Below are 142,900 nucleotides of genomic sequence, written 5' to 3'. Positions count from 1 at the left end.
ACAAACAAACAAACAAAAAAAAAGCAAAAGGGGCCGGGCGGTGGCGCTAAAGGTAAGGTGCCTGCCTTGCCTGCGCTAGCCTTGGACGGACCGAGGTTCGATCCCCTGGTGTCCCATATGGTCCCCCAAGCCAGGAGCAACTTCTGAGCGCATAGCCAGGAGTAACCCCTGAGCGTGACCCAAAAACCAAAACAAAAAACAAACAAAAAAAAAAAAAGCAAAAAATGGGGCCGGTGCGGTGGCGCTAGAAGTGTCTGCTTTGCAAGTGCTAGCCTAGGATGGACCGTGGTTCGATCCCCCGGCGTCCCATATGGTCCTCCAAGCCAGGAGCAATTTCTGAGCGCCACCGGGTGTGGCCCGAAAAATCAAAAAAAAAAAAAAAAAAAAAAAAGCTAAAATGTCTAGAGAGATATTACAAGCAGCTAAAGCATTAGCCTTGCGTGTTGCTGATCATACACGATCCCTGGCACCATATATGATTCCTTGAATTCCTGCTAGGCGTGATCACTGAGCACAGAACCAGGAAGGAGTAAGCCCGAGCACTACAGGGTATGGCTCAAACCCCTCCCCAAAATTAAAATAAATCATGATGGGGCTGAAGAGACAGTATAGGAGGTAGTGCAGCTAGTATGAGTTCAATCCTCGACGACCCATATGGTCCCCCGTGCATAAAGCCAAGAGATGGTCCAGAGAACTTCTGAATGTGCCTCAAACCCAGCCAGAAAACAAAAAAAGAATATCTAACAATGATAAAGTGATAAATATACCCAATATAATAACTATATAAAGGAATAATAATACATTTTAATATATTTTTTTCTTTTTTTGGGCCACAGATCTTCCTGCTGTGCTCAGGACTTACTCCTGGTTCTGCATTCAGGGATCACTCCTGATGGTGCTTAGGGACCTTATGGAGTGCCAGGGATCAAACCTGGGTTGGTTGATGTAAACAGTTACACTATGGCTCCGGTCGTCTTAGTATAATGAAGATTATTTTATTTCTTTTTGGTGGTGCAGGGATGACCCTAAGCAGTGCTCAGGGTTCGGGTGACTTCCAACAGATTTGGGCCAGCAGTGTAGGATTAGCAGGTTAGAGCCAGGGCCTGGATGTGATGCTGGCAATGCCAGGCACCAGGACTATACTGGATGATGGTGGGGAGGAGTTTCTGCAGTGTATCAAGGGTTATAATGGGCAGCGCTGGGAGTTAGGTTTCAAATTTGGGGCCACATGCATGTCAAAAAAGTGCCCTTGGACCGATCTAACGAGTGACCTGAATATAATTTTAGAGATGATAAAAGTATAAACTGGGGCTGGAGCCATAGTACAGCATGTAAGGCACTTGCTTCACACCAACTGACTCAGGTTCCATTGTAAGGACCCCTAAGTCCATGATCAACTATAGACTAAGACAAGCCCAAACCCTAGTAAAGTGTACTTTTCTACTCCTACTTGAAGGCAGAGAAAGAGTTAACTCAGAAATAAAACCAAAGTTGGTGGCCTCCAGGAAAAAGGAAGTAGGGGTTGAGTGAGGTTGGAAAAAGGCTCTCTGAACAACCAAAAGTTTGAACCAGAGTAACCCTTGACAGCCAGAATCTGAATCAAATCAGGTTCTGTATTAGGATATCCCTTGACAACTAAGGTTTGAATCAAAGTATCCCCAGACAACCAAGGTTGAGCCAGGAAAATCAGTGATTAATTAAGACATCTATACAATGAAATGATTATACCATTAATGATCTGTTAATGCTTGTTTTTTGTTTGTTTGTTTGTTTTGGGGGTCACACCCAGTGGTGCTCAGGAATTACTCCTGGCTCTACGGTCAGAAATTGCTCCTGGCAAGCTCGGGGGACCATATGGGATTCCAGGATTCCAACCACCGTCCTTCTGTAGGCAAGGCAAACGCCTTACCTCTATACTATCTCTCCGGCCCCGATCTGTTAATGCTTGTAATTTCTTTTCTTTTCTTTTCTTTTTTTTTTTTTTTTTTTTATGGTTTTTGAGTCACACCCGGCAATGCTCAGGGGTTACTCCTGGCTCCATGCTCAGAAATCGCTCCTGGCAGGCTCAGGGGACCATATGGGATGCCGGGATTTGAACCACTGACCTTCTGCATGGAAGGCAAACGCCTTACCTTCATGCTATCTCTCTGGCCTCAATGCTTGTAATTTCTACATAAACTGCTTGAAGATTTGATTCGAGGTCCTAGCCAAGATTCCCCTAGTGAGATGAGGCTCATATTTTGGTTAACCAAATAAACTCCCTTTTGCACCTTGCATTATCGGAGTTGGTCTTTGACTCTCAGAGTTGGGTGTCAACTGGAACCCTAATACCATCCCTGGTACCCCATATGGTCCCCCAAACAGTCAGAAGTAAATCCTGAGCACAGAGCAGGAGTCAGCCCTGAGCACTGCTGGGTGTGGCAAAAAAAAAAAAATCAGAAAGTATGTTTTTTTATTTTTTTTTATTTTTTGGCTTTTGGGTCACACCAGCAGTGGTCAGGGGTTACTACTGACTCTATGCTCAGAAATCGCTCCTAGCAGGCTCAGGGGACCATATGGGTTGGGACACCAGGATGTGAACTACCGTCCTTCTGCATGCAACGCATTGCCTCCATGCTATCTCTCCGGTCCCAGAAAGTATGTTTTTAAATCAACCAAAATGGTATTAATACTTATGTTGATGGATCAGACATAAGTTTCCTTAAAATAATTTCCAGGGGCCGGAGAGGTGGTGCTAGAGGTAAGGTGTCTGCCTTGCAAGCGCTAGCCAAGGAAGGACCGCGGTTCCCGCGGTTCGATCCCCCGGCATCCCATATGGTCCCCCCGAGCCAGGGGCAATTTTTGAGCGCTTAGCCAGAAGTAACCCCTGAGCATCAACGGGTGTGGCCTCAAAAAAAAATAATTTCCAAAATTAAATTTTATTTTTCCTTTTTGAGTCACACCAGTGGCACTCAGGGGTTAATCCTGGCTCTCTGTTCAAAAGTCGCCCTAGCAGGCTCAGGGAACCATATGGGATGCCAGGAATCAAACCCAGGTCTGTCCCGGGTTGTGTGTGTGCAAGGCAAAAGTCCTACTGCTGTGCTATCACTCTAGCCCAATCATTTCAGTTTCTAAATGTGTCTTTTGTCACTATTATTGTGGACAGGTCACCCCCAGCAGTGCTCAGGTGTTCAAGACCACTATGGCTCACTAGCGCCACAACGTGGCAGTTCCAGGAACTGAATCCAGAACCTCATGTGTGCTGTATCAACTACATCGGCCACATCAAGAGACCTCAAATTTGTTTCACTAAAACGAAAAGACAGCTTTACATTTTAAGATAAATCTAAATTAGTGCCAGAAACGAATAAACTCAAACCAGTAAAGGGCTTGTTACCTGAGTGGGTGCCACTGAGCACGCTGACCAGGGCAGGCATGAGCTGAAACTCAAATATCCTTTGGGCTCCACAGCTGCAGGCGGGAAGATTGGAGACCCCTGAGGGAGGACACGTCAGAAACAGAGGTTCTCCGCTCCAGGAATACCTGGGGTCCAGAAACAAAACATCCTCAATCAGAAACTTACAAGTCACGCTCCATCACCAAAGGTCACTTTGAAAACTTTCTTTCCTACAAACTGTACAGAGCTGAAACAGATAACCAGAAATCAGAGCGGTAATACAGGAGGTAGGGGTTTTGCCTTGCACTTGGATAACCTGGGTTTCGATCCCAGCATCCCACATGATACACCAACCACTGTCAAGAGTAATTCCTGGGGGCCGGGCGGTGGCGCTAAAGGTAAGGTGCCTGCCTTGCCTGCGCTAGCCTCGGACGGACCGCGGTTCGATCCCCCGGCGTCCCATATGGTCCCCCAAGCCAGGAGCGACTTCTGAGCGCATAGCCAGGAGTAACCCCTGAGCGTCACAGGGTGTGGCCCAAAAACCAAAAAAAAAAAAAAAAAAAAAAAAAAAAAAAAAAAAAAAAAAAAAAAAAAAAAAGAGTAATTCCTGGGGGCCGGAGAGATAGCATGGAGGTAAGGCGTTTGCCTCTCATGCAGGAGGTCATCGGTTCGAATCCCGGCGTCCCATATATGGTCCTCCCGTGCCTGCCAGGAGCAATTTCTGAGCCTGGAGCCAGGAATAACCCCTGAGCACTGCCGGGTGTGACCCAAAAACCACAAAAAAAAAAAAAAAAAAGAGTAATTCCTGAGCACAGAGCTAGGAGTAACGCCTGGACATGGCTGGAGGTAGCCCCCAAAACTAAAACAAACAACCAAGAAATCCAAAGGCCAAAGTAAACTAGCAATAAGGTTGTTGACTCAAAACAACTTGAAGTTTTTTTGTTTTTTTGGTCTTTGGGTTCACACCTGGCAGTGCTCAAGGATTACTCCTGGCTCTATGCTCAGAAATCGCTCCTGGCAGGCTCGGGGGACCATATGGGATTTTGGGATTCAAATCACCATCCTTCTGCATGCAAGGCAAACGTTCTATCTCCATGCTATCTCTCCGGCCCCTAAAACAACTTAAAGCAGGGGTCTCAAACTCAATTTACCTGGGGGCCGCCGGAGGCAAAGTCGGGGTGAGGCAGGGCCGCAAAAGGGATTTCAGAAAAAAAAGTCCTCAAACGTCATTATTAACAGTTTTTTTTATTAACAGTTTTAATTATTTTTTCTGAACATGAATAGAACATTGAGTGAAGATCATGAACAGTTCTTCTGAACATGGCATCTTTTGTCTATTCCTTGCTGCCAGAGACTTGACAGCGCTTCTTCTCACAAATCTGAACCACATTTGGCTTTAGACAGGAAGCAGTTGAGACCCTCAGTATGGCTTGAAGATGATCATCATTAAGTCTAGACCTGTACTTGGACTTATTGAAGTTCAATGTGAGAATAACTTTTCACACAAATATATGCTCCCAAAAAGGCACATGGTGCGCTTGAACATTCGGGAAAGCTCAGGGAAGCTGGGGGGCAATTCTCTCAAAAATTGCCATGCATGTCTGCTTTTCCACTAATCTCCCTGAACTTGGCTTTGAGATCAGAGTTGCATTGCAGGTCAATGAGGTCCATTTGAAGCACAGGAGGGGCATCTTGCACATCAAAGGAAAAGGGGTCCACAAAAATTTGGAAAGTGGCTCTGTGCTTTTTGAAGTCTAAAATCTTTGATCAAATTCCTTCTCTAGCTTAAAAATAGCATCAACATATTTTTCACCACTGAATGGTATGCCTGCATCCACAAGTTCCTTGCATGCTGGGAAATGGCAAAGATTTGTCTGAGAGAGCTGGGGTTTCCATAACACAAATTTTGTTTTGTCACAGGCAGCACTGATAAGCTGCCCTGGGCCTTGTAACATCTTGTTTAGTACATTCAGCTTATGTGTGATGTCAACAAGAAAAGCTAAGTCCATGAGCCATTTGTGATCACTCAACTCAGAAACAGCATTCCCATCCTTCTCCATGAAGGCTTTCACTTCTCTCAACTCAAAAAATCTTTTCAGGACATTTCCCCTGCTGAGCCAACGGACCTCGGTGAAATAGAGCACATCTCCATATTCTGACTCCATTTCCTCTAAAAAGCACGGAACCTCCTGTGCTTTAAGCCCCTGGATCTGATTTGGTTGATGCATTTCACAACAACAGACATCACATTGTCACACGGAAGGCATTTACTGCAAAGGGCCTGCTGATGGATAATGCAGTGAAGAGCAATGGCCTTCTCTATACCCTCCTCTTCAAGTCTTTTTTGGAATATATGCCACCAGTCCATTTTTCCTCCCTGTCATCGATGGCGCTCCATCGGTTATTATTCCAACAAACCTCTTCCATGGCAAACTTACAGCCTGTAACATGCATTTTTTTTTTTTTTTTTGGTTTTTGGGCCACACCCGTTTGACGCTCAGGGATTACTCCTGGCTATGCGCTCAGAAATCGCCCCTGGCTTGGGGGGACCATATGGGACACCGAGGGATCGAACCTCGGTCCGTCCTACGCTAGAGCTTGCAAGGCAGACACCTTACCTTTAGCGCCACCTTCCCGGGCCCAACATGCATTTTTTTAAAACAAACTCTCTTTCTGTGAATGGTTTCCCTGCCTTAGCAATCATCTCACTAACCATGTAACTAGCTTCGACTGATGCAACATTCTCTTTGGTTGCTTTCTTGAAGAAATCTTGTTGCCTCATTAGACATGCTTTAAGACTGGCAACCCGCTTGGCTCTCTCATTTCCTTGATATTTTGCACATTCCTCAGCATGTTTAGTTGAATAATGGCGTTTCAAGTTGTATTCCTTGTGCACTGCAACTTTCTCTGAGCAAATAAGACATGTGGGGATGCCCCTGTGCTCAACAAAGAAATACTGTGTCTCCCACTTTTCCTGAAATTGTCTGTGCTCGTCATCAATCTTTCTCTTCACTGCAGGCTTTGATGAAGTCATGATGAAGGTATAACAAAATCTAATTCTGTAATAAACTTCTCTCCCTTAAGTCTTCGATAATGCAAGGGACAGCGGGCAGGAGCAGCGGAAATGACGTCTGCGCTAGGCGCAAAGTATTCGTGATTATTCGATTACCGAATATTCGCAAAAAAAATAGCATTAGTAAGAAAAAAATCGCATTAAACATTTGCATACCCCGAACGAAACTGCTTGGGGTATGCGAATGTTTAATGCGATTTTTTTCTTACTAATGTGATTTTTATTGCGAATAATCACGAATACTGCGATATTTGAAGGCTGGCCGAGGGCCACAAAATGTTGTACGGAGGGCCGCAAACAGCCTGCGGGCCACAAATTTGAGACCCCTGACTTAAACTTTAGATGAAGTTTAGATGAGGGCAGGAAAGACAGTGTTCAAACACACCTGCCGAACCCAGACTCGGCTGGATGGTAGTACAGTTGGCAAAGTGCCTGTTTGTCTTGCTCAAGGTTGAGCAGTTGGATATGACCCCAAGCGCCTCTTCCCCACCTCCATAACATAAATAACATAAAATAAATGCTAAAGAATCAAAAAGGAAAGAAACTTTAGAGATCCAGATATAGCCCAGTGGAAGAGAACTTGCTTCCCGTGTGAGGTTTTAGACTCAGTACCACAAAGAAAAACAAAACAATAAACAACACAAAAACAAGGGGCCAGAGAGATAGCACAGTGGTTGGGCGTTTGCACTGTACACAGCTGATTCAGGATGAACAGTGGTTCAAATCCTTGCATCCCATATGGTGCTCCGAGCCCACAGAGTGATTTCTGAGGGCCAAGAGCCTGAGAGCCAGGAGTAACCCCTGAGGGCCACCAGATCTGACCCAAAAACACAAAACAACCAAGAAAAAAAAAACTCACCCTTTTTTAGGGTTTGTTTTTGGGCCACACCCAGTGATGCCCTATTATTTTAATATAAAGACAGTCCACGTGTGTTGGTAGGGGGATGTGAGGCCTTTCTCAGCTTGGCCAGATCTGGCTCCTGCAGCCCCTAAGGCCTGCTGGGTCTGAAGGTTGCAAACAGCGGAGAAATTCATAAAACAATCAGATGAAGTTCCAGGAGTCGGGCCGGAGAGATAGCATGGAGGTAAGGCATTTGCCTTGCATACAGGACAGTGGTTCGAATCCCGGCATCCCACATGATCCCCTGCATCTGCCAGGAACGATTTCTGAGTGCAGAGCCAGGAGTAACCCGAGTGCTGCGGGGTGTGACCCAAAAAACAAAAACAAAAACAAAAACAAAAAAAAGAAGTTCCAGCTTTGAGGGCTGGAGAGATAGCACAGCAGTAAGCTGTTTGCCTTGCATGTAGAAGGATGGTGGTTCAAATTCCGGCATCCTACATGGTCCCCCGAGCCTATCAGGGGCATAGCTCCTGAGTGCTGCCGGGTGTGACCCAAAAAACAAAAAAAAAGAGAGAGAGCGAGAAAGGAAAAAAAAAAAAAGAAGTTCCAGCTTTATTTCATGGTCCTAACCGCCATGTACATTTCTTCATATGGCTTCTATGCTAAGCCTTTTCCAAGCAGCCATTTCTCTGTCCCTTTTCTGGCTCTCTCTGCCTCTTTCTCTCAGGGGCTCTCTGTCTTCCTTTCGGCTGCTCTCCAGGCTTCCTTGCTGCCTCACACTCTTTGCTGACTCTTACTCTCCTTTTTTCTTTTTTCTTTTTTCTTTTTGGTTTTTGGGCCACACCCAGCGGAGCTCAGGGGTTACTCCTGGCTGTCTGCTCAGAAATAGCTCCTGGCAGGCACGGAGGACCATATGGGACACCGGGATTCGAACCAATCACCTTTGGTCCTGGATCGGCAGCTTGCCAGGCAAACACCGCTGTGCTATCTCTCCGGGCCCAAATTTTTTTTTTTTTTTTTTTTTTTTTGGTTTTTGGGTCACAACCGGCAGTGCTCAGGGGTTATTCCTGACACCATGCTCAGAAATTGCTCCTGGCAAGTAATATGGGACCATATGGGACACCGGAATTCGAACCAATGACCTTCTGCATGAAAGGCAAACGCCTAACCTCCATGCTATCTCTTTTCTGGCCATACCCATTGATGCTCAGGGGTTACTCCTGGCTATGCGCTCAGAAATCGCTCCTGGGTTGGGGGACTATCGGGGACGCCAGGGGATCAAACCGTGGTCCATCCTAGGCTAGTGCTTGCAAAGCAGACATCTTACCTCTAACGCCATTGCTCCAGCCCCTTTAACTCTCCTTATCCCCTCTTTCCCCACAGGCAGACTCCTCTACTAGCCCATTCCAGGTGTGGATGGTTCTGATCATTCAGGTGGGATAAACTAGAAGTTGGAGGAGGAGATACCTACAATGCTCAGGGGTTACTCCTGGCTTTGCACTCAGAAGTTAGTCCTGGCACGCTTTGGGGGACTATATGGGATGCTGGGGATCAAAGCCAGGTCGGCAGTGTGCAGTCCCTACCTGCTGCTCTATCGCTCTGGCACCAACAAAATGTCTTTTAAAGAATTTAATATATACAGAAGATTTCAAGTACCAGCAAGTCCTTATTGGAAAAAAAAACGCTGAGTCCTCTTGGATTCTCAGTTATGCTGTTGACATATTACAGGGGCTTCTCAGGGGCTACTCTCATCAATGAGGACCAGCAACAGGGTTGAAGGGAAAAGATCATGCAGAGATCAATCTACAAAGCTCACAGGGCGGGGCCGGAGAGATAGCATGAAGGTAAGGCATTTGCCTTGCATGCTGAAGGTCGGCGGTTCGAATCCCGGCTTCCCATGTGGTCCCCCGAGCCTGCCAGGAGTGATTTCTGAGCGTAGAGCCGGGAGTAACCCCAGAGCACTGTCGGGTGTGACTCAAAAAATAAAAGAGAAAGTGTATGTTGGAGCCAGAGCAATAGCACAGTAATAGCCACACAATAGCCACACAATAGCCAGCATGTGGCTGGCCCAGATTTGATCGCTGGCATCCCATATGATCCCCTAAGCACTGCCAGGAATAACCCATGCGCAGACCCAGGAGTTGACCGCTGAACACCACTAGGTGTGGCCCCGAAAAACAAACAAACAAAAGTGAATATAAGAAACTAAATTCTGGGGCCGGGAAGGTGGCACTAGAGGTAAGGTGTCTGCCTTGCAAGCGCTAGCATAGGACGGACAGCAGTTCGATCCCCTGGTGTCCCATATGGTCCCCCCAAGCCAGGGGCGATTTCTGAGCACATAGCCATGAGTAACCCCTGAGCGTCAAACGGGTGTGGCCCAAAAAACAAAAAAAAAAAGAAACTACATTCTGGGGCCGGCATGGTGGCGCTAGAGGTAAGGTGTCTGCCTTGCCAGCGCTAGCCTAGGAGGGACCACGGTTCGATTCCTTGGAGTCCCATATAGTCCCCAAGCCAGGAGCGACTTCTGAGCGCATAGCCAGGAGTAACCCCTGAGCGTCACCGGGTGTGGCCCCCCCCCCAAAAAAAAAACCCAAAAAAAATAAATAAATAAAATAAAGAGGGCATAGAAAGATAGCACAGCAGCGTTTGCCTTGCAAGCAGCCGATCCATGGACCAAAGGTGGTTGGTTCGAATCCCGGTGTCCCCCGTGCCTGCCAGGAGCTATTTCTGAGCAGACAGCCAGGAGTAACCCCTGAGCACCACCGGGTGTGGTCCAAAAAAAAAAAAAAAAAAAAAAAAAAAAAAAAAAGAAACTAAATTCTTAGCAATGGTTTTCTCATTTGGAGAATACTGTAGATTTTGTGGCCTTGCTATCCTTTCATATGTTCCAAATGAACATGTATTAATTTTATAATCAAGTAAAACAATAAAGGCCAGATGTGACTCGGTAGTGGAGGACATGTCTTGTATATGTGAAGTACTGGGTTCAATTCTCAGCACTGTCCAAAATAAACAAATGCAAAAACCAATAAAAGTGACCCTTTTACCTTAAAATCTGCTCCGGACAGGCAGAAATTCTCTTCATAAATTTGTAAAATATTTTATCTCCATTTTTAACTGTGGTCTTCTCATATTTTTCATTATCTTTACTAGAAAAACTAAGAGAAACAGAAAACACTTTCACTGTCTCTAACCAGAAAATTACATATCTACAAGAGCAAACATTTCAACATCTTAAAATGCACATCACCAATTCCCTGCCCCGCCCTTCTCCCAAGACCTGCTCCATAGCCATTTGCTCGCTCCTTCCTGGGATCAGACTCCCCAACCCCCTGTGTGAACAGACAATAGAGAGACATGTGTCAAGTCCACTTTACATGTGATATCTGAGGCTCACAGAGGGACTCGAGCTGCTAGGTCGGTTATTAGTTGTTTGGTTTTAGTTTTGGTGGTGCCAAGAATTGAGCCCAGGGCCTCACACAGGCAAGGCTCCATCCACTACACCCCTGCTAGCTACATCTCAGGCCCTCTTTGTTTTTTGGTAAATAGAGATCAAACATGGTGGTACTGAAAAGCCATGTGATGCTAGGGATTAAGTCTTTTTTTTTTTCCTCTTTCAGTTTTTGGGCCACACCTGGTAATTTTCAGGGGTTTTCTCCTGGCTTCAAGCACCTGGTGGTGCTTGAAGGACCATAGGGGATGCTGGGAATCGAACCCAGGTCAGCTGTATGCAAGGCAATGCACTACCCACTCTACTATCTTTGTGGCCTGGTGTTTAGGCTTTACTCCTAGTTCTAACACAGGAATCACTCCTGGTGGGGACTATATATGGCAGCAGGGATCAAACACTGCAAGTGAAGTGACCCAATGTACATCTCTCTGGTCCCTGCTCTCTCACATCCCTAAAAAAAGAAGCAGGAAGTCCTCCTACCCCACAAGTTCTTACCTACCCTAAGTATAAGAGCAAACTGAAGTACTGATGGGCAAAGGGATTCCTGATTCTTCATCTTTTTTTTTTGGGGGGGGGGCCCACACCCAGCAATGCTCAGGAGTTACTCCTGACTCTACACTAAGGAACCACGCTTAGTGGTGTATGGGGGATGCTATAGGATACAGGGGATTGAACTCGGATCAGCTGCTTACAAGACAAATACTCTACTCACAGTAATATTGCTCCAGACCAAGGTAAAGGGAGCTTTTGATCAAATCGACACCCATTCTCACCTCTGGGAAAGCAACTCTTCCATGTCAACACCTTCTCTCCGCTGGTATTCCTGCAGAAGACTCTGAGCATGATCTAGACTGACCGAGTCTCTGTAATCACCCTCATCTACGACACAGATGTAATAAGGCAGGAATTGTGTCCTCACTAAGGACGAGGAGACCTGTTCCCCACAAGATGCAGCAGGAGGAACAGCTTCGGGGACAGGATCATGTAGGCAAAGGTGCTGGAGCTGACCAGTCCAGTCTACATCTCTGGCACTACTGGAAGGACTTGTAAAGCCCTCTTTAAGGTGTGGAGACATCTGCTCACTGTCACTTCCCCAGTCATCTGCATCATCACACCAGTCCACAGCTGCGAGGCCCTTTTCCTGGTTAGGGAACAACATCCAGTGGTTGAATTGCAAACACACCAACAGGTTTCCTCTGTCCCCTGGCTCCAGCCACCCATCCCTCCATCTTCCCAATTGAGCCTTCAAACCAGTCCTTCTCCTCTCGGCACATTTGGACTCAACTTCCTGCTCCCAATTTTCTCAAAATTTGCTGGAGGTGACAAGTACTCTCTTTGGAGACAATTGAGCAAATAAATTATAGCTGTTTCTTCAACCATCCATTTCAAACTATTTTAATTGTGTTGCATGTATTGCAGAAACGGGCAGGAAAGGGGTATTTTTCCCCAGACTATTTTGTAGTGAGGGTTCGAGATAGGAGCAAGAATTTGCTATCAGGTCAACTAAGAGGCACAAACATGACACAGAAAAGTAAGAAGAGGACATGGAATAATATTTTACATATGGAGAAAAAGCAAGCTTTTTCATGAGAGTGTGGCACACCCATGGTGCTCAAGGGTTACTCCTGGCTCTAAACTCAATAATCACTTCTGGTAGTACTTGGTGAACTGTATGGGATGCCAGAAATCAAGGGATCAAGCTCTGGTCAATGGCTGTGCTCTCTCTCAGGCCTCTAGAGTGACAGTTTTGATAACTTCCCCACTTCTGCAGGGAAGTGGCAAAACAGATCAGAGCCCTGGCAGTTCTCAAATGTTTTTCTGGTTTGCTGTTGGGAAGGGGCCATACTCAGCTATGCGAAGAGGCTATTCCTGTATCTGTACACAGGGATAATTCCTGAAGTAACTCAGTGGTTCATATGTGGAAAAGGGAATCAAACCAAGGTTGACTGCAGGCAAACTAAGTGCCTTAACCCCTGAATTATCTTTCCAGTCCTCAAGTGTGCTCAAGTGTATCTTTACTACTGAATGCTGATAAATCTAGGCAAACACCAGTATCCATCATTCCTGATATCAAGAACAGGTTTAAGAAGTCAGTGTGGGGGCCGGAGAGATAGCACAGAGGTGTTAACCTTGCAAGCAGCTGATCCAGGACCTAAGGTGGTTGGTTCTAATCCCGGTGTCCCATATGGTCCCCCATGCCTGCCAGGAGCTATTTCTATTTCTGAGCAGATAGCCAAGAGTAACCCCTGAGCGATGCTGGGTGTGGCCCAAAAATAAACAAACAAACAAAGTCAGTGTGGGGGGAAAAAAAGGATTAAGTGTGAAGGATGGGTGATAACACATTTCCCTTGCACCTGGCCAACCTGGGTTCAAACCCTAGCATCCTATATGGTCCCTGAGTCTGCCAGGAGTGATTCCTGAATGCAGAGCCAGGAGTAACCCCTGAGCACCACCAGGCCAGGTATGGCCCCAAAACAAAAAAAGAATTCAGTGAGGGGGGGCTGAAAAGAGAGAAAAGGAGGTAAAGTCCTTGCCTTGCACTCAACTGACCTGGGTTCAATCCCCAATAGCACATATGATCCCATGAGTTCTGCCGGGAGTGATCTCTAAGCACAGAGCCAGAAGTTCTGACCAAGACAGAATTGTATTCTGTTGCTACCAATCTGTTTGAATTTGTAACTCAATAAATTAAAAAAATAAGTGAAATGTGGGGCCAGAGAGATAGCACATTGGTAGGGCATTTGCCTTGCATGCAGTCTACTCTAGACAGATGGTGATTAGAATCCCGGCAACCCATATGGTCCCTCTGAGCCTGCCAGGAGCAATTTCTGAACGCAGAGCCAGGAGTAACCCCTGAGTGCTGCTGGATGTGGCCCAAAAACCAAAAACAGGGCCCAGAGAGATAGCACAGCAGCGTTTGCCTTGCAAGCAGCCGATCCAGAATCAAAGGTGGTTGGTTTGAATCCCGGTGTCCCATATGGTCCCCCGTGCCTGCCAGGAGCTATTTCTGAGCAGACAGCCAGGAGTAACCCTTGAACACTGCCGGGTGTGGCCCAAAAACCAAAAAAAAAAAAAAAAAAAAAAAAACCAAAAAAAAAAAACCCCAAAAAAACAACAACAACGAAAAAAGTGAAATGTGTTACACCCACATATCACAGTATAGAGGTATACTTATTTATACTTATAGTATATATACTTACAGTATACTTACTATAAATTCAAGTACAAGTATATACATATTCATAAAGGTAAGAAGTCTGAGTATATTTCAGTGAGTAGGGAACTTTCCTAGCACTGGTCAGGCTCTGGTTCCATCCTGGCACAACATCTATTTACTAAATTCCATCAGGAACGATCTCCTGAGAGCAGAACTAGGAATACGCCCTGAGCACAGTAAAGTGTGGCCTCAAAACAAAACAATAACAAAAAAATATATAAATCAGTAAGATGTGTTTCTCAAGATGTGTTAGCCTTGCACGCACTAACATAGAACAGACTCATATGGTTCCCCAAACCAGAAGCAATCACTGAACACATAGCCAGAAGTAACCGGAGTAACCCCTGAGTGTCACTGGGTGTGGCCCAAAAACCAAAAACAAGGAAACTTAAGGCATAATAAATCAGGTATAATAAATAGGGCCCGGAAAGATAGCACAGCGGTGTTTGCCTTGCAAGCAGCCGATCCAGGACCAAAGGTGGTTGGTTTGAATGCCGGTGTCCCATATGGTCCCCCGTGCCTGCCAGGAGCTATTTCTGAGCAGACAGCCAGGAGTAACCCCTGAGCAACGCCGGGTGTGGCCCCCGCAAAACAAACAAACAAACAAATAAATCAGGTATAATAAATCAAACTCTGGAGGAAACCACATTTTGTGGTTTGGAGAAGGGCAAAAAAATAAAACCACTCAAAGAACAAGGTGGCTTAACGGGCTATAGACAAGAGTCCCAATTTGCTCAGGGGTTACTCCTGGCTGTCTGCTCAGAAATAGCTGCTGGCAGGCACGGGGGACCATATGGGACACCAGGATTCGAACCAACCACCTTTGGTCCTGGATCGGCTGCTTGCAAGGCAAACGCCGCTGTGCTATCTCTCCGGGCCCCCAATTTGAATTTTCAACGCCACGTAGAACTCTCACACATCTCTGAGTGTGTCCCGCTCTCCCCCAAAATTCTAAAACAAGAACCTGAAAAATGGGGCCGGCGATGTGGCGCTAGAGGTAAGGTGTCTGCCTTGCAAGCTCTAGCCAAGGAAGGACCATGGTTCTATCCCCCCGCATCCCATATGGTCCCCCCAAGCGAGGGGCAATTTCTGAGCACTTGGCCAGGAGTAACCCCTGAGCATCAAACGGGTGTGGCCGGAAAGAAAAAACCTGAAAAAAATAACTGCCAGGGCCGGAGAGATAACATGGAGGTAGTGCGTTTGCCTTGCATGCAGAAGGACGATGGTTCGAATCCCGGCATCCCATATGGTTCCCTGAACTTGTCAGGGGCGATATCTGAGCGCAGAGCCTCAAGTAACCCCTAAGCGCTGCCGGGTGTGACCCCAAAACAAACAAACAAAATAACTTCCAGTTACAGTCACTGTACCTGAGGGACTGGAGGATCCCGCACTTCCTTTTCTCGCAGCTGCAGGCTCTGGGAGCGGAACACCTTCCAGCTTTGAGGGTAAAGAAAAAGGCTATGAGAGTTCTGGAGCCGAACCGCGGTTCCTTTTTTTTTTTTTTTTTTTTGGTTTTTGGTTTTTGGGTCACACCTGACTGTGCTCAGGGGTTCCTCCTGGTTCCACGCTCAAAAATCTCTCCTGGCAGGCACAGGGGACCATATGGGATGCCGGGATTCGAACCACTGTCTTTCTGCAGGCAAGTCAAACGCCCTACTTCCATGCTATCTCTCTGGCCCCTGGGGTTCCCTTTTCTTTCTTTTATTTTGCTTTTTGGATCCACAAAGCGGGCGCTCAGGAGTTACTCTTGGCAGGCTCGGGGGATCATATGGGATGCCGGGATTCGAACTACCGTCCTTCTGCATGCAACACAGACGCCTTACCTCTATGCTATCTCTCCGGCCACTGGGGTTCCCTTTCTTTTTCTTTTTTTTTTTTTTTTTTTTGGTTTTTGGGCCACACCCGTTTGACGCTCAGGGGTTACTCCTGGCAATGTGCTCAGAAATCACCCCTGGCTTGGGGGGACCATATGGGACGCCGGGGGATCGAACCACGGTCCGTTCCTTGGCTAGCACTTGTAAGGCAGACACCTTACCTCTAGCGCCACCTTCCCGGCCCCTGGGGTTCCCTTTCCACCCTTCTCCCCGGCCCAGTCGGGGGGATCGCTCCCAGCCTACCTGCCACAGCCGGGGCGGGCACACGCGAAGACGTGCAGCAGCCGGTGAAACGGGGAGCCTTCGAGCGGGCAGTACACCTGCACCAGCAGGGCGAGCGGCTCCCCGCAGGCGGCACACTCCGGCCTCGGCGCAGCCACGGCGGGCAGGGCGTCCTGCAGGGAGGAGAGGGCAGTCTTCACACCCCGCTGGGCCTCTACCTCGTCCCGCTTCCCCACCACCATCACCGGCTCCACGCCCCACCTCACCGGAACGCCGCCCAGCTTGCTAGCCGTCCAAGCGCTCGGCCCCGTCGGGCAGCCGGACACGGCGGAATCGCGAAGCCCGAGCAGCACAGGTTTCCTGGGGGCCGCCATGATGACGCTCGATCACGTGACCAGCCCGACTACGGTGGCCAGGGAGGCGCGGCTCGGCGCATGCGCACTGCTTTTCCAGCGCGACTTTCTAGGACCGAGCGGTGGCGCAAGAGTTAAGCCGTCTGCCTTGCAGGCGCTAGCCTAGGACGGATCGTGGTTCGATTCCCGGCGTCCCATAGTGTCCCCCAAGCCAGGAGTGATTTTTGAGCGTAAAGCCAGGACTAACTCCTGAGCGTCACCGGGTGTGACCCCCAAATCCAGCTAGATTCACGCGTCCTAGTGGCTCTTGCAGGGGCCTCGCTCTCTGGGAACCCGCAGGCCTTTCAATGCACTGATACCTGGAGCATGTCAAATGTGCATCATGTGTCATGTTAGACATTTATTTGCCAGGGGCTGAAGCAAAGGTTTTGTTTTGCATTGGCGGTTCCCTCCATTTTCAATCACTCCCATTCTATCCCTTTGCAGACTCCCAGGAGTAGCGTGGAGTGTGGCTGATGAAAGGAAAAAACTAACCAGAGGGGCAGGAGTGGTAGCACGATTGTCTTGCATGCGGCTGACTTGAATTCGATGCCCCAGCAGCACCAGGAATGACCCCCTGAGAGTAAAGTCAGGAGTAACCCCTGACCTTCACTGAGTGTGAGCCCCCCAAATCTAACCAGAAATAAATGAGATACTATTCTTGTAAAGAAAAAGAAAATCAGGGGCCGGAAAGATTATATACACACACACACACACACACACACACACACACACACACACACACACACACACACACACATATACACATATATCAAGAAGGGCACTTGCCTTGCACATGACTGACTCAGATTCAATCCCGGGCACTGCAGATAGACCAAGCGCCGCCAGGAGATCCCTGAGGGAAGAGTCAGGAGTAACTCCTGAGCATTGCTGAATGGCACCCCCCCAATAAAATAAAAATTAATAAGAATCAACTGACTCGGGGCCGGGCGGTGGCGCTGGAGGTAAGGTGCCTGCCTTACCTGCGCTAGCCTTGGATGGACCACGGTTCGATCCCCCCGCGCCCCATATGGTCCCCCAAGCCAGGAGCGACTTCTGAGCGCATAGCCAGGAGTAACCTCTGAGCGTCACCGGGTGTGGCCCAAAAACCAAAAAAAAAAAAAAAAAAAAAAGAATCAACTGACTCTTACTTTGGGAGTCTTTTTTGGGGGGCCACACCCGTTGACGCTCGCTCAGGGATTACTCCTGGCTATGCGCTCAGAAATCGCTCCTGGCTTGGGGAACCATATATGGGACACCAGGATATCGAACCGAAGTCCGTTCTAGGCTAGCGCAGGCAAGGCAGACGCCTTATCCCTTGCGCCACCGCTCCAGCCCTTACTTTGAGAGTCTTAATTCCTTTTCTCATTTTTGTGATGGGTGTAGGAGAGAATTTTGTATGACACTAGGCGGTATTCAGGGCTTACTTCTGGCTCTGTGATCAGGATCACTACTGGAAGTGCTTTAGGGACTGTTTATGGAGCTGGGGATCATATTTGGGTCGACTGTGTGCAAAGCAAGCTTCCTATCTATGGTACTATCAATCTGGCCTTATATTTTTATTTTATTCTTTTATTTTAGTTTTTGGTCCACACCGGTGACACTCAGGGGTTACTCCTGACTCTGTGCTCAGAAATCACTCCTGGCTCAGGGGACCATATGGAACTCCGGGAATCAAACCCACGTCAATCCTGGGTCAGCCGCGTGTAAGGCAAACACCCTACTGCTGTGCCATTGCTCTGGCCCCTCACTCTTTTACATAGGGACTGGGACCCTGGGTTTAACTCCTAATAGTACTAGACTCCAGATGTTCTCTAGGCCCTGTGGGGCAGGTTTAGTGCTGGGCATTGTGGGCCATTAGAGGCATTAAGGACTGAATTCAGGGTCTCAAACCTGCCAAACATGTGCCCTACTAACTGGAGTTAGATCCCTAGGCCGTGCAGTCTCATTATTTTAAATTTCTGGGCCACAACTGACAGTTTTCCGGGCTTACACCTGGCTCTCTGCCCAGGAATAACTCTTGGCAGTGCTCCTTGGTACATTTGGGATGCCAGGGCTTGAATCCAGGTTAGATGCATACAAGTAAGGCAAGCACCCTGCCCACTGTACTATCACTCCAGTTCAAGACATGCATTTAAAAATCACTGTACTGGCACAGGAGTGATTGATTATACAGCGATAGGATGTTCGCCTTCCATGCTTCCAAGCTGAGATGAACCCGGTTTGATTCCCGGCATCCCATATGGACCCCTGAGCCTGCCAGGAGCGATTTCTGAACGCAGATCCAGGAGTAACCAAGAACACCACCAGCTTTGGTCAAAAAAATAAAATAAAATAAATAAAAACCACTGTACTATTTCTCTAGCCCTGTGCAACCTCACTTTTAAGCAGGTCAAGCAGGAAGGTACCTGCTCCCATTCCAAGCCCATAACACCATGCAGAATCGGTGTCTGCTTTGGCATCTGCCCAGTGTGCCATCAAGTCCTCATATGGGTTCCATGTTTCTTGGAATTTCCACTTCTAAGTATTAAATCGAGGAGGGAAAAAAAAAATGGGCGGGAGCAATAGCTCAACGGAAGTGTATTTGCCTTGCACTCAGCCAACCCAGGACAGACCCCATATGGTTCCTGAGCCTGCCAGGAGCAATTTCTGAGCGCAGAGCCATAAGTAATGCCCAAACATCATGAGGCATGCTCACTCCAAATAGTAAGTAAATAAAATAAAAAAATAAATAAAAGAAAGTTTAAGATGTTAGGCCAGGAAGATAAGATAGATAGTCCAAAGGACTGGAGCACAGGCTTTCCATGCTAGAGGCTTGGATGCTATTGAGCATGGTACCCTAAGCACCACTGAAAGCGACCTTCCAAACCCAAGTTAAGAGCATTTTCTAGCATTGCTAGGAGTGTGCTGCCTTTCCCAAGAGTTTCAGGGCCAAAAAGATGACAAGTGGGCTTAAGTGCATGTTTTGCAAGTATGGGATCCAAGTTCAATCTCTGGCACTGCATGGTTCCTAGAGCAGTCTTTGAACATCAAGCCATAAGCAGTCCCTGAATGCTAATCAGGTGTGTTCCCCAAATCCCACTAGAATAGAAAATAAAAGGCAGGGGGGATGGCTTAGAGGCAAGTAGGAGACTCAAGTTGAACATTGGTGCTATCTGTGTGTGGCAGCCACAGACAGCAGGGCCATAGGAATCCTTGCTGGCATCATGACAAAGTGTGACAGCAACTGTCCTCCGCAACTGATGTGAGAGCACAGAGTGCAGAGTGTGGCTTTTGGTGAGCACCACAGCACCCTCTAGTGATCCTAACCAAAATGTGCAGGAACACAGGCCAAAAGATGTAAACCTCTGAGTTTTATCTCACCTTTATTTTTATTTTGGTGTTCGGGGCCACAACCAACAGCTCTCAGGGGCTACTCCTGGCTCTTTCCTTAGAAATAGCTCTTGGTAGGCTCAGGCGTCCATATGGGATGCCGGGGATTGAACCCGGGACTGTCCCAGGTTGGCCACATTCATGATAAACGCCCTACCATTGTGCTATCACTATGGCTCCTTGTCTTACCTTTAGAGGAAGGGAAGACCTCTGGACAGGGTCCCACTCTAGTTTTCCTAAACTCAATGAGAACAACCAAAGCCAATAGGAGAGAAGCTTTATTCACCCTCCTTGCACTGCACAGCATGTCGGGGCATCAAATTCAAGACTCCAATCATATTTATCTTTCTTTTTTGGGGGGGTCACACCCGGCAGCTCTCAGGGGCCACTTCTGGCCCTATGCTCAGAAATTACTCTTGGCAGGCTCGGAGGACCATATGGGATGCCGGGATTTGAACCGTCCTTCTGCATGCAAGGCAAACACCCTACTTCCATGCTATAATAATTATATCTTAAAACTACATTCCAGGGGCCGGCAAGGTGGTGCTAGAGGTAAAGTCTGCCTTGCAAGCGCTAACCAAGGACCGCGATTTGATCCCCCGGCGTCCCATATGGTCCCACCAAGCCAGGGGCGATTTCTGAGCCCTTAGCCAGGAGTAACCCCTGAGCATCAAACGGGTATGACTCAAAAACAAAAACAAAAACCGCCGGATAGATAGCATGGAGGTGGGGCGTTTGCTTTTCATGCAGAAAGTCGTTAGTTCGAATCCCAGCATCCCATATGGTCTCCCGAGCCTGCCCCCGAGCGATTTCTGAGCATGGAGCCAGGAGTAACCCCTGAGCACTGCCGAGTGTGATCCAAAAACAAAACAAAACAAAACCCCAAAACTACATTCCAGTGTGTCAATTAAGGACACACAAGATTAATTGCAAGCTGTAGCAAAACAAGGCATGACCCCATTCTGTCCAGATGTGACGGGAACCAGATTTGGAGACACTGTCCAGGGTCTGTCTGAGTGCACTTTTCCACAACTTATCAGGGATCCAGTCCATGTGTGCTGGTGAAGTCCAGGGGCTAACAGGGATTCAATAAACATAACTGGGTGCCCAGAAATCTCAGGGGCAAGCTGGTAGCCCTCACTTGACTCAGCAGTATGTGGCTGCATTTTACCAATTCCCTATTTTGGGGGGAGGGATTACACCCAGAGGCGCTCAGGGGTTACTCTTGGCACTGCACTCAGAAGTCACTCCTGGAAGGCTTGGGAGACCATAAGGGATGCCGGGAATCAAACTAGAGTCTGTCCAGGGTTGGCTCTGTGCAAAATAAATGCCCTACCGCTGTGCTATTGCTCCAGCCCACCAATTCCTTAGGGTATCTAACAAGTGGAACTAACTCAACTAGCTCACAAGGAGAGGATCAGAAAGTCACAATTTTCTTCCATCTGTACCAGGAACTAGAGTGGAGCCCTGAAGCTCTCCATCAGCTGGCAAATGGGATGCTAGGGATCAAGCCCAAGTCAGCTGCACGCAAGGCAAATAAATGTCCTGCCTGCTGTGCTATATTGCTCCAGCCCCCTAGCCATCAGCTGTACTGATTTTTGGGCCCCTTAAACTCTTCTATGCCTCATATGAGAGGAGACTCTGATTATCTGGCCAGGAGATGGTAAAAAAAAACATCCTTTTGTTTTGTTTTTGTTCACACCCGGTGGCACACAGGGGTTACTTCTGGCTCTGTGTTCAGAAGTCGCTCCTAGCTGGCTCAGGGGACCATATGGGATGCCGGGATTCGAACCACCATCTGTCCTGGGTTGGCCACGTATAAGTCAAACACCCTACGCTGTACTATCTCTGGCCCCAGAAGCCATCCTTGATGTTGGTTAGGAATTCTCTGGAAACATTTGTTTTGTTTTGGGGCCACCCTCTGCCATGCTCAGTAATCCCTCCTTGCAGTCTTGGCAGGGGATCAAACCATGGTTGGCTATGCACAGGCAAATATCTGAACCCTTATACTTTCTCTCCACCCCAGATACATTTTATTGGCATTATAATGAATATATTATCGTTGGGATTTGGGCCATGATGCTTTGATGCTCAGTGCTTACTATGGAGAAACCGTATGTGGGGCAGTGCTGCAGATCAAACCACTGCTGGCCACATGCATTTCTCCCCCATGCATTTTAGTTTTTTGGATCACACCCAGCAGCACTCAGGGGTTATTCCTGGCTCTATGCTCAGAAATTGCTCCTGGCAGGCTCGAGGGATCATATGGGATGCTGGGATTTGAACCACCGTCCTTCTGCATGCAAGGCCCCACCCCCATGTATTTTATTAGATATTTTTTGATCCCCGACCTCCCTGGTTAGCCATGTGCAAGGCCACAAGCACTCTCCCAGCTATATATAACCTAGTGTCATGATGGCTTCCTGGTACTGCACTGTAGATTGAACTGTCACGCATGAGGAACCCCAAAGCAGCTCTCAAGAACAGAGGGTTCTTGGTGCTTGTGGAATAGGGGTGTGAACTCAAGCCACAGACTTGGAAGGCAGGTATCTGGCTGGGACTCAAGAGACGTAGCTTTCTTTTTAATTTTTGGCTTTTGGGCCACACCTGGCAATGTTCAGGGCTTACTCCTAGCTGTGTGCTTAAGACTCCCTCTTGGCAGGGCTTGTGGGACCCATATAAGGTGCTAGGGATCAAACTAGTAATGGTCACATACTATGCAAGCACTTTAACCCCTATCAGGCCTGATACAGTTTTTATAGCTATCTAGTACATGAGAATATATAATTTCGGGGCCGGGAAGGTGGCGCTAGAGGTAAGGTGTCTGCCTTACAAGCGCTAGCCAAGGAACGGACCGCGGTTCGATCCCCCGGCGTCCCATATGGTCCCCCCAAACCAGGGGCGATTTCTGAGCACATAGCCAGGAGTAACCCCTGAGCATCAAACGGGTGTGGCCCAAAAACAAAAAAATAAAATAAAAAAAAAAAAAGAGAATATATAATTTCTTCAAAGTCATGAAGGTGAAGAAAAGATAAGGGGAATTTTAATTAAAATTTACTTTGAAAAAAAGAAGAAAAAAAAAGGGGCCGGAGAGATAGCATGGAGGTAAGGCATTTGCCTTTCTTTTTGTTTTTGGGCCACACCCGGCATTGCTCAGGGGTTACTCCTGGCTGTCTGCTCAGAAATAGCTCCTGGCAGGCACGGGGGACCATATGGGACACTGGGATTTGAACCAACCACCTTTGGTCCTGGATTGGCTGCTTGCAAGGCAAACGCCGCTGTCCCGGTGTCCCATATGGTCCCCCGTGCTTGCCAGGAACAATTTCTGAGCATGGAGCCAGAAATAACCCCTGAACACTGCCGGTTGTGACCCAAACAAAAAAAAAATTTTTTTTTGAGGGGCTGGAGCAGTGGCGCTAAAGGTAAGGTGTCTGCTTTGCAAATGCTAGCCTAAGCCAAAGAGCGGTTTGATCCCCGGTGTCCGATATGGTCCCCCAAGCCAGGAGCAATTTCTGAGTGCATAGCCAGGAGTAACCCCTCAGCGTCAACGGGTGTGGCTCAAAAAATTTGGGGAGGGGAGTGGAGAGACAGCATAGCAGTAGGGCATTTGCCTTGCATGCAGCAGCCCAGGACGAACCTGGTTTCGAATCCTGGCATCCCATATGGTCCCCTGAGCCTGCCAGGATCGATTTCTGAACTTAGAGCCAAGAGTAACCACTGAGTGCTGCTGGGTGTGGCCCAAACCCCCCCACCCCAAAAATTTTTTTTGGGGGGGTTCAGGGTTTATTCCTGGCTCTGCACTCAGGAATCACTCCTCGTGGTCTCCAGGAGACTATATAGAGTGCTGGGTATCAAACCCAGGTCAGCTGCATATAAGGCAAGCACTCTACCAGATGAACGGTCTATCTCTCCAGACCCCCAATTTTTTGAGGGAGCCACTCTGGCAGTACTCAGAGTTTACTCCTAGCTCTGTTCTCTGGCATCACTCCTGGCAGGCTCAAGGGAATCACATGGAGTGCCAGTAAATCAAACCCAGGTGAATCATATGCAAGACAAACATCTTTTCCACTGTCCTATCTTATCTGGCTCCAGCCTCTTTTTATGTTGTTGGTTTTTGTATTTTGGGTCACATTCCAGTAGTGCTCAGGGGTTACTCCTGGCTCTGCAATCAGGAATCACTCCTGGTGGGCTCAGGGAACCATATGGGATGTCAGAAATTAAACCCAGATCAGCCACATGAAAGATACTGTATCATCGCTCAAGCTTCCAGCCTCTTTTTTTTTTTTTTTTTTTTTTTTTTTGGTATTTTTGGGCACATCTGGCAGTGCTTAGGGTTTACTCCTGGCTCTGTACTCAAGGATCACACCTAGTAGACTTGGTAGACTAGTAGACTTGGGGGACAATCTGTGATGCTGTGATGCACATGTGTAAGGATAAAGGAATTTGATTAGATTCCAAGCCGTCTTATGACTTCATGACTGTCCCCTTCCCTGATGCACAGACACCCTCTCTCCCTGCTTCCTCTCAGGGGACCACCCAACACTGCACACCTGCTCACCATTTATGGTACCCCCCTACCCACCAGTGAAGGTGGCTGCCTCCCTTGGCCCTCCCATACCTGCCTAGAGCCCCATCTCAGCGAACACCAGGTAGCGCCTCTAGATGGCCTCCGAGGTATCTTTATTTTTCTAGCTGGTCTGAGAACAGTACGAACACAAGGTCAGAAAGATCAGTTGTACTAAAAACCTCCGGTCGATTGTAGAACAGCAGGAGTACAGGCACAGAGCAAAAAGGGGGGTTGCCATTCCAGACCAGCCTCCCCCTCAAAAGGACTCTGTGGTCCGAGCTGACCACTAGGTGGTGCTCTGGGCTGGACCATGCAGTGTAGACTGGGTATGGTGAGGAGGGACAAGGACCAGTGACAATCAGGGCTTCGGCTGAGCATGGCTTTATTAGCTTCGAGCCTCCCGATGCTGCTTGATGAAATTGATCAGCCCGTTGGTGGAGGAATCATGCGTGGTCACTGGGTTGCTGCCTTCCAGTTCAGGCTCGATGTTCTTAGCTAGCTGCTTTCCCAGCTCCACTCTGCCAGCAAGGGAAAGATTCAGATGAGGAAGGTGCCAGGTTTGGGGCAGGAACCCACAAGCCAGGCTGCCAAAACTGCTTGCCCTTCCCTAAGGGCAGCTACTCACCCCCACTGGTCGTAGCTGTTGATGTCCCAGATGACGCCCTGCACGAAGATCTTGTGCTCATACATGGCTGTGGGGGCGGCAAAGGGTGTGTGCATTAGGGCTCCGATGCCCAAACAACTGACCCCCACAGTGAGGTGACTGGCCCTCACTCACCAATCAAGGCTCCGAGCATGAACGGGGTGAGCTTGGTGAACACAATGGAGTTGGATGGGCGATTTCCTTCAAAGACCTGTAGAAAACAGGCCGAGGTTACCCCAAGAGTTCTTCTCCCCATGACCTCAAAGGGCAGGTCACAGAGCCCTGTAGCTGCCATGTGCAGCCCCAGCCAGGCTCCTCCCAACACCTTTAACCTCTGAAGTCTCGAGGGGGCAGCACTGACCTTGTGTGGCAGGATCTTCTCCAGCTCCTTGCTGTTCTTCCCTGCAGCCTGCAGCTCCTTCCGGGCCTCTTCTGTGGACTTCCCCTTCATCAGGGCCTCAGTCTGGGCCAGGAAGTTGGCCAGGAGGATCTGGCAGGAGAGACAGACAGTTCCCAGTTCTGCTTGGAAGTACAGAGCTGTGGGCAGTAGTCCCGGGCTGCCTGCTGCTGCCCCGCGCCTTTGTCCCAGCTCCAGTCTGGCTGCTCACCCAATCCCAGAGCTCAGAAGCAGCAAGGGGGAGGCACAGAGCGTGTCTGGTGATACCGAAAGTAGGTCACGACAGCAACTACTGCGCGCCCACACACACACACACACACACGCACACGCACACACACACACAGGCAATATACACCATGCCACTCGTCAAAGATCCTGGAAAGAACTTTATACCAATATTTATTTCTGGGGCCGGAGAGATAGCATGGAGGTAGGGTATTTGCCTTGCATGCAGAAGGAAGGTAGTTTGAATCCCGGCATCCCATATGGTCCCCTGAGCCTGCCAGGAGCAATTTCTGAACATAGAGCCAGGAGTAACCCCTGAGCGCTGCTAGGTGTGACCCAAAAACAAAAACAAAAAAAATTTTTTTTTTACTTTCTGTCTTGGGCCACATTCGACAGTACTCAGGGGTTACTCCTGGTTCTGCACTCAGGAAAATCACTCCTGGCGGGCTTGGGGGACCATAAGGGGTGTTGTGGATTGAATCTGTATTGGATGTGTGCGAGACAAGCACCTATCTGCTGTATTATGGCCCTGGCTCTTCTCAACATCTTTTTGGGGATTTAGGGGTTTTGCATTTTGGGACCATATCTGATTGGGTGGATTTGGGGGGGTGGGTTACTCAGAGAACCAGGTGGTGCCAAAGATAGAATCTGGGCCTCCTACATGTGAAGTAGATGCTCAGCCTCTTACTCTGTCTCTCAGGCCCCTTTATCTGTCTTTTTGTATTTGTTTTTGGGCCACAATCGGCGGCGCTCAGAGGTTACTTCTGGCTCTGTGCTCAGAAATTGCTCCTGGCAGGCTCAGGAGATCATATGGGATGCCAGAAATGGAACTTGGGTCTGTCCAGGGTTGGCTGCGTGCAAGGCTAACGCCCTACTGCTGTGCTATCTCTCTGGCCCCGTCTATATCAGTCTTTGATGATTCCGAAGAAGGTAGGTGTCACCTCTACTTTCTATGAGTCTCAGTTTCCTTTACTCAAATCTGACCCTCAGAGGTTCAGATAATTCGGACCCAGGCCTCTGGTTGCACGGCTTGTGCCCTGTGCCACTCCACATCACCTGGCAGGGCACCCCCATCAAGGCCTCTGTCAGTTTCACAACTGCACAACTTGCCCACACGCCACTGTGTGGGATAGTGGAGGGTATTCCTGTGTTTGCCCATGGTGAAGCCTTGGATGCTACCATCTAGCTAAAGGAGACAGTGTAGGTAGAATCAATGTCACAGACCTCAAGAGAGATTAGCAAGACAGGCGCAATGTGACCTCAGAAGAAGTATAGCAAATCCTCACTTAACCTTGTTGCTAGGTTACTGGAAATTGTGGAAACGAAGCAAAACAAAAAAAGCAGGCCCTTGAATAATGGGGGTTCACTCGGTGGAAGTGAGAGCCCTGATTCTTCCAGAGATCTGACAAATGGGGCCAGAGGGATAGCATGGAGATAAGGCATTTGCCTTGCATTCAGAAGGTCAGTGGTTCGAATCCTGCCACCCCATATGGTCCCCCGAGCCTGCCAGGAGCAATTTCTGAGCACAGAGCCAGGAGTAACCCGAGCACTGCCGGGTGTGACCCCCCCAAAAAAAAACAAAAACAAAAACAAAAAAACAAAAGAGATCTAACAGAAAAGAAAAAAAATGTTTTTTGGTTTTTGGGTTATACCCAGTGTGCTCAGGGGTTACTCCTGGCAGGCACAAGGGATCATATGGGATGTCGGGATTTGAACCGTGATTTGAATCATGTGTTGGTCGAGTGCAAGGCAAACACCCTATCACTGTGCTATTGCTCCGGCCCCTCAAAAAACATTTCTGCAAGCAAGGCAGAGAGATGTGACCAAAGACAAGGCTGGAGAAAGCAGAAGCTAGCTAGGGCCTTAGCCAACTGCCAATGGTTTGGAGGCAGGTGGGAACTGAATTGTGGCCCCGCAATCAGAGGGAGATAAATGCTACTGACAGCTGAATGAGCAAAAGCAAGGGTGTTAGCCTCAAGTCCCTGGAATGGACACCAGCAATGATCAGCCACCCTTGGGAGGCGAGATGGGACATCTGGGGGGTTTCTCACCTTGTGATGCAGGCCCTTCCGGATGGGGTGCTGGGGCTGCACAGGGATGAGGAAATCACACGGGATCATCTTGGTGCCTGTGGAGGGCGCCGAGTCAGCCTCCCCCTGATGCTGGCAATGGCCTATGTACCCTGGGAGTGGGCGTGGGTGGGGCCTACCTTGGTGGATGAGCTGGTAGAAGGCATGCTGGCCGTTGGTCCCTGGCTCACCCCACACAATGGGGCCTGTCTGGTAGCTCACGCGGGCTCCCGTCTTGGTGATGTACTTCCCGTTGGACTCCATGTCGCCCTAAATGGGGACAGAAATCCAGCCCTATAGCTGCCTGGAGTGTTGATTTCCTGTCTGGGATGTACCAGACATGCCGTCCTGTCCTGGCCCTATGGGGTGTCCACAGGCTCCTTCTTCTTCCCCTGGTCTGTGGGCACAGAGAATCTCAGCTTTCTTGGCATGTGTGAAGGGGTAGAAAGGAAAAGAGGCTCTTTAAGGGTAGACAGGGTCTGCCAAGGTCAATCCTTCTGTTTTCTTCTACTTGGTTTTGGTTTTAGGGACACACCTGAGAGCACTCAAGGTTACTCCTGGCTCTGTGCTCAGAGATCAGTCCTGGCAGGTCTTGGAGGATTGTATGGGTGCTGGGGATCAAACCCAGCTGGGCTGTGTGCACGGCCAGCATCCTACCTGCTGTACTAGCCCTGCAGTCCAAACAGGCTATGGCCTCTTCTAGCAGGTAGGTTTCCCATCCCCATAATCATAGGGTCCCTTCCAGGGGAGGTAAAGCCTGCTGTGTCATCCAGGGTCAGCAGGACAGGGACTGTGTCAGTGTTAATCAAGAGGAGAGGGGTGTGAGAGCTGCCCAGAGCCTGTTTGGACCTGCTCAGGGGTGCTTGTATCCAGGGCATTCCGGGGGGGCTCTCAGATGCAGAGAGCTGTGAGAAGCCCTTTTAGCACCAGACAACAGATGTTGCCAACTTGGTTTTCTGGAGGGATGAAAGTGTTGCAAAAAACCAGAGGGATCCTGACCATCCAGATATAGTTTATCTGGCCTGGAGTCAGACCAGTCCCTCCTGTTGCAGTAAAGCCTAATGATGCTCTGCCCCAACAGACTTTGGTGGGGAACATCTGCCTTAAGATAGCGGAGCAGGGGCTGGGCGGTGGCGCTGGAGGTAAGGTGCCTGCCTTGCCTGTGCTAGCCTAGGACGGACCTCGGTTCGATCCCCCGGCGTCCCATATGGTCCCCCAAGAAGCCAGGAGCAACTTCTGAGCGCATAGCCAGGAGTAACCCCTGAGCGTCACAGGGTGTGGCCCAAAAACCAAAAAAAAAAAAAAAAAAAAAAGATAGCAGAGCAAAGGTGACAAGAACCAAGACTCAGGGACCTCCCAAAGTCAAGGGAGATAATCAGTACCTGCTGGAAGTAGGCAGCAAAGCGATGCATATATTGGTCATAGGGCAGCAAAGCCTGTGTCTCACATCCGAAGCAGTTGATGTACCAGATGCCCAGTAGAGCCAGCAGGACAGGGGCATTCTTCTCTAGGGGTGCTGTGCAGAAGTGATTGTCCTGGAACCAGAGCAGGGGGTGGAAGGTAGGAGTAAGCGGTCTGGAATTGGTGGAAAGAGGGAGAGAGCAAGAGAGGGAGGCCTCACCCTACATTACACACAGGTAGAAAACACACGCCTCAAAACTCACCATCCAATGAGCTCCTGATAGCAGCTGCTCAAAGTTGTCAAATCCTGCAACACAAACACAGAGTCAGGTTGGAGCAATAGCACAGTGGGTAGGGCACTTGCCTTGTGAATGGTCAACCCCCAGAACCTCATATGGCCCCCCAAGTCATGCTAGGATTGAACCCTAAATGCAGGGCCAGTAGTAAGCCCTGAACATCAAGAGATATGTACTATATCCCAATGGAAAAAAAAAGGCAGTGTCAGAGGCGACAGTCAAGTCCTCTCACAGGACACACAACTTTCCTGGAAACAGAAAAGGTGAAGCAGTCAGAATGTCAGGGGTGCAGGAGCTTTTTTTTTGGTTTTTGGGCCACACCCGGCGGTGCTCAGGGGTTACTCCTGGCTGTCTGCTCAGAAATAGCTCCTGGCAGGCACAGGGGACCATATGGGACACCGGGATTCGAACCAACCACCTTTGGTCCTGGATCAGCTGCTTGCAAGGCAAACGCCGATGTGCCATCTCTCCGAGGAGCTTTATTTAACAATAGGAGGATCTATAGTATATGACTAAGGCACTTGTCTTGCATGTGGCCGACTCAGGTTCGATCCCTGACATTCCAGACAGTCCCTTGAGCACCATCAAGAGTGGTTCCAGAATGCTGAGCCAGGAGTAATCCCTGAGCACCCCACAACAAAAAAAGAGGTGAAAGTCTGGAGGATGGGCAGCAGCGGCTTCTTGGTGAGTGGCCTGGATCCCAAGGGCAATTGACTGCATCCAGCAGTGGGGAGACTGGGCTCTAGGGAAACAGACAAGCCAACCCACAAACACCAAGAAAAACACAATATCCCCTTGGGACAGCAAAGCAATGCTCCAGGGCCTGTGGGCTGAGGGCATGCCTGGCTTGCAGGAGGCCTGGGTTCCACCCCCAGGATTGCGAGGTTCCTTGAGCAGAGCCCAGATCAGCCAAGCACCATGGGTATGGTGAGGGAGAGTACAGTGGGTAAATCTATGGAACCAAACGGGCTGGATCCCTGGTACCCCCATCAGGTCCCCCAGAGCCGGCCAGGAATGAACTCTTGAGTACAGAGGTTGGTTGGAGAAAGCCCTGTCACAGCTAGAGTTGGCCTCCAAAGCAAAGCAAAGGAAAAAACAAAAGCAGAGAAACTAGAAGCCCATGGGACAAGTGGGGGTAAGTATGGCACAGGTGCACTGTGTCACCTCTAATCTCAGACTGGGCAGAAACACTCACCGACATGCAAGGCAATGGAGAGTCCGATGGCGGACCACAGCGAGTAGCGACCTCCTACCCACTAGGAGAGACCAGAGAGGGGATTGGAGAAGGGTTGGTGCCCCCACCCCCCACCCTCCCCACCACCAACATCTCCCCCCCCCAAGTAAAGCACTGCCTCGGCTGCAGCTGGGAGGGCCTATCCCAGCCACCTCTCTGGGCCGCCCAACAAGGTGGCCGCCTGCCTCAGGCCTGTGCCTAACCTCTTCAAGTTGCCACCTCCTCACACACGCCAGCACCGCGAGCTCATACCTGTGACCAAACTCTCCAAGCATTGACGGACGCAGCCCCCCAACCTGAGCTAACCCACTTCCCTGGCACTGACCGAGCAGAACCGTGCTTGCCTGCATTGGGGACGGATCCTGGGAGCCTGCCAGGACTGGCACTGTGCCAGGTCTGCCTTCTCAGACTCAGATCCAGCCCCTGCACTACCTTGATCAAGACAGATCACACTTCCTGGAGATGCAGCACCCTACAAGTCTATCCCAGCAACTATCCATTTACGGCACCACAGAAACAAAGAAACCCTTCCTACCTGGGCTACCAGTTCAAAAGAATAAGATTTGCTCTCTCCAGACATACTGACAGACCCTGTGCCATTCAAGAAAACTGTCTGACAGACCCAGCCTCAAATCTGTCATTCCTGATTCTACATAATGCATGACAGAACCAGCCTCCTACCTGTTCTGTTACGAGATTCCTCACAAACGACAGACCAGCCTCTTACCTGTGCCATTCCCTACTCATGTATGAGAGGCCCAGTCTCCTACCTGTGCCATTCCTGACTCATGAGACACAGCCTCCTACCTGTAACATTCCTGGCTCATGTATGACAGACCCAGCCTCCTACCTGTAACATTCCTGGCTCATGTATGACAGACCCAGCCTCCTACCTGTAACATTCCTGACTCATGTATGACAGACCCAGCCTCCTACCTGTTCTGTTACCAGATTCCTCACAAGCAAGAGACCCAGCCTCATACCTGTACAATTCCCGGCTCATGGATGAGACCGAACTTCCTACCTGTGTAGTTACCAGACTCTTCATGTATAACAGACCCAGGCTCCTACCTGTGCCATTCCTTGCTCATGCTGTATGGACAGACCCACGCTCCTACCTGTGCCATTCCTCGACTCATGTATGAGACCCAGCCTCCTACTTACGCCATTCCTGACTCATGTTGAATGACAGATCCAGCCTCCTACCTGTGCCATTCCTCGGATCATGTATGAGACCCAGATTCCTACCTGTGTAGTTACCAGACACCTCATGAATAACAGACCCAGTAGCCTACCTGTGCCATTCCCGACTTATGTTGGATAACAGATTCAAACTCCTACCTGTGCCAATCCCAAACAATGTTGTATGACAGACCCAGCCTCCAAGCTGTGCCATTCCTCAACTCATATATGAGACGCAGTCTCCTACCTGTGCTATTCCTCGACTCATGTATGACAGACCCAAACTCTTACCTGTGACACTGCTACTCATGTATGAGACCCAGCTTCTTACCTGTACCATTTCCGACTCATGTATGAGACACAGCCTCCTACCTGTAACATTCCTGAATCATGTATGACACACCCAGGCTCCTACCTGTGCCATTCCTGGCTCATGTTGTATGGCAGACTCGGGCTCCTACCTGTGCCATTCCTGACTCATGAATGAGACCCAGCCTCCTACCTGTACCATTCCCTACTCATGAGAGAGACACAGCCTCCTACCTGTATCATTCCTGACTCATGTATAAAAGACCCAGCTTCCTACCTGTGCCATTTCTTGACTCATGTATGACAGACCCAAGCTCCTACCTGTGACATTGCAACTCATGAGACCCAGCCTCCTACCTGTACCATTCCCAACTCAAGAGACACAGTCTCCTACCTGTACTATTCCTTGACTCACGTATAAGAAACCCAGCCTCCTACCTATGCCATTCCTCGACTCATGTATGACAGACCCAGTCTCCTTACCCATGCTATTCCCGACTCATGTATGAGAGACCCAGACTCCTACCTGTGCCATTCCCAACTCCTCAGGTTGTATGAAAGACCCAGCTCACACCTGTGCCATTCCTGACTCTTCATGTACATGAGACCCAGGCTCCTACCATTCTGACTCGTGTGTGACATACTCAGCCTCCTACCTGTGCCATTCCTGACTCCTCACGCTCTATGAGACCCAGCCTCATACCTGATTCCTGAGGATATACGACAGAACCAGCACCTCCAATCTAAGACATAACCTGATCCCCAAGCTGCATAATAGATCAAGGTTTCTCACCTGTGCCATTCTTCATGTCTCAGGCCATATGATAGACTGAGCTGTATAAATGAGTCATTACTTATCTACTTAAGCTGTATGACAGACCCTGCACCTCTTACCTGTGCCATTCTCGGCCTTGAGACTACGTAAGAGACCCAGCCTTTTGCCGGTGTTATTTCTGACTCTTCAGGCCATACAAGAGACCTAGCCTTAGATTGTATGACAGACCAAGCCTTCTCCTACCTGTGCCATTCCTGACTCCTCATGCTGTATGACAGACCCAGGCCTACCTGTGCCATTATTGACTCTTCATGTTGTATTGCAGACTTCACTATCCTACCTGTGCTGTTACCTAACTCCTGAGGCTGTGTCGCAGATCCAGCCTCTTACCTGTGCCATTCCCGATTCCTCCTCAGACTATACGACAGACCCAGTCTCATACCTGTGCCATTCCCGAGTCCTCAAACTACATGACAGACAGCCTCATACCTGGGCCATTCCTGACTCCTCGACTATGACATTCCCAGCCTGATACCTGTGCCATTCCCGACTCCTCAGGTCAGATGACAGACCCAGCATTCACCAACAAGCCATTACTTGACACTTCAGGCTGAATAGAAGACCCAGACTCATACCATTTCTGGCCTTCTGGCTGTCCACCAGACTCAGCTTTCATACCTGTGCCATCTTGACTCCTCAGGATATATAGCAGACCATTCTCATACCTGCAGCATTCCTGACCCTCTGGAAGCATGGCAGACCCAGCTCTCATACCTGTGCCATTACCTGACCTTTCAGGATATATGGCAGACTCAATTCTCATACCTGTGCCGCTACCTGATTCCTCAGGCCATACAGCAGACCCAGACTCATACCTGTGTCATTCTCAACTCTTGATGATGTGTGACGAACCCAGGCCTCCACCTGTGCCATTCTTACCCCATTCAGGCTATACAACAGACCTTGCTTTTTATCAGTGCTATCCCTGACTCCTGAGGCTTTATGAAAGACCCTCCTCACCAAGGCCATGACCGGTCTCTCAGGTTGTCTGAGAGGCCCAGCCTCCTACCTGTGCCATTCTCAGCTCCTCACGAGGTATGATGACAGACCTGGGCCTTCTACTGTGCCATTTCAAACCATCTCAGAGCCATATGACTGACCCAGTTCATTATACTTGTGCCATTCCTGACTCCTCAGGATGTACAATAGACCTGACCTTCACACCTAGGTCATTACCTAAATCTCAGGCCGTATGATGATTCATTCTCATACCTGTGCCATTTCAGATTCCTTGGGTCGCTATGACAGAGCCAGCAACTCTCACTTTTGCCATTACCTGTTTCCTCGGGCTGTGTGACAGACTCAGTCCCACCCCTGTGCACTTTCTGGCTCTTGGGATTCCATGATAACCCAGACCTCACACCAAGTCTTAGCCCTGCTGCCTGCCTCCTGGACACTGACAGACCCAGAAGCTCCTGCCTTCTGGTCCAATTTTCCTATATCAGTTTCAATACATTTCTAGGGACTCAGTCCTTCACTTGCCAAATTGACCATTTCTACTCTGTATCAGTAAAATACCAGAACTCCATTCTCAGTTTCCCAGTGACAAGTTATTATGGAGCAACTGCCTCATTCTTAGACAGTTTGTGGGGAAAAAAATTCATGGAATGGTCCCTGGACACCATTGGCTATGGCCTCCCATAGCCAAAGTCCTCATACTTGGAAGACAGAAAATTCAGTGCAATATAAGGACTATGAGAGTCTTTGGGTTTGGAATAATGGGTGAAGGCCCAGTGGTAGAGCAACCTTCTCACAGAGAAAGAGGATCCACTGAAAATGCTTTGAGTGACTGAACTTCTCACATCTCCTAAGAACGGTCCAAGGCTAGTACCCTTCTAGAGCCAGGGTGAGATGGAAATTCCTATTATCACTGGGGCTGAGTTCTCCCAAGATAAAAGGTGTAGGAAGGAGTGTAGGAAGGTAGAAGCTGGGAGGTAAATCTGTAGGTGAAGAGAGAACAGAAGCAGGAACCTCTCAGAAGCAGCTGGGTTCTGAGAGGAATGAGAGGGTAGCAGGGTGTGTGCGTCAGGACCTCAAGGTGAATTAAAAACTCATCAACAAGGTGAATTTAAAAACTTGAATGAGTGAGTGAATAAATGAGTCAATGAATGAATGAATTGCAATAAATGATCAGTGAATGGCAGGGCCCTGCATCCAAAAAGGGTTTGTTTTAGTAGAATCTGACAGACCACTCGGCTGGACATAAGCTGTCAGTCCTAAGGGGACAGATTCCAGGCTGCAACCTTAACATAGCTAGGTCCTAAGGCCTACTCGGGTCCTACCTCAGTCTCACACCATTGGGAAACACACTTCTCAGAGAAGGTCCCAGAGAGTCTGACTAAGAGAGGGAAGGCTTCACTTCAGGTCTGAGCCTGGCCCATCAACATCACAACCAACAGCTCAGTTCACCCTATCTGGGTTCTCAGACACCTTGAGAGAGATTCAATTCTATTTACATAGGTGACTTCGGCTCCCAGGTCTAATGGGAAAGACCCAGACCTACATCTTGTTTCTTTTTTTTTTTTTTTTTTTTTTGAGGGGGGGCACACCATTTTGATGCTCAGGGGTTACTCCTGGCTATGCACTCAGAATCGCTCCTGGCTTGGGGGGACCATATGGGATGCCGGGGGATCGAACCACGGTCCGTCCTACGATTGTGCTTGCAAGGCAGACACCTTACCTCTAGTGCCACCTCGCCAGCCCCTACATCCTGTTTCTAACTCAGCTCTTCCTCAGATTCCACCCTGCTTGCCCTGGGTACCAACACTCCATGGAGGAGCCACCAATCTCATGGCTAACCAACTTTTCTGCTCCAGACCCCAAATGAGAGAGGCGAGTCCACTACCCAGGACCAGCCCTTGTGCTCCTAAACCCAGGCCTAATTTCTAAGAACTCAGTGGATCTCTAAGAACCTGTGAGGTTTGCAGGCTTCTGGCCCCAATGTCCTTGCTTAAGAGAGCCCTACTGACCCACTCAAGCCTAACTTCCAGCCTGTAGAACTAAGCATCCCCCTGGATGGAAGAGTCTGCCTATCTATGAAGACCGGAGGACATTCTCCAGACCACTTCAGCCCACCTGTGACACTTAGCCTGTGTGGTGACCAAGGCGCTGCCCTCGTGTTCATGCTCAGTTGCTGGTGTTCAGCCCTAACCCCTAGTCTCCCTCAGGACTCCTGAGGTCAGGGACAGAGCACAGGGACTGACATACTAGCCTTGTATGCACTTCAGTTTGATCCCTGGCACCTCCAAGAGCATAGTCAGGAGTGAGTCCTGAACACTGCCAGGTGTGGCCTGAAAACCTGAAAACGACTGTCCCCCTCACAACAAGGAGAACCCAGAGCGATAGGTTTTGGCTACCTGCCTGACACTGGTTCCTCAGCCTGCACCTACCTGTAGATTGACCCCTGCTATCACATGGTACCAGGCAAGTACTTCTTCCTACTTACCATGCCCCATTCCCCATAGTGCATGCAGCAGTGCCTGCTATACCTCTCTGTGCCAAACACCAGCCGTCAGAGCACACCTGTGAGACAAGTGTACCTACCTGCCTTCGTCCTGACTGGATCTTAGACCAGAACTGAAAGTTCATTGGTCCTACCATGGCTCCTCAGATTTTACCTAGTAGATCCACTGTGCTTACCTGAGGTTGAATCCTGGATCCTCACACCACTCCTGGCACCTCAGCTCTGCCTACCTGTGCCTGATCCTGGGTTCAGGGCCCCTTTGTACACATACATATCCTGGTCCTGCCTACCTGTGTTTAACTTCGACTTCTCAGGCCTCCTTCAGAATTGAAGGTCCAGGTCCACCTACCTGTCACTGACCCTGGCTCCCAGGACATACCTGGAGGGCTAGTTCTACTATCCTCTGCTGGATTTGGTCCTCAGATCTCTCTGGCCAGTTTTACCTGTCTGTTCTTGATGCCAGCTCTTCAAGACCACACCTGGCAGGAAATTTTGCCTACCTTTACTGATCCTGGCTTCTCAGATCCTACCTAGCAGGCCAGAGAACCAGAAAGTTGGGCCAGGAAGTAAGGCACTTACATGCATTCTGGGGATCCACCAGGAATAACTCACAGGAGCACTGCTGGGTGTGGCCTCCAAACCAACAAGCAAATAAACCACAGGCCAGTGTTTCCTACCTGTGCTTGATCACTGCTACTTGGGTGACACCTGCTGAGCCAGTAGTTCCTACCTGTGTTGTGCCTTAGCCACTGAGACAATGACTAGCATCCAGTCCTGGGACCTTGAGCCCTTAGAACTCACTGAGATGGTCCACTGCATTCTCTGTGTCGGATCCAGATCTACCTACCAGGAGTGGACTCTAGGCCATCTGCCCTCACCTGGCAGGCCAACTCTGCCTACCTGTGCTTGCTCCTGAGAGGCTTGCATCTCGTCTGTCTGATGCTCACCTGGGTCTGAAGAAGCCCTGCTGTCTCGCCAGACTGGCTTCATTGGGTGAAACTATTCTGATCCTTGTTCCAGCATCTTCCCTGACAAACCCTGCTCTGCACCAGCAGAGAGACTGGGCAATACACACCTGTCAGCCACCAGCTCTCCAGAAGCTGGCCAAAAGCTAGGCTTCAACCCTGGCTCCCTAAGCTCTCATAAGCTATGCAGAGATGCAGTTGCACACTCCTGTCCTGGCCCAGAGATACTCACAACACCCACCAGCTCCCCAGAGCTCCAACACAACCAGTTTGCCCCATACCTGGCTTCACTTCATTTCTTTAGGCCACCTAAGACAAAATCTAGACAAGTCCAAGTCTCTAAACCATAGCTTGGGCCAGGGAATGGCTTAAAGAGATGCTGGGCATGTGGGAGTCCCGGTTTTGATCATGATGTGGTTCCTCCAAACATCAACAGGAGTATCCCTCAAAGAACCTCAGCACAGCTTATCTGGACGATCACCTCTCTGTGTCTTTCATTCCAAAGACACAAGCAGAAAAATTCTACCCACCTGCTGGTCCCAGCTCCTCAGATTCGCACAAGCAATCTCACTCATCAGACTCCCAAATACTGACGTGTAAGTTTATTTCAACCTTCTCAGGCCTCCACAGCTGGGCAGGCTGGAACCATGTCAAGTATGAGGGTTCAGGGTATCTCCCTCACTGTGCTGTGGCTTCCTGCGGCCCTTAGACGCACTCCAGGGTCCTGGCACCCCTCACTATCCACAGCTGCTGAGATGCTAAGTCACTAAAAATGACATATCCTTGTCCCTGTTTGTCACATCTACCTCTTTTGGTCCAACTCTGACACTAGCACACTTACCTGCCACTACCTGACTCATCTTGGCTTAGTCTCCTGGGTGCCCTAAGAAGGTCAGTCAACTCCCCAACCTTGACCAAACTGAGATACCACTACACAGGCCAGAAGTGATGTCCCTCCATCAACTGACTCATGGCTGCTCCTTTCACCTTTCATGGTAAGGGAGGACTTCACTCTGGGAGGACTTGGAATGCCAGTGCCTCAGTGACCTGGTCCAGGGCAGGTTCCTCATCACTCTCTGCTCTGGGTTATCAAGACCTCACCTTCCCAGTAAAGTGCCTCCATCAGTCCACCAACCTATTCCGGAGTCCTCAAAAGGAACCCACCGAGTGTGAGAGAGCCCAGCTCTGTTCCTACCAGGAACTCTGGGCCTTCCTCAGCGTCTGCCTGTTCCTGAGCCAAGTCACCTCTCTGGAGTGATGAGACTCCATGATCCACGCACGACTGCTCCATCATCGCGTTCCAAACCCATCAGAGGCCTGAGGGCTAGACTTCATCTCAGACTAGACTTCACCTCACAGAGCTGGTGCCAGCACTGGTCCCCACGTTCACAGGATTCTGGGGCTCTGCCTCTGCACCTTTACCTGTCCTGGCTGGGCTCCTGGTGCAAACTCACCTGACCCGTCCTGTTTCTCCACACCTTACTTGTCACAACTGCTCCAGAGAGTGCTGACAGCCGAACCCTGCGCGCCCCCAGTCTGGTGGCAGCACACACAGCTGTGCCATGACTGGCGCCAACAGCCCACGCTGCACGCACCTACCTGCACCTGTCTCTCAGAGCCAGAGCTATCTCTCTCAGTCTGCCTGTCTCCTCTCTCTCACCTGTGGGCCCTGGCACTAGGCTCTCTATCTGTTCCTGCCCCTGGCTCCAGAGACGCCTCCTTCACCTTTCTGTACCCATCACACACCCTCAGTGCTTGGCAGGACCCGTCATAGTCTCCATTAGCACAGACCCCCACCGAGCCAGCCTGGCACCTGGGCATCTCGCCTGTCACAGCCCATGTCTGCACCCACCCTCTGCCAGGCCTAGGGCCCACCACTGCATGCTGAGTAGTCAGGACCAGGAGAAGCCACAGCTCGGCTGCCTCAGGCCAACACCTGCTAGGGCACCAGAGTGTGGCAGTAGGGAGGCAGGTGCCCCCTCCTTTATGAGGAGGCCACACTTGTTAGAAGCTGCATCGTCTGGGGAGACAGCGATGCCTAACAGATCTGAGTGACTGTCAGTTCTTCCAAGGGTACAGAGCTAGTGCCTTCCTAGAACAAAGTTCACTCAGCACAGGGCAGAGGCATGGGGCCTGCAACTCTAAAGGTCTGGATGTCCTATGACTCCCCCATCCCAAATGGTTTCTAGTTTGAGTGCCTGCAAAAAGCCCAGCTAGAGGACCAAAATGGGACCAAGACCTCTTTGGCACTTAGAGCATCTGAGCAACCCAGCCACACCACTGCTATGCTCAGGATTGTGAAGAAAACTGCTCCCTGCTCCAGGTCCACCACCAGGAGTCTATGTGGTGCCAGTGGCTGGCTCTGGGCAAGGCCCCAGCAGGGCTGGCCTGGCCCCTCCCTCTGCTTCATCCTGCCCCTTGGCCTTTACAGATTGTGGCTACAGTCTGGAGAAAGGTCACCACGGAAATAGCTCAGCCTGGCACCAAGTGAGGGGGGTGGGGCGACCTGGTGACTCCAGGGGTGCTGTCAGTGGGGCCTCAAAATTCTAGACTGTCCCTGGGGAAGTAAGTGGAGCTCTCATCCTAATGCTACAGCACCTCCCCACCCTAAGGCCTCAGGGCCTGAGCTACCTACTTTTTCCAAAGCCAGGCATGATTCTGACCTCACGCCCCTTGCCCTGGGGTCAGTGATCACAGGCTCGGCCAAAGGCACCAGAGCCACCGGCACCAATAGGTGCCTTTACTTACATCCCAGAACTCGAACATGTTTTGGGGGTCAATTCCGAACTCCTTCACTTTGGTCTAAAAAGGGAGAAGGAAGTGATGTTAGCTGGGTGGGGAGAGGAGAGCCCAGGAGGCAAGGCTGAGATAGTCAGGGTGAGGGCAGGGATTTAAAGCTGCCCCCCTCAGTGGCCTGGTGCATGCCAAGCCCACCTCAGCGCCAGGACTTGGCCATCACACTCTACTAGAGTGACCCACACAGTCCCTCAGGTCCCGGGAACTGGCACCGACAGGAAGTGGGAACTGGGAGCTGAGGGCTGGCAGCAGGCAAGTGACATATGGCCAGGTACTAGGTCCAGCTTCAGTTACCAGGGACAGTGATTGTACTCCAGAAAGCCTTTAGGGGTGACACAGCCCAGTCCTAGGGTGATCTGGTTTCTGGGGCACATGGGTCAGTAATACCTTTCCCAGACCCTACAGGAGGAGATGCTCAAATGCCCAGATGCCAGTTTAGGCTGCGAGGAGGCAGAGAAAGAAGGAAAGAGGGGCCGGGCGGTGGCGCTGGAGGTAAGGTGCCTGCCTTGCCTGCGCTAGCCTAGGACGGACCTCGGTTCGATCCCCCGGCGTCCCATATGGTCCCCCAAGAAGCCAGGAGCAACTTCTGAGCACATAGCCAGGAGTAACCCCTGAGCGTCACAGGGTGTGGCCCAAAAACCAAAAAAAAAAAAAAAAAAGAAAGAAAGAAGGAAAGAGGGGGTGGAAGAGCTGGACCCACTCCCAGCTCTGGGTCAGCCTGGTGGGTGTGCATAGGCCAGAGGGGACTGCTAAGAAGCCTGTGGCTGGGTTCTGGCCTGAGTTAACCCCCAGTCTCAGTCCTCACTGGTTTCTCATCCCCAAAGCAATGATACCTTGAGCAAAATGTCACCCCATCCCTTGCTTATTTGAGGAGACAGGATATGCTCCCCTTCTATCTAGAAGGCCCTGTTTGGGAGGTGGCTGAGGATGTCAGAAGTGTTGCAGGTTATGGATCTCAGGCACCCCCAGAAAAAGATGGGTTAACATGAACCTGCTGACAGCAGAGATGTGGGGGACAAGGGAGATATATGGGGGAGGTGGGAGAGATGTGTGGGAGGCCAGAGAAATGGGACATCACAGATAAGACCAGTGCTGAACTGACCCTCACAGGCAAGAGGTACCTCTACCTCATGGACAGAGCCCAGAGCCTCTGGCCCTAGAACCAAAGGCCAGGTCATGCATGGTGAAAGGTCATGACCTTGGTGTAGCCCAGTCCTGCTAGAAACAGACAGGGAACCCACAGGGACACTCACCGTGTTGGTAGACAGAGCAACAAAGTGCTTCGCAACAGCAGCAGGCTACAAGGGGAAAGCGGGAGAAAGGGGAAGGAGAAAGGGGAAAGGGAGAGAGAGGGAGAAGGGGAGAGGACAAAGAGAGAGAGAGAGAGAGAAAGAGAGTCACATCACAATAAACCATCCTGGGAGTCATCCACGGAAAATAAATGAACCCCTCCCCACCTTTCCAGTGCCCACTGTTTCTGGTTTCGAGGTTCTGGGGAATCTGATAACAAGAAGAAAAGGGCTGAGGACTGGTTCAGAGGATTGGAGCCCTGGGTTCAGTCTTTAACTCCTCAAAACACATGAGGCCCTGGGCTGACCTTCTTCTGTAAAGTGGATGCAACCGGGCATAGAGGGACCTCAGAGAGGTAAGGGGCCTTTAGAAGAGAAAACATGAGTGAAAGGCACCTGCCTGGCATGTAGCCCACCCTGTTCAATACTGTAAGAAGTCCCCTAAACATCATTAGGAGTGGCCCCTTAGCACAGAGCCAGGAGGAAACTCTGAGTACTGCTGAGTACTGCTGGGTTAGGACCAAATCCACCACCATTAAAAACAAAGATAGAGGAGGGGTCAGATGGTTAGAGCAGATTCTGCCATGCTTGGCATGTCTAGGGTTCAAAAAGTCAAATGTTTAATGCAGGAAAAGCTGTCACCCAGATGCCAACATCAGGAGAAATCAGGCTTTGGGGCACCACTTGATCCCTAGGACTCACATTCTTTTGTTTTGTTTTGTTTTGGGGCCACATCCAGGAGCGCTCAGGGGTTACTCCTGGCAGGCTCGGGGAACCATATGGGATGTCGGGAATCGAACCCAAATCAGCCATGTGCAAGGCAAATACCCTACTAGCTGTGCTGTCGCTCTGGCCCCAAGGACTCACATTCTTGGCTGACAGGAGGAACCACTCCTTGGCCGTCTCTGCATTGGTGATGGTCTCCTGGGTGGTGAAAGTCTGCAGGCAGAGGGCAGGGCAGCTGGTCAGGCATGGCACCCCCAGCCAGGCCCCTCTGCCCCTAAGGAGTCCCAGGGACAGTGACAGTCCACTTCCACTGCCACAAGGCCACCATAGGGGCTAGTCAGTACATGGAAGCTACACTCTTGGGAGACTGTATAGTCATGGAAGGAAAAGTCCAGACCAGCTGCAGTGCCTCCTGTTACCACCCCATGCCTACAGCTCCTCAGGGCCCACTGTGGCCTTCTCCTTTGGCTCACAACTCAAGATGCAACTTTTCCTGGTGCCTTGATGTGAGCAAATAAGGCATCAGGACAATGACCAGAATCCTACTTTATAGGAACACAGGTCTGGATGGAAGAGGCAAACAGGGGCAGGTTTCTGAGAAGATGGGAGTGGATAGGAGGGCCAAAGGTAGGTGGCGGGCTGAAGATCCAGATTCTTGGATCCATGTGGCCAGACCGGGGGCACATTGCTGGGCTGATACAAACAGGATCCTGGTCAACATTTGGGGTGGTGTCCAGTGGCCAAACTTAGGAGCGCCCCGACACCCATTGTGTCTCCCACACCAGACACACAAGGCTGGGTCCCTGGCCTGTACCTTGGATGCAATGATGAACAGGGAGGTATCTGGGTTCAGGCCACTCAGAGTTTTGGAAATGTGGGATCCATCAATGTTGGAGACGAACCAAACTCGGGGGCCCCCAGAAGAGTAGGGCTTCAGTGCTTCAGTCACCATGAGAGGTCCCTGTTGGGGGGACAGTAAACACCATGAGAAGTGAAGTCTGCAAGGTGGTATCCCTGGAGGACCACAGGCTGTGGGGGATCCCACCCCAACCTCTGGTAGCCCTGCCTCACCAGGTCGGAGCCACCAATGCCGATGTTGATGACATCTGTGATGGCCTTGCCCGAATAGCCTTTCCAATCTCCGCTCCGGACACGCTGGCATGAGAGGGGACATGGCATGAGTTAGCAACAGCTGCTTCTGCACCCTTCTGCCTTCTCCCAGCTCTAGTGGGAGCTTCCTGAACCTTCAAGTGCAGCTCCTCGCCAAGTTCACGCCCAGACTCAACTTTGTCCTTTGCAAAGCGAGATACCCCACCTCACTGTAACATTAGCAGAATTGATTGGTCCAACAGGCGTGACCTCCCAGCAGAACACCCTGCATCTGGGGGCTGGGAGATATGAGCTACCAATTCCCAGAGACCCATCTGTGAGCAGACAATAATATGAGACAAACCTCTACTAGCCCCTAGGGTGACAACTTTCTCCCTACCTCCATGCACAACCAAGCAGGGTGCTGCAGAGATGATGGAGTGAGGGTGGGATGGGACAGAGGGTAAGGTGCTTGCCGTGCATTCTACAGTGTCCTGAGCACTGAGTCAGGAATTGTCCCTGAGTACCGCTGGGTATGGCTCCCAACTCGCCAAAAATATATATAGAATTTTATATAAATATAAGAGGCTAGAAAGACAGTGTAGGGGGTAAAGAACTTGCCTTGCATATGGTGAACACCAGTTCAATCCCTGGTACCACATGATCCTTCTGAACATTGCTGAGTTTGGCTTAATCCCTGGCCATCAAGTAAATAAAGGAAACTGAAAGTCTAAAAATTACTGCAAGTTCCCCATAAGCCTAATTAAAGACCTTACAGTTTGGAAGGGACAAAGAAAATACTCTGGAAGAGGAGGTCTTGGACACCAACATTTCAGAGCTGTGTGGTCACAGAGACAGGCTGTGTGTCACATAGAGAGGCTGAAAGGATAGATCCGAGACTGAACCCTAGCAAAGCAACTACCACCATGAGCTACTGGGCTGATACTTACTTTGGACCAAGCACTTGGGAAAATTTCCCATAATCTTTAAAAAAATTTTTTTTTCTGGGACCGGAGAGATAGCACAACGGCATTTGCCCTGCAAGCAGCCGATCTAGGACCAAAGGTGGTTGGTTCGAATCCCGGTGTCCCATATGGTCCCCCGTGCCTGCCAGGAACTATTTCTGAGCAGACAGCCAGGAGTAACCTCTGAGCACCGCCGGGTGTGGCCCAAAAAAACAAAAACAAAAACAAAAAAAATTTTTTTTCTGAAGTGCCGGGTACTAAATCCTGCGATGGAGCTCTATCACTGAACTAGCACCCCCCCCCACTGTCAGAAAGGGGTACCCTTATCCTAGCCCAATTCACTGCTGTATGTTGGATAAGTGAGGGTAGATACTTTGTGCCTCCAGGGCCTGAGACATGGCTTCCTGCACTACCTGACATGTCCAATGCAATCCCAGTGGCATTGCTATTTGGTGCTCAAGAATTACTTTTAGCACTATCCTTCATCCCTGCTAGAGCTTCTCCCAGAGTGGGTGTCCCAGTCTTCTCTGGATCTGCTCAGGTAAAGCTATTACCAGACCGTAGTTTCCCCCACCCCATACCTGATGGCACTCAGGTGTTACTCCCAATTTTGCACTCAGAAATTACTTCTGAGGGGGCTGACCTGATGGCATGCAGTAAGGCATTTGCCTTGAAACAGCTGACCCACGGAAAACCCAGATTCGATCCCTGGCATCCCATACGGTCTCCTGAGCCTGCCAGGAGTGATTTCTGAGTGCAGAGACAGGAGTAACCCCTGAGTACTGCTGGGTGTGGCCCCAAAACTAAAACAAACAAAAAAAAGAAATTACTTGGGCCGGGCGGTGGCGCTAAAGGTAAGGTGCCTGCCTTGCCTGCGCTAGCTTGGACGGACCGCGGTTCGATCCCCCGGTGTCCCATATGGTCCCCCAAGCCAGGAGCAACTTCTGAGCGCATAGCCAGGAGTAACCCCTGAGCGTCAATGGGTGTGGCCCAAAAACCAAAAAAAAAAAAAAAAAAAAAAGAAATTACTTCTAGCAAGCTAGGGGGACAACATGGGATGCTGATGATTGAACCCACGTTGGCAGAGTGCAAGGCAAGTTCACTGTGCTATTGCTAAGCCCATGTTGTTAGACTAGGTGCTTTTAGTATTGCTATGGGGGCCCTTCCCTATCTACCTGGTGGGGAGGGTGGGAGAAGGAGAACTAGAACTAGGCCCTGCTGCTCTATGGATTGAGAAGTAAAGTTGATTTGATAATTTTAATTATTGCCTTAAATTTTACAATATATATATGTTACCTGCATCATTCCATTGTATATATATATATATATATACATATTTTTTTTTTGGTTTTTGGGTCACACCCAGCAGCACTCAGGGGTTACTTCTGGCTCTACACTCAGAAATCGCTCCTGGTAGGCTTGGGGGACCTTATGGGAGACCAGGATTCAAACCACTGTCCTGAATGCAAGGCAAACATCCTATCTCCATGCTATCTCTCCAGCCCCTGTATAATTATTTTTTATTTGTTCCCCTTGCCTTCTATATCTTTGATTTAATCTCATGCTTCATTGAAGTGGCTATTTGGACGATCAACTTCAGTCTTTGAACTCAACTTATTTATTAAAATATGCAACATGTTTTTCTAAAAAAAAGAGAGAGAAGTAAAGCCAGGGGAGGGGGAGAAAGGAGGGAGAGGAAGAGGAGGGGCAGGGAGAGAGAGAGGGAGAGGAAGAGAAAGAGACTATGTCTCAACTACCAATGCAACTATTGCTTGTTGCAAGGTCATGTCTTTAGACCATAAGGAACTGGTGCAGCAGCAGGAGGAAGTGCAGGTACCTAACCTGGAGGGTGCAGGTCAGATTCCAGCTAATGGTGAGTCACCGGTTCTAGCTCAGAGACAGGCTAACTGCAATAGCCAGTACACACGCTGGTTCCCAGCCATCCAGGTCCAGTGGAGCCCCCACCTTGACTAGAGCTGACCTGACCAATAAAAGGGCAAGCTGGGAACAAAGGGTTAAATCAGATAAGCTGAGGCGAAGGTTTATGGAACCTTTAAATCCGGAAAGCCAGCCAGCTGCCTCAGCAGGGGTCCTGCAACAGCTTTATTTCCATTTCTTCTCCCAGAGGACAGATCCCCGGAGACCAACTGATTAGTCTTTTGTCCCAGCAATCAGGTCCCTAAATTCAGAGACCCTTTGATATGCAAGAGCTTAGCCTAGTTAGATTAGCATAGAGGTCTGTGGTCCTTGTTCTTCTAGTGACTGCTGCTCTGAGACCATAAATGTGCAATGTTGGCTGTGATCTCCTGGCCCCCTGCTTTTCTCTCCATCTGTCTAGTTTTATTTATTTTTTGGGGGGGGGTTTGGGTCACACTTGGCAGCCCTCAGGGGTTATTCCTGGCTCTACGATCATAAATCGCTCCTGGCAATTTGGACCATATGGGATGCCGGGATTCGAACCATCGTCCTTCTGCGTGCAAGGCAAAGGCCCTACCTCCATGCTATCTCTCTGGCCCCCTGTCTAGTTTTGTGAGTCCTGTGGGCAACCCTGCTTCAGCTCTGCCCACTGGGGTCCTCAGAGCATTTCAGAGAAATCAGAGGCTTTGTCAGAAAAGACCTGGAGGGGCTGAAGGGGCACCACAGTGGGTCAGAGCTTGCCTTGTTCCCCCAGGCAGATCAGGTTCCACTTTTACCTCCCACCCCCTGCGCCACATACCACACATGGAGTCTGCAGAGCCAGGAGTAAACCCCCACCCTGCACCACTCCCCCATAAAAGACCTGGAGGCCTCTGCCCCCACTCTAGTATTGCTGTCTCCAGGAAGCCAGCTGTCATGTAAATACACCAGCAGGAGAGCAGGTCCCCACAGCCAAAAGGTTTGTGTCCTCAGGAGCAGATTCCCAGCCCCCATAGCCAACCGTGAGATGAACCTTGGGCCACATTGTGTGGACATCACCATCTCATGGCTTAGGGGACCATATAGGGTGCGGGGAATTGGCCATATGCAAGACAAGCGCCTTGCCCATTGCACTACCATTCTGGCTCCATAGGTTCTAAATTTTTGTTGTTTTGTTTTATGGGCCACACCCAGCAGCGCTCAGAAGTTACAGCTCTGTGCTCAGAAATCGCTCCTAGCAGGCTCTGGGGACCATAAGGGATGCCGGAGATCAAACCCAGTTCTGTCCTGAGTCAGCCAAATACACTGTGCTATATCACTCTGGCCCAGGTGCTAAATTTTGAACTGAGTTGCTACAAGATTGAACATGTCCTTTTCTCAAACCAGTAAGGCCCAGAATATTTCTTTATATAATAGGAAAAAAATCAACTGCAACAGGGAACATACAGAAAAAAACAGGTCTGGTGTTCAAGCCTGGATTTCATCACTGAAGTCCAGAGAGGAAACTGTACTAAACTACATCCTCCATATTTGAACAGATGGGTGGGAGGGTTACAGCACACCTCAATTTGTTAACTTCCCTTTTCAGTATCAGTATACCTTAATTCTCCTGGCAGGTTGGTGCGCTCTTAGCTCTCTAATTCTTTTCTTCTTCTTCTTCTTCTTCTTCTTCTTTTTTTTTTTTTGGTTTTGGGTCACACCCAGGGGTGCTCAGGGGTTACTTTTGGCTCTGCACCAAGAAATTCCTTCTAATAGGCTCAGGAGATTATATGGCCTGATGGCCACATGCAAGGCAAATGCCCTACCTGTTGTGCTATCTTCCAGCCCCATTAGCTCTTTCATTCTTTTTTTTTGGGGGGGGGCGGAGCCACACCCAGTGGTGCTCAGGGGTTACTCCTGGCTATGCACTCTGAAATCGCTCCTGGCTTGGGTCACCATATGGGGTGCCGTCCTAAGCTAGCCTAGCATAAGCAAGGCAGATGCCTTACTGCTTGCGCCACTGCTCTGGCCCCAGCTCTTTCATTTTTTTTTTTTTTGTGGGTTTTTTTTTTTTTTTTGGGTCATACCCGGCTGTGCTCAGGGGTTATTCCTGGTTCCAGGCTCAGAAATTGCTCCTGGCAGGCACGGGGGACCATATGGGACACCGGGATTTGAACCGATGACCTCCTGCATGAAAGGCAAATGCCTTACCTCCATGCTATCTCTCCAGCCCCAAAATGTTTATCATCACTTTTTTTTTTGGTTTTGGGGTCACACCCGGCAGTGCTCAAGCTCCTGGCTCCATGCTCAGAAATTGCTCCTGGCAGGCTTGGGGGACCATATGGGACACCGGGATTCGAACCGACGACCTTCTGCATGAAAGGCAAACGCCTTACCTCCATGCTATCTTTCTGGCCCCAGCTCTTTCATTCTTAATGGGATCCCGGATCCCACTATAATACTGATTAGACTTCTGATAAAGGAGGCCTGGGTTGTTTGTGTTTTTGGTCCTCACCCAATCTTGGTTGAACTCTTTTCTTGTGCACCACAGTTGATGGTGCTCCAGGTATACTCCGGGCTGCTGTGCTCAGAGATCATTCCTGGCAGTGCTTGGAATGAAACTGGGGTGAACAGTGTACAAAGCCTTCATCTTCCCTGCTGTACTGTCTCTTTAGCCTGTTGGTGAACACTTGGGAAGTTTTCCTAATGACCCCCAAGTCATTAATTTTGGTTTAAGGGTCCCACCTGACAGTGCTCAGGGCTTACTCCTTGCTCTGTGTAATCACCCAGGATCCAGGCTGGGCTTGAGGGACCAAATGCAATGGCAGGAATGGAACCCGGGTGAGCTGTGTGCAAGGCAAAAGCCCTATCTGTTGTACTATCTCTCCGGCCTGTCAGCCCTAAATTACTGCAAATCAGCAGCTTCTGTGAGCTATAAAAAGCCCATCAGCCTGAGTCAGGTACTCCCAGCAGCTGTGAGGGAGTCTTTGCGGCCAGCAGCTCCTGGTGGCTGGTGCCATGCTCCCTACACAGCCAGTCTGGCATACAAGGATCCATCTGAGTGGAACACCACAGCACAGTCTAGAAATGTCAGCTCTGACATTTGGTTGCCACTTTACACTGTGGAATCTAGAGTCCCACCAGCATCCAAGCCTTCATCAGCCACACATGGCTACCAGGATCACTTCCTATGGTCTCAGGTCTGAAAATGGCGTTGACCAAAGCAGCCAGACTTTGCCCAGCAGCTACACGTGGGAGCCTATCGTTCACAGGAACAAGGTGACCAGAGCCCAGATGATGACGCACACGTAGGCGGGCTGGTAACTGTTCCCACAGACATTATTACCCTTGGACTCCAGGCCTGACAAGTTGCTATGGAAACACCGTTGGCTGGCCTCAAGAGCATTTCTGCAGCCAGACTCGGGGAAAGGAGGCAGAGCTCACCCACCAATGCTGACCATGAGGAGCCTTCTATATCGCCAGGTACAGACCAGCTACAGGAGCTGAGTGGAAAACTCATGCAGGCTTCCATAGGTGAGACCCAACATACTGAGAAGGAGGTGAGGAAATGACTCGAGGAACTTTAGAAGGTTCAGTGGGAGTTGCTGAGTACAGCCACATGTATTTCAGCCCATTTCTACTTTACCTGCTTCTAGATTCAGCACAGGACTAAGGGCAAGTCAGAAACAAAGCTCAGGCTGTCAGGCCTCATTTCTCTTTTCAGGCCTATGTCACTGGCCAGATTGTCACTCTGAACCTGCCAAAGTCTAAGCTCAGAAAGGGGCTGCTCCATGGTCAGTGGGGTTCCCTGAGTACAGGGCAGGAGCCCCGAGGTCAGCAGAACCTCTAAGGTTGGAGCGCCTGAGTCCCACCTCTGAGCAGAGTTCCCGAACTCAGTTTCCTGATTCCCTCACACATACCAGCCTTCCAGAGGTGCCCGCTTACCTGACAGAAGGATTTCATCTTCTCTAGGACCCTGTTCACTTCCGGCATCACATCCTTGCCGTCCACCAAGATGGTGCGATTGGAGCGGTTCCGCAGGGCCACATGAAGCACCGCACGATCCTGGGGGTGAGGTAGGGTTGAGGATCCCGTTCTGGGCAGCCAGGGGAAAATCACCCATTTTGGAGGGTCTCTGAGACCCCATCTGTGCTCAAGGAGTGAAAAGCCCAGTAAGGAGATGAGTGAGCAGAGGTAGAGTAACAAAATAGGCCAGAGATAAGCACTAAGTGGTTTTAAGCCTAAAGCAGCTCCCCTCTGCCCAGGGAGAGCACAGGGAATTGCTGGAACCTTTTGCATTTAGTGCCCTGGATGTGGAGCAAGACATGCGATTACAGCATCTCTGTACCATGAGGCTGCCGGAAAGCAACTGGGCCCGCTTACCCATGATAAGTGCCAGGCAGTTGGCCTTGTGCTGTGAGAATAGCCCATCAAGCTGAAGTCAGCAAAAGAACCCTTGAGAGCAACAGGTCCAGGGAAAAAAAATGGGTCACACAAAGTGGCATACATCAATGCCGGGACAGTGCCCAACTTCCACCATGCCACATTCCATGGTCTAATGCACTTTCCAGGAAGCCCTCCCTGAATGCAACTTCTGACTTGTTCAGCAGTGCAATACAGATCTGAGTTGTTTGGGTTTTTTTTGTTTTGTTGTTTTGGGGTCACACCCCAAAACACACCCAGTGATGCTCAGGGGTTACTCCTGTCTCTGTGTTCAGGAATCGCTCCTGGCAGGCTCAGGGAACCATATGGGATGCCAGGGATGGAACCCAGGTCTGTCCCTACCACTTATGCTACACTCTGGCCCCAACAGGTCTGAGTTTTAAATCCTGGCTCTGTCTCTTACAGATTGAGGTTCTGAAAATGTAACTTGAACCTCAGAGCCTCAGGCTCCTTAGGTATAAAAGGAGGATAAGACTTTATTTTTTTATTTTGGGCAATCCACCAGAGGTGCTTTAAAGATAGTCTAGGTTCCATGCTTGGAGTGTCTCCTGACAGTGCTTGGGACCTTCTCTTGCATGCAAAGCTTAGAGGTCTGTTGACCAATGTCCCTGACCCAGAAAACAGTATTTATGATGCCTCCAGCTCCAAAAGCAGTCCAGGAACAGATCCATCTGGACTGGCTTTGCCGCTGCTTCTTGCTGTCACCGAGAAAGCAGATTTTAGAAGGAAAACATTTTTTTCACGAAAGCGAGGTTTTGCTTTGCACTAAGACGACTTTCAATAAGGGAACTGGAGAGATAGTAAGGCACTTGGAGCAGGCTGGATACCCTCTCCCTGTGCAGTCAACACTACACTGAGACTGCCAGTCTGGGGAAAGACACACCCTATTAAGCAAGTGTTGCCTAAGAGGAGGAAGACACAGCTAATGAGAGGAACAGGTAGGCAGACAGGAAGAGGCCCGGAAGGCATGTGGAGTCAGTCAGGAGTCCATTAGGCCGCTCACCTCAGTGAAGTTGATCTTCTCGCCATTGAACATATGGTCCCGAGCGGCCTCCACACCCCTGGACTTGGCCTGGGAAGAGAAGACAGAGGCGTGGCCTTACCCACAGGAGCCACCCAGAGTTCCAGCCCTCATCAGAGGGTTGGTATAGCTTCTGTGGGGTGATCGGAACAGGCAGTGCCCCCCTCCCTGCTCAGACATCCAGCACTGAAGGATTCTGGGAGGTGCAGCTGAGGGGTGGGGGTGATGGCAGGCTTGAACCAAGCACTGCAAAGGGCCAGTTCCTGAGATTCACAGCCTGGAACAAAAACCGTTCCAGGCTTGGTGGGGGGGGGGGGGTGTATAGGCTGGGGTTGGGGGGGATTGAAGCGTTACCAGGTTCACCAGCATCTGCATCTCTTTCTGCGTCACCAGGTTCTTGGAGTAATCCACCAGGATATGCCCATTGTTGGTGTTGAGGTCCAAGCTGTGAGAAATAGCAGAAGCCACTGACCACCCACCCCTGGCTCTGCAGGCGCTTCCAAAGAGCCCAGCAGGAGGAGCTGCTTCCAGAAAGAAAAAAAAAACATCCTCTGGGTGCCACACCCCTGGTGGGCACAGAGGTGGCACGTCTGTCACGTTGGCCTGCTAAGGTGCCATCCTCCCAGAGGGGCTGAGCCTCTGCTAAGACTGATCTGAGGGGATGGGAAGCCTGAGATGGGGAGGGGACACTGCCCCCCTGTTACCCCAGAAACATCTATACTCGGGGATGGGCCCGGATGACAGACAGGGCGGGTGATGGCACCAGCGGAGACCTGTAGCTGCGCCACAGACCTGCCTCCCCACACACACCAGCCAGCCAGTGTATGTGACCTGGGCAGGAGGAGGCCCAGCCCATAACCGCCCCCCTAAAATCTTCTCCAAGTCCTCTATTTCCTGGGCGTTCCAAGGTCTCCAGATCGAGCCTCCCCAGCAGAAATTGGGGGTGGGAGCCTGCATCGCCTCCTCTTACCCCATCAGTCAATCCTCGGGGGCCACCCACTATTGCATGCCGGGGAGCCCCCCTCTCTGCAGCAGCGTCTTCAAGGGGGACAGCGCCCCTGCCTGCACTGCGGAAGGGCCCCCTCAAGCCCTGGAAAAGTGGGGGCGGGAGCGTGTCCCCGCGTGACTAAGCACCCCCGGCCCTCCCGCGAGCACCTTCAAGGAGGCGTCAAGGACGAAGCGCGGCCTGGCCCCCCCGGGATTGCCCTGGGCCCCTGGCACCCCAACCTCCGGGCCCTCCTCGCCCCGCACGCCCCGACACCCCGAGCGCGCACCTGAAGCGGCTGAAGCGCTCGGGGTCCTGCTCGAAGAGGGAGCGCAGGTTGAGCTCCGAGGCGTGCTCGCGGTGCCATTGCAGCAGCTGCTGGAATTGCGGGTCCTGGGCGAGCGCGGCCATGGCGGGAGCGGCAGCGAGCACGGACACGGAGGCGCGAGCCCGGCCGGGAGGAAAAGGGGGCGGGCGGCGCCCCGGCTTTTATGGCGCAGGCGCAGGCGGTGGTCACGCCCATGCGCGTAAGCCACGCCCTCCTCCGCCCCGCCCCGATTCCCGGGTCTCCGCGACCTTGCAGCGCCCGCTGCTGTGGGGCCTGCAAAGAATCGACCCCTAATACCGCTGTTCTGCTCTGCTCTGCTTGGCCGCGTCTGCGGGGCAGGCCGAGCTCCGCGGGCTCGCTCTTCCTTATGCAATTTTTTATTCTCTCATTCTTTTTGTTTTATTTTTATTTATTTATTTTTTTGGTTTTTGGGCCACACCCGGTGACGCTCAGGGGTTACTCCTGGCTATGCTTTCAGGAGTCGCTCCTGGCTTGGGGGACCCTATGGGACGCTGGGGGATGGAACCCCGTGCAAGGCAAACGCCTTACCGCTTGTGCCACCGCTCTGGCCCCTCATTCATTCTTTTTATGCAACCCCTGTGAACCCTTCCTATGCTACAGGTAGTGAGGCAGCACTCCCACGATGCATAAGCAAGAGAGAGAGGTAGGTAAGATTTAGGGTTTGCCCTGGTCGGGTCCAACCTTGGAGGTCTCCAGGCACTGCCCTGGTGGTCCCCCATAGCATGACAGTTTTGGGCCTTTGCTCCAGTTCTTCAGTTCGCTGAGAATTTGGGAATGATTTCCCGCCCCTATCAAGAACAGACTGAAAAGCTCCCCTGAAGACCCCCCAAATATGTGTGATCTGTCGATGCTGTTAATAAAACTAAAGCAGAGGACTGGAGAGATAATAGCTAATAAAGCACTTGCCTTGCACTCTGCCAACCTGGTTTTGAGCCCTACCAGGAATGAATTCTGGCCACAGAGCCAGGAGTAAGTCCTGAGCACAGCCGGATGGCGTCCAAACACACAGTGCAGGGCCTACTACTGCCTCTTCATGCTAGCTGCTGGGATCAAAGTAGACTCCAGACCTTGGAATCATCTTCCTTGTGGATCTTAGGTGACTGTTGAGCCAAAGCTTGTTCAAAGGCGAAGAAGTGAGTCTGACTTGGGGGAAGTGTTCAATTTTTGTTGTTGTTTGGGAATAAGGTTTGGGCCACACTCAGCAGTGTCCAGGCTTTACCCCTAGCTCTGCGCTCAGGGGTCATTCCTGGTAGGGCTCAGAGATAAATGCAATGGTGGTTTGTCAACATTCAAGGCCAGAGCCTTACCCGATGCACTATCCCTTAGGCCCCAGTCTGTTTCTTTTGCAGTGCCAGGGATGAAACTAATGGCCTCATATAAGTGCAGTACAGTTGAACTTTACCCCAGCCACATGTCAAGGTGTTTTTATTAACAACAACAACAATAATAATAATAATTTTTGATTGGGGCCACAGCCAGTAGTACCCCTGGCTGTGCTCAAGGCTTACTAATGGTTCCTGGTGGGGCTCAGGGAACCATATGGGGTGCCAGGGATAGAACCAAGGTTGACTACATGTAAGATTGGTACTGTAGCTCCCATTTTCGTTTTCTGGCCCCTGCAAACCCAGCTTCATGCGGTTACCCACCCTGAGGCTCCAGCACCCTGTGGTGAGTTGGTAATCGCCATCTCCAGGAGGACTGAATAGTTCCACAATCTTTGACTCTTAGCATTGAACCACAGGCCTGGTTGGTCAATGATCATAGGAAGGGGACTCCTGAATTTTGGGGGGAGATTTTCACCCCCAAAAAAATGAGGAAAAAGGAAATGGACAAGTGAAAGACTAAAGAAATATTCACAGGCCAGAAGATGATTCAGCAGGTGATTGCTTTCCTAGCATGTGGAAGGTGCTGGGTTCCACCCATGGCATAGGAAAGAAAGCGGGGAAGAAGGAAGAGGTCAGAGAGTTAGTACAAGTGCTTGCTTTTCTCTCTCTCTCTCTCTCTCTCTCTCTCTCTCTCTCTCTCTCTCTCTCTCTCTCTCTCTCTCTCTCTCTCTCTCTCTGTGTGTATGTGTGTGTGTGTGTGTGTGTGTGTGTGTGTGTGTGTGTGTGTGTGTGTGTGTGTGCTCAACTCTTTGCATCTTTATTTTTTTGGATAAAATTTTAAGTTGAATCATCATATTACAAAGTTGTTCAGAATTAAATTTCAGTCATACAATGTCCAACACCCTTCACCAGTGCACATTTCCTGCTACCAATGTCCCCAGTTTCCCTCCTGCCCTCCTCCCTGCCTTCCTCAATGGCATTTTCCTTCTTTTCTCTCTCTTCTCTCTCTCACTCAATATCTCTCCCTTTTTTTTTTTTTTTTTTTGTGGTTTTTGGGTCACACCCGGCAGTGCTCAGGGGTTATTCCTGGCTCCAGGCTCAGAAATTGCTCCTGGCAGGCACAGGGGACCATATGGGACGCCGGGATTTGAACCGATGACCTCCTGCATGAAAGGCAAACGCCTTACCTCCATGCTATCTCTCCGGCCCCGTCCCTTTTTATTTTTAAACATTGTGGTTTGCGATATTGTTTCTGAAAGGGTAATGAGCATCTCATTTTACCTCCTCTCAAGGATGCTTGCTTTAAATGTGGCTGATCATGGTTTTTTTTTTTTTTTTTTTTTTTTTGGTGGTTTTTGGGTCACACCCGGCAGTGCTCAGGGGTTATTCCTGGCTCCAGGCTCAGAAATTGCTCCTGGCAGGCACGGGGGACCATATGGGACGCTGGGATTTGAACCGATGACCTCCTGCATGAAAGGCAAACGCCTTACCTCCATGCTATCTCTCCAGCCCCTGATCATGGTTTGATTCCAGGAACTGCATAGAATCCCCCCAGCACCACCAAGAATGACTCCTTAAGCACAGAATCTGGAGTAGCCCTTCAGCACAGCTGGGCTATTTGTGGCCCAAATACCCCCCTAAGTAAATAAAAGGGTAAAAAGGAAAAGAGGGTGGAGAGATAGTATGAATGTACACAGCTAACCCAGGATTGATTCTCAGCATTGCATGTGGTGCCCTAAGCCAGGAGTGAGCCCAGAGTACAGAGCCATGAGTAAACTCTAGAGAACAGTTGGGTGTGACCCAAAAAGCAAACAAACAAAAAATGAGTAAAAGAAAAATGAATGGTCACAGATTAAATAACAATCCCAGACCTTTGCAGTGAACAACTCTGACTACCCCACCTTTATTTGCCCAGAGTAGCTTTGGGTCAACTGCCAATTGTAGAGATTTATGATTATCAATATTTTTATTTGGTTTTGGGGTCATACCAGCACTGCTGGGGTATTCTCCTGGCTCAGTGTGCAGGTGTGGCTTTCCTGGCAGTGTTCAGGGGACCTTGGAACGCAGCCCTTTGAGCTATCTCCCTGGTCCCAACTCTGGAGTTGCCAGTTGTCAGTTGTTAGTTGCCTGTCAGTGCCAAGAAGCCCTCTGATGAGTCTCCTGACCAAGCCAGTTATTTGCCTGCACAGAACAGCTCTTCTGGCCCTAAGCCATGCGCCTTTGAACACTACCCAATGGGAACGGCAGGCTCAGGAGTCATTATCCCAACATACATTTGGCCCATGAGTCCTCAGATGACAGCAGCCTCACTGGAGTCATGAATTTTCTTTTTTCTAGTAGATTCTATTGGAGGGGGGGAATTGGGTCACATCCAGTGGTGCTCAAATCCTATTCCTGGCTCTGGGTTCAGAAGTGAGTCCTGCCACTCTGGGGGACAATATGTGGCACTGAAGAGTTAAACTGGGGTTGACAGGATGCAAGACTGCCTTCACTCACACTATAATCTCTTTCCAACCTCAAGTTGGATCTTTTTGTTTCTGTTTTTTGTTTTTTTGGACCATACCCCGGCTGTTCCCAGATGTTACTCCTGGTAGGCTCTGGGGACCATGTGGGATGCTGTGGGCAAGGCAAACAGCTTACCTGCAGTGCTGTAGCTCTGGCCCCAGTCTAGCTGGATATTTTGGAGATCGTGGCAAACATAGTTGTCTGTGCCCAGAACTGCTGGGAAGAGAAGGCACTCTTTTCCTTCTTGGACTACTGCCCTGATAGCATTTGACATGAGCATTGATCTAGTCAAATGGGCCTTTCTTGGCTCTTGGGTGCCAGCAGAAGAACTCCACAGCTTTTCATTTGGGGGTGGGGGTGGCGAGAGGGTTTGGACCACACCTAGCAATGCTCAGGAGTTACTTCTGGCTCTGCACTCAGGAATTATTCCTGGTGTCAGTTGGAGGACCATATGGTTGCTGAGGATCCTGAGTTGGCTATGGCCATGATCAAGGCAACTGTCTCACTGTACTATTTCTCTGGCTGCTTCACTGTCTTGTTCTTTTTAAAAAAAATATTATATTTTATTGGGGCCGGAGTGGTGGCACTAGAGATAATGCGTGTCTGTCTTGCAAGTGCTAGCCTAGGGCAAATCGAGGTTGATCCCCCAGCATCCCATCTGGTACCCCCAAGCCAGGAGCGACTTCTAAGAGCATAGCCAGGAATAACCCCTGAGCATCACCGGGTGTGGCCCCCCCAAAGAAACAAAAAATATTATATTTTATTGAAACAATTGTGATCAACAGAGTCCTTCATAGTTGAATTTCACATCCAGTGGTCCTCAAACTATGGCCCGCGGGCCACATATTGTATTTGTATTTGTTTTGTTTCTTCATTGCAAAATAAGATCTATGCAGTGTGCATAAGAATTCGTTCATAAGTTTTGTTTTTACTATAGTCAGACCCTCCAATGGTCTGAGGGACAGTGAACTGGCCCCCTGTTTAAAAAGTTTGAGGACCCAGTCATAAACAATGAGTCAGGGCCCTTCCCACCACTAGTGTTAACATTCCTCCACCAGTGGCCCCAGAGTGCGTCCTATACCACCACCTTTTGCCCCCTGGCCCGCCAGTATAACAAACCCCTTTGAGTTTAGGTTTTAAAGTTTAAGTCCCTTGGGGCCGAAGAGATAGCATGGAGGTAGGGCATTTGCCTTGCATGCACAATGATGGTGGTTTGAATTCCGGCTTCCCATATGGTCCCCCGAGCCTGCCAGGAGTGATTTCTGAGTGTAAAGCCAGGAGTAACCCCTGAGCACTGCTGGGTGTGACCCAAAAACCAAAAAAAAAAAAAAAAAAAAAACCAAAAAAAAAGTTTAAGTCCCTTGATTCTATTATCATTGACTTCGTCTTGGATAGTCAGTTTTGTTCTTATTTATTTCCCTGCCAATGCATCTGAGACCACTTGGCCCCTGACCCCCAGCCTTTCTTTATTCCTTTTCTCATATATAAAATGCTAGGGCCGGAGAGATGGCATGGAGATGGAGCATTTGCCTTGCATGCAGAAGGATGGTGGTTCGAATCCCGGTATCCCATATCGTCCCCTGAGCCTGCCAGGAGTGATTTCTGAGCATGGAGCCAGGAGTAACCCCTGAGTGCTGCCTGGTGTGACCCAAAAACCAAAAAAAAAAAAATGCGGGAACAGGGGTCAGAGAGATAGCATGGAGGTAGGGTGTTGGCCTTGATGTAGAAGGATGGTGGTTTGAATCTCGGCATCCCATATGGTCCCTCAAGCCTGCAAGGAGCGATTTCTGAGCATAGAGCCAGGAGTAACCCCTGAGTGCAGCCAGGTGTGACCCCCCAAAAAATGTGGGAATATTTCACTGTCTTCTTGGCATGCTACTTGACATGCTAAAGTACCTGTTTCATGTCTGTGATCCCCAGCGACTTCAACTATTCCATATATCTCTATTCTATTTTGATAATGATACTCAGAAATGCCAAAGCTACATGGCTTTTCTATACAAGTGGAAAGCTACAATCTTGTCTGGAGGACTGTAAGTCATGGTAAATAGGAGAGAAAACACAAAATATATTTGAAGGTTGGGGAGCTAGGACAAAGGGCTTGAAGCACAAGAATTACAGGTAGGATCCTAGGTTCAATTCTGGGCACTACATCACAAGCACTATACTGGAAAGATTCCCAGAACACAACTAGCTGTGACACAAAAGCAAAACAAAAAAGTACTTGATCAAACTAAGAATATATCATCTGAAGCCCTGACTGTCGTTGCTTACTATATTCTACTAACTATAATTGCTCCTCCAGTTTCCTCTAGGCAGAGCACTGGAATCAGTTTCCAAGAAACTCTCCTCACAGCTCTAGCAGAGATACCCTCTGTTCTTCCCATCTGATAGACAGTTAAGAGAACCTGAAATAAAGGCTAGAGCCATGGCACAGCAGGTAAGACACTTGCTTTATAAATGACGAAGAATTAGGCATTTCAAAAGGACAGGACCACAGTAATTGCAAAAGCAGGAAGCTGCAGCCACCATTTAACCCTGGGCTCCTTTGCTGGGTCTAAAATCTGTGGAGAGGGGCTGTAGTGGTGGCACAAGTGGCAGGGTGTATTGTATGCCTTGTACTTGCTAACTTAGGATGGACCGCTGTTCGATCCCCCGGCATCCCATACGGTCTCCCAAGCCAGGGGCAATTTTTTAGCACATAGCCAGGAGTAGTAACCCCTGAGAGTCACCGAGTATGGCCCAAAAACCAAAAAAAAAAAAAAAATCTGTGGAGAGGGGTCGGAGAGATAGCACAGCAATAGGGCATTTGCCTTGCATGCAGCCAATCCAGGACTGACAGTGGTTCGATTCCTGGCATCCCATATAGTCCCTTGAGTCTGCCAGGAGTGATTTCTGAGCGCAGATCCAGGAGTTACCTCTGAGTGTTGCCAGTATGACCCAAAACCCAAGTAAAAAAAAATCTGTGGAGAATCCAAATATAAAGAGTTTAAGTTAAAAAGTGTGTTGGGGGGCCTGGAGAGATAGCACAGTGGTGTTTGCCTTGCAAGCAGCCAGCTGATCCAGGACCTAAGGTGGTTGGTTCGAATCCCGGTGTCCCATATGGTCCCCAGTGCCGGCCAGGAGCTATTTCTGAGCAGACAGCCAGGAGTAACCCCTGAGCACCGCTGGGTGTGACCCCCCCCCCAAAAAAAAAGTGTGTTGGGGCCAGAGCACTGACCTGGGTTCACGTAGCTGTTCTGGTTTCAATTCCTAGCATCCCTTATGTTCCCCCAAGCACCACTAGGAGCAATCCCTAAGTGCAGAACCGGAAATAATCTCTGAGGATTGCTGGATGTGTCCCCCCCCAAATAAATAAGTATGTAGAGAGCAGTGGGTGGAAACTTCCAGAATAGGGGTGCAGAGTGTGAGGTTGCCATCTCAGATTACTAGAGGCTGGAGTGGGAGCCACACGAGGCCATCTTTTATATTAAAAAAATGATGATGGGGACTGGAGCAATAGCACAGCGGTAAGTAATTTGCCTTGCATGCAGCCGACGTGAATCTGATTCTCAGCATTTCATATGGTCTCCTAAACCTGCCAGGAGTAATTTCTGAACGCAGAGTCAGGAATAGCGCCCGAGTACTGCCAGGTGTAGCCCCTCCCCCCAAAACAGAAAGAAAAATGATGAAATAAGCTTCTTATAATTTTCCCCATAATGGATATTTTGACCCCTGTGTACAAATCATGGCAGAGGGAGCCAGGAAAGCTCAGGTAAGATCTAGTGGAGGCAAGAATAGGGCTAGAAGTGTGAATTGGCTAACCACAGTTTTGGGACCCTGCCCCAGGGCAGGGCATCTTCTGGAGAGGGTCTGAAGTGGAAGAAGGGAGTGAGGATTGGAGAAGAGACTCCACAATGCAGGATTTGATGATGAGGATTTGATTTCAGAGTCTAGTGCAGTCTTGGGAACCAGGTCCCTTTTACAAAATTGTGTGTGTGTGTGTGTGTGTGTGTGTGTGTGTGTGTTGAGAGGTTAGGGGACACAACTGGAAGTGCTCAGGGATTATTCCTGGCTGTGTGCTGCACTCAGTGGTCAGGGAAATTATATGGGGTACCAGATATCAAATGCTGGCCCATCCAGTCATTTTCTTTCTTTTTTTTTTCTTTTTGGTTTTTGGGCCACACCCGGCGGTGCTCAGGGGTGACTCCTGGCTGTCTGCTCAGAAATAGCTCCTGGAGGCACGGGGGACCATATGGGACACCGGGATTCGAACCAACCACCTTTGGTCCTGGATCGGCTGCTTGCAAGGCAAACACCGCTGTACTATCTCTCCGGGCCCCCATCCAGTCATTTTCTAAGAACCAGGTTGCAATGGGAAGTGAACAACCGCAGTTTTTATTATATTTGGTTGATATTTAACAGGGTACAGTGTTCCAGGAAAATAGGATTAAGTTGATCAACGAGGTAAGAAAAATGGGCAAGAGCACAGCTAATAAGGGAAACACAGCTCTAAGTTCTACAGGTGGAGAAATTGAGGCAGGGGCATTTTGGGAGCGAGGTTTAATTAAGATTTAATAGGAACTTGATACTGAGGACCTGCAAATCAGAGGGGTAAAGGTGGATGAATAGGGGGGTAAATTCAGGGACGAAGCCTGCGGAGAGGAGCCCACTGGGCGGACAAAGGATGCAATTTGCCCAAGGATATTTCCTGAACTCTGACCCCAAGCTGGAGCGCCCACCAGGGATGCTGAATCACCGTGACTAGGCTAGGCGAGGGCCAGGAGACCGCGCCTCCTCCAACTCTGAGGAATCCGGGTGCTAGCTAGCACCCGAGGGCACCCCACTCCCGAGGGGTGGTGCCCAGTAAGCTGAGGCAGGGAGAGGCGGGGTCGGCCAGGGCAGGAGGAAAGCGCGTGAACCCGGCGGGGCGTGCACGTCCAGGTGGGCGGGGCGGATGCGCGCGCACGAGCGCGAAGAGGAACCTGCTAACGGCTTCATCCGCACGTCCGGGATGGACGCGAGTGCCTGTGCGCATGCTCGGGGGTTGTGGTCATTGTGCGCGCGTGCGCATGCGCTTGCGGGAGGGGACGCGAGTGGGCGGGGCCGGCGCTGCGTCTGAGTCTCGGGCAGTTTTATTGCCTCTGGGTGTGGCCCCGGCCTTCCTTGTAAACCTACTGAGTTTGAATATATATAAATATATAAATTTATATTTAATTGATATATTATATATAGTTTATATATAAATTACATAAAAATAAATAATGATTTGATATACATTATGTATTATATAAATTATATAAATTTATATAAGTATATAAAATATATAAATATATTTATATATTATTTACTTAACTTTCCTAGTCACACTGTGGTGCTTTGGACTTGGGCAGCCAGCCGTGTGCAAGCACCTGCTGTACTGTCTCTCTGGACCTGATTGTATAATTATTGAATATATATAGAACATTATATACAGTATACTTAATACATATATTTGTATATACATTAAATGTGTATATTTAATGCTTCCACCACAGTAGCAAATTCTGTGCTTGCTAAAGGGGCATACAGTCCTACCCAGAGCTCCTAATTCTTCCTGCAGTTCTGGCAGAGACAGTTCTTTGCTTTCTGGGCCACACCTAGGGGTGCTCAGGGCTTACTCCTGGCGGGTTTGGGTAACTAAGTGGATGTCGGAATTGAAGACGGGTCTGCTGTTGTGAAAGGCAACCCGTTTTCCTATCCCTCTACCTCCCAAGATAGATTTTTTTTTTTGGGTCACACCCGGCGGTGCTCAGGGGTTACTCCTGGCTGTCTGCTCAGAAATAACTCCTGGCAAGCACGGGGGACCATATGGGACACCGGGATTCGAACCAACCACCTTAGGTTCTGGATCGGCTGCTTGCAAGGCAAGCACCGCTGTGCTATCTCTTCGGGCCCCTAAGATAGATTTTTTAAGGCCAAATATTGCATCATCTTTGCAGCCCTAAGTCCTAGCTAGGACTTGCACCACAGTGCAATGACATTAGGAAACTCTGAGGTGAAAATCACTCTGTTGGAGCAGCAGACTTCATGTTTGGCACTCAGGAGGTTCAGATCAGATCTCCAGCACTGCTTGCTGTCTTGAACATCTCCAGGAATGATCCCCAAGCAGAGCTGGGTTAAGCTCCTGAGCATCACTGGGTGTGGCCCCTAACGCAAATATATAAAGAAATGATGCTCCTGAAACAAGCTTCGCTCACTCTGTTCCACATGGTCAGCTCAGTTGAAGTATAAGCCACACAGGCGTCTGAGACTCACCTCTTAGGTCAGTCAGCAACTACTTCCAGAAGCCACCACTAGAGGCTCTTTAGGTTCACTGTGCTGGTATAATAGACATCGCTTTTATGGCAGTCGAAGAACTGCTTATTCCTTGTTTTCCACAGGCCACAGTGGCCACAAAGTACACGGAGGGCCATCCCCTCTCAGAGTCGCAGCCATACTATTACCCAGGTGTGTCGAGGTGTGAAAAGTGGTATTAGGTTTGCAGGGACCTCACCTGCCCACGTGTTTTCTCAGCTGAGTTTTTCCAAGGAGCTCTCAGGATTGAAGTGGAACATCTGTCCTACTGGCCATCTCCTTTCCTCTACCCCACATTGAACATGCTTTTTGGACTACAAGATGGTTAAAAATCAGAACTGTAGTAAAGGTGACCTGTTTGAATTCCTGGTAACACACAGGGTGGCCCGCACATGGGAACAGCCCAACTCCCTGCTCCCACCACCTCTATCAGTGCACTGGGTACTTGTTATGTTTTTCTGGCATTTTATTATTTGTTTTTGGGTCACACCCGACAGCACTCAGAAATTGCTCCTGGCAGGCACAGAGGACCATATAGGATGCCGGGACTCAAACCTGTCTTGTCTTGGTTGGGCGGCATGCCAAGGCAACTGCCCTACTTCTGTGCTATCTCTCTGGCCTATTCTGGCATCTTAATAATTTCTACTGTATGTATTTTAGAATATTCATGAAACATGCTTATAATGAACTAGCTCTGCTCTAAGGTGTACTTGGAACATCTTAAGCGCAATTCCTGGTATTTCCGCAGAAACAGGCCTGGGTGGCACTGATACTAGATTAGAATTAATGTTCACAGTGGCTAGAGCAGTGGCATGGAGCAGTAAGATGTTTGCCTTGCCAGCTCTAACCTTAGACAAACTGCATGTGGTTCGATTCCCCAGGTGTCCCATGTGGTTCCCCAAACCAGGAGCGATTTCTGAGCGCATAGCCAGAAGCAACCCCTGAGCATCACTGGATGTGGCCCCCCAAAAAAAAACGAAAAAAAAAATTACTGTTCAGGTTTTTTTTTTTTTTTGGGGGGGGGGAGGGATCATCTCAATGGTGCTCCCACGTCCCCTTGGTACCTGGGACAGCTCTAAATGAAAATCAATGAGTTGAGATTCTCAACAACCTACCTCCTTCATGTGGGTCTGGCAGGGGTCAGGGTTTGCCTCTGGCTTTGTGTTTAGGGATCACTCCAGGAGGGGCTAGGGGGAACAGTAATGTGGTGCCAGATAGCAAATCTGGGTACTATCACTTTGCCACCCTGAACTCTTTGTGGTCCCCATATCCTCTTTATTAGAATGGTATCTGCTGAGGCTTGTCTGTTTTGTCTCAATGAGGCAGGATTTCTCTTCCAGACTGTTACTGGGTCAGTCTGCTCCTTGGAGAGGATAGCTGGGCAGTTCAGAGCCCAAGCTTGGCTGGAAGAGGGAAGACATGGTTTAAGGAGAGCCTGTGCCCTTCCAGGTGGGCTCTACATGTGGATGTATCTTCCAGTCTCAGCCTGCTCATCAGATTTCCCCCAATGGCCCTCCCCTCCTTGTCAACTCCCCCCATCCAAGAGTGTGGCACTAAGAGGACAGGCTGACCTAAATACTCCCTTGGGAACAACTTTTCAGAGTAATGAATGAATCAGCCATGGTTTTTAACAATGGTATCTGCTGCAGTTCATTTTAAACAAAGATGCAAGATAGTAAATGTATATTTTTAATAAAGCCAATAGTTATATTACTTATAGGAGCTTTAAAAGATACAAAATGTAGAGTTCCAGTTTGGAAGCATTAACTATTCACACAATGTCCTGCTGATGCCCGAGCAAGGCTGCCATGCTCGACCATGCAAAGGACACACACGCACACACACACATTCATACGCACGCACACACTTACACGCACTTTGGCAAGATCCCTCTGCCAAGCGCAGCACCTGGAATTACCAGTGTTCAGAGCGAGGTGGTGCCGAGAACACAGCACCTACAAGGAGACCGCACAAAGAGCATCACACAGTCTCACAACCCAGGGAGATGCAATTACAAAATGTCCTAGAGAAAACAGACTGGAAAATGACAAATAGCAAGGTCAATGTCACCTGCACTGGGGTATCAAGGACTGACCTCGATCCAGGGTGAGGTCTTTTGAGGAGGCACTATTAAAACAAGGGGACTTCAGTGAATAAAACTCGGAATACCACGACCTGGAGACACATTACTGAGGGAAGTAGGAAATTATTTTACAAGTAAAACCGTCACAAACAACAGCAACAGAGGAATTAGCGCGCGCACAGTGACAGCGAACACAGACAAGAGCCACGTGGGGTCGGTGCAAAGCACGTGCCTGAAAATGTCTATGTACAAAACAGTTCTCTGTAAACATGGTGAGGTGAATGTTCGGAGCCCAGGGCGAAAGGAGCGTGAGTACAGGCAGCAAAGGCATCCCACACAGCACAAAGGACAGAGTCGAGGCCTGGAAGCAACCTGGCAACAGTACTGAGAGTTCAGTGGCTGGGCTCAGACACCCTCTGGGTCCTATCATTAGTGTGTACTCATACATATATATATATATATATCTTCTTTTTGGTATTTTTAAATATAAATTTACTTATATCCATAGAAAAATGAGAACATAAATGTGTTATTACAATCTTTGCTGGAAAAGCTTATATGGAGTTAGAAAGAATAAACCATTTATTAGTAGTTAACATATATTAAAATGGTTTAATGATTTAAGAAAATATAAAAAAATATTAATACTGTCAAACTTTTATACCAGAAAATATGGATTTTTCTCAATTAGACTTTTCCAAAGATGAAATATGAAAAATTTAAATAAGTTTTATATAAAGAACTTCTGTAACTTCAATTAATGTACAGTGGGATGTCTATTCTATATAGATATATTTTGTATTATTTCTCAATTTAAGCACCATTCAATTCTTCTGGATCCACTCTGGTTTGGATTGATTGGGATATTCCTAAATCCACAGGTTGTTATTTATCTAATGGCACATGTTAACTCAAAACAGGGTGTTGTTTTTTTTTTTTAAAGGACTAATTCCTACCTATATCACAATTGCTTTGTCTTGAGCCAGCTCACAAATTTTACTGTAGTTTCAAGTGCGGGTATCTCTTGGTAAGTCTTTGACCAGTGCCAACATTTTGAGGTGGCTTGGAAGCCCGTGGCCATCTGTGGAAGGACCAGGGGGCAGCAGGGTTATCTCCAACAGGACAGGGAGTGCAGTCCACTGGCTCATCCCCGTGCGCTTCCAGGAATATGCCTCCACCCAAATCTGTTTTGTGATCCTGCTTGTGTAAGTCTAGTAAATGGGGCGTCCCCTGAGGAGACTGGACAGTGAGGGGTGCCTTCCCTCAGACAATATGGTGATTGCTTCTGATCACAAAGGTCTATAATTTGCTCATTTTCTATTCACTTGATGATGATAGTGTTGAATAGACCTCCAGCCACTGTATTTGTTATTTAAAATATTCCATTCATTTTTAGGAAGTGTTTTAACTCAAAACCTCTATGAAAATAGCTATTAACTACAGTGACTGGTGTTGAGGGGGCAGAGGCAGGATGTGGAGGATAGTTAGTTGCTCTCAGCCTTAGGCCTTCCTAACACACATGAAAGAGCCTGTTTCCAGGGGGGCTTTGGGTCACCTGCTCCAGAATGACTCTAGGTGCTTCTTAAGCACGAGGCCACTGGCACCCCTGGAAGGAGGCTCAGACACCTGTCTCCCAAGCATCTGGTGCTCTCTGAGTCCATAAAGCCAGGCCTTAAAGGCTCAGAGCTGCCAACCACTTCCATCCCTAAGGATCCCTGCCTGGGGTGGGTGTACTGGTCCTCTGGGGGGGCTGGTGTTAGCCAGTCATCCCTGGAGTGGGAACACTGGCCCCAAAAGATCTGGAAGGCTGGCCCTAGGTCAGTACTGGGGCAAATAGGCTGGCCTGCGCTCTGCCTTCCCAGGGAAGGCCTTGAAGCCCTTGGGTGCTGCCTTGTGTGCTGGTGGGGGTGGGGGTTGCGGGGGAGTCTGCACGTAGGCGAAGGAGGTGGCACTGCAGTCGCTGGTGGCAGCCCACACCGGGGACTGCAGCATCTGCATGGTGTCGTTCCACTGGCTGCCGGGACTGGTGACTGCATAGAGGGGTGCGCTGGGGCTGGGTAGCGTGCTGGGCAGTGGGGAAGGATGTTGCCAGGGTGCTTTGGGCGGCCACGTTTTGGTTTTGTTATCCTAAAAGACAGAAGAGGTTTCTTAACATTATTTCTGGTGTCTGTAGTTCCTACCTCCTCAGATCTCTTGGCCTTACTCCCTCTAGGAGACAGGGTGGATGTGCACCCTCCCCCAACCCTACAGTCCCAACGCAGTATTACCCCACAGAATTTCTTGAAATAGTAAGACATATCCTGTATCTTCACGCCCAAGACAGCAGACACTCTTCACATATGGCCAGGGTCATGGAGAAGAGAATCTTTACTGGTATTAATTCTGACCAGGCTAGAACATATAGTTCATAGTTGCCATCATGGACAGCAGAACTTCTAAACTTCCCATACAGGTGGCTCCAAGCTAGCTAAGATGTCTCATCCTGGGCCCGGAGAGATAGCACAGCAGCGTTTGCCTTGCAAGCAGCCGATCCAGGACCAAAGGTGGTTGGTTCAAATCCCGGTGTCCCATATGGTCCCCCATGCCTGCCAGGAGCTATTTCTGAGCAGACAGCCAGGAGTAACCCCTGAGTACCGCCGGGTGTGGCCCAAAACCAAAAAAAAAAAAAAAAAAAAAAAAAAAGATGTCTCATCCTTTACACAGAATCATGGGAAATAAGTAGCTTTGAAGTTGGGCCCGGAGAGATAGCACAGCGGCGTTTGCCTTGCAAGCAGCCGATCCAGGACCAAAGGTGGTTGGTTTGAATCCCGGTGTCCCATATGGTCCCCTGTGCTTGCCAGGAGCTATTTCTGAGCAGACAGCCAGGAGTAACCCCTGAGTATCGCCAGGTGTGGCCCAAAATCCAAAAAAAAAAAAAAAAAAGTAGCTTTGAAGTGTTCCCAGAACGTGAGATAAGTATTGCTCAGGGTCCCTACTCCAAAGGGCTGGCCTCCAGGGTTGGTGGGGCCCAGTTACCTGGTTCATGTCATCCACGGTGGAAAGAAGAGGCGGTGAAGGCAGTGTGCCGGTCTCCTGCTCGCCACTGCTGTGCTTCCTGAAAGAACGGAGAGCTCATTGCAGCAGTGCTGATTATCCACCCAGTCTTCCTCGGACAAATTTGGCTGCTGGGCTCTGGGTTATCTTAGTACTGATTTTAAATTCACTCATGCAAGGGGGTAGTGTGGGGCCAATACTGGATAGTGTACCTGAAACTGTGACAGGGCTGAAATGGGGTGGAGACCGAGATGGCTTTACCTGGAACTGATGGCTTTATCTGTACTATAAATCTATCAGCTCTGGGGCCAGAGAGATAGCATGGAGGTAAGGCATTTGCCTTGTATGCATAAGGTTGGTGGTTCAAATCCTGGCATCCCATATCGTTCCCTGAGCTTGCAAGGAGCGATTTCTGAGCATAGAGACAGGAGTAACCCCTGAGCGCTGCCTGGGTGTGACCCCCTCCCCCCAAAAAATCTATCAGCTCTGGTCTTCTGTTCACTACATAACAGATACTATTTGTCACATATGTGACATGTGAATTAAGAACAAAAGATTGGGGGCTGGAGTGGTGGTGCAAGCGGCAGGGCGTTTGCCTTGCACGTGCTAACCTAGGGTAGACAGAGGTTTGATTCCCTGGCATCCCATATGGTCCCCCAAGCCAGGAGTGATTTCTGATCACATAGCCAGGAGTAAGCCCTGAGCATCACCAGGGTGTGGCCCAAAAACAAACAAATAAGAACAAAAAGTTGGGGCTGGAGACACAGTACTGTTGTTTGTTTTTTTTTTCTTTCAAAAAAATATGCAACGCTTCATGAATTTGCGTGTCATCCTTGCACAGGGGCCATGCTAATCTTCTCTGTATCGTTCCAATTTTAGTATATGTGCTGCTGAAGCGAGCACACAGTACTGTTGTTAAGGCACTAGCCATGCATATAGCCAACCCAAGTTCAAACCCTAGCACCACATATGGTCTTCAGCACTGTTGAGAATGATCCCTGAGCAGTCATGAGTAAGCACTGCCCTTTGTGTCTCAAAAACCAAAACTTTAAAAAACCCAACTCTCCCCCTCAAAAAATCCCAAAAGTCTGGGCTAAAGGGATGGCTCACTCAGATCATGCAGACTATCATTCTTACCTCCAAATCCACCAGCAATATAATATGTCAACATGTCCTTTTGCATAAGCACTCTAAATAAAGGGAAATAATATACACAAAACAAGCTCTTATCTATTAGGGATAAGAACCCATATTTTTTAAAAATGCAGGGTTGCCTCCCATTATAAGCATGTGTCATGTAGACCCAACTTAGACTCCATGTGATTGGACAGCGACCATCCAACCCAGAACCCCAGATTCCAGACGTGGAACCGACACAGCAACAGCGCCAGGAACCAAACTCCTCCAGGGGAATGCCGTCTCGGCACCAACTTGCACCAGTTTTAACATGACATCCTGACATGAGGAAATGGCAACAACTTAAGCTAAGAGAGGGCTGCCCCATCTCAGCACCTAACAGTATAATGCAACCAGGAAACATGTCATCCTTTGCCCTAAGCAAAAACCAAAATTGCTATCTACAGAAGACTAACTTTGATAAATATCCGCTGGACAGAACCTATCAAAGGACCAATGAGGAAGTTCCTAGCCTAAGCTTTGTACAAAAACCAAGATCTCTAATTCCAGAGGTCTAACTTTGACAACTGCAACTGAGCAGAACTTCTGAAACTATGCTGAAAGACTATAACCTAGGCTCTGTCCTAGGTTCTGAACAAAAACCAAGACCACTAATTACAGAAGACTGATTACAACAACAGTGATGGAACAGAACTCCTAGAACCATAATGAAAAACTCTCTCCTAGCCTTCAGCATATGACCTACACAAATAACAAGATCTCCAGCTACAGAGGCAGGATATCATCACCCACATCTGAGCAGAAAGTTTCCTGGCATCATAAAAAGACCTTGGGGTGTACAAGTGAGTGAGCATGAAGCCAGTAGTTGTTCCCATGGCAGTATGCTTCAAGGGCAGAGAAACCCTGTATCTCTTAGGCCAAGGGAAATCCCACTGTAATTTTCCCTATATTTACCATGCCTATGCAAAAAAAAAAAAAAAAAAGAAAAAGAAAAAAAAAGAGGGGCTGGAGAGACAGCATGGAGGTAAGGTGTTTGCCTTTCATGCAGAGGTCATTGGTTTGTATTCCGGCATCCCATATGGTACCCCGAGCCTGCCAGGAGCGATTTCTGAGCGTGGAGCCAGGAGTAACCCCTGAGCGCTGGTGGGTGTGACCCAAAAACAAAAACAAAACAAAAAAAAAAAAAAAAAAAAAAAAAAGAAAAAGAAAAAAAGAAAAAATACAATCCTGGGGCCGGGCGGTGGCGCTGGAGGTAAGGTGCCTGCCTTTCCTGCGCTAGCCTAGGACGGACCGCGGTTCGATCCCCCGGCGTCCCATATGGTCCCCCAAGAAGCCAGGAGCAACTTCTGAGCGCATAGCCAGGAGTAACCCCTGAGCGTCACAGGGTGTGGCCCAAAAACCAAAAAAAAAAAAAAAAAAAAAAAAAGAAAAAATACAATCCTTTTTTTTTTTTTTTTAAGAAGTTGATGGTCGGGCCCGGAGAGATAGCACAGCGGCGTTTGCCTTGCAAGCAGCCGATCCAGGACCAAAGGTGGTTGGTTCGAATCCCGGTGTCCCATATGGTCCCCCGTGCCTGCCAGGAGCTATTTCTGAGCAGACAGCCAGGAGTAACCCCTGAGCACTGCCAGGTGTGACCCAAAAACCAAAAAAAACAAAAAACAAAAAACAAAACAAAAAAAAAAAAAAAAAAAAAAGAAGTTGATGGTCTGGGGCCGGGAAGGTGGCGCTAGAGGTAAGGTGTCTGCCTTACAAGCGCTAGCCAAGGAACGGACGGCGGTTCGATCCCCCGGCGTCCCATATGGTCCCCACAAGCCAGGGGCGATTTCTGAGCACATAGCCAGGAGTAACCCCTGAGCATCAAATGGGTGTGGCCCAAAAACCAAAAAAAAAAAAAAAAGTTGATGGTCTGTTTTTATTTATTTTTTCTTTTCTTATTTTTTTCTTTTTCTGTAGCTGATGGTTTTGGCTTTTGGCTTATTCTGTGTTTATTCTTCTTCTTTTTTAAAATTTTCCTTCTGTATTTTATTTTTTAAATATATTTTTTGTTTATTTGTTTTCGTTTTTTTTTTTTTTGTTTTGTTTTGGTTTTTGGGCCACACCTGGCATCGCTCAGGGGCTACTCCTGGCTCAACGCTCAGAAATTGCTCCTGGCAGGCTCGGGGAACCATATAGGATGCCGGGATTTGAACCACCATCCTTCTGTATGCAAGGCAAATGCCTTAACCTTCATGCTATCTCTCCAGCCCGTTTATTCTTTTTTTTTTGTTTGTTTTTTGGGCCACACCCGGCGTTGCTCAGGGGTTACTCCTGGCTGTCTGCTCAGAAATAGCTCCTGGCAGGCACGGGGGACCATATGGGACACCGGGATTCGAACCAACCACCTTAGGTTCTGGATTGGCTGCTTGCAAGGCAAACACCACTGTGCTATCTCTCTGGGCCCTGTTTATTCATTTTGTAATCTTGTTGATATTCTCTTATTTTTTTTTGTTTGTTTCTGGTTTGTTTTGTTTTACTACCTTTTTCTTCTTTTTTCCCTTCCTTCTTCTAAATGGGTGTTTATAACACTTAGATGAACTCATCCTAGTTTCTCTTTTTTTGTTTGTCTTTTTTTTCTTTTTTTCCTTCTTTCCCCAGATGGTACCAAGGCCAGACAGTCAAATGTTCATTTGGTGGAAATAAAAACTGATCAGACATGAATACCAAATCCAAAGTCAATGACAACAGAATCAATACCCAATCTACAAGAAGCTGTATAATGAGGAACAGTTGCACTAACATTACAGAGGTAAAGGAAGGAGATGTGGGATGCATGCTTGGAACAGGGGTGAAGGGAAGACAACACTGGTGGTGGGAATGCTCCTCACTTATTGTCACTATGTGCCTCAAATATTACTGTGAGAGAATTGTAATTCACTTCGACCACAATAAAAATTAAAAAAAGAAAAAAAAAAGGCCCCCCGCAGGCAGGCTCGAAGGACTATATGGAATGCCAGAATTCGAACCACTGTGATTCTGCATGCAAGGCAAATGCCTTACCGCTGTGCTATCTCTCCAGCCCCCCAAAATGTTATTTTAAATGTGCTTCCTTTGGGGCCCGCAAGGTGGCGCTAGAGGTAAGGTGTCTGCCTTGCAAGTGCTAGCCAAGGATCAGGACCACGGATCAATCCCCTGGCGTCCCATATGGTCCCCCAAGCGAGGGGCAATTTCTGAGCGCTTAGCCAGGAGTAACCCCTGAGCATCAAATGGGTGTGGCCGAAAAACCAAAAAAAAAAAAAAAAAAAAAAAAAAAAGTGCTTTCTTGCTTCCTTGAACAGAATTTAAGTTCCCAGAGAAAGGGGGTTCTGTTGTATTTGCTGCTATATGAAATGACTTCACTGGGTCTTCATTTCCTCAACTATGAACTAAAGGTAAAATACAGTTAAAATACAGTTTATAATGTGGATGTTATGGGTTGAACTGTGTCCTCTATTTCCCAGAAATTCCTATGTAGATTTTTTTTTTTTTTTTTTTGGTTTTTGGGCCACACCCGGTAACGCTCAGGAGTTGCTCCTGGCTATGTGCTCAGAAGTTGCTCCTGGCTTGGGGGACCATATGGGACACCGGGGGATCGAACCGAGGTCCATCCAAGGCTAGTGCAGGCAAGGCAGGTACCTTACCTTTAGCGCCACCGCCCGGCACCGATTTTATTTATTTTTTTTTTTTTGTCTTTGAGCTATACTCGGCAGCGCCCATGGGTTACTCCTGACTCTGCTCGGAAATTGCTCCTGGCAGGCACAGGGGACCATACGAGATGCCGGGATTCAAACTACCATTAGTCCTGGATCGGCTGCATGCAAGACAGATGCCCTACCGCTATGCTATCTCAAATTCCTATGGTAGATTCTACTACCCAAAATCTCAGAATGTAATTATATTTAGAAAGAAGTAATAAAGGCAGAAGGCTGTGTCTCCATGACAGAACAAATACCTCTTGTTGAGGCTCTGGGGTCAATCCCTGACAGAGCAAAGGTAAAATCAAGTAATTAAGATAACATGACAGAATGGATTCTATCTAATTTAATCAGTGTCCTCTTTTTTTTTTTTTTTTTTTTGGTTTTTGGGCCACACCCAGCGTTGCTCAGGGTTACTCCTGGCTGTCTGCTCAGAAATAGCTCCTGGCAGGCACGGGGGACCATATGGGACACTGGGATTCGAACCAACCACCTTAGGTTCTGGATCGGCTGCTTGCAAGGCAAACACGCTGTGCTACCTCTCCGGGCCCAATCAGTGTCCTCTTAAGACAAAATTAAGACACACATATCAAGGGAAGACCTGGTGCAGCTATAGGGGGAAGATGGCTTTTTTCAAACAATGGAGGCTTTGGAGAAACCAGCTCTGCTGATACCTTGCCCTCAGTTTTCCAGCCTTTCAAACTGTGAGAAAAGAAATGGTGTTGTTTAAGCCCTGGTCATTTGTTTGGTCGCCCTAGCAACAAATGCAGAGGCTAAGAGAATGCAGAGAGAGGATGGAGGAGGTGCTTTGCTCAGGGTCTGCCCAAAGCAGGCATCTTGCTGGTATCAGCGATGACTTTCACTGTTGCAGATACGACTCTGTGCACCCTCACTTGGCTATCACTATCTTTCCCAAAGGGGGGTGGGTGATACAGTTCCTTGTGTGGAGCTGGAAAGATTCATATGTAATAGCCTTGGGTATAATTTGGGGTGTAGAGTTTTTTTCCTGAGAAGAGGGGGATAGATGAAATTAGTTTCAAGCCTCTGTGCTAGATAGCCCTGAGGCCTATGAGGTCCCTCCTCCCCCAAAGAAAAGATGTGGCTCACATTCAAGTCCCCTGCCTCTGGTTTGGAAATATCTTCATACCTTCTCTGCTTGACAGCAGCTACGAGGTCAGGTCCTGAAAACATGGAGAATAAGCTGTCCCCGTTGGCAGATGATGTCTCATCACTTGAACTGGCTGAGTCTCCCTGGGTCCCGCCGGACCAGCCGCTATGCAGATTATCCCTGAAAATCAGAGAGAGAGAAGCTGGTCCCAGGCCTGCAGTAGCCAGAGGGAGGGACAGCCCTGAGGCCAGCCCCTGCTCCCATTACTCCAGAAGAGCAATTTTCACACTACATTTGTCATCAATCCCAACATCTCAGGTGTCTCTTTTGGAAACATTATTTCAAGCTATATACATTCCTCAGAAAAAATACAAACATTTATTCCCTCTAGAAGTCTGGGTTTGAACATGAAATTTAATTTAGTGAAGAAAATAGTTATAAGGGCTGGCGCGATAGCGTTGTGGAGAGGGCGTTGTCCTTGCATGCAGCCAACCCAGTTTCGTTCCCCAGCATCCCATATGGTCCCCCTGAGCCTGCCAAACGCAATTTCTGAGTGCAGAGCCAGGAATAACCAGAGTGCTTCTGGGTGTAGCCCAAAAACAAAAACAAAAAAGGAAATAGCTGAAGGTCCACAACCCAGTTCAAATGGGCTGAAGGCATACAAGCATGTTTTGTATGCAGTAGGCCCGGATTCAACCCTGGCTTCCCAAGGTCCCCTGAGCATATCAGGGTGACCCCCACCTTCCAGCTCAGCCAGGTCTGGATGTCCCCAGAAAAAGAGTTGAGGTACTCTTTAGTTATCTCTTTTTCTTGTAATTATTAATAATTATAGCATTTTTTTTTGTTTTTGGGCCACACCCATTTGATGCTCAGGGGTTACTCCTGGCTAAGCACTCAGAAATTGCCCCTGACTTGGGGGGGACCATATGGGACGCCAGGGGATTGAACCACGGTCCTTTCTTGGCTAGCGCTTGCAAGGCAGATACTTTACCTCTAGCGCCACCTCTCTGGCCCCTAATAATTGTAGCATTAAGAGTGAGAAAACTCTGGGCCGGGCGGTGGCGCTAAAGGTAAGGTGCCTGCCTTGCCTGCGCTATCCTTGGACGTACCACGGTTCGATCCCCCGGTGTTCCATATGGTCCCCCAAGCCAGGAGCAACTTCTGAGCACATAGCCAGGAGTAACTCCTGAGCGTTACCGGGTGTGGCCCAAAAACCAAAAAAAAAAAAAAAAAAAAAAAAAAGAGTGAGAAAACTCAAACCAGTGGAATATGAAAATTCAGAGATTACTTAATTATACTAGGATCTGAAGCCACCCTTTGTTTTCAGCAGGGTAACAGGATTATATTCATAAACCACAGGGGCTTCATAGCCTACCTCAACTCAGCGTAAAGAGTGTTAAGGCTACAGTTAGTTCACAAACATTGTTCAGCAATGGGGTCTCTGCCTGTTGGAGATTGGGTTAGCCCTGCACTCCATGATCTCCATGGTCTCTTAGCATTTTGGGAGCAACCCATAAGCTCAGAGCTGGGAGTAGCTCCTGTACTGCTGAGTGTGGCGCAAGCGCCAGTAAGAGCAAAACAAACAAAACCAACTCTGGTTAGGGTGAAAAAATGTCTTGAAAACCATCAATTTATACCAATGATGGTTCCACAAGGACATATCATGCCACTCCGCATTCTGCAGTCACTGAAGATTTGGCCACCTGACGCTGCTTTCACATGGGAACTAAACTACCTGGTAAGAGCATACAAAGGTATGAGGGAATGCCTGTGCCCAAAGTTCAGACTTCTGTCACACCCACACTCACCCTTCTGTTAAGATCTCTGGGAAAGGCCAGGTTCTGTGGGCATCGTCCATGGGTGGCCAATTGCCCCGAAGGTTGCCAGGGCGGCGGCCGTGCTGGACTTGTCTCTTCTGCTGCATAGCCTGGCTCACACCTGCCACGTAGCGTGCAAACTCTGGGTCTGACCCCACTGTGTTAAGATAAAAGACACAACTTATGTTGTGGAGCCAGACTGGCCTTGTTTCCTTCCCCACCTTCTGAGGATCTGTGCTGGTCACATGCAATGAATTGAAAGTGGTAAGGCACTGCCAGACTCATGACATAGTTTGTGGCAGGCTTTGTCCCACAGCCTGCCACCTTATCAACTCTGTGATAAGGTGGGCTGCCAGCAGAGAGATCTAAAGATGTAGTACAGAGTGAGTACGGGGGTGGACCTGGAAAGGGTGACAGGAACACAGAAGCAGATATAAAAAAAACAGATGCCATTCCCACAAGGATCACTGGGGACCCTGGTATTGGATAGCAGATCTGCTCATGCAGGAGAGCCCAAGAGTAAGATACTCAGAGGTCCTGGGAACATCCTGGATAGTCAGTGCAGTGGGAGGAAAATCAACAGAGATGGCAGTGATAGTCAAACTTATCTACAGTGTGTGGAAGGAAAGCATCCCTGGGCCATGAGAATATACAGCTGCTCCAGGGCAGAAGAACTCTAGAGCATGGGTTCATCTGCTGTGTGCTGGCTGCTGCCACACTCTGGTCAGAGGGCTCTTGCTTCTAATCCTATAAGTCCTCCTCTAATTCACCTGCCTAGGGAGATGTAATAAAGAGCATATATATACTGAGTGGGTATGGAGGATGCAATACCATGGCTTAAAGTTAACAAGAAACCCCAGAAGGAAAAATCAGCAGGATCTTTAGGCCTGAAGCCACAGATGATTGTCTTTCTGGCAAAAAATAAAAAAGAATCAAAGATAGTAAAATTTTGCCACACACTGCTTAAACTCTGTGTTTACCTATATGACCACCAGAAAACATAGATCCTCAGCACCAGCAGAGAATGTTGGTTTAGGGCTTAGTGGTGGGAGTCCAGTGCACCTGCTCTGTCACAAGGTGGGACAGTTTGCCTTGCCTGTGGCCCATGATACAGGATCTCCTCATCCATCCACTCACCGAAGAAGAGCAAGGACAAGCACAAGAGTGTCTGTCATATAAAGAATTCTCAGACTTCAAAAGAAAACATTTTCTTCCATTAATGGTTGGTGCTGTGGACAGGGAAATGGACCACAGTGCTACAACACACACTTTGCATGTGTAAATCCTGGTTCCATCTATGACATGTCTCTGAACCTCACTAAAATGAACCCTGAGCACCCCGAGTATCTCCTCTCCCCATCCCAAGCACCATTTAATGTGGTTTCCAAACCAAAATACACAAAAAGTTGGTGCTGAGGATTTTTTTTTTTTTTGGTTTTTGGGCCACACCCGGCAGTGCTCAGGGATTACTCCTGGCTGTCTGCTAGAAATAGCTCCTGGCAGGCACGGGGGACCATATGGGACACCGGGATTCGAACCAACTACCTTAGGTCCTGGATCGGCGCTTGCAAGGCAAACGCCGCTGTGCTATCTCTCTGGGCCCGAGGATTTGTTTTTAAGTCAGTACTGAGGAATTTTTCCACTACCTTCAGTGATGATTTTTTTCCCCCATCAGGATTTTGGGCCACACCTGGCTTGGCTCAGGGCTTACTTATTCTTTTGGCTCTGTGTTCAGGGATCACTTCTTGCAGTGCTCAGGGGGCTCTAAGGGATGCTGAATCAAATTTGGATGGACTGTGTATAAAGCAAACACCTCACTTGCTATACCATCTCTCTGGCCCCATTTATTGATATAAATATTTGTTATACTATTTACAATACACAACAGAATTCATAAGACTCCCTTTGTGATAGAAATGCACTTTCTACTTCTACATGCTTTTTGTTAGAGGAAAAAAGAACCTATCTCTATGTATTTATCTTACATGTATATACCTTATCAGATTCACCATTTTTTTTGAGGGAGGCACACTAATGAATGCTCAAGATTTACACCTGCTCTGTGCTCAGTGATCACATATGGAGAATTGGGGATCAAACCTGATTGTCAGAGAGAGTACAAAGGTCTGAGCACTTGCTTTGCATGAAGAAAGCTTGGGTTCAATCTCTTAACACCACATGGACTCGCTCTGAGCAAAGGAGCCCCAAGCACTAATGAGTATGGCACAAAATAAACATAAAAATGTTTTTGGTATCAGAGATAGTAGGAAGTAGGGAGATTCCCTTGCATGTGACCAACTCTAGCTTGAACCCCTGGCACGTTATGGCTCCTCATGCACTGCCTGGGTGTGGCCTCCACGAAAAACAACAAAAATGCAAGAAAACACTTTCATTTGAAAATATTCTGGGGCTGGGACCGGGAACGTGGCACTAGAGGTAAGGTGTCTGCCTTGCAAGTGCTAGCGTAGGACGGACCCTGGTTCAGTCCTCCGGCATCCCATATGGTCCTCCCAAGCCAGGAGTGATTTCTGAGTGCATAGCCAGGAGTAACCCCTGAGCGTCAAACGGTTGTGCCCCCTGCCAAAACCCCACCCCCCCAAAAAAAAGAAGAAAATATTCTGGGGCTGGAGCAATAGCACAATGGTAGGGTATTTGCCTTGCACGCAGCCAACATAGGACAGACCCGGTTCAATCCCCGGCATCCCATATGGTCCTCCGAGTCTGCAGGAGTGATTTCTGAGCACAGAGCTAGAAGTTACCCCTGAGCACCTCTGGGTGTGACCCAAACCAACCCCAACACTCTCCCCTCAGCAATGCTCAGGACATTTAGGAGCCCATTGCTGTTGTGGGTCACCAGGTGCAAGGCAAATGCCCTAGTGCTGTGCTATCGCTCCGGCCCCCCACTATCTTTCTGGCAGAAAAATGGCCTGGCTCCTCCATCAAGCTCCAAAAGAAATTAATTAATTAATGGCTGCTGATATTTCCCAGGGAGTCTGCTGATCCCTCTGTGGGATACTCAGGAACTTAAGTAGTGCACAAATTTTTCCCTTTCACATTAACTGCAGCCCAATACCCTCAGACAGAAACGACCCAGTTCTGAGACTTAATTTTGTCAAACTGCCAAACCACTAAATCTGTTTTAGATTGATAGATCCTGGACTAAACAGCAGCCTATTGTGTGGTAATACAGTTATTCATGGTGCCTGCCAAGGAATGCCAAGCACTGGAGGTGGCAAAGTACTGCAGTCCCCAAATGCAGAGTCCCCAGACTGCATTCTATCATGTGGATGGCACTGGAGACCAAAACTCTGTAATCACACACTTGCAAACTGGTTCCTTCTGCCACTGTGCCACTCCATCTCTGGGGTGAAAATACTTTGTATTATTTTGAGGAAATGGCAACACCCTGCAGTACATAGGGTTTGTTCCTGGCTCTCCACACAGGAATTACTTGTAGCTGACTTGGGGCAGGGGTCTCAAATTCAATTTACCTGGGGGCCGCAGGAGGCAAAGTCGGGGTGAGGCAGGGCCGCATAAGGGATTTCGCTTACGAATATTCGCAATAAAAAAATCGCATTAGTAAGAAAAAAAATCGCAAAGCATCGCATTAAACATTTGCATACCCCGAACAAAACTGCTCGGGGTATGCAAATGTTTAATGCGATTTTTTCTTACTAATGCGATTTTTATTGCGATTATTCGGTAAGCAAATAATCGTGAATACTGCGATATTTGAAGGCCGATTGCGGGCCACAAAACGTACGGAGGGCCACAAATGGCCTGCGGGCCGCGAGTTTGAGACCCCTGGCTTGGGGTAACATAATGGAATGCTGGAAATCAAATCCAGGTCAGCCATAAGCAATGCAAACGCCCTAGCCTCTGTACAATCACTCTGACCCCTGAAAATCATTTTTGTATTAAGAATATATTTATCGGGGCTGGAAAGATAGCATGGATGTAAGGTGTTTGCCTTGCATGCAGAAGGTCGATGGTTCAAATCCCGGCATCTCATATGGTCCCTGAGCCTGCCAGGAGTGACTTCTGAGCATAGAGCCAGAAGTAACCCCTGAGCGCTGCTGGGTGTGACACAAAAAACAAAAAGAAAACAAAACAAAGCTCTAATATATATTTTAGTTTGAAGGCCGTGTGAATCATAGGACTTTGAGCTTTTCATCTAACTTGCTTAGCTTCACTCCTGTCCTCTATAAATTGAGAAAAACATTCCACTTAACCTTCTCCATGTTCTCACCCATCATCACAACTCACCATTGCTGGTTCTGCCCATACGTGCCACTTTTGAGGACTCCTTCTAGGAGGGCTCAGATACTTTCCCTCACTAGAAAGGTTGCGGTGTACAACCCCTATAAAGTACTCAGTGGTTACATTTATATGGAAACTCTGTGGTGGGTGTCACATACCTGCAGGATCAAAAGGCAGAATCTCTCCCAACATCCCAAAGACTCCATCACTTTGATCACGGTTAGGCCATGTGTTGTTTCTAGGTCCCTGTGGCTTCTGTCCCAAAACCTCCGACATCACATTATCCATATAGCTGCTCACTAGACCCAAGCTGTACAAGTCAGAACTGAGGTCCGATATGCCAGGCCACTGGCCAAGAGGAGACAGACCTCCCCCAAGGGGCTGGGAAGGCTGCTGGGGAGACCCATGCACCCATTTCCCAGGGGCCCGAGGATGGGGCGGTGCCTGCTGAGGTCCAATAGGTTGAAGCAGGTGTTGGTAGTACTGAACATGGGGCTGCTGCTTTGGGGACTGCTGCTGAGGTGTCAGTCCGGGCTGGGATGGCAGAGGTGTGTGCGTACCAGTCTGGGGTGGTCGCTGTGGAAGGGGCACTGACAGTGGTGGGTGCTGAGGCTGCATGGCACCTATCTTCTGCTCAGTCACCATGGTTGTGGCAACAGAATTGCGCCTCGTCACCAATGGGGAGCCCTGATGTGACTGGCCCATGTTGAACCCCGAGAGAAAATCTATTACCTCTTGCATTTCCTGATCAGTTGGTAAGTTCATACCCTTCTCATCTTTGCCTTCATCCACGTGTAGGAAGTTCTCACGCCTCTCCAGGAGGAATCCATTGGCCATGTGATTGCTGGAATTCTGAGCTGACTGTGAAGGATCTGTAGTCCTAGGGAAATTTCCAATGTTCAAAATGCTTTGTAACCTTGAATCAACATTACTGGGCATTTTGGCCTTTTCTTCTGGACACCCAGTTATGAAGATGTTTTTGGATGGGGTACTTGGGATGGAATAATTTGTGCTGCTGCTAGCGCTGGTGCATGATGCTTTCTTAGTGAACCGGGATGTCAATTTGGAGAATGTCTTCTGCAGGCCACCTGAAGATTTGTTTCCATTTCCAGAAGGCAGATCACTCTGATTCCCCAAATCACAGATTTCCCTCTGGAGCTGGATCTGTATGCAGGGCAAAGCTTGTTCCCTATTTAAATAAAAGCAAATGAAAAAAAAGGGACCAAAAGAAATTGGATACTAAAATACATATTTGTCTTTAAAAAAGATTTTTTTTTTCCGTTATTTTTGGGTCACACCTGGCGGTGCTCAAGGGTTACTCCTGGCTGTCTGCTCAGAAATAGCTCCTGGCATGTACGGGGGACCATATGGGACACTGGGATTCGAACCAACCACCTTTGGTCCTGGTTTCGGCTGCTTGCAAGGCAAATGCCGCTGTGCTATCTCCCTGGGCCCTTTAAAAAAGATTTTTAACAAAGAAAATTCCCTGATTGGAATTTGATTCACTTATTTTACAGAAAAATCAATGAACATCTAAGAGTTGTTAGTGTACACAATTCTATCACTTATTATCTGTATCTTTTTTTCTTTTGTTTTTTGGGTCACACCCGGCAGTGCTCAGGGGTTACTCCTGGCCCTACGCTCAGAAATCCCTCCTGGCAGGCTCAGGGGACCATATGGGATGCCAGGACTTGAACCACGGTTCTTCTGCATGCAAAGCAAATGCCCTACCTCCATGTTATTTCTCTGACCCATTATCTGTATCATTTTATAAAAAATTAAAGTCATAAGACCAGAGATCTAGTATAAAGATTAAGGCACTTGCCTTGCATTTGACCAACTCAGGTTTGATTCCTAACACTGAATCTGATCCCCTTAGTGTTCTAGGAGCGATCCCTGAGCACAGAGCCAGGAGTAGGCCCTGAATACAGCCAGGTAGAACAAACAAAATCTATAGTGTCTAACAGGGCTATGAAAGCTTCATCAGCCTGAAGAGCTTGATCAACAGAGGAGAGAAAGCATGGCTGAGAGGGGGCTGGAATTGGAGAAGGCTGGTCTGTGCCTGTACGATGGAGTCAAGAGAGCAGCAGATCCAGAGTGAGACAAAGGAAAAATCAGTCCAGAGGGCTAAAGGGAGGGGGACATCACACAGGTAACATTATAGTCCTAGGAGGGGCCCAAGCTGACTCTGAGGGTTGAAGTTTTCAGTTTTCTTTCCTCTTTTAGGGGGCTCCTGGGGACTATATGTGATGCTGGGGATCAAAGCAAGTTGGGGTACATGCAAGGCAAAAATACCTTATCTGCTATGCTATTGTTCTGGCCCTCTCCAAGTTTTCTTTCTTTGTTGGTTCTTGGGGACACAGTGCTTAGGGTCACACTGGAGGACTAAGGGGACCATACAGTGCTGGAGCCGTACATGTCAATGGCTTAGGCTCAATCCCCAACCCTGTACAAATTCCCAATAACCCCCCCAAAGTGTGATTCTGAACATGTCTGGGTGTGGACCAAAATAAATATAAAAATAAATCTGTCCTTAATTCTATTCTGAGGAGGGGCCTAGTGGTAGTAGGGCTGCCTCCTGGCTTTGTTCTCAAGGGTCACTCCTGTGGGGTCAGGGGAGCATATGGGATACTGGAGATTGAACCTGTTCAGCCATGAGAAAGGCAAGTGCCTATCTGCTGTACTACCACTTTGGTCTCAGCTGTCCTTGGTCCTTAAAGGAGAATATGGATTGGATTAATGACCTTTGGGTGGATTTACTCTCAAATAATAAAACAAAGGCAAAAGTGTTAATATATTAGAACATTTGTAAAAGCCACAGAGCTTTTTTTTTTTTTTTGTCCTACTCTTGCAACTATTGGGATTGAAATTATTCCAATTATTCTCTTTCTTGTATTATTTACTGTTACTTGAATTCACTTGCAACTATATGTGGCCACACTGTTCCTGGTTGTGGGTCAAACTACCAGCACAGCAATTCTAGCAAGCAGCAGAGACACCAACCTCCCTGCTCTCCAGCGGCTGAGGTCCAGCACAGCCGTGTAGAGCACGTCCACCAGACCCAGCGTCTTCTCGGGGTCCAGGCTTCTCTGAAGCAGGGACATGGTAGCAGGGTCTTCTTTCAAACACCTGAGAATAAAGAAAGCTATCAGTCGGCTGTACTTTTCAGTAAAGGTGCTACGAACAAACTTCACACAAAAGGCTATGTAAGCCCCCTTTATTGCGTAGACATTTCATATAGTATGAGCAATCAGGTTAATGCATTTTCACCATCACATACATTTCATTTAAGACTATTTGATCATTGCTGCGACTTTTACTTTATTTTTATATTAACAAAAATAAAGTAAAAAGAAATTTTTTTTTTTTGGGACACACCGGTGATGATCAGGGGCTAGTTACTCCTGGCTATGCACTCAGAAATCACTCATGGTTTGAGGGACCATATAGGGTGCTGGGGGATGGAACCATGGTCCGTCCTAGGCTAGCGCCAGCAAGGAAGATGCCTTACAGCTCTGCTCCCAAAAAATGTTTTGTTTTGTTTTGTTTTTTAATTTTTCTTTCTTTCTTTTTTTTTGGTTTTAGGGCCACATGTAGAAGCGCTCAGGGGTTACTCCTGGCTCCATGCTCAGAAATTGCTCCTGGCAGGTTCAGGGGACCATATGGGATTCTGGGAAATGAACCCAGGTCTGTCTTGGGTTGGCTATGTGCAAGGCAAATACCCTACTACTGTGCTATCTGGTTTTTTTTTTTTTTTTTTGGTTTTTGGGCCACACCTGGCGTTGCTCAGGGGTTACTCCTGTCTGCTCAGAAATAGCTCCTGGCAGGCACGGGGGACCATATGGGACACCGGGATTCGAAACAACCACCTTTGGTCCTGGATCAGCTGCTTGCAAGGCAAACGCCGCTGTGCTATTTCTCCGGGCCCTATCTCTCTGTTTTTTTATTTTTTGATGACAAGTTAGGTAAATAAGTTAGGTAAATGTGTATAAACAGCTGTGGACAGGGGTATTGTAAATATAGTTCAGCCTCGCAGGTTGGTTGTTCTTCCCAGTTGCTGTCTCTTGACAGTGTCTCGTGCTGCACCATTCGCTTTAGAATATATATATATACATATACATATATATATACATATATATATACATATATATATATACATATATATATACATATATATATACACACATATATATATATATATATATACACACACATATATATATATATATATATATATATATATATATATGGTTTTTGAGTCTGGGCCACACCCGGCAGCACTCAGGGGTTACTCCTGGCTCTATGCTCAGAAATCGCTCCTGGCAGGCTCAGGGGACCATATGTGATGCCGGGACTCGAACCACCATCCTTCTGCATGCAAGGCAAATGCCCTACCTCCACGCCATCTCTCCCGCCCCTGCTTTAGAATATATTTTTTGTTTTCCTTCTCTAAAACTACGTACATCTTTTTTTTGTTTTGTTTTTTGTTTTTGGGCCACACCCGGCGGTGCTCAGGGGTTACTCCTGGCTGTCTACTCAAAATAGCTCCTGGCAGGCACGGGGGACCATATGGGACACCGGGATTCGAACCAACCACCTTTGGTCCTGGATCGGCTGCTTGCAAGGCAAACGCCGCTGTGCTATCTCTCTGGGCCCAACTACGTACATCTTATGGTCAGGTGCGTTTTATAGAGTGAAAGGCATGGTAATTACAAGCCCTACCAGTGGTGCTTTGGGAGTCAGGGTCACTCTAGAAAATGCTGTGGTGTTTTTATTTATTTATTTATTTATTTATTTATTTATTTATTTATTTATTTATTTTTGAGTCACAGCTGGTGATGCTTAGGGAAAACTCCTGGCTTTGCACTCCTGGTGATGCTGGGGGGGGACTATATTTCTGCCCCAACAAGTCTCCTCCTCAACTGAGTGGCCAGCAAATTTCCTGTGGTACACAGCACAACACTGCACTTCCTCACTAAAACCCTTCAGGGACAGCTCCTCATGGCTGAAAGAGCTTCTAACCCTGCCATCAAAGTCCTCACAACCCCATGACCTGGCCTTTCCTGTTCTCTTCACTGTTACCTTTATTCACCTGTTTCAGAACAAAGTATTCTCTCGTGTCCACACATAGGTATTTTTGTTCTTGCTGCTGCCTAGGCCTAGAAGGCTCTTCTCTAAGAACTGGTTCTCACCATCAGTCCCCTTCCCCACTCAGGACACCTCTTCCTTTCCTGAGGGAGCTCAGAAGATGCCCATGCTCTGAGAGTTATAGTAAATGGGGACTCCAATATTGTGATGTTACTAGGAGGAGGCAGCACTACCCACTATAAATCTGGCTTGGTATGAAACATCTTTGAGGAAAGGCGGGTGAAGCCTCAGAAACTCTAAGAAAAATAGGCAACAGAAGCCAGGTACTGATAAGATACAGCACCCAGCTAGACCTCGTATTGTGCAAGACTATTGGGCCAGTAAACTGGCCAAAATTCAAAGACTAGATTCTCAGTAGATGCTAGTATTATCAGATTTATAAAATTGCTGTGACTACGCTTCCACGTCAACTTCCGGCAGTGATCTGGCTGGTTACATGTTTGCCCAGGAGAGGGACATCTATCAGTCAAACAGAAAGGAGTATTGTTCTGGTGATAAGAGTTTTGTTTTCTGAAAAAAACAATGAACAAACTGATATTATTATATTCCTCAGTCTTGAGAGCTGATAGAAAAAACCTTTCAAGAGATTAAACCCAATCTTTTACAAGTCACCCAGACTTACTTAAATTCTCTACCGGTAAACTTTGGCTTCCAAACTTTGCATTACCTCCTCCAGTCAGCCCTTTGCAGCTGTTCCTTTAGCATAGACTGCTCTCCCCCCCTGCTCTCGGCATGCAGCTCTCTCAAAGCAAACACCACATCTCAAAGAAGCTATTCATGACTGACCTTATCCAGATAGATCTCCCTCCTTATCTCTGTCCTTTATTCTTTATCACACATCATTTTATTCTTACTCCCTTCATACACTTGCCAGTGTTTGCACTTAACCGTATTTTCCGGCGTGTAAGACGACTTTTGAAACAAAAAAAAGTCAACCGAAAATCGGGGGTCGTCTTATATGCCGAGTATATCCCAAAAAATGTTTCAATATGCCGCTAAATGAAAATTGTCTGAATATTGCCACAAAACGAATTTTCCAACTCGATCCTGCACCAATCACTGCCAGGCTGCCCGGACCGCCTCTCTAACTCAGCCAATCCAAACAGGCTTTTTATGCATGCAAATTAGACAATGTTCTGGACCAGAATCTACTCTGTCAAAAGCCTGCTCAGATTGGCCAGAGTCAGAGAGGAAGTCTATTACAGTATGACCTTTGAACCTTTGCTTGTTGTGATTGGCTCACTGTGGTACATACAGTTGCAGCACAGGAATGTTCTGTCTGATACAGCGAATATAGGCCTAAACCTATGTTTTAACTGCAAAATTAGGGGGTCGTCTTATACACCCAGTCGTCTTATATGCCGGCAAATACGGTAATTGGAAATTCTTTCTTTTTTTTTTTTTGAGGGGTGGGGTTTGGGTTGTACCTGGTGGCGCTCAGGGGTTACTCCCAGTTCTGTGCTCAGAAATTGGTCCTGGCAGGCTTGGGGGACATATGGAATGCTGGAGATCGAACCCAGGTCTGTCCCAGGTCAGCTGCATGCAAGGCAAACACCCTACCACTGTGCTATCACTCTGTCAGTTCTGGGTGAGCTGCATGCAAGGCAGACACCTTACCACTGTGCCATCTTTCTGGCCCCCCTAATTGAAAATTCTTTTTTCAGGGGGGGTCATACCCAGCAGCACTCAGGGGTTATTCCTGGCAGGCTCAGGGAACCATATGGGATGCAAGATTCGAACCACCATCCTTTTGCATGCAAGGCAAACAAATGCCTTACCTCCATGCTATCTCTCTGGCCCCTAATTGGAAATTCTTTTTTTTTTTTTTTTTTTTTTTTGTGGTTTTTGTGTCACACCCGGGTTATTCCTGGCTCCATGCTCGGAAATTGCTCCTGGCAGGCACGGGGGATCATATGGGACGCCGGGATTCGAACCAATGACCTTCTGCATGAAAGGCAAATGCCTTACCTCCATGCTATCTCTCTGGCCCCTAATTGGAAATTCTTATTAGATGTTTCCTCTACCCAATTTCAAGGTCAGCTGGAACAAGGACTAGGACTGTGTGTGGTGTGTGTGTTAGGGAGAGGGAGAGGGAGGTGGGGGGAGAGGGAGAGAAAGAGAGGGAGGGAGGGAGAGAGGAAAAGGGAAGGAGGGAGGGAGAAAGGAAAGAGGGAAAGAGGGAGGGGGAGGGAGAGGGAAGAAGGGGGAGAGATGGAGGAAGAGAGGAAGGGAGGGAAAGAGGGAAAGAGGGAAGGAGAGAGAGAGAGGGAAGAAGGGGGGAGAGACAGGAAGAGCGGGAGGGAGGGAGAAAGGGAAAGTGGGAGAGGGAGGGAGGAAGGGAAAGAGGGAAAGAGGGAGGGAGAAAGGGAGGGAGAGATGGAGGGAGAAAGGGAGAGAAAGGGAGGGAGGGAGGCAGAGGAAGGGAGGGAGAGATGGAGGGAGAGAGAGACAGGGAGAGAGGGAGGGAGAGAGGGAGAGAGGGAGAGAGAGGAGAGAGAGGAAGGGAGAGGAAGGGAGAGAGGGAAAGAGGGAGGGAGAGGGAGAGAGGGAGGAAGGGAGGGAGAGATGAAGGGAGAAAGGGAGAGAGAGGGAGGGAGGGAGGCAAAGAAGGAGGGAGGGAGAGATGGAGGGAGAGGAGGGAGAGAGGGAGACAGGGAGAGAGGGAAAGAGGGGGAGGGAGAGATGGAGGGAGAGAGGGAAAGAGACAGGAGAGGGAGGGAGACAGGGAGAGAGGAAGGAAGGGAGGGAGAGATGGAGGGAGAGAGGGAGGGAGAGATGGAAGGAGAGAGGGAGGGAAAGAGGGAGGGAGGGAGGGAGAGAGGGAAAGAGAAGGAAGAGTGAGAGGGAGGGAGGGAAGGAAGAAGGGAGGGAGGGAAAGAGAAAGAAAGAGAGAAGGGGAGTGGGGGATGACCCAGAGTCTCAGACATGTGAGGCATGTGTCTACATTACTGCCACAAATCTGGCCCATTGTCTGTTTTGCTAAAGATTAAATCCCCAGAGTTGGGCCAGGGAGATAGTTCAAGAGGAGAGGAGGCTCTTGCTTTCATGCATCTTGGCAGTCATGCTATACTTTGAAATCTCCTGCCTTCACATATGATCTATCCCAAGCACTGCCAGGGATCACTTCTGAGCACAGGGCCAGGAATAGCTTCTGACATCACTGGCTGTGGCTCAAAAGCAATCAAACCTCCTAAAACAAAAAATAACCCCCCAAATCGAAAAGCCAGTAAAGTCCAGACAGTGCCTGTTAATAGCAGGTATTCAGTATTTGCTTTTGGGTGGTGGTGAATGATAACCTAAAACTGACAGTTTGAAATTAGAGTACTACTTTGGAGAAATAAAAATATACTTGATATCTAGGCATATTTGATTAAAAGTAAATCATATGATAAATTTGTGTGCATGTATGCAACTAGATACGAAACCCAGTACTTAATACATGAGACATGAGGCATTCATAACCACAGTATTTTTTTTTGGGGGGGGGGGGTCACACCCGGTGGCAGCACTCAGGGGCTACTCCTGGCTCTGTGCTCAGAAATCGCCCGTGGCAGGCTTGGGGTACCATATGGGATGCTGGGATTCGAACCATGCCTTCTGCATGCAAGGCAAACACCCTACCTCCATGCTATCTCCTCAGTCCTGTATAACCACAATACTTTTGTTGGTACTCTGGGTCCACCTGGCAGTATTCGGGGACCAAACAGTGCTGGGAGTTGAGTCTGAGTGCATAGTATGAATTTGTAGTCCTCTGAGGCACTTCTTTTTTTTTTTTTTTTTTGGTTTTTGGTTTTTGGGTCTCACCTGGCAGTGCTCAGGAGTTACTCCTGGCTCCATGCTCAGAAGTCGCTCCTGGCAAGCACGGGGGACCATATGGGACGCCGGGATTCGAACCGATGACCTTTTGCATGAGAGGCAAACGCCTTACCTCCATGCTATCTCTCCGGCCCCAATCTCTGAGGCACTTCTAAGGCCCAAATTACTACTTCTAAAAATAATTTAAAAGTTTAATTCATTTAGGGTCAGAGAAATAGCACAACAGTAGGGCACTTGCATGCAGCCAATCCAGGTTCAATCCCTGGCATCCAATATGGCCCCTGAGCACTACCAGAAGAAATTCCTGTGTGCACAGCAAGGAGTAATCCTCAAACATAACTGGTATGGCCAAAATAAATACCCCCATCAAAAGTTCTTATTAGATATTTGGAGGCTAAAAAGATGGTCAAATATGCTGGATCACATGCTTTTTGTGGGGTGGGGCACATCTGGCAATGCTCAGGATAACACCGGGCTCTGTACTCAGGAGTTACTCCTGGGGAATCATATGGGACACTGGGGATCAAACCATTATTTGCATGTGGGAGGCTCAGGTTCCTTTCCTGGCACCACATGGTACCATCTGAGTATATGCCAAAAGTGATTCTTCCTCGTCTTTTAAAAGATTAATTCTGAACTTCTTTTTAAAACAATTTTTTTTGTTTTTTTTTGTTTTTTTTTTTTTTGCTCAGAAATCACTCCTGGCAGGCTCAGGGAACCTTATGGGATGCCAGGATTCGAACCACCGATCTTCTGCATGAAAGGCAAACACCTTACCTCCATGCTATTTCTCTGGCCCCTTAAAACAATTTTTAACAATTTAATTTTAGTTTTTGGGCCAATGGGTGATGATCAAGCTTACTCCTAACTCTACACTCAGGGATCACTCTTGGCTCTGTGCTCAAGGGACCATATATGATGAGATTTTGAACAACTATAGTTGTCTGCATGCAAAACAACACTTTAACCCCTGTACTATAAGATCAGAGAATAAACTCTACCTTTCTCCCTGAATAAATTTTTGTCTGTTTTGTTTTAGGCCATGTCCAAAACACAGCACAAAAGCCCTACCTCCTGTTCTATTGCTCAAGCCCTTGAGAATAAAGGTTTTTGTTTTTGTTTTTGGGCCATACTCAACAGCGCTCAAGGATTACTCCTGGCTCTGCATTCAGGAAGGAGTCCTACCAGTGCTCAGGGAACCATATGGGATGCCAGAGGCCAAATCTGTGTTGGCCATATGCAAGGCATATAACCTACCCACTATACTCTAGACCCTAAATTTTCTTCTTTTTCTTTTTTTGGATTTTTTTTTTTTTGGCCACACCCCAGAAAGCTCAGGGGTTACTCCTTGCTCTGCACTCAGAAATCGCTCCGGGGGGTCGGAGAGATAGCGTGGAAGTAAGGCTTTTACCTTGCATGCAGAAGGACGGTGGTTCGAATCCTGGCATCCCATATGGTTCCCCGAGCCTGCTGGGGGCGATTTCTGAGCGTAGAGCCTGGAGTAGCCCCTGAGCACTGCCGGGTGTGAGCCCCTCCCCCCAAAAAAAGAAATCATTCCTGGCAGGCGTGGGGGACCATATGGGATGCTGCAGATCAAACCCGAGTCCAGGGTCGGCAGCGTGCAAGGCAAATGCTATCTGGCTCTGGATCCTAAATTATTTTATTTATTTATTTATTTATTTATTTATTTATTTATTTATTTATTTATTTATTTATTTATTTATTTTTGGGTTTTGGGTCACACCTGGCAGCGCTCACGGGTTACTCCTGGCTCTATGCTCAGAAATCACTCCTGGCAGGCTCGGGGGACCATATGGGATTCCGGGATTTAAACCAATGACTTTCTGCATGAAAGGCAAACACCTTACCTCCATGCTCTCTCTCCAGCCCTGTGGACCTTAAATTCTTGACTTGCTTTAACAACACTTCATTTTTATTAAAGTGGATCAAAGAACTGCTTCTAGTTGAGTTCTCAGAACATACTTTGTCATTTGAATCAAGCGATTTTTAAAAAGGAGCTCTATTTTTTTTTATCAAAAACAACCAGCAGAGGGAGTCGTTGTAAGGATTCAACAGTTCAAAAGGTCTTTAAGGGTGGACAGTGAATTCAAAGGAAATCAAACAGACAGAAAGTTTTGGAATTAAACTGGTATATTGGCTCCTTGTTTATTTACCTATTTTTGGTGTGTGGAGAGTGGGGGGTAGGCTACACCTGGTGGTGTTCTGGGCTTTTTCCTGGCTCTGTTCTCAGGATTCACCTTGGTGGAACTCTTAAGGAACATATGTGGCGATAGGGATTGAACCTAGGCCAGTCACCTGCAAGGCAATTGAGTGCCCTACCTCCTGTAGAAATCCATCCAATCACTCAAATTTAAAATTGCTGATTTTATGAGAGTTCTGATTGAATTTAGTATTTTTTTTTGAATTTAGTATTTTTTAATAAGAACCTGAATTAAAAAACAAATTAAAATGTCAAGAACAGGGCTGGAGAGATAGCTTCGTTGGCTACTTACATGTTTGCTTATATAGGACCTGGGTTTGAACCCTGGCACTGTCAGGGCCAGAGAGATAGCACAGCAGTAAGGTGTTTGCCTTGCACGAAGCCAATCTAGGACAGACGGTTCAAATCTGGCATCCCATACGGTCCCCGGGCCTGCCATGAGCGATTTCTGAGTGCAGAGCCAGGAGTATTCCCTGAGAGCCACTAGGTGTGACTCAAAAATCAAAATAATAATAATAATAATAATACTAAAATAAAAAAGGAGCTGGAAATAGCATGGAGGTATGGCATTTACCTTGCATGCAGAAGGACAGTAGTTCGAATCCCGGCATCCCATATGGTCCCAAGCCTGCAAGGAGCGATTTCTGAGCGTAGAGCCAGGAGTAACCCCTGAGCGCTGCCAGGTGTGACCCAAAAACCAAAATAAATAAATAAAAAAGAAACCTGGCACTGTATGGAGCACTCATGAGCACTGAGAATTGAGTAATTCTTGAGCATTGCCAAATATGGTTCCAAAATTCCTGCCCCCTAAATTTAAGAAACAAACAAACAAACAAACAAAAAGTATACACATACTATCATTCATTTTAGAAAAAAAAACCTCAAGAGTCAGATTAGGGCCCGGAGAGATAGCACAGCGGCGTTTGCCTTGCAAACAGCCGATCCAGGACCAAAGGTGGTTGGTTCGAATCCCGGTGTCCCATATGGTCCCCCGTGCCTGCCAGGAGTTATTTCTGAGCAGACAGCCAGGAGTAACCCCTGAGCACTGCCGGGTGTGACCCAAAAAAACCAAAAAAAAAAAAAAAAAGAGTCAGATTAAACTTTTGATGGCAAGCTAGGAATGAGGGGATTCATAAATTCTGGACATGAAGTGAGTGAACTTAGGTCTAACTCTTTTTTTTTTTTTTTGGTGGTTTTTGGGTCCACCCGGCAGTGCTCAGGGTGGTTCCATGCTCAGAAATTGCTCCTGGCAGGCACAGGGAACCATATGGGACGCCGGGATTCGAACCGATGACCTTCTGCATGAAAGGCAAATGCCTTACCTCCATGCTATCTCTCTGGCCCCAGGTCTAACTCTTACTTGATATAGCAGCATGTTTTAAAACTTTTGGCAGGTTTGGGGCTCGAGTGACAGAATAGCAGGTAGAATGCTTGTCTTGCATGCGGTCCACTCAGGTTCAATTAATTCCCTGTATCCCATATGGATTCCTGAGCCTGCCAGGAGTGATTACTGAGTGCAGAACCAGGAGTAATGTGAGGGCCCCAAAACAAAACAAAACAAAACAAAAAAACTTTTGGCAGGTTCACCAAAATGTGAGACAAAATAAATTCTCACGTTTCAAAGAAAAATAATTTATGCATAATTTGAATATATTACCCAAATTAGTACACAGGAGCCAATATGGCACTGTTTCTTACTCTCTAATTTCCCATTTAAATTTTTTTTTTGTTTGTTTTTTGGGCCACACCTGGCGGTGCTCAGGGGTGACTCCTGGCTGTTTGCTCAGAAATAGCTCCTGGCAGGCATGGGGGACCATATGGGACACCGGGATTCTAACTAACCACCTTTTGGTCCTATATCGGCTACTTGCAAGGCAAACGCCGCTGTGCTATCTCTCTAGGCCCCCATTTAAATATTTAAGGTACTTTTTCTATATATATTTATTCCAATTATAACAATATATTTCTTTTTACATATGCTTAATAATTTTTGTTTTGTTTTTGCTTTTGGGCCACATCAGGTAGTCCTCAAGGCTTACTCCTAGCTCTGCACTCAAGGATCATTCCTGTAGGTGCTCAGGGAACCATAAGAGCACTGGCAATCTAACCTATGTTGGATCTAACCTAGGCTGTAGTATTGCTTCAGCCCTAGTTATATGCTTAATTTTTTGCTGTTCACTAACTAAAATGTGATAATCTCTTTAACTGAATCTGTATGCACAGCACAAAGACAACTCTGGTGGTAGAATTATGTAACTGATAAGATCACGTTTACTTTTTAGGTTTATGATAAAATAAGGCCCTCCAAAAAGGCTGTGTGATTTATTCAACTTCTATGACTACTTTCGTATATTTTTGTCTAGCCTAAACTTGTGTTTTGCTCTAAAATAATTTAATGAAATGAGAGAGCAAAACAGTATCGTCTAGCTTAAAAAAATATTATGTTTTTGGTTTTTGGGTCACACCCAGCAGCGCTCAGGGGTTATTCCTGGCTCTATGCTCAAAAATTGCTCCTGGCAGGCTCAGGGGACCATATGGGATGCTGGGATTCAAGCCGCCATCCTTCTGCATGAAAGGCAAACAAACGCCTTACCTCCATGCTATCTCTCCGACCCCTAAAAAAAAACTTAGGACTTTACTTGGTGAGGTGTTGCACATTTTCTTCATTCTTGGTTATGTGCCTTGTGCATTTTTATTTATTTATTTATTTTTGGTTTTTGGGTCACACCCAGCAGCGCTCAAGGGTTACTCCTGGCTCTACACTCGGAAATTGCCCTGGCAGGCACGGGGGACCATATGGGATGCCGGGATTCGAACCACTGTCCTTCTGCATGCAAGGTAAACGCTTTACCTCCATGCTATCTCTCCAGCCCTGCCTTGTGCATTTTTGAGCTGATTCATAGCATCTTTTGTTTCTAATTCACTAAAAGTATTAAGTGGTGTGCTGAAGAGATAGCTGTTCCCTATCCCTATTGCACCACCTGGAGCAATTCCTAAGCAGAGCTATTTCTTGTGTGTGGCTCAAAAACCAAAACCCTACCCAAAATCAAACAAAAACAAACAAACAAAAAAACCCCACCAAACAATCCAAACCAATAAAAGCACCACCAGGAGTGGTGAACACAGTGCTAAAGGCACAAGTATGCCTGGAATACTCAGAACCTGAGTTCAATTCCCAGCACTGCATGACCCCTGGCACTGCCAGGTGTTGCCCTGTAGCTTCCCAGCATACCTAGGCCTGAACAATGGCACATTGCTGGGCCTTAACATTGAACCATACAACATGGTTTGCCAAGTATCACTGAGAGTAGGCCCTAGTCTCTCTAAGCACTCTTTGAGAGGTGTCTGCTTTTCCAAATAAAATTAAAAAAAAAATTATTAGGGGCTGGTGAGGTGGCGCTAGAGGTAAGGTGTCTGCCTTGCAAGCGCTAGCCAAGGAAGGAGCGCGGTTCGATCCCCCGGCATCCCATATGGTCCCCCCAAGCCAGGGGCAACTTCTGAGCGCTTAGCCAGGAGTAACCCCAGAGCATCAAACGGGTGTGGCCGAAAAACAAAACAAACAAAAAAAATTATTAAAGACCATAGATAGGCCAAAGGGCTAGAGAGCATGCCTGGCACACAAAAGATCTGGTTTGGGGCCCCAAGTTTGATCTGCCCCGTACTGGAGAGATTCCAGAACACTGCTGGGTATAACTGATGACTCTTTAGTTTTTATGGAGAGACCTCCAAATATACAAAACTTTTTTTTAACCCGAACTCCCTCTTTTTCTTACACACCCCACGAAGCTGGTTACTTCTGGTTCTGTACAATGGAGCCACTCCTGGCATTGCTCAGTAGATCCAGGGATTGAACCCAGGTTGGCTACATGCAAGGCAAATACTTTACTCTCTGTACTATCCTCAAACTTTTTTTTTTTGGGGGGTCACACCTGGCAACACTCAGGGGCTACTCCTGGCTCTACGCTCAGAAATTGCTCCTGGCACTTGGGGAACCATATGAAATGCCAGGATTCGAACCACTGTCCTTCTGCATGCAAGACAAATGCCCTACCTCCATGTTATCTCTCCGGTTCCATCTCAAACATTTTTAATAAAAAGAATACTTGGGGTTGGGATTATCCCATATTGTAAAGTGTGGGTTTGACTGTAACACATGGCCCCTAGTGTGGCCCCCACACAATGCAGAAAAAAAAAACCTACTAGAAGTTTATATATAAATATAAACTTTATATAAAAATAAAGTATTTTTGTTGTTTTGGGTCCCACCTGGAATTGCTCATGACTACTCCCTGCCTGGTGTTTGGGGATTCCTGGTGGTCATTAAGGGACCAAATGCAGTTCAAGGAATAAAATGTTGGCCTCCTGCATGTAAAGTATGCAATCCAGCTTAGTGAGCTGTCTTGGTCCATAATAAATAAATTTTAAAATAATAGCTCAGTCTGGCCATCTGCAATGACATTGGTTGGTTGTGTAACAATAAGTTCAAATCATAATTGTTGTTGGAACACTCCAAAAAAGGAAAAGGAATTCTATGTTTTGTTCTGAGCTTTAGAAAAACACTCAGATGACTTAAAGAAAAAGACACATGGGGCCGGGAAGGTGGCGCTAGAGGTAAGGTGTCTGCCTTGCAAGCGCTAGTGTAGGATGGACTGCGGTTCGATCCCCTGGTATCCCATATGGTCCCCCAAGCCAGGGGCGATTTCTGAGCGCATAGCCAGGAGTAACCCCTGAGTGTCAAAGGGGTGTGGCCCAAAAACCAAAAAAAAAAAAAAAAAAAAAAAAAGAAAATGACACATAGGACCGGAGAGATAGCACAGTGGTAGGGTGTTTGCCTTGTAAGCAGCCTATCCAGGACTGATGGCAGTTCAATCTTGGCATTCCACATGGTCCCCTGTACCTACCAGGAGCAATTTCTATTTTTTTGTTTTTGTTTTACGGCCATACCAGGTGAAGCTTAGGGGTTACTATGCGCTCAGAAGTCGCTCCTGGCTAGGGGGACCATATGGGACGCAGGGGACCAAACCACAGTCCATCCTAGGCTAGCGTGCAAGGCAGACATCTTACACCCTGTGCCACCGCTCCTGGCCCCGCCGTGAGCGATTTCTGAGTTAAGGGCCAGGAGTAATCCCTGAGCGCTCCCGGGTGTGACCCCAGAACAAAACAAAAAAAGAAAACGGTACATGTATTTAAAAGCTATGCAATGGAAGGGGCCAGAGAGATAGCACAACAGTAGGGCATTTACCTTGCACACAGCCAACCCAGGATAGATGGTAGTTTGAATCCTGGCATCCGATACGGTTCCCCGTGCCTGCCAGGAGTGATTTCTGAGCACAGAGCCAAGAGTAACCCCTGAGCACTGCCGGGTGTGACCCAAAAACCAAAAAAAAAAAAAAAAAAAAGTTATGCAATGGAGCAGAAGAGATAGTGTAATTGGTAAAGAGCTTGCCTGGGATGAGGCTGACCTGAGTTCAATCCTTGTACTATACACTACCCTGAGCCTTACCAGGAGTGATTCCTGAGTGCAGAGGCAGGGGTAAGCTCTGAGCACAACCAAAACAACAAAAGGCTATGAATTCTGTAACAAAGAAAAGATACTATTATAGAAATCTATTATTATTCTATTAGCATAGACCAGTTTTTTGACTTTATGGTCATAAAGTAGTTAATGAGAATATTTTTCAGACATCTTGGCTTCCTCAACACAGAGCAATCATCATGATACAGGCCACTAACACATATGCATTGCCCATAAACCTACACTATAAGAAATACCTAAAGAGGGCCCGGAGAGATAGCACAGTGGTGTTTGTCTTGCAAGCAGCCGATCCAGGACCAAAGGTGGTTGGTTTGAATCCCGGTGTCCCATATGGTCCCCTGTGCCTGCCAGGAGCTATTTCTGAGCAGACAGCCAGGAGTAACCCCTGAGCAATGCAGGGTATGGCCCAAACCCCCCTTCCCCCAAAAAAAGAAATACCTAAAGAATCAATAAGTGTATAATTAATCCAAAACAATCTTTTTCAACTCTGTACAAAATTTAGTGCTTAACTTAGGTTCTTATTACTTACCATGTGGATGGAACCTGAACCACAATTCTGGAGCCTTCTAAACTGATTTGGGGGGCATAGGCCTCTTTATTTTCAATTTGTGCTGTGTCCACAACCACCTGAGAAAAATAAAAACCGCTTTTAGGGAAGGAAACATCACACAAGATACAATATACAAGCATATCCATGTTGAGTGCTTCTGGCAAGAACTTTTCTTCCCAACAAGGCAATCAGAAGGCCCATGAGGACAACAGAAAGCAATAAAGATGACTGAACACAGACTCAATAAATAAACAGAAACCAAGCTCTGGGTGTGGGATGTACCAGCTTTGGCAAGCACTTAAATATGTTACTAGGAATTAACTTTATTTTCTTTATCTTAGTATTTTCTACTTTATGTACTTGAAGAGAATAAAAATGCCACTGAAAGTTAAACCCGGGCCTGGAGAGATAGCACAGCAGTGTTTGCCTTGCAAGCAGCCGATCCAGGACCTAAGGTGGTTGGTTCAAATCCCCGTGTCCCATATGGTCCCCCGTGCCTGCCCGGAGCTATTTCTGAGCAGACAGCCAGGAGTAACCCCTGAGCACTGCTGGGTGTGGCCCAAACCCCCCCCCCCAAAAAAAAAAAAAGAAAAAAGAAAGTTAAACCCATCTGTAACAACAAGCCAGAGGTGAATGAAACTTCATTCTTTTCCAGGGGAAGTCTCCCAAGCAGTGTTCAAGGGGCCTGGTGACCACTCCTGGCAATACTCAAGCAATGAGCTAGATGGTTCAGTGCATGGGGGCCTGGCAAGGAGTTCTTTTTCTTTTTCTTTTTTCTTTTTTTGGCCACACCCGTTTGATGCTCAGGAGTTACTCCTGGCTAAGCGCTCAGAAATCGCCCCTGGCTTAGGGGGACCATATGGGACACCGGGGGATCAAACCGCGGTCCTTCCTTGGCTAGCGCTTGCAAGGCAGACACCTTACCTCTAGCGCCACCTCACCGGTTGGCAAGGAGTTCTGCTTGGACCCTGCTGAGTGGGGGGCCCCAAAGAAAGAGCCGGAAGTGGGGGTAGGGTATGTGAAGATGGGGATCAAGTTGAGGTCTTGTACATGCAAAGTATACTCCTGACCCCTTAGGAATTTCCCCAGAGCCAATGAAAAAATTTCAAGGTAATTCTAACCATCAGAACTACTTCAGGAAGTTGAAAAACCTGCCCTTCTTTTGCTGTGTTAAAAAGTATTTGTTGGGGGGCCGGAGAGATAGCATGGAGGTAAGGCGTTTGCCTCTCATGCAGGAGGTCATCGGTTCGAATCCCGGCGTCCCATATATGGTCCTCCCGTGCCTGCCAGGAGCAATTTCTGAGCCTGGAGCCAGGAATAACCCCTGAGCACTGCCGGGTGTGACCCAAAAACCACAAAAAAAAAAAAAAAAAAAAAAAAAAAGTATTTGTTGGGGCCGGGCGGTGGCGCTGGAGGTAAGGTGCCTGCCTTACCTGCGCTAGTCTTGGACGGACCGTGGTTCGATCCCCCGGTGTCCCATATGGTCCCCCAAGCCAGGAGCGACTTCTGAGCGTCACTGGGTTTGGCCCAAAAACCAAAAACCAAAAAAAAAAAAAAAAAAAAAACAGTATTTGTTGGGCCCAGAGAGATAGCACAGCGGCATTTGCCTTGCAAGCAGCCGATTTAGGACCAAAGGTGGTTGGTTCGAATCCCGGTGTCCCATATGGTCCCCTGTGCCTGCCAGGAGCTATTTCTCAGCAGACAGCCAGGAGTCACCCCTGAGCACCGCCGGATGTGACCCAAAAACAAAAACAAAAAAATTTGTTGGGGCTGGAGAGATAGCACAGGGGCATTTGCTTTGCAAGTAGCCAACCCAGGACCTAAAGTGGTTGGTTTGAATCCCGGTGTCCCTTATGGTCCCCGGTGCCTGCCAAGGGCTATTTCTGAGCAGACAGCGAGGAGTAACCCCCTGAGCACCGCTGGGTGTGGCCCAAAAACAAAACAAACAAACAAAAAAAATTGGGCCACAATTGGCAGTGTTCAGGGCTTATTGCTGGCTCTGTGCTCAAGGATTACTTCTTTTTTTAAAACAAATTTTTTTTTTTTTTTTTTTTTTTTTTTTTGGTTTTTGGGTCACACCTGGCAGTGCTCAGGGGTTATTCCTGGCTCCAGGCTCAGAAATTGCTCCTGGCAGGCACAGGGGACCATATGGGGCGCCGGGATTCGAACCGATGACCTCCTGCATGAAAGGCAAACGCCTTACCTCCATGCTATCTCTCCGGCCCTTTTAAAACAAATTTTTTTTAAACTTTATTGATTGATTGGTTTTTTTGGGCCACACCCAGTGGTGCTCAGGGATTACTCCTGGCTCTGCACTCAGAAATCACCACTGGCAGGCTGTGGGACCACTGGATGCCAGGAATTGAACCTGGTCCCTCCCAGGTCGGCTGCATGCAAGCAAATGCTCTACTACTATGCTATCTCACCGGCCCCATCAAGGATTACTTTTAAGGTAACTGAATCCAGGTCAGCTGCATGCAGGCAAGTGCCTGGGCACAGAACCAGCAATTTTGTCAAAAATTCCCTTTTATTTAGGGGAGCATTTTTAACTAATAAAATTAAATGGTTGTCTATAGCTTCCTAATAATTTAAGGAGTTTGATAAAGCAATTAATAGAGTTTCAAAGCACTAAAATAAAAAAAAGAAAACAATACGTATTTTTTAAAAATCTCTAACATTTCAAGAGGAAAGCCTTCTGAATGTAGATCTGTTTATCATGATTCCAAATTCAGTCTCTACTGGAGCCAATTTTCACTGCTATAAACAGAGTTCCCACAGCTGGTCTACAATGTCCTTTGGAAAAGACTTCCTGTTCGTGGACTGGCCATTGTTGGACTGGCAGGTGTTTCCCCTCCCCTCCCATCCCCAGACCATGCTCTAAAGGCTCTTTGTCTGTCACACACAAAGGTGCCCTCGGATCAAGAGGTAGGGAAATAAAAAGAAGATTCTGCTCTATGAATAACATGGCTTTGTTTTTCTGTTTTCTGTTAAACCTACAGAGCTATTTCAAACTGATGCATCCTTCTGAATTCTTTTTAGCCACTCCTTTCTGGCACCACAGATCTCAATCTAGCTAAAATGGTCTTTAGAATTATGGGCTAAAGGACATGAGCTCTGCTTTAGTAAAACGAAGGAGAGATAATCAATGAATCAAGTGCATGCTTTACAGAGGGGAGGCCTGAGATTGATTTCCAGCACCATAAGATCCCCTAGAACTGTCAAGAATAGCCCCTGATGGGAACAGAGAGATAGCATGGAGGTAAGGTATTTGCCTTTCATGCAGAAGGTCAGGGGTTCGAATCCCGGCATCCCATATGGTCCCCTGAGCCTGCCAGGAGTGATTTCTGAGCATAGAGCCAGGAGTAACCCCTGAGCGCTGCCAGGTACGACCCAAAACCAAAACAAAACAAAAAAAAGAATAGCCCCTGAGCACCACGTTGGGAATACCAACTGAGCACTAGTAGTCATGACCCCAAAATAAGAACAATAACAAATACAAACACAAACACAAATACTTCAGCAGGGGTAGGGGTTGAGATGATTTACTCCTTCTGCTCGAGGTTCAAACATTAAGGAATAGTTCCTGAAGAGAAGTTAACTTACCAGTATGAGCAGGCCTGTAGATAGACCAATCTAGCCCTGTACGAGGTAGCACTCAGGGACCTGAGTCCCCTGAGTCCTTGTCACATGAGGACAAAAAAAGAGTGCCCTCTCACAGATTCACTCATAAAGGAGGAAACAGACTAAGAAAAAACAATTTGTTTTATTTATTTGCTTATTTATTATTTATAATTTTGTTGATTTGTTTTGGGTCACACCCGGCAGCACTCAGGGGTTACTCCTGGCTCTACACTTAGAAATCACTCCTGGCAGGCTCGGGGGACCATATGGGATGCTGGGATTCGAACCACAGCCCTTCTGCATGCAAGGCAAACACCCTACCTCCATGCTATCTCTCTGGCCCCTATACTTTATTTATTATCTACTTCATTTGTTGAGCACACCCAGTGATGCTCAGGGTGTTAATCCTGGCTCTGCACTCAGGAATTATTCCTGATATGGCTTGAAGGACTATCTGGGATTGAACCTGAGTTGATGCATACAAGGCAAGTTCCTTACCTGCTATGTCTCCAGTTCCAAAAATGCTATTTTTTATTATTTAACTTTTTTTTTTTTTTGTGGTTTTTGGGTCACACCCGGCAGTGCTCAGGGGTTATTCCTGGCTCCAGGCTCAGAAATTGCTCCTGGCAGGCACGGGAGGACCATATATGGGACGCCGGGATTCGAACCGATGACCTCCTGCATGAGAGGCAAACGCCTTACCTCCATGCTATCTCTCCGGCCCTATTATTTAACTTTTAAAATCTCTAGTTAGCTTATAATTTAAAAATAAACATTTATTCTTAATAAATAATCACTGATAATAACAATTTTTTAAGTTATTTTGGTTTTTGGGGCACAAACGTGGTGCTCAGGTATTACTTCTGATTCTGTGCTAAGAAATAATTTCTGGCAGGCTTCATGACTAAATGGGGTGCCAGGAGATAACACGAGTCAGTCAAGTCTAAGGCAAATGCTCTACTAACTACATTTTTACTCTGGCCCCTCAAGTCAGTTTGCTTTTATCTCAGGTTGAAATACTCTTTTTCTTTTTATGAAGGGGGTGGGATGGAGAGAGCCACACTCAGCAGTGTTCAAGGATTATTCCTGGCTCTGCAGTCAGGGATCACTTCTGTTGGGTTTGGGGGAACAACCTGGGGTTCAGTGATCAAACCTGGGTTGGCTGTGTACTATTACTCAGGGATTTTTGTTGTTAATACTGTTGTTTTTAGTACATATATAGCAATGCTTAGGGATTACTTCTGGCTCTGCACAGAGAAACTATTCCTAGTGGTATTTGGAAAACCATATGGGTCGCTGGGGATCGAACCCAGGTTGACCACCTGTAAGGGTAGCCTCTGTACTGTAATTTTTGTCCCCAAAAGTCTATCTTTTCAAAAGGTAGTCAAGAAAGTGAGATCAAATACGTAAGATTATTTGGATCAAGAGAGTCAAATAAAAACCAACTGGTGAGGCCGGAGCTATAGCACAGCGGCAGGGAATTTGCCTTGCATGTGGCAGACCCGTGAACAGACCAGGGTTTGATTCCTAGCATCCCATATGGTCCCCAAGCCTGCCAGGAGCGATTTCTAAGTACAGAGCCAGAAGTAACACCTGAACGGCGCTGGATGTGGCCCAAATACCAAAAAAAAAAAAAAAAAAGAAAGAAAGAAAGGAAACCAACTGGTAATTTAATTTTGCTTATTAGGGGGTGCTCAGAGATCACTCCCAGAGGGGTTTGGGGGACATACGTGGTACCTAGGATAAAACTTACATTGGACCCATACAAGGCAAGTGTTCAACCTGCTCTAAAATCTGGTCTAGACTCTAACAATGAAGACTTAATTTGGGGTGTGGAATATTCTCGGAGGTGCTCAGAGGTTACTCCTGGCTCTGTGCTCAGAAATCACTCCTGGTGGGCTCGGGACATCACATGGAATGCTGGGGATTAAACCCAAGTCAACCATGTGCAAGGCAAATGTCCTACCTGCTGAACTATCACTCTGGCCCACAATGAAGACTTTTTAAATAGTTCAGTGGGGCCGGAGAGATAGTAACCCCTGAGTGCTGCCGAGTGTGACCCAAAAACCAAAAAAAAAATAAATAAAGTTCAGTATTTTCACACATTTGCCCAAATATCCTCAAAGGTTTGATCTGTCTCTCTTGAACCCCTTAATATACATATTCGTTCACTCACCAGCCCAGCTTGGCCAAACAGTAGCTGCACAGCAGTCTTGCAGGCACCCCGCCATGTGGATGGGCACACCTGGTTCAGCACTTCGGTCACAGGGAGATCATCTCTAGGTGTGATCCCATTATAGCAGCCTGCCTCTTTGATCAGCTGAAACATCGTGTGCTGCAGATTGAGAAGAAAAAAGCTCATACCTCAAGGAAAAGTCATGGTAGACTCGAAAGTTTGAAGAAATGTATTTATAAGTATATAACAATCACCCAAAGAAAAGCAGTTAGCTTTTAAAAGAATTTTAAATTCTTTTTTTCTTTCTTTTCTTTCTTTTTGGGTCACACCCGGCAGTGCTCAGGGGTTACTCCTGGCTCTATGCTCAGAAATCACTCCTGGCAGGTGCAGGGGACCATATGGGATGCCGGGATTCGAAACACTGTCCTTCTGCATGCAAGGCAAATGCCCTACCTCCATGCTAAGTCTCCAGCCCCAATATATATATATATTGGTTTTTGGGCCACACCCGGCGGTGCTCAGGGGTTACTCCTGGCTGTCTGCTCAGAAATAGCTCCTGGCAGGCACAGGGGACCATATGGGACACCGGGATTTGAACCAACCACCTTTGGTCCTAGATCGGCTGCTTGCAAGGCAAACACCGCTGTGCTATCTCTCCGGGCCCAACATTTTACATTCTTACGTTATTATGATAGCCTTGGGAATGTTTTCAAACTTCTATAGTGAAGGAAAACATATAGATACATGTGTGGGTCTTTGATTTTTTTGGTGTTTTTTTGGGTTACGTTCAGGAGTTACTCCTTACTCTGTACTCAGGATCACTCCTGACAGTGCTCAAAGGAATTGCTGAGGGTCAAGACAAGATCTCTACCCCCTGGACTATTACTACTCAGGCCACTTGATACATGTGTGTTAATATATACAGATACTTTTTGTATCAGTACAAAATACAGCATTACTTAACAAGTTATTAATGCGAACTGTTTAAAAAATTTTTAAATTATAAACTCATTCTAAGTAAGGAAACAAAACCATCTGGTAAAACAATACTGATCAAAAACCTCAACTTTGGATGGGATGTTGTTGAATGATAGAGAAGATACACATGTGTGAGGCTGAGTTTGATGTCACACACACACACTCACACACACACTCACACACACAAAGTGAACAAATCCTTTCCTTAACATTTTTCTTTTTAACACCCAATGATGCTCAGGGATTACTTCTGGTCCTGAATCATTCCTGGCCGTGCTTGTGTTACTAATTGGAGCAAATGGGATCCAATCTGGGCTGTGGCAAGCATCTTACCCACAATACTATTGCTCTGGCCCCTATTTGACTTTATTTTGGATGGTCTAATGATCAGGCTTTTTTTTCTTTTGATGACCCGGGACAGATCCAGGTTCGATCCCCAGCATCCCATATGGTCCCCATGCCTGCTAGGAGGGATTTCTGAGCATATAGCTAGGAGTAACCCTTGAGCGCTGCCAGGTATGAGCCAAAAACCAAAAAAAAAAACCAAAAACAAAAAAAAAGAAACTTTATCTTAGTGGCTGTGGACGTGGTTCAAGTGGAGCAGCATAAGATCTGCATGGGCAAAGCCCAGCACTACATAGCATCCTTAAATATTACTGGGAACAGCCCTGAGTTTCCAAGCACTGAGAACATTAAGTGTGCTCTCCAAAACAGTAAAATCACAAAAAGAAACTAACTAAAGGTCTAACTAACTAAAGGTCTCAGTAAAAGCAGGACCATAATGTGCTTTTAGATACTAGTTCTCTAAGGAGGTTATAGCTGCTTGTCCTAACTGCAGTGCAGGTTTCATCTGTACCACAGGTGAAGAGCTCTATTTTCTCTTCCTCTCCATCCCCAATTTTCCCTGCAGCACTAAGTTCAAATGGAAGGCCTGACACACGCAAGGCAAAAGTGTCCTTGCACTGAACTACACCCTCAGCCCTGTTTTCAAATCCACAATCAGAATTGGAAGCAAGCTACCGTTTTGAGCTTCAGGTTGTCAGCAGCCGACTCGTTGAAGGACACCCCCTTCAGGAAGTGGGGCCCTATCTGCACAGGGACAGTGGGGAGCTCACACTGCATGGGCTGTGGGGGCGTCTGCCTCCGCCCTGTCTGCTGTGCCTCAGCCTCACTGCAGCAGCCCTGGAAAAGATGTGAACAGGGAAAGAGGAGTCTGTCAGGACACTGGTTCACTCGGTAAGCAACACTTGCCAAGTCACAGCTTCCTAGAACTCTGCAGAAGGAAAACCATACCTGCAAACTGGCTTCAATTGCCTTTGGATTCAGGTGGAAGCCAGCTTTCATTGCATATTCACAGTGGCCTAAACTTTCCAGAGCTATTTTATATGCCTGCCAAAAAAAATTGTTTTAAGAGTCAAATTATGCAGTGAATTATAAATTGATACTTCAATAAAAACAAATTAAAATTTCTAGTTATTAAAATAATTCAGGCCAATTACTAATTATGTTTGCCAATTAGTTCAGCATAACAACTTTAACTCCCTCCACCCTATCCCTCAGATGTCAATGTACCAGTTCTGGAAAACTTGCCTGCAAAGCACTGTCAATTTTCATGTTTAGCTCCTTCAACTGGTGCTCAGGAATTGCTGCACTTTGAGAACAGAAGAGTTGCTGAACTTCGATACCTGCCAGGCGACCATCACAGCCTTTTTCTCTTAATCTAGAGGTTGCCTACAAGTAAATGATCAGGAGGTAAATAAGAATGTTCAACAGTAATAAACTGGAAAAAAAAAAAACAAAAAGAACAAACAACTTATGATAGAGCAAGAAGCCAACTAAATATTAGATATAATCACACATCCTGGGTCTGTATTATGAAGTAAGCTATTATGTAAGTAAGTAAGTTCAAATCATGCAATTTTTTTGGTTTGTTTCAAATCAGGAATCTAAATAGTATCATTTTTTTCTTAGAAACCCTGGACAATAACTTGATTACCTATTATTTATATACATATATGTATATAAACTAGAAACCAGTGATATCTATACACACATATTTATGTGCAGAAAATTTGTATATATAAAAAGATAAGAGTTTTTTAATCTCGGGCCCAGAGAGATAGCACAGCGGTGTTTGCCTTGCAAGCAGCCGATCCAGGACCTAAGGTGATTGGTTTGAATCCCGGTGTCCCATATGGTCCCCCGTGCCTGCCAGGAGCTATTTCTGAGCAGACAGCCAGGAGTAACCCCTGAGCACCGCCGGGTGTGGCCCAAAAGCCAAAAAACAAAAAAACAAAACAAAACAAAAAAAAGAGTTTTTTAATCTCTCTGCATTAAAAATCCTCAGTGTGGGGCTGGAATGATGGCGCAGGGGTGGGGCGTTTGCCTTGCACACAGCTAACCCAGGACAGACTGCGGTTCGATCCCCCGGTGTCCCATATGGTCCCTTAAGCTAGCGGCGATTTCTGAGTGTACAGCCAGGAATAACCCCCTGAGCGTCACTGGTATAGCTCCCCCACAAAAATCCTCAGTGTGGGGACTGATAATTGAATAGATAGATGTTTTAAGAGTATGGAGTACATACTTTGCAGGTAGGAGTCCAGGCTCCATCCCTGGAACTGTGTGGTCGCCAGATCACTGTGAGTCCTCCCAGCACTATACCAGGAGTAACCTTCAACATTGTTGGGAGTACCCCTACCTCCCCATAAAAAAACAAGAGATAACTTGTCATCTGGAGAGATAGTCCAGGGATCAAAACATTTGTTTTGGGCCCGGAGAGATAGCACAGCAGCATTTGCCTTGCAAGCAGCCGATCCAGGACCAAAGGTGGTTGGTTCGAATCCCGATGTCCCATATAGTCCCCTGTGCCTGCCAGGAGCTATTTCTGAGCAGACAGCCAGGAGTAACCCCTGAGCACTGCCGGGTGTGGCCCAAAAACCAAAAAAAAAAAAAAAAAAAAAAAAAAAACCCAAAAAAACATTTGTTTTGCATCCTGATGACTCTAGATCAAATTCCCAGATTATCACCAGGAGTTACTCCAGTGCCCACTGTCCATGCAGGCGATCCTGGTCCCTGCAGGCTGTGCCCGGCCATGAGATGCATGACTCGTAGAGTCTGACAGGCACCGTCAGACTCGGTCTGAAACGCGCCTTTAGTGTCTTAGTCCTCAGGTCAGAACCCCGAGATGCCTGTGGAGGTTAACTCCTGAGCACCACCTGGTGTGACCCAAAAACAAATAAGCAAACAAAAAGATGTGCTGGGAAATCACCGTTATATCTGGTAGGACTCTAGCACATCTGGGGGAAACACTTGAAGGTGTCGGGTAGGGGACATGTTTTTCTAAATTGACCTAGGGCCCCAGAATGTGTAAAATATGCAATTGACTGCTAAGCTATTATGTCCTTGGTCCCCCTTTCTGTTCATTTTTCATTATTCTAGGTCAGTATAGAAATTGTAATAGTTTCTTTTCTTTTTTGGGGGAGGGTTTGGGTCACACCCGGCAGCTCAGGGGTTACCCCTGGCTCTAAGCTCAGAAATCGCTCCTGGGAGGCTCGGAGGGACTACATGGGATGCTGGGATTCAAACCACCGTCCTTCTGCATGCAAGGCAAACATCCTACCTCCATGCTATCTCTTTGGCCCCCCTAACTTTATAATTGTATTAAAAAATTTTTTTGTGGTGCCAGGAATCAAATCCAAGGTTTATGCATATAATGTATATACTTTACCAATGAGCCACATTTTTGGCACTAATGTTCCAAAGCTTTGGTTTCACAATTTTTTTCTTTTTTTTTTTTGGTTTTTGGGCCACACCTGGTGACGCTCAGGGGTTACTCCTGGCTATGCGCTCAGAAGTCGCTCCTGGCTTGGGGGACCATATGGGACACCGGGGGATCGAACCGCGGTCCATCCTAGGCTAGCGCTGGCAAGGCAGACACCTTACCTCTAGCGCCACCGCCCAGCCCCTGGTTTCACAATTTATATAAATACTATTCCACCTTAACTCTGAATTGAAACAGCCTCACATTTTGTTTATTTATGCCAGAGATGCAATCCAGGGCCAAACACACAAACACACAAGGAATTGCTACTGCTGAGCTACATCTTGGTCCTTCATCACTCATCTCCTTTTCCCTTTTTTAATTTTTATGTATGTTTTGGGCCAAACCTTGTGGTGCTCAGAGTCTCCTCTTGCACCTATATAAGGGGATCAGGTGGCACTGGAAAATGAACCAGTCAGCAGCATGCAAGGCAAGCACCTTAAACCCTGGAGTACTGTCTCTTGGTCCTACATCATTCATTTTAAATTTAGAGAAAGATGACAAGGCAAGGAGGGGAGAAAGGTTATCAGAAGCGTAAGACTCCCACAATAACCACAGTGATAGTGGCCATGGAAACCAAAGAACAGATCTGGGATAACACTCTGGAAATGAGACCACTGCTCGCTGCTCATTTGTTTTACAGACTGGATGCATACATGACACAGAGGCTGGAAGAAGCCTCAGGCTTCCTGCAGAATGACCCAGTGAGGGAGAACACTTCTTGCTAGAATGGAGAAGGTTTGGAAAATGGACATATGGGGAAAATTCATCCTAAATCTCATCACTTGGAGAACTAAGAGAAGGAAGAGGAGCTAATAAAGCTTGGGGCCCAAAGGAGAATTAGATGGTCAAACATATTTGTAGACCCTGAACAAAAGGCAGTTTTTTTAAAGTCCTGAGAAACAAATTCCTCAGTTGTAGTAAAAGAAGGTAGAGGAGCAGACAGAGAGATCTACAAGGAAAAGGGTCCTTAGAAAAGCTTAGCTCTGGGATGCACAGAATGTTTCTGGGGCTTGTGTTGCCAGGAGCAGCTCAATAGTCAAAGGGTTCCCTGGAACTGGTAACATGGAAAGTACCAGTGACTTTTACAAGAGAAGGCATGTTCTTGATCTTGTGTAGGAGTAGAAACCAGATTTCAGGGACTGAATGATGCCATTATACAATGTTTCATATTGTGCAAAAGAATCTCATTATTTATGGATAACATGATAGGGAATAAAAAATATAAAATATGCAAAAGTGCACAGAAGTCACACACTCAGACTCAAAAGCAGTTCTCTCTAGAGGAAAAAGAATATAAATAAATGAGAGAAAGAAAGCACAATCAACTGCAACAGTGCTTTCCTAGTAAAAATATAAAGCCTGAGCAAAGGTGCAAAAAAAGATTCATTTGACAGATGAGTTGTGTGTGAGTGACATTTTCTATATGCCTGAAATGTCTTATAATAATCTGCCTAAGAAAGAATAAAGGGTGAGAAGGGTCCCTGATGCTGGCTATCAAGGGAGCAGAGAAAAAGAAGGGCAGGCATGATCATGTAGAGCAGGGAGTACAGTGAGGAGGAGGGTGAAAAAACACCAGTACAAAGAGTCAGGGCAGGGAGGGCCTGGAGAGAAGGAGAGGAGCCTCCTTGCTAGAATGGGGTGGGGAGTAATGAAAGAGAAGGTCTGATACAGTAATGGGGAGCCATGTTGATGACGTTAAAAAGAGGGGCTGCTGTCAGGTAACTTCATTTACTCAGTGTATTGTGGGACACGGTCACTGGCTGGAAACAGAAAAGAGAAGAAGAGTGGGTGAAGACAGGGTCAAGGAACTTCGGAAGCATAAATGATGCCAAGTGGTGACCTGGAGAAGAATATGTTGAAATATCAGGGGTTGGCACCCAGGGTGACACAGGTGACAAGAAAAGGACACAATCTACTTCTTAGCCAGACATGGTGAAGCCCCAACACACAAAGCCTGGGCTCTACTCAGTAGCAGGGCTACTCACACACCAAAACATCAGAAAAAAGGATAGGGGAAAAAAGTCCAACCCAGAGGGGGGGTTTGCGAGATGGGGAAAGAGAGAGAGAAAATAGGTTAAAGCTCTTGCCTTATCCTGTACTATATATAAGGTCACCCAAGTAATGCCAATAGGGATCCCTGAGCATAGAGGAAGCCCTGAGCACTGCAAGGTGCGGCCAACACCACTTCCCCATTCCCAACATTAAAAAAAGATCAAAAGATGGGGCTGGAGCAGTGGCGCAAATGGTAGGGCATTTGCCTTGCAAGGACTAACCTAGGATGGACTGTGGTTATCCCCCGGCATCCCATATGATCCCCCAAACCAGGAGCAATTTCTGAGCGCATAGCCAGGAGTAAGCTCTGAGTATCTCTGGGTGTGGCCGAAAAACAAAACAACAATAACAACAACAACAAAAGTACAGGAGCATAGGAGTTAGATAGTACACATGGGGCCCAAACATTACAAGAATGGATGGCCTCTATTTAAAAAAATAAGGAAGACTGGGGTTAGAGCGATAGTACAGTGAGGAGGGCGTTTGCCTTGCATGTGGCCAACTGAGGTTTAATCCCAGCACTACATATGGTCTCCCGAGCCTGCCAGGACTGATTCCTGAGTGCAGAGCCAGGAGTAAACCCTGAGAGCACTGCTGGGTGTGCCCCAAAAAGAGAAAAGAAAAGAAAATATATAGCACCACTGGGAATGACCCTAAGCACCATGGGCTGTGATCACATTACAAAACAAAGACAAACTGAATTAAAAAAAAAAAAAAAAAGACAATGTGAGCCAGGGTGCATGATTTGCATATGTGAACCTGAAGATCAATCCTGGAGATCACAGGGACCCCTGAACACTGCTGGGAGTAAGTATTACCACTACTAAAAGAGATACGGGCAGGAAGGGAAGTTAGAGAATGTACAATGAGAAAAATCACATTTAAATATATTATTAAAGATTTGTAAGATATGAAGAGTTTTTGTTTTGTTCTGGCACCCCACCTGACTGTGCTCAGGGCTTATTCCTAGTTCTGTGTTCAGGTCTACTCATACTGGGCTTGGAGGGCAGCATGAAATGCTAGACACTGAAGCCCAGTTGGCTACTTGCAAGGCAAATGCCCTACATGCTGTACTGCCACTCTGATCCCAGAAAAGAAAAAATTTTGACCCTTTATTATGAAGCGATTTAAAGATGTTAGACAATAAATCATTATTTATAATAATAATAATAATAATAATCTATTTTTAAATATATTTTTGTTGGGGGTGCTCAGGGGTTACTCCTGGCTCTGCACTTCGGAATTACTCTTGGTGGTGCCTAGGGGACTATATGGGATGCCCGATATCAAACCTGGGTCAGCCACATGCCAATGCAAGTATCCTACATATGCTGTACTATTTCTCTGGTCTCCAATAATCAATTTTTAAACTAAACTTACCTTTTAATCTATAAAAAGGAATACTAAGTTAGTCCTAAAATCCTAACTTACAGGCTTAAGGAAACTGCTCAAAATGTAGACGTGCATGTTTTGTATGCTGGCAACCCAGGTTTGCTCCCTGGCACTCCACAGCACAGTCAAATAGCCCCTGAGCACCATCAGCTCACCTACCCTGAGCAGCCAGTCCCCTCTTTCCAGATCTCGGGCCAGGTTTTTCTCCCTCCTTCCTCATCCAAGCTTTGCTGCTCTGCTCCCAGCAGGAGAGCCCTTCCTCTGGACCCCTGCACACCTTTATCACAGTTCTTAAATGTGACATTTGTAAACCTGTCCTCTCCAGAGACTCTGAGTACAGGCAGGCACCCTGGGGGCCTGATACATGCCTGGCACAAAGCAGGCACTTGCCAAGATACTCCTTAAATGAAGGAGCCAACACTTCAAAACCCACAATTCTAAATAAATGGTTCTTTGGAGACACAATAGTCAAAGGCCCCCTGGAGCGTCTCCTATTTGAGCAAAGGGTAATCTTTCCAAAGTCGGTTACCTCAGCAGCACCCCGCCAGGATCGCACAGCTTCCTCCAGTTCGGGTGTGTGGCCCATGCCAGATAAGCTGCTGCCACTGCCGCTGTTCTTTTTCTCTGGCACAACAACTTCAGCAAAACAAGAGTGAGCCACTGGCTGAACTTTCTGTAATGCTTGCGTCAAAAACTGGAAGTGGACCTGCACCACTGTCAAGAAACATCTTCCCAATACCTGTGAAAATAAGGGTCAACGACTTTTAGGTTGTGGACTACCAATAAAATTTCAACTATAAATCTGAAAGAAAGTAACAATTAGAAATCTGAAATCATAGAAAATTAAAGTCACCAAGCTTTAGAATAAATCTGTCTGGAAATCAAGGCTTCACAACCAAGCAGCAAACCCCAATGTTCAAATGGGCCTTCAGATGTCTTGCCCACCCTCCTCCACTTCCATTCTTCTCACCCTTCATTTGAACTCTAGGTGACACCATCACCCTAAATCTTTTAAGAGTTCCTGCTGAACCAAAGCACCTCACAATTCCAACTATGTCTATACAACATTAAAAAAAAAGAGTAAAAATCATGTGATTAAGACTATGAAAGGAAAAACAAACAAACAAAAGAATATGAAAGGACTGGGCTGGAGTGACAGTCCAATCAATGGGTAGAGCATTTGCTTTGCATGTGGCCAACCTGGGTTCAATCTCTGGTATCAATCTCCGGTATCTCTTATGATCCCTAGAGCCTGCCAGGTGTAACTTCTAAGTGCAGAGCCAGGAGAAACCCCTGAGCACTGCCAAATGTGGACCAAAAACAAAAACAAAAAGGAGGTCATTAGACCACAGAAGACATTCCTGTGCACTGGTAAAAAGGGTGGTGTACATTCTACAACTGAAATTGAATCATGAGCAATTTTGTATCCCTGGTACTTAAATAAAGTAATTAAAAAAAAAAAAAAAGAAAAAAGGACGGGCCCAAGAGATAGCATGGAGGTAGAGCATTTGCCTTGCATACAGAAGGCTAGTGGTTTGAATTCCAGCATCCGATATGGTCCTGAAGCCTGCCAGGAGTGATTTCTTTTTTTTTCTTTTTTCTTTTTTCTTTTTTTGGTTTTTGGGCCACACCCGGCGGTGCTCAGGGGTTATTCCTGGCTGTCTGCTCAGAAATAGCTCCTGGCAGGCACGGGGGACCATATGGGACAACGGGATTTGAACCAACCACCTTTGGTCCTGGATCGGCTGCTTGCAAGGCAAACACTGCTGTGCTATCTCTCCGGGCCCTAGGAGTAATTTCTGAGCATAGATCCAGGAGTAACTGTTGAGAGCTGCCAGGTGTGACCCCCCTCCGCCCCCCCAAAAAAAAGAGGTTATTATTTACTAATTATGTGCCTCGTTCAAGACTAAAACCCAGGAACTCAAGTTCAAAAAGGTATGATCTACTATGGAGACACACCCCTGATGTGAGAAACAGGTTGTTTTGGTAACACTGTGGGTAACATAGTCATTAACATAGTTGTATGTCCTATTACCAGACTTATGAAACAAAGTTGACAGACCAGTCAGAGGAGTCAACAGAACTTGCTGCACACACCATTTGTCAGTACAGAAGAAACCTGCTCAACTGACACACATCAGTAGTTGGTTAGTTGATGGAATAGCCCATTAAAGAAGGAAATTCACATTTAAGACTGTACATTACTATGCTATTATTAACATTAATATACTATTATTAAGTAATTATACCTACATATACTTAAAAGTACTATCTACAATAATCATGTAAGATACTCAAGTGCATTTTCCTGGTACTGGCTCATGCTGTTCTAACCAACTGAGCTAACCAGCCAGGGTCTGGCTCATATTGTTCTGAGAGTGCTGCTCCCTGAATTCTGGTGTTAATCTCAGTTAGAGGTATTCTGATTTCCTGCATTTCTTTCTGTTAAGTCAGAGCAAGAGTGTCATAGAAACAGCTCCTCTAACTCAGTAGGCTAGAACTTATGCTTTGTTCTTACAGAAACACTGCCTTTGACCTCCTGACAATACAACCCCCACACACCACCTCCCAGGCCCATCACCCCAACCCCCCTCAACCAAATAAAAACAAGAACTGGACACTTGGAAAACAACTTGATCACAGAACGTCTAAATTACTGAACCTTTACCCCCTAGTGTTTTATGGTTGTTCTCACACATAAAAAATTGACAACAAAAATCTTTTGCAACTCCTTTTTTTGTTTTTGTTTTTGGGTCACACCCAGCTGCACTGAGAGGTTACTCATGGCTCTACGCTCAGAAATTGTTCCTGGCAGGCTCGGGGGACCGATCATATGGGATGCCGGGATTCAAACCACCGTCCTTCTGCATGCAAGGCAATTGCTCTACTTCTATGTTATCTCTTAGGCCCTTTTGGAACTCTTTTGTCAAGTTTCATTACATTTCCTTTTTTTTTTTTTTTTGGTTTTTGGGTCACACCCAGCGTTGCTCAGGGGTTACTCCTGGCTGGCTGCTCAGAAATAGCTCCTGGCAGGCACGGGGGACCATATGGGACACCGGGATTCGAACCAACCACCTTTGGTCCTGGATCGGCTGCTTGCAAGGCAAACGCCGCTGTGCTATCTCTCCGGGCCCTTTTTTTTTTTTTTTTTAATGGAAGGTAGTTCACATATAGATAGTTCACGATGGCTTACTCTGCAAGAATCACTTTATTTGTTCAGTCTATAATTCTACAATTCAATCCAATTGTAGGAGTTGGAGCATCAGAATAAGACTGAATCTCAGACTTCTCAGTTCTCTAAACACATTTCATGTGCTGCACTTTCCCCACTTGTGGCTCAGAGCACTGCCTCCTCAAGAGTAAGGCAAGTTACCAGAAGGAATACTGACTCCAAATTAAGTTAGCCTGTGGGATTCACCATGACCAAACTAAAACCAAAAGAATCATACAAGTTTCTTACTAAAGTATCCTCCTTCCAGAGTGATGGAGCAGAATTACAGACAGAAATTCCACCCAACCTTCCTGGAACCTCACAGTCTTCTCCACTAGTGACCAGTGCCAAGGGACAAGAGGAACAAGTAAGGTAGCCAGTGGCACTAAGCAGCGAGGCAATATCCAAGGCAGAAAAGCAGCTGTGAAACTGGCTGGAAGTAGCAGAATTTGAAAGCAGTGCTAACCAGGGACAGGCAAAAGGGGCTTAAAAAAGCAGTTTTTTCTACCTTTTGAGGAATTCCAATCCTTAAAACATCTGTTCAGTTCTATGGCACATTAGATCTTATTTAAGGATTAAGAAGAAAGCAATCTGACCTAATTTCACCCTTGGCAGTTACATTTAAAAAAAAAAATCTGTTCACCTTTATACATCCTAAATGTTAATTGAATTTCAATCAGCAAGTGTCCATATCAGAATTCTGCATTATGAGAAAACTTTTTTTTTTTTTTTTTTTTGTGGTTTTTGGGTCACACCTGGCAGTGCTCAGGAGTTATTTCTGGCTCCAGGCTCAGAAATTGCTCCTGGCAGGCACAGAGGACCATATGGGGCGCCGGGATTCGAACCGATGACCTCCTGCATGAAAGGCAAACACCTTACCTCCATGCTATCTCTCCGGCCCCGAGAAAACTTTTGGAACAAATTAGAAGTCATATTGCTGAATACAATCAGTAACTTTGCTGGTTTTGTTTGGTTCTGCCTTCAAGTGTCCAGAAAGCATTATGAATTATGCAGAAAATTTTGAGGAGCTAGAATGAATCCATTTTCTGGAATCTGTGATGGTGGAAACTATTTTCCAACTCCTGAATATATACGGTATCTGTGACTAAGATGGATATTATAAGAATATCTTTTCTGTTTAGTGACTTTTTACATATTTGTTTTTTGAATCACACTCAACAGTGCTCAGGGTTTATTCCTGGCTCCTGTGTTCAGGGGTCAATCCTGGTGATGCTTAGGAAACCATATTTGGTGCTGGGAATAGAACCCAAGTTGGCTACTTGCAAGTTAAATGTCCAACCCAATGTACTCTCTCTGACCCCTCTTTATTTTTTTTTGGTTTTTGGGCCACACCCGGCGGTGCTCAGGGGTTACTCCTGGCTGTCTGCTCAGAAATAGCTCCTGGCAGGCACGGGGGACCATATGGGACACCGGGATTCGAACCAACCACCTTTGGTCCTGGATCGGCTGCTTGCAAGGCAAACGCCGCTGTGCTAACTCTCCGGGCCCATGACCCCTCTTTCTTAATGACTTTTACATTTTATTAATTTAGCTTAAAGTTTTAGTTTAACGTTACTGTACTGTAAGTTAAAAAAAGTCATTATTTTCTACACAACAATTACTGAAGATTAACTCAACACTATTTAGAATGCTTCACCTTTTTGGTTTTAATTCTTCCACTTAGGAGCAGGGTCTTAGTTCTCAACCTCTATGTATGTGGGAATTCCCAATCGACACCCTCTCCCAGAATACCTTCTGATTTTTACTCCAATCAATATACTCATTGTCACATTAAGTCATTTTCTGTTCAAACTCCCTAAACAATTCATCTTTCTGTCTCTGCAAGTACAAATGAAATGCATACACACTTAATGGCCAATATTTCCAGGGTTTTTAACACTTATTTCTGACCAGTTTAAAAGTCTAGCGTGAATAAAATAAAGTAGATCTGAATTGACAGCTAAAAATTTCAGTCATTACATCATTTCTTTTCAATACTTATACTTTAAAATTACACTGGGTTCCAAGTGTCCTCAACCTGCTTTTTTGTTCTTACGATAATTCCAGAGTCATTACATAATGACCTAACCAAAAGACTAGAATTTGATACAAAGACCTGACTATACCTCCAGAGAACTAGAGAATGCAGAAGACATTGCCCAGAATGCAGAAAGTGCTTTGAGAAGATTGAATTACAATATAAGAAAAAAAAAAAGGCATATTGAAACTAACATGTACTAAACTAAAATTTTAAGTTAGACTGTTTTAACATAAAAATTACAGTAAAAGTTTAAATACTTAAAAAATAAAACCAACAAGGGGCTGAAGTGATACCACAATGGGTAGGGCATTTGCTTTATATGAAGTTGATTAAGGCTCAATCTCTGTCACTTCGATATGGGTCCCCAAATACCATTATGAGGAATCCTGAGCTCAGAGCCAGGAGAAAGCCCCAAAGCTCTGCCCAGTGTGGCCCCACAACAAAAACAATACAATAAAACTAACAAAATAGTCTTGGGACTGGAGCGATAGCAGAGTGAGTAGGGCATTTGCCTTGCATGTGGCTGACCCAGGTTCGATTCCCAGCATCCCATATGGTTCCCCGATCCTGTCAGGAGCGATTTTTGAGTGCAGAGCCAGGAGTGATCCTTGAGTGCTGCCGGGTGTGGCCCAAAAATCAAAAATGAAAGAAGAAAACAACAGGTCTTTTCAGTCTATATTAATCTAGAGAGCCAAGAGAAACTGTCATGCTATGTGTGACAGAAAGAACTAGAATAGGAAAGCAAACAGCACACATGCTCCACAGAGGGCTGAGTCAACACCATGCCAGTAATTCAGACAAGATTACATTCCACCCTTAGACCTGCTGCTTTACAGCTGGTAAAATATCAACAAAGAGATCAAACTCCTACACTGCAGGCCATACGTTGTGGTACATCAACAATACATATGCACAGAAATAAACTAGGTGGAAGATTAGCTAAATAAAAAATACCTAAAAAAAATACCTGCATCACCACAGAGTTATAATCACTAGTTGCATGTTTCCCATAAAGACCAGATTCATACCTGTAGATGATTTTTTTGCAAACACTGAATTATACTACTTTCCAAAAGGGAACAAAACACACAGAGGAAGTTTTATATTTAATCTGACTGTTGTAAATCTTTTTTCTTTCCTTTTTTTTTTTCTTTTTTGGTTTTTGGTCCACACCCGGCAGTGCTCAGGGATTACTCCTGGCTGTCTGCTCAGAAATAGCTCCTGGCAGGCACGGGGGACCATATGGGACACCGGGATTCGAACCAACCACCTTTTTTTGTCCTGGATCGGCTGCTTGCAAGGCAAATACCGCTGTGCTATCTCTCCCGGCCCCCCGCCTTTTTTTTTGAAGAGATTGTTGGTGCTAAATTTAGGGCAGGAGTGATTATGTAAAGACATTATGAAAAGTAAAACAAACCAATCAATAAAATAAAATAAGATAATCAACAAACAAAACTGCATCACTCCACTCATATGAAGTACCTAGCAAGGTCAAATTCAGAGACAAAGGTAGAATGGTTATTTTCCGGGGGCCGAGGATGGAGTAGGGGAATGGAAAGTACTGTTAATGGGGCAGAGTTTCCACTGGGGAAGATCTGGAAAGCTAGAGATGTGGCTTAAGAAGCAGAGCATGTGCCTGCCTTTCAGTGTGAGGTCCTGGGTTTGATCCCTGGCACCACTGTCCCTTGAACATTGCTGAGTATAACCCTCACTACAATAACAAATTCTGCAGATGGATAGGTGCGATGGCTGCAAACCTGAATGTGCATAGTGAAAATGGATCAAGATGTCAAATGTTTTGTTAGGTGTAATTTAGCATGCATGGAGAAAAAGAACAACTACTTCTAGATATCTACTCTGCTACTATTATGTTCCCAACTACAGTCAACTGAGTTGCTCTCACTTTATTTTCCTGCTTCCATTCAATTAGGACATATCTTATCTATAAAATAATAAATGCAGAGATTAAGTATGACATAGCACTGATGTCTGTTTTTCTAAAGTAAGTCTATGGGTGAGAATAAGGCAATGGTGGGCCGGCGAGGTGGCGCTAGAGGCAAGGTGTCTGCCTTGCAAGCGCTAGCCAAGGATCAGGACCGCGGTTCGATCCCCCGGTGTCCCATATGGTCCCCCCAAGCCAGGGGCAATTTCTGAGCGCTTAGCCAGGAATAACCCCTGAGCATCAAACGGGTGTGGCCCAAAAAAAAAAAAAAATCAAAAAAAAAAAAAAAAAGAGAATAAGGCAATGGTGATGGAAAACAGACACTGGTGGTGGCAAGTAATGTTGGCGAGTAATGTATGTACGTAACCCTATCATAATAGTACTGTAAAACACTGTCTAAAATTTAAAAAATTATTATTATTTGGGTTTTGGGCCACATTTAGCAGTGTTCAGAGGGTTACTCCTGTCTCTACACTCAGGAATTACTCCTGCAGGTCTGGGGGACCACATAAGGTGCTGGAGTTTGAACTCAAGTTAACTTTGTGCAAGGCAAATAAACACCCTATGTGCTGTGCTATCCTTTTGGCTCCTAAAAATTTTTGTTTGTTTGTTTTTGGGCCACATCTGGCAGCGCTCAGGGGTTCCTCCTGGCTCTATGCTCAGAAATCGTTCCTGACAGGCTCAGGGACCATATGGGATGCCGGGATTTGAACCACTGTCCTTCTGCATGCAAGGCAAATGCCCTACCTCCATACTATCTCTCCAGCTTCCAAAGTTTAAAAAATTTCTTTTTTTTGTGGTTTTTGGGTCACACCCGGCAGTGCTCAGGGGTTACTCCTGGCTCTACGCTCAGAAATCACCCCTGGCAAGTTCGGGGAACCATATGGGATGCCGGGATTCGAACCACCGTCCTTCTTCATGATTTATCCGCATGATTTATGAGAGTTACCTGGAGCCAAGAGTAACCTAAGCAGTGCCAGGTGTGACCCAAAAATCAAAACAGGAAGGAAGGAAGGAAGGAAGGAAGGAAGGAAGGAAGGAAGGAAGGAAGGAAGGAAGGAAGGAAGGGAGGGAGGGAGGGAGGGAGGGAGGGAGGGAGGGAGGGAGGGAGGGAGGGAGGGAGGGAGGGGAATTAAGTATTCAAGAGAGAATACAGGTATCTTCAGAACAACAACAATAAAAGCAGACAGAGACAAGCAAATGAGACACTCAAGGGGGAACATGGGCTTGAACAGTAAGCCATCTTATACTTTATTTGTCATCAGATCTGGAGCACTTAAGACTATTCTTAAATCCTTTTTGCTAACTCATTTGTATTTTATCCAGAAGTTGGTGCAGTTCTAGAATGTGTATGGACTCTCAGGCATTCATCCACATCAGGCTAGTTTCATTTTCCTGGCTATGCATTAGCTAGGGTCAGAAAGCACAGTCTGAGGAGAGCTGGGCACTGCAAACAAGGCCCTATTCATTAAGACTACACTGGTCTGAGCCAATGGAGAGGAGCAGGATATAAGCCTGGTGTAGAGAAGGCCCGGAACAGACTCTTAGCCAGTTCTGTGAAATTTTACTGGTTGTCCAGCATCTTTAAGAATTTAGAAAAGTGGGGCCGGAGAGATAGCATGGAGGTAAGGCGTTTGCCTTTCATGCAGGAGATCATTGGTTCGAATCCCAGCGTCCCATATGGTCCCCCGTGCCTGCCAGGAGCAATTTCTGAGCCTGGAGCCAGGAATAACGCCTGAGCACTGCTGGGTGTGACCCAAAAAACCACACACACACACATACACACAAAAAGAATTTAGAAAAGAATTCAAGAAGGCTAATTTTATGTAAAGCTACATTTCTGGAGCAATTTAGGGAGGTTGGGAGAGGTCTACACTAGTGGTGCTCAAAGCCTACTCCTGATTCTGTGCTCAGCACTTCTGGTGGAGCTTAGAGGACCATATTGGGTGCTGGAGATAAAACCAGTATCAGCCTTATGCAAGGGAAATAACTGCACTACTTACTTTACTATTGCTCCAGTCCCCCTGCAAAACTACATTTCATGGACTCTTCTATTTTGCTCCCAAGCTCACTTTTCCTCTTTCATTCATTCAAGCATTTAGATCAAGGGAACTTTTAACTTTGATTTTCCTAATAGAAAGAAACACTGCTATTTAACCACTAGTCACCAAAATTACAAACACAGAATCTTTATTTGACTTTGACCTGCTGCTGTGGTCCTGCCTTCACAGGTACCTTATTTTATTTATTTTTATTTTGGATCACACCCATCCATGGTAAGGACTTAATCCTGGGTCTGCATTCAGGAACTCATGTCTGACAGGCTTGAGAGACCATATGGGATGGCAAAAATTGAACTAGAGTTAGCCAGTGCAACCCAAACGCTTTACCTACAGTACTATCACTCCAGCCCCAAATTTATTCCTTCTAATTAAAATCTGTATTTACTTTATAGGATTACAATCGAGGCCATTTACTAACCCAGCATAATTTATTCTAATGATTCCTGTTGGCAGGTCCCATCTGTCTGGCAATTCTCAGTCCAGAACTCTCAATCCCTGAGAGGCATCAGTCTGCAGCATCAGTCTCAGTCCTTTCCCATCATTTTCAGCCCCTAGGGAATGGAAGACTGGGTAGGTCATACCCTGAGATACTCTGCTAAAATGTTTGAAGCATGACATCATCCCTTTATTGAAACTTGAAAAATGTCCAGAAATATAGGCAGTGTATTAACACTCTGTGTGCCCTACAAAAAATTTCAATGGTGATCAACATCTTATCATGCATGCTACCTTCTCCCCTCCATCTCTTTTGGTTGGAATATTTTGAAGCAAATTCCAATGTTGAAATGCCCCAAATTATCTTTTGTCTTTTGTTTGTGTCTCAACCCTAGAAAGCTTATCTTACTTGGTTGACTGTTATTTTTCTTTTTTTGTTGTTGATGGTTCTGGGGTCACACCCAGCTGTGTTTAGGGCTTAGTCCTGACTCTGTTCAGGGATAATTCCTGGCATTAGTGGGAGACAATATATGGGTTGCCAGGGATCAAACTGAAACCAGCTATGTACAAGGCAAATGTTTTAGAGCCTTTCCCACTGTATTATCTATATGGTCCCTGATTGTTATTTCTCTTAACTCTTTGAAGGTAAGATCTAGATTTTTTTTCAGGATACCTGACTTGCTGAACAAGTCAGATTAACTACCTGTATGGTATACATTCTTAAATTCTCAATGCTTTCTTGGGGTATTAAAAAACTTTTCTACTATACCTATTTTCTGACGAGGACTCATAATTAGATGATAATGATGAGAGAGAAGAGAGAGAGAGAGAGAGAGAGAGAGAGAGAGAGAGAGAGAGAGAGAGAATGTCTGAGTTGAGAGGGAAAGATACAAGAATGTATTGTGGGGCCGGTGAGGTGGCGCTAGATGTAAGGTGTCTGCCTTGCAAGCGCTAGCCAAGGAACGAACCGCGGTTCGATCTCCCGGCGTCCCATATGGTCCCCCCAAGCCAGGGGCGAATTTTGAGCACATAGCCAGGAGTAACTCCTGAGCATCAAATGGGTGTGGCCCCCCCCAAAAAAAAAAAACAAAAAAAATGTATTGTGTGGTTGTATGTCTCCTGAGGAGACATGATCATCTGACTGTCTCAAATTCAATGACGCTTAGACTGATCAATGGATTTGGGTAGGAAGGGTTTGTTTTCTTCCTTATAAAATTCTTCCAAACTTTTCACCAAATAATTTTTTACCCTTCACTATTGACTACTGCTTGAGTTAGTCAATTCCTTGTCTTATATGGAATGGTGGGTTTCCTAATTGCAACATTCCCTCTGCACAGAATACTAAAATTTTTTTAAATAGAAAGATCTTTCCTTATCCATTAGGGTTATTTGGTCACTTGAAATACTACATGTGTGCTAGAGAAACTGAAAATTAAATTAAATAAATATTCATACTTTTAGTAAGCAATTTTCACAATAATCGCTCCTGGGGGACCATATGGGATGCCAGAGGATTGAACCGTGTTCCGACTTATGTTAGCATACCGCTTGTGCCACCACTTCAGCCCCTGTACACAATTTAAATACTAGGTATTTACTTCAATAAAACAAGCCAAAAAAAGAGCGGCTAGGCAGTAAAAGCCCACAAACCGGGCTCTCAAGATTTTAATGGCGTGAACTTCAGTTTCTAGTTAATGGCAGAAATCTGAATTTTTCATCAATTGGCACAGAGAGTTAGGAAATATATCCTTAATCTGTTATGAAAGATCAACCAGTCAAAACAAGCAAGAATAGTGTATTTTACCCTTAGGCCAAAAAGAAAAAAAGCAGTATGCAAATTTAATTCCATTAAGGTTAATGAAAAGCACATTTGAAACTAGCTTCTAATATTTTCCATTACAGTTACTTTCTATTTTTGGCATATACTTATTTAGAATAAAATTCATATATTTAAATGAAGGTATCTTTTGTTTCTGGACCATACCTGGTTATGCTCAGGGGTTATTTCTAGTTCTTTTTTTTTTTTTTTTTTTTTTTTTTTGTGGTTTTTGGGTCACACCCGGCAGTGCTCAGGGGTTACTCCTGGCTCCATGCTCAGAAATTGCTCCTGGCAGGCACGGGGGACCATATGGGACACCGGGATTCGAACCGATGACCTTCTGCATGAAAGGCAAATGCCTTACCTCCATGCTATCTCCCCGGCCCCTATTTCTAGTTCTTAAAGATAAGAGTTCACATATAAACTATTTCAAAATATAAGTAATCAGATAAAATATAAAATTCAACTGTCAAGGGCCAGAGCGATAGTACAGTGAGTAAGACACTTGCATTACACACAGCTGACCCTGGTTTGATCCCTGGCAGCTCCTATGGTTCCACAGGCACTGCCAGGAGTGATTCTTGAGTGCAGAGCCAGGAGTAACTCCTGAGTACTGCTGGATATACCCAAAACCAAAACCAAAATTCAACTGTCAGGGCATCAAACTAACAGTCAAGGCTCAATTACTTAAAAACTTAAAGTCTACCTGTTACAAGGTAATAGTACATGGCAAACCATTAAAAAATGCTATCAGATTGGGGCCAGAGAAATAGCATGGTGTTTGCTTTCATGCAGAAGGTCATTGGTTCGAATCCTGGCATCCCATATGGTCCGCCTGCCAGGAGCGGCCCCTGAGTGCTGCTGGGTGTGACCCAAAAACCAAAAAAAAAAAAAAATGCTGTAAGATGGGCCAGAGAGATAGCATAGAGGTAGGGCATTTGCTTTGCATACAGGAGGACAGTGGTTTGAATTCCAGGATGCCATATAGTTCCCCGAGCCTGCCAGGAGCGATTTCTGAATGTAGAGCCAGGAGGAACCCCTGAGCGCTGCCAGGTATGACTCGAAAACAAAAAAACAAAACAAAACAAAAAAATGCTATAAGATAAATAGGGGGCCAGAGATATAGTAAAGGGGCTAAGATGCTGTGTTACTGTCAGGGGTCTCAAACTCGCGGTGGCCCTCCGTACAACATTTTGTGGCCCTGCCCTAGAGGAATCTTTTTTTGCTTTGTTTTGTTTTAGTTGTTTGGGTCATACCTCCCAATATTCAAGGCTTACTACTGACTTTGCACTAAAGGATCACCCTGACTTTGCCTCCTGTGGCCCGCAGGTAAGTTGAGTTTGAGACCCCTGCACCAGTTCACTCCCAGCACTGTAATAAGGTGTCCCAGCATCTTAAGAAGTGATTCCTTGGGGCCGGAGAGATAGCACAGCAGTGTCTGCCTTGCAAGCAGCTGACTCAGGACCTAAGGTGATTGGTTCGAATCCCCGCATCCCCCATGCCTGCCAGGAGCTATTTCTGAGTACATAGCCAGGAGTAACCCCTGAGCACCGCCAGGTGTGGCCCAAAAACAAAAATAGAAGTGATTCCTAGGCACTGAACCAGGAATAGCTCCTGAGCACCAGTTTGTGGCCCCAAATCCTACTCCAAAATAAAGATATAAAATATTCTTCTGGGCCCGGAGAGATAGCACAGCGGCGTTTGCCTTGCAAGCAGCCGATCCAGGACCAAAGGTGGTTGGTTCGAATCCCAGTGTCCCATATGGTCTCTCGTGCCTGCCAGGAGCTATTTCTGAGCAGACAGCCAGGAGTAACCCCTGAGCACCACCGGGTGTGGCCCAAAAACCAAAAAAAAAAAAAAATTCTTCTATGGGGCCGCAGAGATAGCATTCTTCTATAAACCAGTTTTTGATCATGCCCCCATTCCAATCTTGTTTCTTTCTTGTGGTCCTCTACTGGTGGCCCTACTAGTTTCATAACATGATTTTCATCTGTGGCCCCACTGTACTATCCTGGGGATCCACAGAAGGCCAAATGGACCGGGTTGAGAAGCACTATGAATGCAGCGCAGCTATCCAGAGGCCAGAGCTTCCAAATACTGAGGGTCCAATGTAAAGAGTTCCAAGTGACATCAAGGGTTGAAGACATCAAGGGGAAAAGGTGTACTACTGTTGAGTTTTTTTTTGGGGGTGGGGGGGGTCTATATACAGTATTTTTTTTTTTTTTTGGTTTTTGGGCCACACCCGGCGGTGCTCAGTGGTTACTCCTGGCTGTCTGCTCAGAAATAGCTCCTGGCAGGCACAGGGGGGGGGGGGGGAGAGACGGACGACATCGGGATTCGAACCAACCACCTTTGGTCCTGGATCGGCTGCTTGCAAGGCAAACACCGCTGTGCTATCTCTCCAGGCCCAAGAACAATTTTTTTTTTATATATCAAGAAAGTATCACTAGAAAGAAAACAATGAGGTTTGCTCTCCAAGCCTGTGTTTTTCCTATGTTTTATTCTCCTGTTGATCTGTTTGCTCATTTCTACTCTGGAGACGCCCACCCTTTCATGAAGATGCACTTCTCTCCTTCTTTCCTTCTCCCTCCTCACATCTTTCTTAATAAGTTGCAGTAAAAGCTAATCTTGCTTCATCAGAAATCAACATAAAATTTTAAAGAGAGTGAGAAGAGAAAAGAAAGAAAAACACATCATCATAGTGATTTGGGAAAGACTAAGGAATACATTTTCAATTCTAATATGACACAAGACACCCTACCTCAATGTCCTGAAGACTGAATTCCTTCTGATCTGTAAAGTTTGCGGCCCCAGCACTAAGCTCCATCAGCATCTTGGCAATTTCAGGCTTTATGGCTGAAGTTAGCCGACTGGCTGCTTCCATGACATGCTCCTGCACGTCTTTGAGCTGCATGGCTGCCTTCGAGTAGTGAGAATTCCTGAACACGGTGCTGAAGAGATCTGTGAGGAAAGTACTGGCACGGCAGAAGACATTAAGGGCATCCAGGTACTTAGAGATGCCCTGCTGGATGTCAGCAATGGGAGTGGAGTGGGGCATGGCATGGTGGCAGCTGCCTGCAGCAGTCAGACTGCCCATGGGGGCAGTGGTGGCTGTGGATGCCAGGGGAGCACTCAGTGCTCGACCCAGCTCGGGCATTGGGTACTGCTGGTGCTGCTGCACCTTCTGCTTGGACCCGCCAAGCAGGAAGCGCCGCTTGTAGTCCATTTTACTGTCCTGAGCACTGCAGCAATACATACGTGAAGGGGAATTGTTCCAGGGACGGGGATTAGGTCAGGATTCTGATTCCTTGACTTTAAAAAAACAACAACAACAACAACAAAACAAAACAAAAAAACTGTAGCTAGGTATAAAAATAGTGGAGTTCTGCAAACCAAATTTTTAAAAAAGGCATTTCCATGAGGCAGATGTCCACGTGATCCAATGTAGATAAGAGAAGAACTGCAGGTTTATATGACTAATTTTCTTAGTGTTGGCAGGACCTCTGACAAAAAATAAATGTGTCCCAATTGCTGTGTAAGAACTGCTACCATTCTCTCTTAAAAAGATATGTTTGCTTGAGAAAAATGTTTACTCTAATTGCTTTGCAAGAATGTTTTGATACTTGTATTTACAATGACAAAATAACTTAACTTTAAAAAATGAGATAGTGTAATATAGTGTATCTTAATATACCAGAAAAATTAGAACCCTAAACCCACAAGCTGATCAACAGCAATTTAAAAAGCAGAAGTACTTCACACACGTCCTTAAGAAGGAAATCAAATCTGCAGAATCTTGACAGGGCCTGCCTGACAAATCTATTTACCTGCAAATACTTCTTCTCAATCCAAAAACTATTTAAACTTCCTTTTCCTTTAATATTTTTGAAAACAAGTGTTTTGGTTTTTTTTCAATGGCCTTTCTGATAAATTAGAGAAGTCTTCTACTTTCCTTTTGTTTGCTGAGGTAGTGGTTTCCTTGTAACATTAATAGTGCTTCCAGACTGGGGTTGGCCCTCAATTGTAAAGTCTGAAGCAAGAACGCACAGATGTATTTGTAAGGCCTTTATGTCATTTCCTGCAAGAGGTGAAATAAGATAAAGTTAGAAAAGCTACAGAACAATGAGTAAAACCACAATATTAACTCTTACAATTACATTATGTATAAAGGTGACCTATAAATAAATCATATAAAGATCTTAGAAGTTTAAGCACTAGTACAAAAGGTAGGGCTCTTGCCTTGTATGAGGCCAACCTGGATATGATCCCTGGCATCCCACTAGGAGTAATTCCTGAGTCCAGAGCCAGGAGTCAGTCCTGAACAAACAGGTGTGTCCCCAAAATAAAAACAAACAAAACCACACTAAAGCTGGCATAAAGTTGAGAACTGGACACAAATATTAGAAAACCCCTTAGGCTGAGGTACAACAATGCAATAAAGTGTTTTATTTTGTGCAAGAAGAGATAGCCCAATAGACTGAGTACATGCTTGGCATGGAGGAAGCCTGAGTTTAATCCCCAGCACTTTATAGTTCCTGGTATGCCTCTGGGGGCAACCCCTAAGCACAGAACTGGGAGTAGCCTCTAAGCACTGTAGATAGTCCCAAAAACATTTGATTTGAGCCTTACCTTTTTTTTTTTTTTTTTTTTTTTTTTTTTGGTTTTTGGGCCACACCCGGCGGTGCTCAGGGGTTACTCCTGGCTGTCTGCTCAGAAATAGCTCCTGGCAGGCACGGGAGACCATATGGGACACTGGGATTTGAACCAACCACCTTTGGTCCTGGAGAGACTAACCATTTAACAATTGACACATGGAACAGTGCAAGATGCATGTTTGTGCTCAGCATTGCCTGTTTCCTCCTAATCAAGCCTATTAGATTAGATCAAGAAGATCAGGCTATGGTGAGATCTACAAATACAGTGCTCACACCTTCAGGCAGGTTGGAAAAGGCAATGATATGCAAAGAAGGCGAACTCAGGAAGGTCATTCCAAGAAAAAATTACACTAAGGTAGACCTTGTCTCCCTCTCCCTTTCCCCCTCTCCCTCTCTTTCCTTTTCTTCCCTCTCCCCACTCCCTTGTGCCATAACCGACTGACCCCTGACTCTGCTCAGGATCATTCCTGACAGGACTAGGTGTCCCACAGAGAGTGCCAGGGATCTACTCTGCATTGAATGTGTACCTGGAAAGTACCCTATCTTCTGTACTATCTTTCTAGTCCCTGATCTCTGAAGGAGAACAGTGGCTTGGCCTATCTGTTCTCCCAAACAAAATGGTTCAGATATGTTTTACTATGTATTATATTTGTGTGTATTTATATATAAACATATATAAATTATATCTTTATATACCATACACAGCTTTATATCTTTATATACCATACACAGCTTTGTTTTGGGGGCTTTTTTTTTTTTTTTTTTTTTTTTGGTTTTTGGGTCACACCCTATAGCGCTCAGGAGTTACTCTTGGCTCTGGGCTCAGAAATCACTCCTGGCAGGTTGGGGACCATATGGGATGCCAGGATTCGAATTACCATTCTTCTCCATGCAAAGCAAATGCCTTACCTCCATGCTATCTCTCCGGCCCCTACCATACACAGCTTTAACCCTATTAGGTTTATAAATAATTTGGTCTGATTAATTGATAACTAGTTTTTCTTTTTGTTTTCACTTTTTAAATGGGCAGTGGGGAATTTGGATCACATTCATTAGTGCTCAAGACCTATTCTTAGCTATGCTCAGAAGTGATCCCTGGTATTGCTCAAGGAACCCGATAAGGTGCCCAGAATTCAAACCAAGGTGGCTGAATCCAAGGTAATTGATGTACTTCTATATTCTTTCTTCCTCTCTAGATAGGATTTCCTTTCGTTTTAGGTAGAGATAAATAAATCATAATTTGGGTTTTTTAGGAGGTTAAAAATCTAACAATGCTCAGGGCTTATTTCTGGCTCTGTGCTCAGAGATCAGTCCTAAAGGGCGTGAAGAACCTTATGGGGTACTTGGGGTCATACCTGGGTTGGCTGCATGCAAGGCACTGTTATCTCTCCAGCTCCAAATCATAACCAACATGGCCAACTTAACTATTTGAGTGCAGAGCCAGGAGTAACCTGAGCACCACAGGGCATGGCCCCCTAAAAGAAAAAAAAAAACAAAAAAAAAACCAACATGGCCAATTCAACTACCATGTCTTTTTTGACCCTATAATTGCAAAACTCACAGGAAGGTAATAGGTAACAAAAAGAGCAAGAAATGAATAGAAAACTGTGATATTAAGCATTTTAAAAGTATAGCGAGGTGTGTATGTGTGTGTGTGTGTGTAGAGCAATTGTGTGTGTGTTAAAAGTATAGCGAGGTGTGTGTGTGGAGCGATTGTGTGTGTGTGTGTGTGTGTGTGTGTGTGTGTGTGTGTGTGTGTGTATGTGTGTGTGTCGACCTGGTTTTGATCCTCAGCATCCCATGGTCCTCTGAGATTGCCAGAAATGACTCCTGAGCATAGAGCCAGGAATAAACCCTGAGCACGACTGGGTGTGGCCCCGAAACAAAATAAAACAAACATTTACCCTGCATGCACAGGAGGCCCTTAAGTTTGATCCTCAGTACCTCATGACTCCTTAAACAATGCTGGGTGTTAAACATTACAATGAGTGTTCATTACAATGAGTGTTCCTCAATGGGATGTTTAAGACACTGTAAGACCAATAAGAGGTCATAAAGAGTTGAATGCATACTTTGCATGTGGGATCACTGGGTTGACTCCTCAGCACTGCATGTCCTCTCCCAAGATGTGATCCTCAAACCAGGACCAAACCAAAAAGCACATTATGATCAAAACACGGCAAAGGTTCTTTTATGGGGAGAGGGAGGTGTGGGAGTTTTGGGTACCTGGCAGAGCTCAGAGCTTACTCAGAGATCACTCCTGTTGGGCTCAAGGGACCATATGGGTTTCTGGGGAGTAAATGACTAAAGCCCTACCCACTGGATGATTGGTTCAGTTGCACAGCAAAGGTTTTCTTCCTAGCCATAAATGACTTCTAAATAAATAAGACTATTGCCTTCATCACTTCTGTTAATGCTTATGTTGTAGATGTTATGCTTTGTTGCATTTTTATTATTCTTTTTGTTTTTGGGTCACACTGGGCAGCGCTCAGGGGTTACTCCTAGCTCTATGCTCAGAAGTCACACCTGGCAGGCTGGGGGACCATATGGGATGCCAGGATTTGAACTACCATCCTTCTGCATGTAAGGCAAATGCCCTACCTCCATGCTATCTCTCCGGCTTGCATTTTTATTATTCTTATAATAGATACTTAAGTGTAATGCCCATTTATCTGCACAAAAGACTAAGATGTTTTCAATTCATTTACTAACATTTCTACATTTTCTTTTTGATTTTTTTCACTGTAGAGAATTAAAAACCCTAGGTTCTACATGTGCAAGGCAAATGCTCTACTGTTATGCTATAATGCTGGCCCATATCTTTATTTTCCTTTTTTGTTTTTGGGCCACACCCAATGATGCTTAGGGCTTATTACTAACTCTGTACTCAGAGATCAATTCTGGTGGAGATTCAGGAAACCACATGCGGTATCTGGGTTTGAACTCAGGTCAGCCACCTACAGAGCACGGGTCCTACCTTTGGTATATCTTCCCCTGCCCTACCTCCAAATTCTTTATTTTCTTAAAAATAATTTTCAGAGTCATAGAGATAACACAGAATTAAAGCCTTGCACATGGCTGCTCACAGTTCGTGACACTGTACATGATCCCCTAAACATCACCAGGAGTGATCCCTCAGTACAGAGCCAGTACAGTGCTGAACACAGCTGAACACTGTGGCCAATGAGTAAATATTTTCCAAAAACATAAAATAAGCTGGGGCCAGAGAGATAGCATGGATAGTAAGGCATTTGCCTTTCATGCAGAAGGTCATTGGTTCAAATCCCGGCATCTCATATGGTCCCCTGAGCCTGCCAGGAGCGATTTCTGAGCATGGAGCCAGGAGTAACTCTTGAGCACTGCCAGGTGTGACCCCCCCCCAAATAAAAAAAATAAAATAAAATAAAGCTACCAGGGGCTAGGGTGTTTGCCTTGCATACAGTCGACCCATGTTCAATCCTTGACATCCCATATGGTCCTTTGAGCCTGCCAGTAGTAATTTCTTTTTTTTTTTTTTTGGTTTTTGGGCCACACCCAGTAACGCTCAGGGGTTACTCCTGGCTATGTGCTCAGAAGTTGCTCCTGGCTTGGGGGACCATATGGGACACCGGGGGATCGAACCGCGGTCCGTCCAAGGTTAGCGCAGGCAAGGCAGGCACCTTACCTTTAGCGCCACCGCCCGGCCCCATCCAGTAGTAATTTCTGAGTGCAGAGCCAGAAGTAACCTCCTGGGCACTACCAGGTATGACCCCAAAACCAAACAACCAAAACATAAAAAAAACTATAAAAGCACCCCACACCATTTATAAATCCACTATTCATGCTAATGCAAATCAATATGCACTGTGAAAAATCTCTGAAGCTAATTGTAGCTAAGATTTATAAAATTTAAGTATTATACTGACAAGTTTTAATTCTGCTCAAGATTCACAAACAGAAAAAGGTATTTTAGTAGGAAAATTGTATATTTGGGGGAAGGGGTGTCCAAGGGGGTTTGGGCCACACCTAACAGTGCTCAGGACAGCCTCTGTCCTCAGGGATAGTATGTACTCAAGAGGCTCAGAGGACCACTTAAAACATTCTGCAATCAAAATCACCAGAAATTCCTACTTCAGACAACAAAGAAAGAACAAAGGTTCTAAAGGGCTCTCTTATTTCTACCTGAAATTGGAAGATAAAATGTGGCCAACCTGAGAAAAGCTTAAGCACATTCTTTTAGAGAACAGTAGATTACGGTGGCCTTGAAGGTCAACTGTATGACAGATCTGGCTTTGCCACTTACCAGCTATGTGACCGGAGCAAGTTCTTTAACACTCTCTGTGCCTCAGTTTCATTGTCTGTAAAATAGGAATAGTAACAGTAGCTACTGTTATTAAGTTAAATGGGATTATACATATAAAACATTTACATCTGGCATATTAAGTACTAATATAAATATTTGATGTTATTACTATTACTCCCGCACAGTATGTGAAAAAAGAGATCTTGTTATCTCTGTTTGGAAAACAGTCACTGACTAACTAGAAAGGTTAGTCTCTAAAGTTATCTACTCTTATTGGGCAAAGTAAGGCATTTGCCTTGTACACAGTCAACCAGGGCTCAATCCCTAGTATCCCTTATAGTTTCCCAAGCATTACCAGGAGTAATTTCATTTTTTTTTTTTTGGGCCACACCTCATGACGCTCAGGGATTACTCCTGGCCAGGTGCTCAGAAATCACTCTTGGCTTGGGGGACCATATGGAATGTCAGGGGATTGAACCGCCGTCTGTCCTAGGCTAGTACAGGCAAGGTAAATGCCTTACTGCTTGTGCCACCGCTCCAGCCCCTACCAGGAGTAATTTCTGATCCCTAAACCAAAAATAAATAAATAAATAAATAAATAAATACAGTAAAGCTACCTACTCTCCAAACTATGTAGAAATCTAAATATTCTTGGGGGCCGGAGAGATAGTACAGCTGTAGGGCATTTGCCTTGCACGCAGCTGATCCAGGACAAACAGTGGCTCAAATCTCGGCATCCCATATGGTCTCCCAAGCCTGCCAGGAGCGATTTCTCTGAGCGCAGAGCCAGGAGTAACACCTGAGTGCCACCGGGTGTGAACCCCACCCCCCGAAAGAAATCTAAATATTCTTGGGGCTGGAGCAATAGCTCAGTGATAGGGCATTTGCCTTGCACAAGGCTGACCCGGATGTTCAATTCTTGGCATCCATATGGTCCCCCGAGACTGCCAGGAGAAACTTCTGAGTGCAGAGCCAGGAGTAACCCCTCAGTGCTGCCGGGTGTGACTCCGCCCCCCCAAAAAAAGAAGAAATCTAAATATTCTAGAAATGAAGGCTAATCATATGTGAACACACACACACAAGAAACAATTGTAAACCCATTTTCGTGATCAAGCTAAAAGAAAAATCAGAATGTAACTCAGTCCTATAATAGTATGACACATAGCAGCTTCATTTCAATATGGACCAAATTCTCCAACTTCCAATAAGAACAGTAAAGGTAGTCCCATGATAACTGCAGTAATGAGAATTGCCAAGAAAAGTATTTAAAGGCTGGAGAGGCCAGGAAGATAGTACAGGGAGGTTAAGGTGTTTGCCTTGCACATGGCTGATTCTGGTTTACCATGGCACCACATATGGTCCACTAAGTACTACCAGAATAATCCCTGAGCCTTTCTGGGTGTGGGCCAAAAACAAAGGTTGGACATTTTCTAAAAGATGAAGATAGCAGAGAAAATTTCAAACAAGATAAAGATGAGCAGGATAATTTCCAGAACATGCAGAGTCAAGGTTCCAGGCAAAGAGGCAGAAATCTCTTTCCTGCAGGTGATAGATAAATAACCAGCCTCTGATAAGCAGCTACAGAAACTAGAAGTTGATCACCTCCATATTTCTCTTCAATGGGAAGATTCAATGCACTAGGCAACTCTAAAGATCACAAGAAAATAAAAAACAGAAAAAGTAGAGGAAAAATAAGAGAAAGTAAAATGAAAAACCAGAACAAACATTATATAAACCTGTATTTTAGGTTTCAGAGAAAAATAACTAAAAATAGGGGCTGGGGTGATAGTACAGTAGTAGGGCATTTGCCTTGCATTTGGATAACCTGAGTTCAATCACCAGCATCCCATACAGTTCCCAGAGTCTTCTAGGAGTACAGAGCAGAGCCAGGAGTAATCCCTGAGGATCACCCAAAATCCCAAACAACCAAACAACAAACAACAGCAGTAGAGTGTTTGCCTCACAAGCAGCTGAACTGGGTTTATCCCCAAAACCCCTGTTCACGCCAAGAGTGATCCCTGAGTGCAAATGCAGGAGTAACCAGTAAGCACCACTGGCTAAGGCCCAAAAACAATCCCCCCCAAACCCCAAATCTAAAAATAAATTCTAACTAGTATCCTAAAAATATTTGAGAAAATAATCAAACCTTAACATAAAAGCAAGGGCTGGAGATTCAGCTCGGTGGTAGAGCACATGCCTCTGGGGCACACCAGAAACACATATACAAAAAGAACGAGAGAGAGAGAGAGAGAGGAGAGAGAGAGAGAGAGAGAGAGAGAGAGAGGGGGGGGGGAGAGACAGAGGAGAGAGAGAGAGAGAGAGAGAGAGGAGAGACAGAGGAGAGACAGAGGAGAGAGAGAGAGAGAGAGAGAGAGAGAGAGAGAGAGAGAGAGAGAGAGAGAGAGAGAGAGAGAATGAGGAGAACACACACATGCACACTTTTTGCTTTTTGGGCCATACCCGGTGATGCTCAAGGATTATTCCTGGCTATTTACACTCAGAAATTGCTCCTGGCTTGGGGGACTATATGGGACAGCAGGGGATTGAACCAAAGTCTGTCCTACGTCAGCAGAGTGCAAAGCACCACCGCTCCGGCCCCACATTTATATATTTTTAATATATAAAATAAATAAAAATGTTAACCTATGAGGTACAGAAAACAAAGAAGTAAATCTTTTACTCTAGCTTGCTTTATTATTTTATCATTAGAACCTTATGAAGGGCCGGGAAGGTGGCGCTAGAGATAAGGTGTCTGCCTTGTAAGCGCTACCAAGGAACGGACCGCGGTTCGATCCCCTGGCGTCCCATATGGTCCCCCCAAGCCAGGGGCGATTTCTGAGCACATAGCCAGGAGTAACCCTTGAGCGTCAAATGGGTGTGGCCCAAAAACAAAAAACAAACAAAAAAAAAAACAAAAAAAAAAGAACCTTATGAATACTTTACATAGAGTAAACTATAAGTATCTCTAAAAATTAAAAAAAAAAAGTCTAAACTATAGTAGCATAACCACACAGGAAAAACTTACTTAGAATTTATAAAATCGGGGGGGGGGGGGCCGGCAAGGTGGCGCTAGAGGTAAGGTGTCTGCCTTGCCAGCGCTAGCCTAGAACGGACCCCGGTTCGATCCCCCAGTGTCCCATATAGCCCCCTAAGCCAGGAGCGACTTCTGAGCGCATAGCCAGGAGTAACCCCTGAGTGTCACCGGGTGTGGCCCCCCCCCAAAAAAAAAAGAGAATTTATAAAATCTGGGACTAGAGACATAGCATGGCTGTAGGGCATTTGCCTTGCACGCAGCTGATTCAAACAGATGACGGTTCGAATCCTGGCATTCCATATGGTCCCTGTGCCTGCCAGGAGCAACTTCTGAGCACAGAGCCAGGAGTAACCCCTGAGCACCGCCAGGTGTGGACCCCCCCACCTGGGGCTGGAGCAATAGTACAGCCGTTAGGGCATTTGCCTTGCAAGCAGCCAACCAGGAACAGACCTGGATTCAGTTTCCAGCATCCCATATGGTCCCCCAAGCCTGACAGAAGCCATTTCTGAGCGCAAAGCCATGAGTAAACCCTGGGTGCCGTCAAGTGTGGCACAAAAACAAAAACAAATTTCTAAAATTTGAGGCTGGAGCAACAAGTAAGGTGTGTGCTTTGCATACAGTCAACATGGTTCAACTGACGGCACCCCATCTGGTCCCCAATACCTGTTTAGGAGTGATCCCTGAATGCAGAGCTGGGAGTAAAGATGACCTGACCACAACCAGGTGTGGTCCAAATACCTTCCCCCAAAATAAATAAATTCAATTAAATTTATAAAGTTCAAAGTGCTTTGACTGTTCCTTGTCAGTATTATCATCAACAAAGAGGAGGCACAAATATCAATCAAAATTCTTTAATCTTGGGGGCTGGAGTAATAACACAACAGGTAGGGCATTTACATGCAGCCAAACTGGGTTTGATCCTTGGCATACCAAATGGTTCCTCGAACCTGCCAGGAATGATTTCTGAATGTAGAGCTAGCAGTAATCCCTGAGGACTCCTCTAGGTGTGGCCCCAAAAAATATTCATCTTTTTCTTTAAAGGAAATAATATTTTTTTACTTAAAATACCTAGAATTCTCATCCCAGTTGCATCAAATTACACTAACATTACTTTCCATCAAATAAGATCAGAGATCTTTTCATAAATGTCTGAATTCTAGATCTAGGGTCAGAAATTTAAGATAGTGCAGGAGTTCTTATCACAACACAAAGATGAAAACCCATCTAAGAATACCAGGCTCATGTCAAAATAACAGAGACAACCTCGAATAAGCCCTATTAATGGCCAATAAAGGGAAAATGTTAACATCAAAAGGAGTAAATTTTCTGGAATAACATTCATGAAATATGTAAAACTCAGGTGGTAAAAAAAAAAAAATTAGGTGGTGAAGAGCCAGAACAGTATAGTGGGTAGCGTGTTTGTCCTGAGTGTAGCCAATAGCCGGCATCCTGTGTAGTTTCCTGAGCATTGCCAGGAGTAATTTCTGAGTGCAAAGAAAGGAATGACCATAACTGGGTGTGGCCAAAAAAAAATTAGAGGATAAGATGTGACCCAAGAGGTAAAGCATATGCCTATGGGGGGTGTGGATCCTTGCCATATGTTCTCCTCTACTTGTAGTACACCCAAAATAAATTTTAAAATGTAACCATTTATTGGCTCTAGCATGTAAAGCAAAGACAACAATGAAAACAACAAAAAACAACCGGACAACTAACCTCATTAGAATTAAAACTTTCATACATCAAAAGAAACGGTCATAGCTGAAAGTGTACTGCATTCTTGCTGGAAGCCTAGGTTTGATCCCCAGGACTGCAAGGTCTCCAGAGCACCACCTGAGCAACCTCAGCACACTAACAGTAGACCCTGAGCACTAATGGGTATGCCCCTCCTAAAACAGGCCATCAACAGTGTAATGAAACCCACACAATGGGATAACAATAACTTTGTCATTTATCTAAAAAAAAATCAATAGATATACTAAATAAAAGAAGTCAACGATACAAAACAAGTTTAAAATGGATGCATACTGTATAATTCCATTAATGTCCACAAGGTTGTAAAAAAGTAATGTGCTTGCCTTGTGTCCAGTCAGTAAGCTTTCATCCTCAGAAGCACTGACAGTAGTAATTCCCAAGTAAGAACCAGGAGTAAGAACCTGGAGAGATAGCATGGAGGTAAGGTGTTTGCCTTGCATGCAGAAGGACGGTGGTTCAAATCCCAGCATCCCATATAGTCCCCCGAGTCTGCCAGGAGTGATTTCTGAGTGTAGAGCCAGGAGTAACAACAACAACAAAAAAGCCCAGAGCACTGCCAATGTAAGCCACCACCCCCCCCCCCCCAATCTCTAAACAGGCAAATCACTGATACAGAAAGTTAAATGGCTGCCTAGGGCTGGAGCAGAAGAAAAAATGAGCATGACTGTCAAAAGGTTTATATAGGGTTTCTTTTTGGGGTGATAAATATGCTCTAAAATAGGGGCCTGAGAAACAGCAGGCAAGACGCTTGCAAGGCGAAACTCTCAGGTTGGATTCCTGGCATATCATATGGTCCCCAGAGCACTGTGAAGAGTGATTCCTGAGTGATTCAGAAGTAACCCCTGAACAATGCCAGGTGTGACCATCCGAAAACAATAAAACAAAAACAAAGGCAAAGTGTTCTAAAAGAGATTGTGTTGTTGACTGTGTAACTGAAAAGCATATTTAACTAAGAAGCATATTTAATCACTCTTTAAATTGTAGGGTATAAACTGTATAGTGTAGGAAAAAAAAGATGTAAAAAGTAAAGATAAAACCCTCCACAAGCAATTCTCTCTTTATTAAAAAAAAAAAAAAAAAAAAAAAAAAAAGACAGTTAACTCCTCTTCAGCCCCTAAAAATGTAAATTCAAATATCTACCCTTGATAATGTGAAGACACTACAGGAAATTCTTTAGGGAGATTAGTAAAGTTATTGTCTATGAAGTTCAAAGCCCAACCATTTCCACATTTTTTGGTCAATTCAGAATGACACAAGCCATATTTAGAAATGTACTCAAGAAAAATGCTTTGAAGAATTTTATTCTCAACATTCATGAATCTAAAATATCTATTCAAGCAAAGAAAATGCCAAAAAGATTCAGTTCTTTGCTTTCTCCCTTGTTAGGACTCTACTTCTTTTCATTCCCTTTATATGATAGCACATCAAACTCAGGCAACATCATGGATGCTGATGTGAAAAGATGCCTTTTTTCCTTCTCACTGGTCAGTCTCCGCTGCCTCTTTGAGACATTCTTCCAGCATAACCCAAGTGTTATGGTTCCTCAGAAATCTATGCTGTGCCCTTTTTTTTTTTTTTTTTTCTTTTTTTTTTTTTGGTTTTTGGGCCACACCCGTTTGACGCTCAGGGGTTACTCCTGGCTATGCACTCAGAAATCGCCCCTGGCTTGGGGAGACCATATGGGACGCCGGGGGATCGAACCGCGGTCCGTCCTACGCTAGCGCTTGTAAGGCAGACACCTTACCTCTAGCGCCACCTTCCCGGCCCGCCCTTTTTTTTTTTAAGAACCAATAAATTATGTCTGGAAAGAGATCAAATCCTTCTTTATAGCCCAGATCTTTTGCCTGTGTCCTTGCTTTGTGCTCAACTGTCTACTGGATAAGTCCCAAATCAAAATGTCCAAATCCAACTCTCTCTAGTCTTACAGTAGTGCTTCTTTGCTGTCTTTGTAAAGAGCAGCTGCATCTACCTACTTGAATAAACCAGAAAACTGGGCATTTTACTGTATTCCTCAGTCTCCAATGTTTCCACTAATCAATTATTTAATCGTATCTTCCAGCCTCACTAATATCTCAAGTTTCCTTCCTTTCACTCTAGCTTTCTTGTTAATACCAAAATCTTCCTTGTTAATACCAAATCACAGGGCATCTTTTTATGGTTTGGCTTTAGTTTTTGTTTGTCTATTTTGTTTTGTTTTGTTTTGGCAATACTCAGGGGTTACTCCTGGCAGTGCTTGGGGGACCATTCGAGATGCAAAAGATCAAACCCAAACTGGCCATATGCAACATCCTACTTGCTGTTCTATCATTCCGGCCCATCTTAGGCCACCTTAACCCCTTGCCTGAAACATAGACAAACCTCTTGGGTCATCTTCCAAAAATGTTGATTACTTTTCTCTAGTTGCTGTGAGTATTCTAGAACCAACCAGCTCTTTATAATGACTCTCTACTATCGTTCCAATTTTTTTTCTCTTCATCCTCCACCCAAATCCAGTTATTTCTTATGCCATCTTTCTTCTTACTGTCTAAGTGTGTTCTGTTTATTGCCTACAAATTATTCTGGCTTACTCACTCTGGTGGAGGTCTAACTTAAGAGATCATCTCTCACTGATGAGATCTAATTTATGTTAACATGTTGACAAAGAATGAACTATGGTGGGTTTGCTACAATAAAACCCAGGTTTGAGGGACCGGAGAGATAGCATGGAGGCAAGGTGTTTACCTTGCATGCAGAAGGATGGTGGTTCGAATTCCGGCATCCCATATGGTCCCCTGAGCCTGCCAGGAGCGATTTCTGAGCATAGAGCCAGGAGTAACCTCTGGGCGATGCCAGGTGTGACTCAAAAACAAACAAACAAACAAACATAAAAGAAAAAACAAAAAAAGTTTTGAGCTCCATCTAAGTAGTATCTTTGCTGTATTATAATATACCATATCACAACCGAAGTCTCCATGGTACCTAAAATCTCTGGGATATTCCAAAGTGCTAAACACATTGTAAGTATTGAATAGATATTTGTTAAGATGTGAGTCATTTGTTTCTTTTTGAGGTTCTGACACTGTCAGACATTCTTAGTTTGCTGATTTGATTTTACTCTTGTATGTCAACTAACTTTTGATATATATCTCTTGGTGCTCTAACAGAAAGATCTGGGACCTCAGCTGATCCTCATAGAATGTTTTCTCAGTTTTGATCTTACTGTTCCAATCCCAAAGAACTATTGTTTTGTTTTGTTTTTGAGTCACACCTGGCAGCGCTCAGGTGTTTCTCCTGGCTCTATGCTCAAAAATGAAGGCCTAGGGTGACCATATGGGATGCCGGGATTCAAACCACCATCCTTTTGCATGCAAGGCGAACGCCTTACCTCCATGCTATCTCTCTGGCCCCAGAACTATTCTTTTTAATTGTTTGTTTTGGACCACTTCAGCAGTGATCATATGTTACTCCTAGCTTTGCACTCAGAAATTTATCATAGCAGTGGTTGGGATCCCTTATGGGATACCACGGATCAAACCGGGTCGGCCACATGCAAAACAAATGCCATACAGGCTATACTATCACTGAGGACCCAGAACTATTCTATTTTATTCCACTGTACAAAAATCCAGTATGCAACTCTTTAACAGTGTCCTTGACAAGTGGAAAAGAAGACATTACATACATATACCACTACTATCAAAGGGCTGTCTGAAAACATATATCAGCTGTGAAAACTGGAGGAATGTTTCTGAGCAGAGCCAAAAATACTACAGTGAAATATCCCTCAGTTATGTTTACCAGGACAGACACCTCATTCACCCAATAACAAATTATTCACCCCACAGGGCAATAGTGCAGCTATTGAGCAACGCAATTAAACAAATGCTTTGAACACCTCCCTGCTGAAGTACCAAATTGGTAACAGGCTATTTATTCCTGGGAAGGTAATACAAACTTCCCCCACAAATTAAGCTACAACCTCACAACACAGTAAGAAGTATTGCTAGAAAAGGGGGTGAGTAAATGCGAAATGAAGTGACTTAGAAAATAAACACTGTAAATGGAAAGAGAATACCAAGGTGATTGAGACCTTCAAAGATCTCAGGGCTCAGATAGGGTTCCCGAGTCTACTCCCAAGTCTTCCAGTCAAGGATCCTACAAAGTAATCAGAACCCACCTTTCCTTATTTGCAACATGTCTCTTCAACCCACTCTTTGCTTATGCCAAACTATTCACATTGACAACAGCTGGGTCACAGGTCTTGATATCATGTTTTCCCCCTCTTTACTGTTCCCACTGAAACAATCCCTCAACATACTTCATAAAACCCTGCCCACTGGCTGAGCAGCAACTATCCCATACCCACCCCTTACTGAGAACACATCCACATTTCAAGTCAATCACAAAACTATTTGTGATTGATTTGTGATTGACTCCTACAAGAAGGAGGGAATGAAAAGAAGGTGGAAAATGCTTTAAATGGTTCAGGCCTTCATAGGTTTTGTCTTCCACCACCTAAAATCAGTGCTTAGCAGAGGCTAGCAAGGAGCCGCCTCATTTCCTGTAATTGCTTGGTAAAAATAGGAAGTGGGGGAGGAAGTTCACAAAGCAGAAACAAAAGTAATCACCGCCTAGCTTCCTGAACACAAATCACTGAGCAGGGAGAGTATCATTAAAACATCAAAACGGAAAGGCAGGGATGGAGAGCCAAGGCCAGAGGAAAGGAAGTGACACTTCCGGGCTCACCAAGCCTAAAAGACTGCCTCCAAATGAAAAGTATGTACAACTAGATACTCACATAACAAACAAAAACAGCTTCCAAAATCTTTAAAGCACATTCGTTTAAAGAAATATTGGGAACAAAAACTAAATCTCATGAAACACTGAAATCCCATCAGAATTTAAAAATGTTGAGGGGGTTAGGCTATGATTCAAAGGAGTAGAGCAAGTGCCTAGTATGAGTGTGGCCAAGTTTGATCCACAGAATTGCATGGCCCACTAAGTGTGGCTCTGGTGATCTGCCAGCACCAAAGATATAGGATGGGTACTATGGAGGGGAGGACCCTATAAAAATGTCAATAAGGGCTGGAGCAATAAAATAGCAGTAGGGTATTTGCCTTGCACACAAGCAACCCCAGACAGACTCCGGTTTAATTCCCCGCATCCCATAAGGTCCCTCAAGCCTGCCAGGAGCAATTTCTGAGTGCAGAGCCAGGAGTAACCCCTGAGCCCTGCTGGGTGTGACCCAAAAACAAATAAACAACAATAAAAAGTCAATAAAAACATTTTGAGGTTAAGGTTAAACTTTTTTTTTTCTAGTCAAGATATGGCTTCAGGGGCCGGAGAGATAGCACAGTGGCGCTTGCCTTGCAAGCAGCGGATCCAGGACCTAAGATGTGGCCCAAAAAAAACAAAAAAAATGGCCCGGAGAGATAGCACAGCGGTGTTTGCCTTGCAAGCAGCCGATCCAGGACCAAAGGTGGTTGGTTCGAATCCCGGTGTCCCATATGGTCCCCCGTGCCTGCCAGGAGCTATTTCTGAGCAGATAGCCAGGAGTAACCCCTGAGCACCGCCGGGTGTGACCCAAAAACCAAAAAAAAAAAAAAAACAAAAAAAAAACAAATAAACAAAAAACCAAGTTTATGTACCTTATATTCAGATATGAGAACACAAGTAGAAAAAAAGTGTCAAGTAAATAAAAATTCTAATCTAATCTAGTTTGTGAAAAAAAAAAAAAAAAAGATGTTTCTACACCCATTTTTCAGCCCTGTGAATGGTGGCTGAAAGATTGAGGCACTCAGCCTACTTGCCAGCCAGGAGCCTTTGCAGGGGTCTGCAACCTTTCAGACATAAAGAGCCACTTGGACCCGTTTCCGAAGGAAACTGGGAGCCGCAAAACCATTGCAACATTTAAAACAAATATAACACTGCATATATTGTTTCTTACCTTAATGCTATATACGTCACCAGGTACGGCTGCCTCCATTGGCTCCGCTCCTCAGCTCCGCCTCACTGCTATAGATATAGCGGAGAGAAGCGGAGCTGAGATTAAAGCAGTATTTTTTTTTTCTGACATCGGCTCCGGAGCCGCGGCAAGCCTTCAAAAGAGCCGCATGCGGCTCCGGAGCCGCAGGTT

At 46.6% G+C, this 142,900-nt stretch overlaps 3 protein-coding genes, 2 long non-coding RNA genes and 1 other non-coding gene across 9 annotated transcripts in view; all 6 read right to left on the bottom strand.

Moving 5' to 3' along the window:
- The window catches only part of PDCD2L (programmed cell death 2 like), a 21,498-nt gene extending 5,070 nt beyond the window's left edge, over positions 1-16,428 (bottom strand). Inside the window, exons 1-6 of the mRNA XM_049787449.1 lie at positions 16,321-16,428; positions 16,076-16,227; positions 15,321-15,395; positions 11,515-12,003; positions 10,338-10,448; positions 3,377-3,522 (exon numbers count right to left, since the gene is read on the bottom strand). Of these exons, the coding sequence (XP_049643406.1) occupies positions 3,377-3,522; positions 10,338-10,448; positions 11,515-12,003; positions 15,321-15,395; positions 16,076-16,227; positions 16,321-16,428 (1,081 nt within the window). The remainder of the gene's footprint in view (positions 1-3,376; positions 3,523-10,337; positions 10,449-11,514; positions 12,004-15,320; positions 15,396-16,075; positions 16,228-16,320) is intronic.
- An 8,053-nt stretch (positions 16,429-24,481) lies between these two features.
- Positions 24,482-53,062, bottom strand: GPI (glucose-6-phosphate isomerase). The gene is made up of 18 exons (XM_049786596.1): positions 52,883-53,062; positions 51,963-52,053; positions 51,591-51,659; positions 50,090-50,209; positions 43,287-43,370; positions 43,030-43,176; positions 42,357-42,428; positions 41,454-41,498; positions 40,153-40,206; positions 30,612-30,672; positions 29,384-29,427; positions 29,102-29,254; positions 27,860-27,989; positions 27,702-27,778; positions 25,390-25,518; positions 25,164-25,239; positions 25,011-25,077; positions 24,482-24,903 (listed from the first exon to the last, which is right to left on the bottom strand). Exons 1-18 carry the CDS (start codon positions 53,002-53,004, stop codon positions 24,771-24,773), a joined length of 1,674 nt encoding a protein of 557 aa, XP_049642553.1. The 5' UTR covers positions 53,005-53,062; the 3' UTR covers positions 24,482-24,770.
- LOC126027700 (uncharacterized) lies at positions 30,762-33,073 on the bottom strand. 4 transcript variants are annotated; one of them, XR_007502308.1, is made up of 3 exons: positions 32,419-33,073; positions 31,675-31,721; positions 30,762-31,543 (listed from the first exon to the last, which is right to left on the bottom strand). It is a non-coding gene; the product is annotated as an uncharacterized LOC126027700 (long non-coding RNA). The 4 variants fall into 4 exon arrangements; XR_007502307.1 differs by lacking the exon at positions 31,675-31,721 and adding an exon at positions 31,815-32,163 and having other exon boundaries at positions 30,762-31,591; positions 32,499-33,073; XR_007502306.1 differs by lacking the exon at positions 30,762-31,543 and adding an exon at positions 31,857-32,163 and having other exon boundaries at positions 31,574-31,721; positions 32,499-33,073.
- Positions 36,886-37,968, bottom strand: LOC126027702 (uncharacterized). The gene is made up of 2 exons (XR_007502310.1): positions 37,085-37,968; positions 36,886-37,046 (listed from the first exon to the last, which is right to left on the bottom strand). It is a non-coding gene; the product is annotated as an uncharacterized LOC126027702 (long non-coding RNA).
- Positions 53,063-64,760: 11,698 nt separating the features above from the next.
- Positions 64,761-132,054, bottom strand: GARRE1 (granule associated Rac and RHOG effector 1). The gene is made up of 14 exons (XM_049786566.1): positions 131,997-132,054; positions 125,821-127,137; positions 112,078-112,287; positions 105,872-106,012; positions 105,575-105,670; positions 105,302-105,463; positions 103,304-103,462; positions 97,486-97,583; positions 83,239-83,364; positions 80,394-81,424; positions 75,967-76,132; positions 74,198-74,338; positions 68,186-68,264; positions 64,761-67,297 (listed from the first exon to the last, which is right to left on the bottom strand). Exons 2-14 carry the CDS (start codon positions 126,313-126,315, stop codon positions 66,989-66,991), a joined length of 3,213 nt encoding a protein of 1,070 aa, XP_049642523.1. The 5' UTR covers positions 126,316-127,137; positions 131,997-132,054; the 3' UTR covers positions 64,761-66,988.
- On the bottom strand, positions 69,000-69,106 carry LOC126028989 (U6 spliceosomal RNA). The gene has a single exon (XR_007502654.1). It is a non-coding gene; the product is annotated as a U6 spliceosomal RNA (small nuclear RNA).
- Positions 132,055-142,900: the final 10,846 nt, after the last annotated feature.

The sequence above is a fragment of the Suncus etruscus genome, chromosome 14 (genome assembly GCF_024139225.1).
Source record: "Suncus etruscus isolate mSunEtr1 chromosome 14, mSunEtr1.pri.cur, whole genome shotgun sequence".
Taxonomy (NCBI): domain Eukaryota; kingdom Metazoa; phylum Chordata; class Mammalia; order Eulipotyphla; family Soricidae; genus Suncus; species Suncus etruscus.
The sequence above is the reverse complement of the archived record's forward strand: the minus strand, read 5'-3'. Positions and strand labels throughout refer to the sequence as shown.

What these genes read in the sequence shown, in the direction of transcription:
- GPI (XM_049786596.1), bottom strand. Translation starts at nt 53,004, where the DNA reads ATGGCCGCGCTCGCCCAGGACCCGCAATTCCAGCAGCTGCTGCAATGG. An exon ending in TGCAGATGCTGGTGAACCTG is followed by an intron (nt 51,660 to 51,962) that starts GTAACGCTTCAA and finishes TTCTCTTCCCAG; the next exon opens with GCCAAGTCCAGGGGTGTGGA. An exon ending in CTCCATTGCCTTGCATGTCG is followed by an intron (nt 29,428 to 30,611) that starts GTGAGTGTTTCT and finishes TTTGTGTTGCAG; the next exon opens with GATTTGACAACTTTGAGCAG.
- GARRE1 (XM_049786566.1), bottom strand. Translation starts at nt 126,315, where the DNA reads ATGTATTGCTGCAGTGCTCAGGACAGTAAAATGGACTACAAGCGGCGC. An exon ending in TCAGTCTTCAGGACATTGAG is followed by an intron (nt 112,288 to 125,820) that starts GTAGGGTGTCTT and finishes TTATTTTCACAG; the next exon opens with GTATTGGGAAGATGTTTCTT. An exon ending in CAATTGAAGCCAGTTTGCAG is followed by an intron (nt 105,464 to 105,574) that starts GTATGGTTTTCC and finishes CATCTTTTCCAG; the next exon opens with GGCTGCTGCAGTGAGGCTGA.